This window comes from Peromyscus californicus, unplaced genomic scaffold, assembly GCF_007827085.1.
Source record: "Peromyscus californicus insignis strain IS unplaced genomic scaffold, ASM782708v3 Scaffold_18__1_contigs__length_77618521, whole genome shotgun sequence".
Classification (NCBI taxonomy): Eukaryota; Metazoa; Chordata; class Mammalia; order Rodentia; family Cricetidae; genus Peromyscus; species Peromyscus californicus.
The window spans coordinates 42,925,327-43,069,505 of NW_026294480.1; the positions used below are offsets into that span (position 1 = coordinate 42,925,327).

Here is a 144,179-nt window from a genome sequence, read left to right on the forward strand (position 1 = left end):
TGAGGGAGACTCAGTTCTGAGATGGCACAGGCAGTCTGAAGCCGAACATTTACCAGTAATGGGACAATGATGAGAATTCCCATCTTGGCTAATGACAAGAGTCACCTTGATGTGCTCCATGCTCCTGCAAGGGCTCTGTAAAGTTCCGGTACAGTGGCCCAGCGACTCAGGACTGGCAGGAACTGCAGGAACCATCTCATTTTGTGGACTGAAGCCTTGGGAATGCCAGCAGTGGTTGGTTTGACCTCTACCATGCCATAAAGCCATATGATAGCAACATTCTTTGCATTCCTTCAGTGGGAAGATATTCATTGCTGACAGCAAAACAGGAAGTGATAATCAGAGAGCATGAAGGCTTCTGAAGCCAAATTCCTCAAGTGTATAACCTACCATCAACTTCCAGTGTTCTCTGTCTGTCTCTCTGTCTCTCTCTCTGCCTCCCTGTTCTCTCTCTCTGTCTCTGTCTCTGTCTCTCTCTCTCTCTCTGTCTCTGTCTCTGTCTCTCTCTTTCTCTGGTCCATTGCCAGATGATTTCTACCCTCCTTCTCTTCCTTTGTCTCTACATGCCGGTTTTCTGGGGAAATTTCAAGCCAGCCATAACCCTGTGTCCTGGGTAAGCTGAAACCAAAGTTCACTGTGCCTTCTAAATGACAAATCCTTGACATGAACTCTGGATTTTAAAAGTAGTGGAGAAAGAGACTAACTTACTTAACTAACACACTGTAACATGTTGTCCTGTAGGTGGTTAAGAACAGTGAGGGACACTTGCTACCCTGCAGAGGACCCAAGCTTGGCTCCCAACACCTATGCTGGATGGATCATAACTTCTTGTACCTGTAGCTCCAGGGGATCTGATGCCCTCCTCTGACCTTTGTGGGTACTTGCACACACAGGGCATACACACACACACACACACACACACACACAAATAAAAATAAGATACATCTCTTAAAAATAAAAAGATTGTCCTGTAGCCAGAAAGGGCTGAAATAATAATTTGAGGTATTATAATTTTTATCTTTATGAGCAGCCTTTTGGTAACCATTCAAACAGGTAGCCGTCTCTGTATCTTTGAATCTCATTCCCATCAAGGTTTACCCTGTTTAGGCTACAAAAGCTGCAGGGATTCCATCTATGTTCTTCCCCTTGTGAGCCAATGAAGAAAACCAGAGCAGAAAGTTGAGGGGCCAAAATAGATTGCTCTTCAAATCAAAAAAGATGATGGAGAAGTGGGGAAAAGAATGTCTAGGAATGACAGGAAAGAGTACAACATCATTGTCATCATCATCACCATCGTCATCATGGTCATCATCAAAGGTGCAGTGAAACATCATCAAAGCCGACCCTGAAGAAGGGGATCAGGGCCTTCCTGCTAGATGAATGGCCTTAGCCAAGGATGGAAGCGCTGCCTGAGGACTGAGCCTCCGTCTGTGGATGCCTGAATCTGCTCCTGCCTGTGTGCCAGCAGAAACACACCGTTTCTTCTGCTGGTGTCTAGAGAGGACTCAGCTCTTCCTGGGGAATCACCTACATGAGGTGATGAAATGAAGTCAAGAGCCCGAGTGTCTGAGAGACTGGGAGAAACCATTTCCACGTGGATGATATAAACTGGGGACCAGGCTCTGGCTAGGGCTCAGCTTTCAGCACAGTTCTGCTCCACACAAGCAAACTCAGGGGTGGAATAATAATAGTTTTAAACAACTGAGTTCCTATTTACTTCCCTTACTTGGGTATTCCCTTTTCCTCTTGGTATTTGAATGTCTTGAAACAGTGTAACCTTTTACTTTTTATAGACGTGTATATGTGTGTACATGTGCTCATGTATGTGTGGATGCATATATGTGGGGGGAGCATGTATATACACATGTGTGGATACGTATGTGGAAGCCAGGAGACAACCTGTCATCTTTAGAAATGCCATCAATATCTTTGAGATGGGCGTCTTTCATTGGCCCGGAGCTCACCAATAAGTCAGACTGGCTGACTCGCAAGGGATCCTCCTGTCTCTGCCTCTTCATGGGTGGGATTACATGCCCATGCCACCATGCCTAGAATTTTTACATGAATTCCGGGGATTAAACTCAGGTTCTAAGGCTTATGAGGCAATCACTTCATGGCTGTCCTAATTAGCTTTAAATATCAATTTGACACAGTCTAGGGTCATCTGAAAGGAAAGTCCCAATTGAGGAATTGTCTAGGTCAGATTGGTCTGTGGGTGCTGGTCTTATTAATTGATGTGACAGGTCCCAGCTGTTTCTGGGTGGTGGTGTTCCCTGGGCAGGTGGTCCTGCACTGTGTAAGAAGGTTAGCTAAGCATGAGCCCGAGAATGAGTCAGCAAGCAGTATCATCCATGGTTTTGTGGTACTTCCTTAGCTGTGATTGAGGTGGTGTTGCACGGAACAGCAAGCAGGCTTGCCTTCAGGTTCCTGCCTTGAGTTCCTGCCCTGACTTTGTCAGCAATGGTCCTGTAGGATGAAATAAACCCTTTCCTCCCTTCAGTCGCTTTTGGTCAGAGTGTTTTATGGTAGCAAGAGAAAGGAAGCTTGAACACAGACTGAACTATCTCTCCAGCCCCTGAATAGTATTATTTACAGGAGGGTTACCTTGCTTTGCTTAAAGGAACTAGGAACAATAAATAGTCTTAGTCAGGGTTCCTATTGCTGTGAAGAGACACCGTGACCTCATCAACTCTTATAAAGGAAAACATTTAATTGGCGCTGGCACACAGTTTCAGAGGTTATTGCTGCCATGGTGGGAAGTAAGACAGCATGCAGGCGTACATGGTGCTAGAGAGGTAGAGGAGAGTTTTATGTCTTGACCTGCAGGCAACAGGAAGTGAACTGTCCCACACTGGGCATAGCTTGAGCATAATGAGACGTCAAAGCCCATTCCCAAAGTGACACACTTCCTCCAACAAAGCCACATCTACTTCAACAATGCCACACCTCCGAATAGTACCACTCCCTATGGGGCCATTTTCTTTTAAACCACCACAATTAACTGTCAAAATGCTGCTTGTTACCATGTGTTCTGGTTAGTTTTATGTCAGCTTGACACAAGGTCGAGTCATCAGAGAGAAGGGAGCCTCAGGTGAGAAAATGCCTCTCTAAGATCCAGCTGTAAGGCATTTTCTTAATAAGTGATCAATGGGAGAGAGCCCAGCCCATGGTGGGTGGTGCCATCCCTAGGCTGGTGTCCTAGGTTCTATAAGAAACTAGGCTAAGCAAGCCATGGGGAGCAAGCCAGTAGCAGTGAAAGACCAAGCAGATGCCATAACAGGCTGCTCAGTCTTCTCTCAGAGATCAGGCCTCAATTTCAGTTTCCTGAGACTTGAGCAAGCAGTTTCTGGGAGGGCCATGAAGTTCAGCCAGATGTTTACTCTCTGGGGCCCCTCACCAACTTAGAGTTATGTGCAGTATGTGCTTGGCCAGCCAGCCCCCATGGTGGCTCAAGGACAAAGCCTGGGACTTGGGCTGGACTGCCCCCAAAGTAATAATTGTAACCACCAACCAGTAAATTCAAAGGTTACATACCCTCACCCAATTAAAAGAGAACAGAGATAAAAATAAACCAATCCGAGTTGCACCCTTGCAAAACTCCCCCAACCCCCCGAAGGGCTTGTGGATTTTGCCTTTAAAAAGCTAGCCACACAAAGAAAAAGGAAGTTCCTCCTGGCCTCATGGTTACTACGAGTGAGTGCTTTGGATCGAGCTTCCCTGCCCGCGGCTTGTAAACAAACAGAAATAAACCATGCTATTGCATTCTGTACCTAAGGTCTGTGGTGGAATCTTTGGGGTAACAATCTGGGCATAACAGCAGCACCCCTCCATGGCCTCTGCATCAGCTGCTGCCTCCAGGTTCCTGTTTCATGTGAGTTCCTGCCCTCACTGCTTTTGATGATGGACTGTTATAGAAAATTGTGAGCAAGTTGCTTTGGTCATAGTGTTTCATCATAGCAATAGTACCCTAACTCAGACACCATGTGTCCCGCATGCCATTTGGATGGTCTCATGTAATCTTATGACATCACCTGTTTCCAATAGTAAAACTGATTCTTGAAGGTTAAGCAGCTTGCTCTGATGAATCATGGAGCGTGGGTTTAAATCTCTCATTACCCATATAATCATAGTTCAAAGAGCATACATACAAAAAAAACATAAAAAAACCAAAACAACAACAACAACAACAATAAAACCACTTCCCTAAATAATGATACTATTGTCTTGCTCCATAGTTTCTTTCTCCAGGAATGGGAGTTTGGGGAGGAGGGTATTTCAAGAAACTCACAATGCCCCTCCTCAAGGTCCTATAAAAAGTAAGAAACTGCTGTGAGAGGGGAAGCATTCAGTAGGCCCCCAGGGTGGAGCTTTCCCAAGGCTTCGCCCTTGCTGGGTGAAGGCTTTGTGTTGGAGCATTCTCAAGTCACCTTCATCAACTCAATGGTTCACCAAACTGATCATGAATGCAATCTCTCCTTGGTTACTCTATCTGGGGTGAATAAAAATCGGATCTCCAGGATACGTATCACAACACAGTCAGAGAGTTTTCCAGCAGGGTCATTCCTTCTGGAAGCTATCATTTAAAGAGAGCTTCCAAAACCCTTCGGGCATAGAGGAGAAGGAAGCTGCATGAGCTTAGGCTGCTGCACATCCGGATGACCTCTGTGGCCCACCTCTGATTCTCCAAGCTCCCTTCTCTACCATTAAATATGCCCCGGTTTCTGCATTATTAGCTGTGGTGGAATAGAAGAGACTCTCCCATAAAGTATTTATCTTCCCACAGGTAAGAGAGAGCAGGAAACACTGGTTCTTCCTACTTGGAAAAGATTTCTTTTTTTTCTACTCAAAGCAGCTGTCTTGAAATATTCTCCGAGTAGAGTGAGTCAGGGCGCTCATCTAGCTTGTGGCTGTCGCCAGTTGGCATGACTACATAAAGGAATATGACCTTTATGTGTGCTGATTTCTTGAGTAGACACTGTAAAGACTTAAAGTCACCATAAACAATGGATTTCTCACAAAAACTGTGAGCATTTTAATTTCTCATTATTTTATAGTCATCTAAATTGGCTGGAGACCACATTCCCTCTTGGGATGATGCACATGATGGACTTGAAATCATTTTAAAATGAGGAACAAGGGGCATTCTCCAGGGAGATAATCCTATCCTCTCTCTTTGACACTCTAACCATTTTCTCTAAATTAAAAGCTCCGAGTTTATTAGCAATCATTTCCTTGCCTTGTGTAGAGAAATCAAGCATTTCATGTTTCCTTGTGTGCTAATTAAAAGGGCTTCATTTAAATGGTGCAGCGGGTCCCAATACCAGTGATAACTAATTAGGATCATAAAATGTTGAGCCTGAAGGGAATTTACTTAATCAATTCCTTTCATCTTTTAGGAGAGGAAACAAGCTGGCATGGTGACTTGCCACACTTCTGGGACCAGAGCCATAGCTTCCCACTCCACTCGGTTCACAATTGTTCAGCATGAAGAAAATCAGTACTTGCGGGTGGTTGGAGTATGCTGCAGACCACTACCATGGTAACAGGATTAGACTTCAGTTGTATGTATGCTAAGCCTATACAAGGAAAGTAAAATAGCCCTCTAGCCTAAAGATAAGAGCAAGGATGCTTTGGAGGCTGGCAGAGGAGCCCTATGGTTCTGGTTGGGCTCCCAGGTATAGTGGTGTCTGCTGAAATCTTATCATGAACCACACATGATGCTCAGTACTTAATCATGAGTCTGCAAAGCCATATTATAAGCCTTATAGGATCTTCAGTTTATACAAAGAGACAAATAGGACTTGTGAGTGACTTTTCCAAGGTCTTACACCAATGCCAGTTACTAGTAACCCAGCTCGCATTTGTAGTTGGCCTTTCCAGATACCAAACTATGTCCTTAGAGATGACAAGTGAATAGAAGTCCTTCTGGAAGACATTGGTGACTGTTAAGGCCTCTTTGGGAGGCTGTTTGAGCTTTTAGACGGACTTAGATACAAGCTTGCCAAGATATTCTATATACCTACAGAGCCTGAACTGAAGTGATCTCTCAGCTGTGATAGACCTGATCATAAATTCTACCTCCAGTGCTTTGGGCTAATATCGACTTACATTCTGAATGCAACATCTAGAAATGTCTTAGGGTTCTGTTGCTGTGAAGAGACACCATGACCATGGCAACTCTTGTAAAAGGAAACATTTAATTGGGGGCTGGCTTACAGTTCAGAGGTTCAGTCCGTTATCATCACAGCAGGAAGCATGGTAGAGTGCAGGCAGAAACAGTGCTGGAGAGGGGCTGGGAGTGAAAAAAGAGTGAACCACGGGGCCTAGGCTGAGCTTCTGAAACCTCAAAGCCCACCCCCACAGTGACACACTTCCTCCAACAAGGCCACACTTCCTAAGAGCGCCACTCCCTTTGGGGGCCATTTTCATTCAAACCACCACAGAAAGCTAAAGCTGTGAGGACCGCAGCTTTGGTGTGATCTTAAGAAGGAAGAAACAAAGGTCTGGTTTGTGTTTGTGTTACACTCTGCTGTAAATGGTGGGAAATCAGAGTGGTAAAAACAGCAGGTTTGCACAGGACCTAGAAATTCTTTTTTGGCTGGATCCCTGTTGGGCTGCTTATTGTCTTGATGACCAGTTCTCGCTTGGTCAGATAACACTGATAAAGTGCACATTTGTTGGGGAGAGAGGATACAATAGAATTGTATGTGGATGAGTACAGAGAGGCCACGGGTAGAATCCCACCTGCCCAGGAAGCCAGTTAGATGTCTGCCGCTTGTCTCAAGGCTTACAAATGTATGGTTTGGATATCAAGTATTTCCCACTATATCCTACTCCAACCCCCACAAGACTCATGTGTTGAAGGCTTGGTCCCCGCTGGTTGCGCTATTGACATTGGATCATAAGGGATTGATCCGTTGGTCTGTTCATAGCTGAATGGGCTCTTAGAAAGTAGGCCTTGTTGAAGGAAGTAGGTCAGTGGGAGTATCTTTGAAGATCTATTTTATCCTCAGACTTCTTCTCTTGTGCTTTCTGCTCCCTGGCTTCCAGGAAGGGAGCTGCTCTCTCTACCTTGCCCTTCCACCATTGTGTGTCTGCTTCACCTCAGGCATAAAATCAGTAGAACCAACTGGTCATGGATGGAAACTTCAGAAGTCATGAGCCAAGTCGGCCTTCCCTCCTTTAAGCTATCACCGTGACAGAAAGGCCACTGATACACATACAGAACACAAACTAAAACCACCCACATATATTGTGTTTGGGCTCAAGTTGACAGGTTGCCCTTGGTTACAAGTCTGGAGCCTAAGTCCAGGTAGATTCAGTTCAAAGGGGACTTGAATGGTTTATGCAAAAACAACCTGGAAAGGATTAAGGTTCAACCAGTTTCAGGAATGAATGGAGATGGTAGACCCCAATCCCAGGTCAATTCTTTTCTATGTCATCTTTTTGTGCACTAGCTTATTTGAAAAGTCTGAGATCAAAGCGATCCATAATTTCTCTACCTCCCTCTGGAGAGCTGCAGGCCCTCTTCTTGTATGCTTTCAGTGGAAGTCTTCAGATTAGAAATGACAGGCCCTGCTCTGGTCATGAGTCCCCCACCCCCAGCCCATCACCTGACAGAGAGGGGGGGTCTTAGAAGTGGATGCCAACTCCTATTTCCCACGCGTGCTGGGGCAGGCAGTAGAATGCAGTTCTCCTAAAGGAAGGCGAGGTTCCCAGGATCATGGAAGGCTGCTGGGTAGACAAAACATATTTTCTTAGAAGTGGAACAGTGGCCTCACAGATTTTCTGCTGCAGAAAAGGTCAAAATGTGACTTTACGCTTAAAAAGCACTTTATTTCAGAACTAAAAAAGGGAACGAGAGGGAAATGAAGTCATCGTTGGTTTTCCTAGGAACAAAGCAGGACTAACATTGACTGTCCCGGCAGCCAGAGAACTGGCATTTTGACAACTCCCAGCGTTGCAAAAGTAGCCCAGGGAAGCTGGTTCTGGAGAGCCCTGAAATCTTCCAGTCAAACCATCTCCCAGGGGCGCTGCTTGTATGGGGGCTTCTCCTCTCTGTGGCTCCCAAGGTAGGAAACGATAGCGGCCACATATCAAATCTTAGACCTTAATTACTCTGACAGATAGTTGCTCCAAAATTTCAGATTTAACTTAGGGAACCAAGCTTAAAAACAAAAACAAAAACAAAACTAAGGCTCACATTTGCAAAAGAAATGGCTATGCTACCTTCTCTTCTGCCATTTCCGCTTGCTCATCCAAAACATACTCCCAAACATCTATCTACACAGACGGCCGGCGTTAGGATAGGGCCGAGGGAAACGAGCCCCTTGTCCTTCTGAGATGTGCTGTGGTCAGAGGAACCGGTTGTTTCAAGGCCAGCTTAGGTCCTGCCCCACTATTCCCCCCACCCCCAGCCCCACCCCAGCCTGTGGCCCAGAGCTCTCTCTCTCTCCACTTAGGTACACCGAGCTCCAGATCTGCAAGCAGGGGAGGGGGCCACCGACCCCCTGACCCCTCTGTCGCCTGCATGGCGACGGAGCCCATACTCTAGCCCCCTCTGATTTCACCGTAGCGGCCGACCCGCGCTGACCCCGCGCGACAGCTGCAGGTAGCACAAGTGCCCCGCCCCGTCGGGCCCCGCGGCCGGGGACGCCGCCCCTCGCCAGGCTCCCGGGGCGCGCGGCGGGCAGCGGCCCCGCGCAGGTAGAGCTCGACGCGGCCCGGCGACGGCGCGGCGGGATGGGGCGGCCCGGGGTCCGCCGCCTCGTGCTGCTCGCCGCCTGCCTGGAGCTCTGCGGGCCGCGCGGGGCGCTCGGAGGTACGCGCCCCCAACTTCCCTTCCCCGTCCCGGGCGGGCCAGGCCAAGCGGCGCTGCGCGGAGCGGGTGGGCGGCCGGGTTGGGGCGCGATCCCCCCTTTCCCCGAGGAGGAGGCTGGGCGATCCGGGCGAGCGGTTGCCCCCCACCCCCACCCCCCGATCCCGGGTGCGCTCAGGCCCCGCGTCCCCGAGCTGGGCGGAGGGGAGGACGCAGAGAGGCCCTGCACACAGGCTTCGCCGCCGCGGCCGGCCGACCACTTCCAACTCCCAGCCCGGGCCTGCTCCCCATCTCCTCGCCGAGAACTCGGGACTCGGAGTTTTTAAGATCGGCCATCTGACCAGCAGAATGGACTCCTCAGGTGGCCCTGGCTAGTCCTTTTGAGTTTGGCCCGGGAGCTGTTTGGTCTCCTGTGACCTGCGAGGCGTTGGGGGACACTTCAGTTAAAGAGGATATTCTTTGACTCCCCCAGCTCCTTGTCCTTTACTTCTCTGAGCCCAAATACATAATTTTTTTAAAAAATTTTTCCTTGGCGTTTTGCCTACCTTCCAGATTACTTAGCACGTGGTTCTCTAACCTTTTACATGACTGAGCCCTAGTTCCTGGGCCTTCCCACCCTCAATTCTACAAAAGACTTCCAGAAATTCTAAATCACAGGCGTTGCATGTCTGTAGTATTTTCTGTAAGATTCTGAAGACTTAAATTCATTTTCAGGGTGGCCAGAGAGCATTGCTGCGCGCCATCATTGCGCGATGATGTCGTTTTAGAGTAATGCTCCAGGGGCCATCTAGGTCCTGGAAGACACCTCACCCTTCTCCTTGTTCCGGTGGTGAGGAGGCTGTCTGGAAAAACTGTACACCTTCATCCTCTTCCTTATTTCCTAGCTCCTCATCTCCAGGCTGCCCTGCCCGGTCTGGTTCCAAGGGTGGGTGTGGCCAAGGGTTGGAGGCCTGGAATTGCAGTAACTGTGACTGAAGGGGCAGGTGTGACTCCAAAGGGCAGTGAATGGCCTTTGACAGACCCAGAGGGTATCAGACAGGGAGCCAGGAATAGTTGGGAGCAAAGAGAAGTTCCTGGCTTAGCAGTCGGCTAGGCTTGGGCTTCAAACCCAAGGGCTATCTTCCCAGTTACTCCGCACAGTTACTCCTCTGGCTCTCCATTTTTTGCCTCTGTAAACTTGCTATGGTAATAACGTCTTCGGAGAGGCTTAACCCAAACAACTGTTTGCAGACTGGGGATGCTCAATAAACACTCATTTCCAGCCTTCCCTAGTCATTATTCCCCATTCCGCCTCTTCAATGCAATTAGTGTGGCTAGGAGACAGGAGGTTGTATATGCCTTTAGACTAGGCGTGTGGCTTCTTTGTTCACAGAATTCCACAGCAGGCCCTCATACATGTATGTTCTTCATCCATGGCCCGGACAGCATGACAAATATTGTAGGCCAAAAATCTTCTTTGTGATGCTTGGAAGAATATTTTATTATTCTTCTTTCATTTTATGTGTACGGGTTGTAGGGAGAAGAGGAAACCCTAAGCTCTACCTTGTCAAAGGGTCCAGATCCTCAGATTCATACAGAAATGGCAAAGCCTTCCTCTTGTCCCTTTGGTGGGGCCAAGAGGGAAATGGAAAAGCCTTCCTCTGGTCCATGTATGGATGTTGATAGTATGTGTAGAAATTGTCCACCACAGCCCCACCCCACCCTTCAATTTTAGCCAAAGACGTCTCCCCTACAGAGTCTGCTCCTGAGATTAGCTGAACCTGTCTCCTTGATCCATCTGGGTACCACAAACCCTGCCTCCTTGTTTATCTGTGTGTAGTAACTCTGCCTCCCGCTTCTGCTATATGCAATAACTGTGTCTCTCTGTTCAACTCTATAATAAATATGCTGAGCTTCTGGGTCAGACGATCTGACCCCAGTGTTCTGTTTGTGTGTTGTCTGTCTTCTCTTCACTCCACCCCTCCCACACACCCCCCCCCCCCCCCGCCCCAGTCAGATCCCAGTTCTTTTTTTTTTTTTTTTTTTTTTTTCGGTTTTTTGAGACAGGGTTTCTCTATGTAGTTTTGTGCCTTTCCTGGAACTCACTCTGTAGACCAGGCTGGCTCGAACTCACAGAGATCCGCCTGCCTCTGCCTCCCGAGTGCCAGGATTAAAGGCGTGCGCCACCACCGTCCGGCTTAGATCCCAGTTCTTATAGTTGTGCATGGATGTGTCCATGGGTGTTTTACCTGCATATATGTCTGTTTCCCACACATGTGCCTGGTATTGGAGGAGACCAGAAGAGGGCATCAGATACCCTGGAACTGGTTGTGAGCTACCATGTGGTTTCTGGGAATTGAACCCAGGTCTACTAGAAGGTTAGCCCATGCTTGTAACCACTGAGCCATCCCTCCAGTCCTGAGAATATTTTCCTGAGTTGCCACATGTACAATTTGACTTCATTTCCCCCTTTGTCTCCTTGTGTAATTCAGGGTATTTCCTTGAGCAATTGAATTGCCCACGGTGAGCTGTTCGTAGTGCTTGAAGGGTACAGGGTGCTGGATAGGTCAGCTTGGCAAGTTACCACAGCAGAAGCCACCTCTGTCTGGCAATAGATATTGTCTAGTAAAATTACTTTTAGTGCACGTGCCTCGTGCATTCTGTTTTCAAATCATACTATTGTCATCGGGCACTTTCTGAAGGTGATAGGATGTTGGTGGAAGTAATTAAGGCCACTCCACGTAGTTAAAAGGGAGGTTTATTTTGTGGGGTAATTCACAAGTGAAGGGATAGGTAACAGGGCCCAGGAAAGGTGTAGCGCAGTCCGGCAGTGTTCTCTGGAGAACTCTGCTCGGTCTACCTCCAGTGTCCAGGGTCCAGGAACCAAGAGAGATGGCACATCCAGATCTCGGGTCTTAAGCATTCCTGTCTTGGCCCCACCTTGTAGGGGTGACAGTTACCGAAGCCTCAGTAGGGGTAGTACTTCCAGGTCAAAGCTGGAGCAGCTACCTACTATAATAGGACGCACATTACACTAGCTCCATATTACCAGTGTATTTATTATTTTTGTCTTGTTTTCAGTACTTCTAATCTGGACCACCTTCTTGTCAGCTACTGCTTTTGTCTTCTTACGAGGCTGAATGGGCACTTGTTCCGGAAGAGACCCGCCAGGCTGACCTGTTGCTTGGCATTGCTGCTCTTCACATTGTTTTTAATGCGTCTTTATCCATGAGTTTCTTGGAAGAATTTTAAAAACATCTTCATTGATTATTCTGCTATGAGAAAATACTCAACGCTGAATTTGTTTTCAAGAAAAGAGGTTTCTTTAGCTCATGACCTTGGTGCTGGCTCTGATGAGGGAATCGTGGCAGTTGGCTTCATGCTAGGAGCCTGCAGAAGGGTGAGAAGAAGCCAGAGAATGCTCAGGGTGGGGCTGGTCTGGCATTTTAGAACACGTCTCTCCAGAGAGCTAGCAACGGTTCCCTGAGAATGACCCCAATCTCCTCTGGGAGTGATGTCTTAAGTGACCCGACAGTCTCCACTAGTCTCCACCTTTTAAAGTTTCTGTCACCTCTTTTTGGCATAGAAGAGACCAGGCTCCCAACTCTTAAAGTTGGGATACAGATGGCATCCAAACCTAGGCACAGGTGACTCTTTTTTTTGAGGATGTGTTTACTTACGGTGAGATAATGTAATTGATGCACCTAGTTAACCAGACAAGCTTGCCTGTGGTGTAAGTGAATGCCAAGGGAGGGGAGGAACACCAGTCTACTTTGCAGAGTTCCCCGTTTGCCTTTGGAAGACAAGAGGTGTGCAACAAGAGGTGAACAGCCATTTCACATGCCAGTCAGTGGAGGCAGAATTTCAACCACATTGAAACAAATAAACTAAGCTCTTTTTTGTTGTTGTTTTGGCTCTTAGATCACAACTACCTCAGACGGCCTAATATATTCTTTGGGCTCTGCAGCAAATATCCTGGCACTCCTTTCATGATTGGTGTCTCAAAACTGATGCACAGACTCAGATTTTTTTAGCAGCTGATGTGACAGCAGGTGGCACAGAGTGCTGGATCCTCACAGTTGAAACACCTACCGCCCGACGATAGGTGCACAGAAGATAGTTAAGGGTCATAGAATTCTGTCCAGGACATTAGAAGATAGAGAGGGATAAATAAGGGTCGTAGAATTCTGTCCAGGGCATTGGAAGATAGAGAAGGATAAATAAGGGTCGTAGAATTCTGTCCAGGGCATTGGAAGGCAGGTGCCTTGGGAGAAGAGGGAGAGGCTGGAAGAGCTGTCAACCTCAGATCTTAGGACAAGGCACTGTCACTCCAGGGAGGACGCCTGGGTCCAGCACGGACATGCATGTCTGAGGAGGAACCTGGGCAGCAGATACCATATGCAGAGCATGAATGGTTGGACTTAGGCTCTGTGGCCCAGCAGAGGGAAGCTGGTGGCTCAACCAGGGCAGACTGAGCACCAGGACTGCTTCACTGGCTTATTCAGCAGGAACTGTTTGCATCCAAGAGTATAGAAACAGCAGCCCCCAGAGTAGTGCCAGACACAAGAATCCTTCATTGAGAGGAGGGAAGGGTGGAGTAACTGCTGGTTTTGCCCTCGTAGTCTGAGGACCCAGCCCAGAGCAATTGCACAAAAGTTAATATTTGGATGAATCGGAGAGTTGAGAGCCTAGCTAGTTATGGTTAGCAAAGAGCCAAAGGACCTGGATCCACCTAGAAACCGAAGATGTTTTAGTGTGTCTGAACCTGCTGCCCTCTGCTGTCTCTCTTCCTCCAACAATGTCAACAGCACATGTAGCACAGGGACTTGGTGCCAGAGTTGCCCTTCACAGCTCACCAAGCATCTGATAAACCTGCCCTTCAGCCATAGAGCAGATTTGAGTTCATTGACTTCCTACTTGGATTTAAATTTAATGGAGCCGAGTTTCGTGTTAGTCTGCTGGGAGGTTGCGTAGGGTATTGAGGATGTTTCTGCTAAGTTATTTCTTGCTTGTAAGTTTTCTTTTTTTCTTCAGAGGACCTGTTTAGAGTTAGATGCCCCTTGAATAAATATCCCACTTCAACTTGACGTGCATACAAAGTCCACAGCCTATTAAAACACTAGAGATTGTCATTGAGGAGCTATAGGGCAAAACCTGCCTTTCCAACTGACTGACTGAGCTTGAATCACACAGCATGAGTGTGAGGTCCTTTCCAGGGCAGGGCTCTTCTTAGAACTTGGTCTTAGGAGTTTGTATGATGCCAGAGAGCTTTTGTTTTGTTTTTCCAATTTCAATTTTAAAGACAAATTTCTATACCCATGATGCTCCTGGAACTCATTTCTAAGCACAGCTGTATGTTAAAAGACAGGACATAACATTACCCCAGATACTAAAATTATAAAAAAGAAATTCTAATTTTCAGTGACAGCAAATAGACATGAAGTGTTTTTTTCTAAATACTTCTTTAATTAATTTATATCCCAGTTCACAGAGCCACCAGACCCTTCTCTAAAATCCAGACCCCATCTGTCTCTGTGACTGAAAGCTGTTTAATGTTTCCCGTTGTTCATAGAACCCTCTTCACAGGCCCACCAGTGAGGAACCTTCTGTTTGCCTCACTGGTAAGTCATCCATTTGCTCCCCAAACTTGTATGTGTGTCAACAACTCAAGAACAAAGTCTTCTCATCCCAGATTTCCACCCTAGGAAGTTGCCACCAAACCCCAAATCTGGAAGTTGATGAGAATTGCCTTCTAGCATCTCCCTCCCCCTCCCACCCCCCACGATACTGCTTTTTAACCGTGTCTTGAGCTCACTCACGTCACATCCCTTCTTGGCACCCCTTCCAGCCCGGGTTTCAGTACTGTCATCCTCTGAGTTACGGTCTGATTGTGTCATTTCCCTAATTGATTCCTTTCTGACCCTCTGTAACACGAATTGCTAAATGGTCTTATTAATAAAACACCTGGAGCCAGATACTGGGGTGACAGCTGGAAGATCAGAGAAGCAGAACAAGCCAGCCACATTCTTACCTCTACGAAATCCTCAGCCTCAAGAGAGAGAGACTTCTTGTTTACTCATGCCTTATATACCTTTCTGTGCCCTGCCATCTTCCTTCCTTCCTAGTGCTGGGATTAAAGGTGTGTGCCACCAGGCCTGGCTCTGTTCCCAATGTGGCCTTGAACTCACAGAGATCCAAATGGATCTCTGCCTCCTGAACGCTAAGATTAAAGGCATGTGCTACCACTGCCTGACCTTTATGTTTAATAGAGTGGCTGGCTTTGTCCTCTGATCCCCAGGCAAGCTTTATTGGGGTACACAATATATCACCACAGCCCTCTTTTGATAGACTCCTGATTTCCAAGGCAGTCATTTATTAAGTAATCTAACGTGTGCTGGACATAGTTCTATGCCTTGAGAATTAGGCGGTGGTCTGACTAACAAGATTTTCATCTCCAAATCTTAACATTCCATTTGGGGTGTCATGTTACTGGAGCCAGATAACAACTGGTGACACAGACTTTTTTTTAAAGTAGAGATTTATGAAGGCCATTAAAGGGGCAGCCAGTCACCTATGTTGTAAAGGACTTTAAATGGTCAGAGAAGGCCCTCCATATGGCGAAGGCAGCCCCTCCCTACTCTGTCTGTCGGCTCCTTCGCTCTTCAGGTTGCCGCAGCCTCCACTGTACCTGTCCCTTTCCTACTGCACTCAGCCAGACAGGACCTTCAGTGTAGATGTATCCAACCTTCTTATTAAATAATAAACACGGAACCAATGCAAAGAAGAAAGCCAAGAGGTCAGAGCTAAGAGCTAAAACCTTACCCTTCCTCCTGCAGTGGTCCTACCTCTCCGAACCAGAGCTACCCCTGTGTTAAAGTCTTTATATAGAGTTCCTGTCCTGCCTTCTCATTGGTTGTAAACCCAACCACATGACCGCCTCCTCACGGCCTGTCTGTATAGGCCTCCAGGTTTTCCATGATTGGTATTAAGATTAAAAGCATGTGTATCCAATAATGGCTGTATCCCTGAACACACAGAGACTTACCCAGCTCTGCCTACCAAGTGCTGGAATTACAAGCGTACGCTACTACTGCCCTGCTTTCCTATGGCTTGCTAATAGCTCTGACCCCCAGGCAACTTTATTTATTAACATACAAATAATATTTTAATACAAATAAAATATCACCATATTTCCCCTTTTCTATTTTAATAAAAAGGAAAAAAAAGAAAAAGCTTATAACTAATATAAGAAAAACTATATACAAAAGTACAATAACTATATACAATATATACAAGTAATAAATACCTAAACAATGTCTAGTCCATTTGTATTTGACAAATTCAGAGAAAATAATTTCATTATCTATCCTATTTTGGTAAGTCCAAAATGTATCCTAATTAATCTTCAACTATAACTAACTAAACTTCAACTATAACTAACTAATCTTCAACTCCCTCAGAGACCCAAGAAGGAAATAATATTAGCTAACAAAAATAAAAACAGGAAGTGCACATAAGCAACTTCCAAAAAATTTGTGAGTTGACAGAAACAGCCGGCTGCCTGGACAGTCACCTGAGGTTTCTCCGAAGTGCTGGGGCATCATCTTCAGCCTATAGGCTTAGCATATCTGACAGACTCATTTGTGAAGTAGGATGTACACAAGGTCAACAGTTCAACCTCACATTGAGTGAGAGTAGTCCATGTACCAGTACCAGAAACACCTGAATTCCACTAGTGTCATGTCATGATTCAGGATAGTGATGTTATTATTGTCCACGTGGAATTGTTGTTGTTGTGGGGCCCCATCTTCTTCCTGGAGACTTCAGTTGATGTTAGGCCTAACCGTGATTTCCTGCAAAAAACTGATAAGAGACTCGAACACAAAGACTATATATGCGACTTTTTAGAATTAGTTAGTACTCTATATGACCATTTATATCTTAACAAAGTTTAAAATGTATATATATCTATATATATTGATCTTGTAAATTTTGATATAAAATTCATACTTTAAGAAAAGTTTAAAGAATCAGAATAGAATCAAAGAGTTGAGATTCGTAATAGAATAGTCCCTTAATTAATTTGGCTTTTCTCCTGTCCCATAGCAGAAGATGGCTCTTTTCCTCTGGCATGATACAGGGAGTTTGCATTTTCCTTTTAACAACATGCTTGAGTTTAAAGGAGAGAGCCATTCTCCAACTCCAAAGTCAGCTTTAAATTTTAATTGAACTGGGACTATTAGAAGTTAAATAGTGTTAAATCTTTAAAGAAAAGCAGAAACAAACATTTAGGAAGACATAAAATTTTTTTAGATAGCATACCCATACGCCATTTCACTCTGTTTCTTAGGATAGATGATTTGTTCCTTTTCTTCAGTTGTCTCATTTGTCCAGTGTTCTTCAAATTCGTTAACCTTCATTCTCCTAAAAGACAAAAACAAAAACCTTTCCCCAAGGTTTTTTGGGGATGTTCCTTTTTGACAAGTTATCTGATTAAATGAAAAGGCATGTGTTACTGGTGTAAGTTAGTTTAAATTGGATGTTTACGATAGTTGATGAACTATCACCTCCTCTAATTAAGAGGTCTCTCTTGTTCAAATCGCACCTTTATCAATTTTGATGGTACCCACAGCTTATCTTCTCCTGTAGAAATAAAAGCAAAACCTCGTCCCCAACGTAACACATACCCTGGTTTCCATTCTGAGGTCAGCACATCCTTAAAGTATATAGGCTGATTTAATTCTGTAGTTTTTTCTATTATCCAATGTCTCTCTGCAGCTGTTGTTCCTTTCTCATTGGCATTGAGAAAATTCAGTTAATAGAGCATTATGTAGTCTATTTCTGGGGGTTTTTGTTACTCCTTTTTGTTTATTTAGCATATCCTTTAGAGTTCTGTTTGATCTTTCTATAACTGCTTGACCTGTAGGATTATGTGGTATACCTGTAACATGGTTTATATTATAATAAGCAAAAAACTGTTTCATTTTAACAGAGACATATGATGGAGCATTATCAGTTTTGATTTGTGCAGGTATATCCATAATGGCCATAACTTCTAGCAAATGAGTGATTACAGAATCAGCTTTTTCAGAACTCAAAGCAGTTGCCCATTGAAATCCTGAATAAGTATCGATAGTGTGGTGTACATATTTCAGTTTTCCAAATTCTGCAAAGTGAAACACGTCCATCTGCCAGATTTCATTCCTCTGAGTACCCTTTGGGTTACATCCTGCTGGTAATGGTGTTTGATTGTAGAAGGAACAAGTAGGACATTTCTTTACTATTTCTTTGGCTTGTTGCCAGGTTATGGAAAAATCCTTTTTTAAACCTTTACTATTTACATGATGTTTTTTATGAAATTCTGAGGCCTCCAGCACATTTCCTATCAATAATTTATCAATCTCATCATTGCCTTGTGCTAGAGGGCCTGGCAGACCAGTATGGGATCGGATGTGAGTTATATATAAAGGATGACTCCTTTTCCTGATTGTATCTTGTAATTGAATAAATAATGAAGTTAATTCTGAAGCATCGTGGATAAATTCTGCAGTCTCAATATGTAATACTACTCTTTCAGCATACTGAGAGTCAGTTACTATATTGAGAGGTTCTGAAAAATCCATTAATACCAACAGAATAGCATACAATTCTGATTTTTGAACTGAATTATAAGGACTTTGAACCACTTTACTTACATTTTCTGATTTGTAACCTGCCTTTCCTTGTTTGTTGGCATCTGTATAAAATGTACGAACTCCAGATATGGGTTTTTTCCTCACAATTCGAGGCAAGATCCAATCAGCTCTCTTTATAAGATCAATTCTATTGCTTTTGGGATATTTACTGTTAATTTCTCCCAAAAAATTACTACAAGCTTTTTGCCAAGCTTCATTTTCTATCCATAATTTTTCAATGTCCTCCTTAGTTAAAGGTACGACAATTTCTGCTGGGTCTATTCCTGCTAATTGACGAAGTCTCAATTTTCCTTTCCAAATCAAGTCAGAGATTTTTTCCACATAAGTTTTTAATTTTTTATTTGGTTTATTTGGTAAAAATATCCATTCCAATATAATATCTTCCCTTTGCATTAATATTCCTGTTGGGGAATGCCTAGAAGGTAAAATAACCAAAATGCAATCCAGCTTTGGATTAATACGATCTACGTGCCCTTCATGTACTTTCTTTTCTACCAAGGCCAATTCTTTCTCAGCTTCAGGTGATAATTCTCTTGGACTATTTAAGTCCTTATCACCTTCTAAAGTTTTAAACAAATTATTCAGTTCATCATTTTTTACCCCAACAATAGTTCTTAGATGAGAAATGTCTCCAAATAATCTTTGAAAGTCATTGAGAGTCTGTAGTCGATCTCTCCTAATTTGCACTTTTTGAGGTCTAATTTTTTGAAGTTCTATTTTATATCCTAAATAATTAATAGAATCTCCTCTTTGTACCTTTTCTAAAGCAATTTGTAATCCCCAGCAAAGCAAAATTTTCTTTACTTTTTCAAACATTCTTTCTAAAGTATCTGCATTTGAATCAGCTAATAAAATGTCATCCATATAATGATAAATTATAGATTTAGGAAATTTTTTACATACCACTTCTAATGGCTGTTTTACAAAATATTGGCACAAAGTTGGGCTATTCAACATTCCCTGTGGGAGAACCCTCCATTGAAATCTTTTAACCGGTTGAGAATTATTATAAGTAGGCACTGTGAAAGCAAATCTTTCTCTGTCTTTTTCTTGTAAGGGTATTGAAAAGAAACAGTCTTTTAAATCAATAACTATGAGAGGCCAGCCTTTTGGTAACAGAGTAGGTAAAGGAATTCCAGATTGTAAAGAGCCCATTGGCTGAATTACTTTGTTAATTGCTCTAAGGTCTGTTACCATTCTCCATTTACCAGATTTTTTTTTATAACAAATACAGGAGAATTCCAAGGGCTGGTTGATTCTTCAATATGATGAGCATTTAACTGTTCTTCCACCAGCTCTTGTAAAGCCTGGAGTTTCTCTGTTGTTAAAGGCCATTGCTGAACCCATACAGGCTTGTCTGTTGACCATTTTAAAGGTAGAGCTGTTAATGTTTTTGGAAGATTATCAGTTGTTGTGCCCTGTTCTTGTATGACATGGATGGCTGGTGAGCACTCATTAGAATAATATCTTTTAATATTTCTCTCAGAAACATGTACTAATTTATGATTTGTTTCTGAGATTGGAGGGATATTAATCTGAGTATTCCACTGTTGTAACAAGTCTCGACCCCACAGGTTCATAGCTATGTTAGCCATATATGGTTTTAATTTTCCTTTCTGTCCTTCTGGACCTATACATTCAAGCCATCTTACACTTTGTTTCACTCTAGATAATGTCCCAATTCCTAAGAGTTGAATGTTTACCTCCTGAAGAGGCCAAGTTGGATGCCAAAATTCTGGTGCAATTATGGTAATGTCAGCACCTGTGTCTACCAGACCAGACAACAAAACACCATTTATTTTTATTGTTAGTTTTGGTCTTTGTTCATTAATAGAAGTTTGCCAAAAAATTTTCTTTATGTTTTTTCCTGTATTTCCTATTTTCTCTGTTTCATCATCTCGACTAACATGATTTATTCCAATAGACATTTGGTTATTTAGTTGCTTTGAGTAGGGGTTTCCTCTACAACTGCAGGAAAGGTTTGAACTGGATTTAATGTGGGGGCCTGCCTGAGGCCCCTCTGGGAGTTTCCCGAAGCTCGAGGCAGAGGGTTACCCTGTCTGTCCCTTGTTGATCTACATTCGTTGGTCCAGTGTTTTCCCTTACCACACCTTCTGCATACTCCAGAAGGAAGGGGCATTCTGTTGCCAGTGTTCCTTGAAGAAACATTATTTCTAGGAATGACCTGTTTACAATCCCTTTTCAAATGTCCTTGCTTTCCACATCCAAAACATCTAACATTGCTCAAACCTTTTGAAATTGCTTTTCCTACCCACATATCATCATGGTCATAAGCCTCTACATTAACTGTATCTCTAATCCAATCTTCCAAAGGTGCAGATCTTGCCTTTAACGGCCTAATTATTCTTTTGCACGCTGCATTTGCATTCTCAAAGGCTAAAGATTCAATTATTATCTGACTAGCCTCTGAATTCGGGACCATTTTTTTGTACTGCTGAAGTCAATCTTTGTAAGAAATCTGTGAAAGATTCTTTGGGGCCCTGTATAACCTTTGTAAATGACTCAGTTTTTTTTCCTGGTTCTTCAACTCTGTCCCATGCATTCAAAGCTGCCGTTTTACATAGAAGTAGGGTTTGGACATCATATGAACATTGTGTTGGTACTGAAGCATATTGGCCTTCGCCAATAAGCTGATCCTGGCAGACTTGTATTCCGCTATCCCTCCATTGTCTTTCTATATTTTTAGCCTCATTACTGAACCACATTTTCCACTGGAGATTTTGTCCGGGTTCAAGAACAGCCTGTGCCAATTCCCGCCAGTCCTTTGGTATAATCCTATTACAAGTTGACTAGGTGTTTAACATTTGCTTTACATATGGGGAGTGCATGCCATAAGATGCTATTGCCTCCTTAAATCTTCGTAAGTCTAACATTTCAACTGGAACCCAAGTATTTTGTTCATTCTCTTCATCAGGTAGCTGCTGTACGGCTACTGGATAAATTAAGGGTGATTGTGTGAAAACTGGCTTTCTTTCTGTAACCTTACGATCCAATTTTGAAACAACTTCACTATTTATTTCTTCTGTCTGAATTTGAATTTCTCTATAATTCATTTTTACCGGTTTAACAAGTTTTTCTAAGACTGTTATCCTGGCACTTAAGTTGACGATCTTTTTAAATAGTAAAATGAGGATAAGAAAAGTAATAAACTGAATAATTCGATCAATATTAATCTTTTCATATAGTTGTTCCATTGTCAGAGTGCCTAAAATTTCAAACAAAGCCCAATTTTCTTCCAATGTACACATAAAGCCCATTTTTTTTTTTTTAATGTAGAAAAAAATTCTCTTTTAAATAGATATGTTAATTGACTTACCAAGTCTGGGTAGAACAGTAGAATCCCAGGGAATTTCACAGCCACCTGGTGTTCGAGGTGTGAATCCAGCGAGAGAGAGAGAGAGAGAGAGAGAGAGAGAGAAAGTGTAGCTGCTTGAGCCGAGTCAAGCCTTGGCTTTACAGACAGGGGCCCTGTTCGGCAGGGCAGGCCTGAGTTGTTTGTAGCAGTTGCAAGTAGCTCCAGCTGCGGGTCAGTCAGGCCTGGGCCCAAGCTAGGCAGCCGGGCCGCCCAGGCTGGAAACCGGACCTGCCGCCAAGCCAAGCCAAGCGGTTTTTAATGAATTTTTGTCACGTTGGGCGCCAAATGTAGATGTATCCAACCTTCTTATTAAATAATAAACACGGAACCAATGCAAAGAAGAAAGCCAAGAGGTCAGAGCTAAGAGCTAAAACCTTACCCTTCCTCCTGCAGTGGTCCTACCTCTCCGAACCAGAGCTACCCCTGTGTTAAAGTCTTTATATAGAGTTCCTGTCCTGCCTTCTCATTGGTTGTAAACCCAACCACATGACCGCCTCCTCACGGCCTGTCTGTATAGGCCTCCAGGTTTTCCATGATTGGTATTAAGATTAAAAGCATGTGTATCCAATAATGGCTGTATCCCTGAACACACAGAGACTTACCCAGCTCTGCCTACCAAGTGCTGGAATTACAAGCGTACGCTACCACTGCCCTGCTTTCCTATGGCTTGCTAATAGCTCTGACCCCCGGGCAACTTTATTTATTAACATACAAATAATATTTTAATACAAATAAAATATCACCAGTCCCTTGTGTTGTCAGTTTTCCTCTTGGTTTTCTCCCTCCGTTCCTCCTGCTCCATCCCCTAGGTCTTGCCCGGAAACCCCTCCATTCCACGTCCTTTAGCCAGACTGAGTGAGTCAGCTATGGTCTAACTAATAGAAATTGTGATTGCTTGGTTAGCTGTTGTGGTTTGAATGTGGACTGTCCCACCTCTCCCCATAGGCTCATGAGGTCAAGCACTTGGTCCCCAGGTGGTGGTGCTGTTTGGGAAAGCCCTGGAAACTTTAGGAGGTAGAGTCTTTGCTGGAGGAAGTGTGTCACTTGGGGGCAGGCCTTGAGGCTTACTGGCCTGGCCTCACCTGCCACTCTCCGCATTCTGAGTGTGGATGCAGTGTGACCAGCTAGCTTCCTGCTCCTGCCACCCTGGTGTCCCTGCTGGTGGCCATGTCTTCCTTGCCAGGATGGAATGTATCTACCTGGAACTGTAAGAGAAAATAGCCCCCTTCTCCTTTAAGTGGCTTTCCTCCGGGTATTTCAGTCACAGCAACAGAAGAGTCAGGCAGCAACAGTCTCTTGTGTTTACCTTTGAATCTTCAGCCACAAAGCAAATCCCTGGGCTCCTTTGTGGACCTGGAAGAGGCACATTTTGCTTTGATTGCTCCCTCTCGTGTTCCCCAGCTCACCCAAACCAGCTGCCGTCCTATCAACTCCAGCACTTCAGGGGACTCTTCTTTCTAGGAACCTTTCTACAAGAGTAAAAGGCAGCCAGCTGTTAAGTCTTTACCTTCTGCTCTTGACAATACTGGGCACACGCTGAGCACTCAGTAAATGGTAAGTCAAACAACCAAAATCCAACCAAAGACTAGGAAGCATTTGGAAGAACGAGTTAGAGTCAACTGTAAGGCAAATATGACGACTGAAAATTGTCTCATGGGAGAAACCGCAGGCCGATATAAATATTTGCCCTCTGGGAGCACTGTGTTTTAGCTACCTTCTTACCGAACACCATTGGCATTGCGCATCTTACCCCTTATTTCAGCACACAGGACAAGGACAGCGTCTCCAGTTGGCTGTTCAACCTGATTAGATACTGGAATCCTCATCCTGGCCTTCACCAGAGGCCAGATCTCCTTTCCCTCCAGGAACTGATTTCACTTGCTTTCCTGTTTGTTCTTATTGTTATTCTGAGATGTGTGTTAGAGGCTGAGAAGATGGGGTCAACCTGGAGGTAACTGAGGACATCAAGTGGCTTCAGACTGTCGGACCAGAAGTTTCAAACCCACTTCCTTGTTTTTCTCTGGAGGTGATGGAATTTTCTGGCCGCCAGCTGAGACTGGAATAGACTAGTGCCAGAGAGGTGAAACATGGGAAAAGATACGGATATTGTTTATGAATGTTATTTAGTCGTCTTAGCAGTAGATCTCATGATTTAGAAAACATTTCCTGGCTTTGAACACTTAACAATACAGCCTGCAGGCCTGTCAGAAATTGGAATGTGGGGGGCATTCAGGAGAATAAACTCAGCGGCTGGGAGATTTGGGGCTGCTTGCTGCACCTTAATGATTTTAGCTCTATGTTTCTATATCAATGAGATGTTTGAGGCATTTCCTTCTTTATTTTCTTCTAGTAAGTTGAGACTTTTCAGGTCTGACGTTTAGGACTTGGATAATTCTGAGTTGATATTTTGCACAAGGGTGAGAGACGAGGGTTAAGTTCCAACCTTCAGCTTTCCCAGTGCTGTCTCCAGTGTGTGTTTTTGATGCCTTTATTGAGAATCAGTTTGTTTCTGGGATGGCTGCTATGTCCCATTGGCCTTCGTGTCTGTTTGTAGACCTGGGCCGTGATGCTTGGTTACAATAGTTCTGTAATATGCCTTGAAATCAGGTATTGTGATGCCTCAGACCTTTTTTTTTTTTTTTTTTTTTTTTTTTCACTACTTGGAGTCTTTGATGTTTTGTTTAATATAAAATTTAGGATTTTTTTCTAACTCTGTGAAGAATATATTTGATGTTTTGATAGAGATTGCCTTGAGTCTGCAAATCACTTAAGATAGTACACAGACATTTTAATAATATGAATTATTCCAATTCTTGCACATGAGATGCCTTTCTTTTTTCTGTGTGTCTTCGGTTTCTGTATAATTTTCCTTTCACTTCCTTGGCTAAATTTATTTTTAAGTATTTTATTTTATTGCTTTTGTTTATCTTAAAAAACTTTTGCTTCACTGATCTTTTATCTGTTTTTAGACTCTGTCTTATTTATTTCTTCTCTGACCTTAGTTATTTCTTTCCTTTGACTAATTTGGGGTTTGATTTACTCCTAGGTTATTGAGATGTATCGTTAGGTTGCATGTTTAAAATCTTTCATTTATTTTGAAACACTCCTCGGCCTTTGCTGTGTCCCATAAGTTTTGATAGATTATTTCTATTTATATATTTTTAATTTCTCTTTGATGTCTTTAATGACCCCATAGTATGTTCGGTAGCATCCTGTTAAGTCTCAATGAATTCTGATGTTTGTTGTTGTTAATTTCTGGATGTATGTCCCTTGTGATTGGAAAAGGTACTGATATGATTTTAACTTGGGCTTGTTGAGATTTATTTTGAACCTAATGTATGATCTGTTTAAGGAAGTTCTATGTGCTGAAGAAAAGAAGACATATGCTGTAGTTGTGGATGAAATGTTCTGAAAGTGCCTGCTTGTAGTTGGTTTGAACACATTAATTAATCAGCTCCCACTCACCAATAATGTGTCAGTGCTACATTAGGAAAGACATCAGAACATTTTCCTTCGGTGTCATTTAACTAAGGGTGAGCCCAGATTTGAATTCTCTCCTTCACTCTCTCCATGTCATCTACCCTGTCTGTCTGCAGTCCGAATCTGAAAGCATGTGTTACTGAAACCTGCCTTGTAAATCCACCCCTGAACCACCCCCACTGCAAGTCTGTCTGTCTGTCTGTCTGTCCTTGTGTGCCATCATGTGTGTGTGTGTGTGTGTGTGTGTGTGTGTGTGTGTGTGTGTGTCTGTCTGTCTGTCTGTCTGTCTGTCTAACTCTGTGTCTGAGTGTCCCTAACAAAGGGCTTTACTCTGTTTTTTGAATGTACAGAAAGTATCACATAGGGAAGGAATAAGAGATAATTTATAGAAATCTTTAACAGAGACCTATCAGGGATTAAGTCATTGACTCCAATTGACCCCAACTGACCCAGATAACTTAACCATTATTTATCAAGTAACATCCATATGTTGCATTCAATGTTTATGATGGATGTCCATTTTACAAGACTGCTTTCAGCCTCTTTTTGCTATTTCCAACAAAGATTATCAGAGCACACCTGCATTACTCTGGGTAAAGGTATTGTAGAGTACATAATTTACATTTACAGCTGTACATTACCTTTGGTTTTAAAAGCGGATTACAAGGAAATACAAGGCAAGAAAGGTTGGTTGTTTCATTGTTCTCTCTTAAAGGCAGGTTAAACAAACAGACTGGTTCCAGTCTTAAGTGACCTACAGGTGCACTAGTAGCTCTGTGAGGTTCAACCAAAGTTCCAGTCTCTTAGAATATAAGACATAGTTTATCATATTGCATTGCCACACCCACTAAAGCCATTTGACCTAGAGTATAATGTAATTATTTTGTTGATTTTCTATTTGGATGATCTGTCCATTGATGGAAATGTGTTATTGGGTTCTCCCACTGGTTTTGTATTAGATGCTATCTTTTCCTTTACCTCAATTAATGATTATTTTATGGAATCATGTGCATCTACACTAGTGTATACATACTTACAACTGCTTATAGTCTTGGATTTTTTGAAATGATATTTATTTATTCATGGGGGGGGTGTGGTATAAGGTGCCATGGTGTGCATGTGGAGGTCGTAGGACAGCACTTGAAATTGATTCTCTTTTTCCAGTGTTTGGTCATCTTAGAAGTCTGCTCTTTGACAGCTAGACATGACAGTACATAATCTGAGCACTTAGGAGGCTGAGGCAGGGTTTTGAATTTAAGGCCAGCCTGGGATACATAGTGGGATTCCACTAAAAATAAATTTTCTGTTAGTCTAGTGAACATTCCCTTAAGTATGACTTGGAGCTTCTTTCTTTCAGGGTTTAGAATTCTCTTTGTTTTATGACATTGACAGTTTGACTATAATAAGTTGGTGTGAGCATCTTTTCAGAACACATCTATTTGGGTCATTTGACTCTCCTATATCTAGATGTTCAAATCTCCCCCGAGACGATGAGGTTTCCAGGCATTATGTCATTTAATAGACTTTACATGCCTTCCTGTTTTTCTTTTACTCTAGGCACTCCTGAGATGCGACATTTGTACATTGAACAATGTCCCAAAGTTCTTGAAGGCGTTCTTCATCATTCCTTCTCTTCCTGTCCCTTCTCCTCCTACTTAGTCTTCCTCCTCATCTGATAGAGATCTTTCTGAGGACTTGTCTTGAGTTCAGATCTTCTTTCTCTATTTGGTCTAGTTTGTTGTTGAGACTTCTGTCTGTAGTTCTTAAATGACTTGTTGATCTCTGCGTCTCCAAGATTCCTGACTTATTCCTTTCCAAGGTCTCCATTTCTTTGCAGAATCTTTTTTTATGTCTTAGATTTTCTAATGTGTTTGTCTCTTACTAGTATATATTCATTTTTAGAAAATGCTGGGTTGAATTTGAAAGTTTCACACACATATATTGTGTATTTTCCTCATATTCTTTCCTCCCCAGTTTCCTCTATCCCACAGTACCCTCCTCTTCCCAAACAGTGTCGCTTCTACTTTCTTGTCATAGATCTATGTCTACATTCTCAACTTCTCACACAGGATCAAACATATAGTATTTGTTTTTCTGAGTCTGGCTTATGTCACTTAACATGAAGATCTTCAGTCCATCATTTTCCTACAAACAGCACAGTTTTGTTCTTTATCACTGAATAAAACTCTACTGTATGCATGTACCACATTCTCTTCTGCTGAATTTCTCACTAATATGATCTGTTGTTTTTCTGGTCTTGCTTTACTTACCTGTATTTTCTTGATTTTTATTCAGTTTCCTTATCATTTTTAACAAATTCCTTACCAGGCATTTCATTACTGTTGTTTTCTTTAGAATCTAGTGCTAGGGAATTATGTATTTTCTTGGATCCACCATGTTGCCATATTCTTTTTCTCTCTAAATTAATTTTTGTTCCTACATTGGTATGTGGTATTGACTTTAGTTCTAGGGCATGACAGTGTAGTCTCTCTTGCTTCTCTGCCTGTAATAAATGTTACAAGTACAACACATGGTATGGCAGAGTAAAAGAGACCCAACATCAAGCCAGGCATGGGGGCTCATGCCTTTAGTCCTGGCCCATAGAGGCAGAGGCAGGTGATCTCTGAGTTTGAGGCCAGCCTGGTCTACAGAACTAATTCCAGGACAGCCAGGCCTACACAGGGAAAGCCTGTATTGAGAAATCAAGAGAGAGTTCGTGAGGGACCAAGAGAGGAAGGGAGAGAGAGAGAGAGAGAGAGAGAGAGAGAGAGAGAGAGAGAACACGAGACCTGCTGGTCACGTGCGTGTGGGAATTTTTTGTGGCTCCAGCAGGTGTGGTATACACAGGATGGGTATGGATGTATACTGTGCAACCACTCCAACAATTGGAGTCATCATACTGCTAGGTGGGAAGGTAGCATGGAGCAGGGCGATGATAGCAGAGCAGTGGTTCTCAACCTTCCTAATGCTGCAACCCCTCATGTTGTGGTGACTCCAACCATAAAATTATTTTGTTGCCGCTCCATAACTGTAATTTTGCTACTGTTATGAAGCGTAATGTAAATATTTTTGGAGATAGAGGTTTGCCAAAGGAATCGCTATCCACAGGTTGAGCAATACTTATGGATTATGGGGGTGGGGCTGCATAAATGCTTTGGGCATTGTCTTCTGGCCCCAGAGGGAGAATAGAAAACATCAAATTCAGCACAGGGTTCATCCACTGGTGGAGACTGGGTGCTCAAGCACCTTCAGTTGTGGTACTGGCCTGAGTCCACATATGGCTGCACACTCCTTGTTTCCAGTGGGTAAGCACTGTGGACTCAGTTCTGGAAGGTGAACTCTCCGCCATTCTACCCCCTCCGGAGATGTGAGATGTCCGTCCCTACAGTGCTGGGTGTGGAGAAGTCTTAGATGCTAGGGTTACAGCGGCTGCGCTGGGTCACGTGGTCTGTGAGTCTACAGTCCTTCCCTCCAGTGGAATGACTATGGGCCTGGAGATAAAAGGGAACAGGGGCTCATATTCCCTCCAGCACTAGCAGACAGCAGCTCCCTCTTCATCTGGGACCAAGACATGAGAGCCTAAGCTAGGAGAGTTCAGGAGGAAAGGGTGAGAAGTCCTTTTTAAAAGCAAAGCTGCCAGGTAGGTTCCAGTTGGCGGCCCCAGACAGTGTGTAAACCTGTGATAGCTAAGAAACTTCCCAGGAGCCAAGGTTGCTAGCGGTGGCCATCATGGCGTTCGCAAGGACACTTCTGTTCAAGTGCAATTCCCCCCTCCCTGGCTGGAAAGCCTAGTGGCACGCGTTGGGGTGCTTTATAATTCTCTCTGCGCTGTCGTCCCAGGTCTTACAGAGTCTTTCAAGGGTTGACTGTTGGGGAGAGACCTTGCTGAGGTCCAGGGTTTGAGGTCACATGCCTTAAAGAGTGGCTGTTCAGCTCTTGCTTTGGCTCTTCTTGGTGGAAGAGGAGGTGAGTGCCGGGCACATCTGTGTGCCCATCTTGTTGGCTGAGACTGTCTTCTTGACTTTGGAAGTGGGTCAACTTTTCTCTGAAAAAGGTGATTGTAAACTCTAGGTGAGACTGTCTTTGAGTATGGGGACCCGGGAGGGACAGGGCTCTGAGGGTGAGGGACTTCGAGTTTCCAGAAACCTGTCCTCTCCTTCTCTGCTCTTTTGGGACCCTTCTAACAGATATAGAGAGTGCTTATGGTATCTAGAGAGCTCTGCAGAGACCGTATTCACCTTTGTATAAACCCAATGTTTTGGTAATAAAAAACAAAAACCCAAACAAATAAAAACAGGAAAACACCTAGACTGTTGCTTTTTGCCCTAACTCTAACCAACCATTGCCTTTACCTAAATTCCTAGGCAAGATCCAATACTTAACTATAGAATGAAGGCTCTATTAAACCAGTGTGATTAGTTTAAATAAGTGCCTACTTGTTCTGCATCTATTTCAGGTAGACTCCTTAGCCAGAGAGCCTGAGATAGGAGGAACCCGAGTGATTTCTCCCACGGGAGAATGTCAAGAAGTGAGGGCAGGGCTCACAAGGCAAAGATGTGCTGCCAGCTGCTACAGTCCCAGCTTGACCCGACAGCGGGCTCTAGATCATGAGTGTTAGCCCTGAGTTCTGTTCTAGTCAGTCATTGGCTAGCCTTCCAGGTTAGCTGCTGCAGTTTCCTAGAGTTTTTGTACAAGGATGGGTATGAAATTCAATGGATGGATGGGTCTGTGTAGCCTCTCAAAAGGGGAACCAACAGAATTTGTTATATCCCCCATGTGCTAGGAACTGGGCCAGGTACCAGAGAGACAAAGATATAAAAGGTAGTCTCCACCTTAGGAAACTCATGGAATAGTACAGGGGATAAATGCAAAAATTGCAGTTTCAGTGGGTCACAGTTAAAGATTGGGTAAGAGAAGCTCAGAGTGCCTTAGAACCAAAGAGGAGAGGAAGGGAGGGATCCCAGGTTAGGTTACCCCCAAAGCAGACTCTGGCTGGAGATAAACATGCATGAACTTGATTACAAAGTGTTTTTGGATCGACCTCTGCATAAAGGAAAGGAAAGAGAAGGAAGCTGATTGGGAGGAAAGGGTTTTAGGCTGTGATGACATCTCAGTGGCAGTTTCCACTAGACTCGAAGGTTCTGAAGGTGCTGGGGACTGTTTTCCAATACCATTCATATCAACCTTTATCCAAGTGTCTGTCTCAGAGTCTACCATGGGCTATTCCACACATCACTTGGATTAACTCTGTCATGTAAAGCCAGGGAACGATATCGGAGTGGTCCATTTCCTTTACCTACTGATTCACTGTAGATGCTTACTCCAACTAACACCCCTTCTTGCTTCAGTGGCCACCTGATGTCACAACTTACGCCAGCATGCCCCGGTGACCACCGTCATTTATTTATTGCCAAGAGGTGTACAAGGTAATCACATGGACACCCTCTTTGCATCTGCATTATCTATCCCATATCTAGCCACCCATGACCAGGAAGGTTGAGTCATGGCTTGCCCTTTGCTTATGGATCTGGCTGTTGGCGGCAACGAGGTCTGTCTTCAGAGGTCCCGTGGTATCTTGTGGTGAGAGGTTTCTGCAGACTCCAAGGTGCTGGCCTTGATAAGAGAATCACCCACATCTGCTGACGCAGAGGGCTCTCGTGGGTCTGGGAGTCAAGATGCTTGATGGAATCGATGCAGGGTTCCAGTTTCGCACAGCGGTGTTCCACTTTTATCTAACCAGAGCCTTTGCCTTGTCAGAGCGAGCTTGTTGAGACTGTCTGAACTTGGCTACTCTGGTGATTGGTTCGTGGTGTGAGTCTCAGCTTCCTCTGTCCTCCTGCTGTGGGAAATGAGGACAAAGGTCGCAATTAACACTGACCTTTCTGGGCTTGTCCCTCTGTAAAACTTCAAGCTTGCCAGTCAGTACCCAGTTCCGTTGTCCTCATAGTTAGTTATATTGGCCCTCTGCTTTTTCTGGCTTAGAGTCTTACAGCGGGACTAGTGTATGTTCTGTTATTGCTGTTCCATCCCAGTTCATAACCAACAGAACTTTAACATCATTGCCAGGGGTTCCTGGGCCCCACCTGTGAGCAGTGACACTCATCCCAATTGTCATTTCAGTTGAGGGTGGTTCAGCACCCAGTCCCTTCCAAAGTCGACCTTTTCAGGCTACTTCTAGTACCAGGTAGGTTCCATGGGAAGGTAAATCGGAGATGGAACTTAACGCGCAGGAGTGTTGTTAGGGGGAGCTTGGAATCCAGCCCTGCCGAAGGCAAGGGAGCAGACTTGTGGAGATAAAAAATTAGAGTTGCTCTTCAGCACTAGTGAAAACCGTGGCTGCCCCTTTGATGTGTTCTAATGAAGAGGGACCCCACGGAACTGTCCTGAGTTAGGGAAGAGAATGCTGTGTTTTGAGACATTTGTGATAGGTCTGTGAGCCACCCTAGAAAGCAGGCGTGGTCTTTGGCGAGGCAGCTTTCTTGAGCAGGGTCAGGCTATGAAGAGGAAGAGAATGTGAAGCATCATCATTGTATAGCAAGTTTACTGACCTGTGTTTTTCTTCCCCAAAGCATCCTTTTATGGCGAAAGCTACGTGGGGCTCAGTATCACAGAAGTTTCCTCCAGGCTGTCTCTTCAATTGAGATTTCAAACCAGCAAGCCACAAGGCTTACTTTTTCTTGCAGCTGGGAAAATTGACTATTGCCTAATAGAACTTCTGTCAGGAATATTACAGGTATTATTATTATTTTAAATCTTTAAACTATATAAGCATTCAGTTACTAGAGAACACAAAGCAACAGAAAAAGAGAAGAAACCATTTCTCACTAGAATAAAGTGGTATACCATTTATTTAGGGTGGATTGTCTCCAGTTTTTCCAGCATGTCTTAAATATTCTGACCTTATTATTTTTCACTTCAACATGTAATCCATAACTATAGGAGGTTTTCATGGCTAAATTCATTCTTTCTCTCTTTCCTTCCTCCACTCCCTCCCCTCCTCCCCTCCCTCTCTTTCTCTATCCTTTCTCATGCATTAACAAAATGCCTGAGGCTGAGAAATTTATAAAGGACACAGACAATAGGTTCATTTCTGGGTGTGTGTGAGAGGATGATGGTAGAGCCTGCTTGGCTTCTGGTGAAGGCATCATGGTGGAGGGGAAGAAGCAAGAGGAAAGCCTGCTTTCTACCACCCCACTCCCTCTTACGTCACCAATTCACTTCTTTAAGAGAACTCACTCCCCCCAAAAGCATAGCCTTGACTCCTATTAACAACCTCTTTGAGGTCTCAGCACCTCTCAGCACTGCTGGGTTCAGGATTCAGGCCTCACCATGAGTTTTAGTGGAGTCAATCCATAGCAACTCCATCCCCCGAGTAAAACACTACGAGATGAACATCTTGATGAGGTTCACTGATTATGGCTCTTGTCTCTTTTAGGTGAAAATAAATTTGGGTGTGGGTGAACAGATCCTCCTTTCTGAACAAAGACTTCGTGTGGACAATTTGGTTTGGCATTCTGTGGAACTGGACTATGGCAAGGATAATGTTTTCTTGGTTATTGACAAGCATTATGAGACAACTGGCCAGCTTCGTCGGGGGATGCACAACTTCACATTTCACCATGGAATCTATGTAGGAGGTCATGGGGGCCTCAGTGTCCCTTACCTGGACAGCAAGACCCCCAACTTCAGAGGATGCATAGAGGGCGTGGTGTTTAACCAGAGGGAGATCCTCACATCGCTTCGGTCTTACCCTGGTTTTAAGAAGGTTTATGAGGTGTCCCTGGGATGTAGCGAGGAGTTTTTTGCTGGGAAGAATGAAGCTATTAGCTTTTTCAGCTCTAGGTCCTATGTCGCCTTTCCAGAATGGAGGGTACAGGGGGAAGGGATACTGAGATTTGCTGTGCAAACTGAAACCCAACAAGCCATGCTTTTATTTCAGTCAGGTAGAGGAAGAGATTTTGTTGCTTTGGAAATACACGAGGGTCGACTGAAGGCTCATGTTGGAAGGGGAGAAACAGAAACTCAGCTTTCATCCTTCACCTTGGTCAGTGACAACAAGTGGCATGTTGTTCAGCTCCGAGTCACGAGGAGGCATCTGGACCTCACGGTAGATGAACACGGGGTGAGAGCCATGCTGCCTCCACAAAGCCAAGCATTTGTATCTGAAGGCCCCCTGTTTGTGGGAGGTCTGGATCACCGGATGTGGGAAACAGGGCGGGGGCTAGGCCTTGTGTCTGTGCCTGGGAAATCTGCTCGAGGCATCTCTCTGAAAGGATGCCTGAGAGCCTTGGAAGCAAACTTGGAAAAGAGGGCATTAAGGGATGCACTTGTTTCCAAAGACATTTCTGCTGGGTGCACAAGTGAGAGCGTCCATGGTACAAATCCTTCGGTGACTGCAGAAGGCCTGTTTCAGCCGGAGCCATCCCCCTCCACTGTGGTTCCCAGTACCGGTTCTCCTCTGGAAAATCAAAGTGGCAGTTTTCTGGTTTTGAATAAGTTGGAAGTCCAAGAAGGTGGACGGGCCTTACTGAGACAAAAGCATATCAACGTGAATGTGGACTTTATGGATCTGGGTATCAACGATTCTCAGATACTGTTTCAAATACAGGAAATGCCAGCTCACGGTTTCCTTCAAATAGATGTTTGGTCTGCACAAGAAAAGGAGAGGACTTTTACTCTGTTAGACTTGAGGCATGGGAAAGTGTGGTATGTCCACGATGGTTCGGAGGAGCCTACAGATGCTTTTACATTTTGGGTTTTTTCTAGTAGCAAGAAGGCAATGCCATCCCAGCTGCAGGATCCCATTCCACATGTTTTTAACATTATTGTCATTCCAGTGAATGACCCCCCATACCTTAAGCTCCCAGAAGGACACTTGCTTCTCTTCGAGAACTCAAAGAAACAACTGACCCCCAATGTGGTACAGGTGTCAGATCCCGACACAGAGTCTCAGCATCTCAGACTTTCAGTTCTTAGCAACTTCAATGCAGACGCTGGGTTTTTAGAACATGCCCATGACCCTGGGAGACCCATCAATGGTTTTACACATGTGGATTTACAAGAAGGCAACATTTTCTACGTGCACAGGGGTCACCGGAACTCTCGGATTGTTCTGAGAGCAACTGATGGTGAGCTGGTTAGCAATACCGTGGTGTTGCGTGTCACGGCTGTTCCTTGGGACTTTGAAGTGGCAGATAGGAATGGCGTGGTGGTGCCACAGGGTGGTACAGTTCTGATCACCAAGAGTGACTTGTCAGTGAAGGTAAATGGTGAACAACATGAGTTGGACACTCGCTATGATATCACCCGTCCACCTCAGTTTGGCCAAATTCAGCATCGGGGATCCAATGGGGAATGGAAAAGGGTCAGTAGCTTTTTTCAACGCTCCGTTGACCAGGGTCGGATTCGATACTATAGTTCATTCAAAGAACAGCAGCAAGAAAATGTTACAGATCACTTTAAATTTAAAGTTAGCATCGAAGGAAGAGCAAGCAAAGAGCTCCTGTTTCCGGTGACTGTTCAGTGGCTGAAACTGACACTTCTGAAGAATATTCCTCTAGAGATTAGCGGTGCAAGCAAGAAAATATTGGATTCTGATCATCTGCAGGCTGCAACAGAGGGTGTGGAAGTAGCTGAGAGGGAACTCTATTTCAAGTTACTGATCCCACCTAAGAAAGGAAACTTGCTACTCAGTAATGAAGTTCTTAAAACAAGTTCAGTTTTCAGTCAAAAAAATATTACAGACTCTAAGGTAAGCTATGAACCTCAGGGGAGGCCCAGGGAACACTCACAGGATACTTTTAGTTTTTCAATTGTTGTTGAACACATTGAATCAAAAGACTATACTTTCAGGATAAACCTTAAGGCAGAAAAGACACATGTTATTTTAATCAACACCGGATTATTTGTAAAAGAAGGGGAATGGACATTAATTTCAAAATCAGAATTGTTTGTTCAAACATCGGACAATCATGTCTTCCAATATGAAGTCACCAAGCGTCCTCAGCATGGGGAACTGAAACTGCTCAGCTCTTCCACTTCTCGGGGAAGTGACAATAGCATCACTGGATTCACAGAGGGAGACATAGAGGGTGGAAGGCTGATATATGTTCACGATGACTCTGAGACCCAGCACGATGAATTCATCGTTTTGGTCTCTGCCACAGAGCTGGGCCAACAGGGAGGAGTCAGAAGTCTTGACTCCGAGCACATGCCTGCAGAGATCAAAGTCAGCATTTCTGTTGAGCTGAAGAATGATGAGAAGCCAGTGCGAGTGGTGGACAAGGTCTTTCATGTTGTGCGGGATAGCCAGCGCTTACTGACGCTAGCAGACCTCTGCTTCCATGACCCGGACTTAGATTTTGATGATGGGCAGTTGCTCTACACTCGGCGTGGCATACCAAATGGAGATTTGGTGAAAGCCAGTGACCCGACTCAGAAGCTTTACCAGTTCCGACAAGAGGACCTCCAGGAAGGGCGTGTGCTCTTCAGGCACCACGGTCCAGACTCTGCCCGATTCCTGCTGTTTGTGACAGATGGTGTCCATTACACGTCATCCCTCCTGGAGGTCAGTGTGTCAGAGGCCTATGTCCACATAGTCAACAACACAGGGTTGCTCGTGCACAGAGGGCGGGACAGCTGCCTCACCACAGCCAACCTGAGCGTCACCACAAACCAAGATGTCCGAACAGACCACGAATATGAATTCCGTATCCTGCAACCCCCCAGACATGGCAGGATTCTGGTCAACAATTCTGTGTTCCACTCATTTTCCCAGCATGACCTGAAGCAGGGACACGTGATTTACAGGCACAATGGCGATGGGAACTTTGATGTGTTGAACTTGACAGTGAAAGTTAAAGACGCCTACTTAGACGTGAGCATTTGTGTTCAAGTGTCCTTGGAGAGTCACCAACGTGACACTCAGATTCTGCACACGAAGACCCTTATAGTTGAAGAAGGAAAACAAGTAAAACTGAGCAGAGGAGGGCTCCAGGTAGGTGTCATCTAAAGCACTGGGCATTCTTATTGGCTTAGACTAGTAGGGGCTAATAATCTATGTGTTTGCTTCTGAGAATACCTTCTCTGTCCCTCTGTCTCTTTCTCTGTGTGTTCCATGGCACTGAGAGTAGCTCTAAGGTATGTGAGTGCACACACTTATGTACATATGTATATGCCACTGAGATGAAAAGTTAGGAGGTTTGGAATTTGATTCTACCCATTTTCCTACACTTGGAAATAAAATCTGCCCAATGTTAAGGCTGTGTTTATATACACATTCATGTGTGTGCCCATGCTTAGTGTAGTATGAAGTAGGACTAAGGGAGGGAAGTATATATTGTGATAAATTAAATGCTTTTTATTTTTATTTGTTGCTAACAGCAGCTCTAGCAACATTACATTCGATATGGGTTAATTTTTGATGGGAGGAAGTAGTAATTTAACAGACATAAAAAGGATTCCCCAAACAGCTTAAGGCATCATTGCACAGTCTCTTTATTTCTGGATGTGGCCTTGTTTAGTTTCCTGAAAACGATGGGTAAAACTGATCTAGACCAGTGGAGCAGTACCAGTGTGAGAACAGAGCCGCGACTTTCCCTCAGACTCCTACCTTGAAATTTCTAGTAGGCAGTCCTGGGATCAGCGTGACTGGGCTGTTGTTTTTAGGGGAGTCTCCTATAGAGTATAGGATGGGCAAGCTGTATTTTTAACAGTTGGCCAGATACACAGGCAGTTCTGACCCTGTGTTCAGGACTACAGGCAGCTTTCCAAGTGTGACCAGCAATATCAGAGATGAGTTTGAGCTAGAATCAGTTTGGTAAATACTGAGTCTTGACTAAGGGAATAGAAAGCACCAGCTTTTCACATTTTTTTTTCAAGCTTAGGGAGTTAATACGTTTCACCACGAGGGGGCATGGTCCCTCTTGTGAGTGTAAATCAGTTGCAGATACAGTCTCTAAATGGCCTTTGCTGAATCAATGAAATGACAATGCATAGGAACTGCTGAGCTAGTGAAAGCAGAACACTAAACAGGGAAAAAGCGCTTTCCTCGACAGTTGTGAAATTTTAGTGACGCAACTATTCTTCCTCAAACCATCTTTGATTCCTTCTCTTTATAATTCCTCTACCATGGTGCTAGGGATGCGAGGCAAGCCTCCAGCCCTCCCCTAATAACACTGAATTCTTTTGCCTTAATTTTTAGAATATTCAGAGTTTTTACTGCTGTATGGGAATACTTCATAGTTACTCAAGGGCTGTTGACTTTGTGTATGTGTGTGTGTGTGTGTGTGTGTGTGTGTGTGAGAGAGAGAGAGAGAGAGAGAGAGAGAGAGAGAGAAAGAAAGAGAGAGAGACAGAGACAGAGACAGAGAGACAGAGAGACAGAGAGAGACAGATGGACGGATGGATGGATGGGCGGACGGACAGACAGTCTAGGGCTGATATTCCAAATACTGGCATGGGCCCTAGGTCAGACCTGGCTCTGAGCTGTGTAACAACCCTGATTGTAACTTAGGCTACTTGTCAATATTAAGTGAAATCATTTGGTTCATCAACAGCTTTGACTCTTACAGTTCTTTGTGTGTTTTTCTTCTGGTGTTGTGTTTGTGAACGCAAGGCTGGGAATGAGGACGATATACCTCTGGAGGCAGTGTTCATAGTCAGAACTCCACCAGTGCATGGATACCTCGAAAAATCTCCAGCAGAGGACGGCAGCGTGGGTACAGATGGGAAGTTTCCTCTGAGCTTCACCCAGCAGGATATTGACGATGGCGATGTCCTTTATGTACAGACAGCTCCCGGCCAACGAAAGGATCAGTTCACCCTCGATGTGACAAAGGGCTCCCACTTTGTAAGGAGAGTGGAAGTGCATTTGGATATCATCCCTGAGTGGATACCTCTGGAGGTACAGAATTTCACAGTTCGAGAAGGGGGCTCCAAAGCACTTCTACAAGACCACCTCAGAATTCCAAGCAAGTATTTTGAGAGTCTTGACTGTGAATTTATTCTCCTGGAACCACCAAACCACGGTTATATTGAAAGTTCCAGTTTTCCAAGAGTAAAGCTAATGAAATTTTCCAGGAAACAGGTAATAAATCTCAGCTAATATATTTGAGTGTGTTGTGCCAGAGGCGGGTTGGAACTGGCTCTTTGTCATTTAGACTCACAGGCTTTAGGGTGATGGGACCTTGGAGTCCAGCTTCCCACAAGATGCTAGAAGCCGGTCTCTAGTGTCCCACGGTGTTAACATTGCCTAAACATTTTCAGTGATGCTGATGCTGTATTTACTACTTTCTGAGATGGGCCTCTGTAGTTTAAAAACATTTCAACATTTCTTTTCACTGACGTGAATTTGGAAACTTCTCTTAGATCCTGGCTCTGCCGAAACTGCAACGTGAGAGGCATTATTCCCCTCGTAAACTCTCTAACTATGTGACAGAAAGATTATCAGATGCCCTTGGATATTTTCTTTTTCATTTTTGCTTTCTCCTAGTCTCCTGACTTTTGACTGTACACCGTGAATTGACTGTGCCATCCTTACTAATGTCTACCTCTGCAAGAGCACTCTGTCCCTCTCCTTGATACCAGCAACACTCAGCTATTTCATCTTTGGTGAACGTTTTTCATTCACCTACCCCTTCATCCAGTCACCAGGTGTTTTACAAAGACTGTGCTGTCTGCTAAACATGGGGCCACAGGGGTCCAGAGTGACTCACTCAGTCCTGGCAATCAACTCATCTGGCATCCAGATATAAAAGCAGATAAAATAACCAAAGTCAACTCAAGGTTGCTATCTCATTTCTTTGCTTTGGTATTATTGTTAGACTTTGCTTTCTTACGGGAATAAATTAATGATTTCTACCATTTTTTTTTTCATTTTGAAAATTAGCCTGCAGATCCCCCTTATAAAGCTCTAGCAACACAGACTCTTTCGGTTGGAAACCACAAACAACTTCCCACCATATTTGCCTGCCTTCGCCTCTCCAGCTAAAAACATATGTGTGTTGCTTCATTTTGCCTTTAAGAGTTCCAAGTTGGCGGCTGGAGAGTTGACTCAACAGTTAAAAGCATTGATTGCTCTTGCAGAGGGCCCAGATTCAGTTCCCAGCACTCACATGGTGGCTCACAACCATCTGTAAATCTAGTTATAAGGGATCTGACATGGCTACCAGGCATGCAAGTGGTGCCCAGACATACATACAGGCAAAACACCCAAACATAAAAGTAAATAAAAATTTGAAAATACAAATTACGGGATTCTTAATGGATTCAAATCCACTTCCTAAAGGCTTGCTCTGTTTTAGTTATGATGTGTTACCATGGTAACCAAAACATACTCCTTGCTTCAGGAAATGCAATGGAGGAGCCAGATGCTTCATCTTTAATTGGGATGCTCTCTTCTTGTCTCTCATGTTGTATTTTCACAGTAGTGTTGTAGGAGTACAGAACTGGCCTGTACCATTCTAACTGGAGAGCAGAGAGAAGATCGTAAGTCACTCTTTGCAAAGGGACAATGTTCAATCTAGACTTTGAGGAGCTAGATAAAGAGCACAGAAGTAACAGATTAGGAACCAGAGAAGGGCCGTGCAGGGTAAAAGAGCAGCATAGCCCCAAGTGTGGAGGCCTGAGAGACGAGACGCCATCTGGGTAGCTGAGGAGTACTCCACAGGCCGAGGAGGGGCAGAGGTTGCTTGGGGCTACATTTGGAGGGTCCCTTCCTCTGTCCGTAGGAGGTGTAGTCTACATCAACTGTCAAGGAGGCTAGACTTACCCAAGTATCATTAGGAAGCCATGAAGAAACAGGATGCAGAGGGTAGGAGTGCAGTTTCTCCCTCTGACCCAGAGAAGATGACTATTCATTCATATCTCTCTCTCGTGGCTTCCATCTCAAAGGCCAGAAAACCCACCTATAGCAACCATCTGCTCTGGTGTAAGTTGAATCAAGTACCCTTAATCTCATATACTCTGGGTCCTGTCTGAGTCAAGTCAGTGACTGCCATGGTCATAAGAGGAATGTTTGTTGAAATCTGTGTATAGAGACGTACTTGTTACCTGGAGCATCTGTGTTATCACTCAGCCTGTTCTCAGACATATGATAAGGTCATGTGTCCCTGTTGGGCAGGTGATTCCTTACACTGTCTCTTTATATGTAACCCCTGTATTCTCTAGGTTTTGAGAATATCTTAAAGTACTTAAAATACTTAAAGTAACACTAATTCTATGTGTCTGTGGCCTTCAGTGTCTTGGTGGAGAGACCCTGGCTTCATTTGTTCAATAAGAAGTTTGTGAATGTCTTGTGTCAGGGCTTCTAGAGTTAGGTGTAGTCTGATGAGTTTTTCCCACCTGCCTATTCCCAAATAACCAGTCAGAGGCTTAATATTAATTATTAACTGTTTGGCCTATGGCTCAGACTTCTTGCTAGCTAGCTCTATCATCTTAAATTAATCCATTTCTATTTTTTTGTAATTTATTTACTTTTTTATTTTATGTGCATTGGTGTTTTGCCTGCAGGTCAGATCTTTGAGTTACAGACAGTTGTTAGCTGCCATGTGGGTGCTGGGATTTGAACCCGGGTCCTTTAGGGAGAGCAATCAGTGCCCTTAACCACTGAGCCATCTTTCTAGCCCCAAACCCATTTCTACTAATCTATATTTTGCCATGTGGCCGTGGCATTACCAGTCTGCTGGCATCTTGTTCCTTGGGCAGCTGGATGCGTCTCCCTGACTCTGTCTTTTGTCTCCCTGTGTCTTTGTTTAGATTTCCTACCTGGCTCTAACCTGTCTTGCCATAGGCCAGAGCAGCTTTGTTATTAACCAATGGTAGCCACACATATTCACAGCGTACAGAAAGCCCATCCCACAGCACTTAGGTGATGAGGACACAGTGGTGAATTAATCAGGCAGTAACCCTGTCCTTTTGAGTTCCCTGGGTGAGGGAACAAGGGAGGCAGAGAGGCAAGAAACATGTGAAATACACAGCAGGTTTAATGTATGTACTGTAAGAAAAATATAAACCAGAAAAGGGAGCTAGGAAGGGCTGGGCCCTTAATCTGATCAGCAGATATTTTTTCTGGCTTTCAAAAGATAGGAATAGACAGCTTTCAGCCAAATATTATTAAATGGTATGCAATTTGGGGACAAATTCCCCATTAAAGGGTGTGTCATTTGGGGGAAGTGATGTATTTCTCCAGGAAAAGTGTCCCGGAAGTGAGCACGATCAATGTCCCTAATGTGCTTTCACTTCTGAATTCTCTCAGCTTCTGATCAGTCCTTCTCATTGTTTGTGCTGGAGTAGCTTAACACTGTGTTGTCTTGGAACCTGAGGTTAGGCCTGTTGTCTAGAATCTCTACCCACGGAACTCCAGAAATTCTCATTGCACCTGTGTATGGGTGGCCATGATTTTCCCTTGAGGGAACTGAACTTTTCACCCCTTGTCAGAAACACCCCTGTAAGATCAAAAGACTTTGCTCAAAGGAAGTGCGCCACAGGAGTGGGCAAAGTTGAACTGCTAAAATTTTTGGCTAAATTTTGTCAAAACAAACACAGCCCCAGAGACTTGTTCGGAATTCCAACAACTCCTTTGGGGCGTTGGAAGTTCTTGCCATTGTGTTTCGGTCACAGACTCACTGAAGCTAAATTCGGTCTGGCTTGAACATGCATGCTCTTGATCTCTGATGCTGACCTGTAATCGTCAGTGTTTCCAGTGGTCAAGTCTGAAAGAGGGGAAAGGAATTCCATCAGACTTTTGGTTTCTACATATCAAAGAGGAATAACGAAACCATCCAGTGACCATTGCAGAACCGAAATCAAAAAGATGGAATCTAACAGGGATAAAAGTAAATAATACAATTGCTATATCACTGTGAAAGAGATCTTCTGTGGTAGAATACTCTGATCGTAATGTACTCTGCGATAGTCTGTCTACAGGAGATGTATGTTAACTTAAGAGGTACATGATTTATTAGGAAAGTGAGGGCTCATGATCAGGAGGTGCAGGTTGTCCTAGTTACATATCTGTTGCTATGACAAAGTACCCCAACAAAAAGTGATTTAGAGAGAAAGGAGTTTGTTTCTGCTCACAACTGCAGGTCATAGTCCATCACAACAGAGGAGTCACAGTGACAGGAACTTGCATCACATCCGTAATCAAGAGCAGAGGGAAATAAACACATGCATGCTGCTTGCTCACTTCACATGTTTAGCTCTATTTCTGGACTCTTAAATAGTTCAGGACCCCCTGCCTAGGGAATGGCACTACCCACTGTAGGCTGACTCTTCCTACATCAGTGAACTTAATTGAGACAAGCCCCCAGGGCCATACCCACAGGCCAACACAATGGAGACAATCCTCATTGAGATGCTCTTTCCAGGTGAATCTAGATTGTCTCAAGTTGACGATTAAAACTCACCATCACACATAACCTCAAACATGGAAAACAATTAAGGAAACACTGCCTTCTTAGCTCAGAAAATATGTTTAGGGGAACTTAATAGTTTCCCTGATCTATGTGTTCCCAAGGAAGAGAAATGAAATCCTACGGGAGCCTAAATCTAATCGTTTGAATTGTCAAATAAAAGAATCAAAACCTTCACAATGTGGTCACTTTAAAGAAGCAAGTAGAACTTGAACTTTATTGTGCGGTCCTGATGGTAGGAAGGCGGGGTTATGCACACCAGCCCACGTTACTGTTAGAAGTGGCATTTAAACTCAGGTCTTCTGCTGCCAATCCAGTACTCTCATTACCACACCACATTGCATTTCTCTGCCTTTCCTTAAACCTATCCTTAGGGTGGAGTGGTAATGTCACTTATTTTCAGGATGCAGTGTGATGCCATCCATCCACTCTGATGCTCACTCGGACTTCGTGGGATGGAGACATGCTTCTGTGCTTTAGGGAGATTCTTAAGCCTGGGCCTCTTTTGCAGCAGTTTGGTCATGGCTTGGGATTGAGTGCTTTTCTGGGTTTGGTTTCAGGTGGAGCAGGGCTTGATTTACTACGTTCATAACGGCAGTGAGGAGTCTCTGGACAGCCTTACCGTCTTGGCCAACAGCTCAGAGCTTGGGAAGCAGAGTCTGCCTCGGACTCTTTTTGTGACTGTTGAGTCTGTAAATGACCAGATTCCAGTAATAACAGCCAATAAAATTCTCCAGGTAAGTGCCGTGCGCTTTTGATTTAACGTAAGAACGTTAGGGCCGCCAAAATGGTTCGGATTTATATCATTGCTATTGTAAAATAGCAAGGCATGTATATGACCATGCTTGTATGTTAACATGTCTCCGCTGTTTCAAAGAATTATTAGCTATTACTTGCAATAACTTGTTGGATACTGTTGGAGATAATAATTTCTGTGGGTTTTTTTTACATTTATTTATTTGCTCTCTCTCTCTCTGTATGTGTATAGTGTGTGTGTGTGTGTGTGTGTGTGTGTGTGTGTGTGTGTGTGTGTGTGTTTACACACATACACATAGTATGGCACATTTGTGGAGGTCAGAGAACAACTTGTGAGGGCTGGTTCTCTCCTTCTACCATATGGGTTTCAGGGATCTAGCTCACGTCGTCAGGCTTGGTGGCAAGTGCCTTTACCTGCTGAGCCATCTTGCTGGCCGCGATTTCTGCGTTTCTTGATCAGGTTCCACCCACGGTGTCCTTGATGAGACAGGGTCTTTTTGTAGTGGGTTAGGGAGGTGTCTGCACATGGACAGTTCCCCCTAGATGGGTAGCATGATGATTAGGAGAGTAAGTTTTGCAGTAGGAGGATCTGGGTAAGAGTCATGACTCCAGTGTTGGCTGTGTGGAGGTGGGAAAGTTAATATTGTCCTGGTGAGCAGCACTTAATATCAGGAAATTGCAGATTGTGCTCTGTGGCTGTGATCAGGCTTGATGTCTGCTTATGTACAATGCACATGTAAGAATGGTTCTTGAAGTAGATGGCAGCTATAAGAGACCTCCAAGTCGTCAATGTGCAGACAACAAAAGACTGGAGTGTTCATCCCCAAATCAGACATTCATGTCATGTCCTGTCTTAGTTAGGGCTTCTATTGCTGTGGAGAGACACCAACTCTTATAAAGGAAAACACTTAATTGGGGCTGGCTTACGGGTTCAGAGCTTCAGTCCATTATCTTCACGGAGGGAAGCATGGCAGCATGCAGGCAGACATAGTGCTGGATAAGGAGCTAAGAGTTCTACATCTAGGTTGAGAGACAGCAGGAAGAGAGAATAAGACACTGGGACTGGCTTGAGCTTCTGAAACCCCATAGCCTACCCTCAGTGACATACCTCCTCCAACAAGGCCACCTCTACTTCAACAAGGCCACACCTGTAAATAATGCCACTCCCTGTGAGCCTATGGGGATCATTTTCATTCAAACCACATATACCCCTTCCCTCAAGGCCTAGGAATCTTTTTGGAAGAGGGGGACAGAAAGATTGGTAACATGAAGGAAACAGTGTTTTCCAGACATGACAGATACACAAATGGACTCAGTGATTGTGACTGCTTTTGCAGAAGACTTTTGAAAGCTCTGGCCAAACAAAATCCCAACATACATGGGGGAAGATAGACTTGTAATCCCATGGTTAGCTGAAGAACTGTTGACATTTGATAGCTACTGGGAGAAGGAGAGTCAGTTTTCTTTAATGATGTGCCCCCTCATGGACGGACCAAACACTAGGGCAGGCCCCAATCCCTAGACTACCTGGGCAATACAAACTGTCCTCAATGGAGAAAGGAAAAGGAGGAGGAGGAGAGGAGGGGGGAGGAGGAAGAAGAAGAAGGAAGAGGAAGGAGAAGGAGAAGGAGAAGGAGAAGGAGAAGGAGAAGGAGAAGGAGAAGGAGAAGGAGAAGGAGAAGGAGAAGGAGAAGAAGAAGAAGAAGAAGAAGAAGAAGAAGAAGAAGAAGAAGAAGAAGAAGAAGAAGAAGAAGAAGAAGAAGAAGGATTCTCAAAGTTGGATGGGAAGGGATGGAAGGGTGTGGTAAGGGGAAGAAGTGGGAGGTGGTAAATATCCTCAAAATACATTGCATGATATTCTCAAAGAGTTAATAAAACAGTACAGAAGTTAAAAAGGGTGTTCTTTAGACATGGACCTCTGTAATTGGTCTAAGCAGGGAACGCTAGCTTTGAATACCATGGAGGCCAGATTTTACCCCTTCAAAAACAAACCTACTCTTCTCATTCACAGGCCTGTGGATGGGCTGTTCCCGTTGCTATCATGAAATAATTGGGGTGATTTGGAGGAAAAATAGGTTAGTGTAGCTCACAGTTTTGGATCCTGGAGACCCTAAGAGCTAATGCCAGTGAAGGCCTCGCGTCAAAGGCACCGAGATGGCAGGCGCTCCTGGAAGAAGACGTCCCATGACAAAGCGGAGACCTAAGAACAGGGAGGGGTTTTGGTTCTTTTATAACCACATACTCTCTTGAGAACTAACTCGGGGTCCCATGAGAGCCGTTTTAACCCCTTCCAAGACAGAATGTTTAACCAAATACAGTTAGTTTCCACTGTTGAAATACTTTTTCTTCCTGTCCCTTCACACTGCCTTTCATTCTTTCCCATGGGAACCTTGGAGTGCTTCACTGGTCCTCCCTCCGTTTCTGGAACTCATTATATTCACAGCTGAAGAACAGGAAAACCCGGGTAACAGTCTCTGATTGTCCATGGGGTTGAGTTTAACTGTGGGTCTTGAAGGCTCCATTAGTTTATCATGAGTTTTGACAGTGTTAGTCAGTAAACAACTCACATAGATCAACTGATCTATACAACAAACATTCATATAAAGAACTAGAAGAGAGGAGTTTGAAGGTTACCAACAAAATGATAAATATGATAAATGTTTAGGGACATGGAAATATCAGTTATTCTGACTTGATCATTACACACACTGTATCTTACAAATTTACGTAATTTAAATCCACATTCAGTTTGTAAATGTCAAATAAAAACAAAAATGTATATATTATGGATTGTATATTCAGCAGTATACATACTAGTTGTGTATGTATACTACTTTGGATGTGTATATATAATACATGCTTGGGTATGTATTACTATGTATGTTCTTGATACATTTTTTTTTAAAGATTTATTTATTTATTATGTATACAGCATATATGACTACAGGCCAGAAGAGGGCACCAGATCTCATTACAGATGGTTGTGAGCCACCATGTGGTTGCTGGGAATTGAATTCAGGACCTCTGGAAGAGCAGTCAGTGCTCTTAACCGCTGAGCCATCTCTCCAGCCCCGTTCTTGATACATTTTATCGTTTAAAAAATAGTATCAAACTGTCTCCCTTTTTCAGTTAGGAAGCTAAAACTTGGGGGCATGAGGGCCCTGACTAGGGGCTGGCTGGTAGTTCTACTGACTTAACCCTCTAACAATCTCCACATGCTTTCTTCGGGGTGCTTTTTGAAGGGGGGATTTCAAACATCAACTATCTTTAACTTAAGGGGTATTGTTGTTTGGTGTCTAATTGGTGTTGGAGTTCCCAGGGCTTTGCTCATGCCAGCCAAGTCCTTTCTCTTATTTTCAAATTAGGAAGTGTCTCGCCCACCATGCCACGGAATGGCATTGGCACATCACCATTTATGGGTGACCACTGACGCAGCAGCAAAGGACCTTTGTTGACAGTGGTGGCCAGACAGATGGCCGAGAGGACGGGAAGAAAGGGATGAAAGTGAAGTTGGAAGCAGTAAATCTTGACCTCAGTTTATGAAGTATTCCAGGACCCATTAATCCACCGTGTAGGCCAGTCTAGGTAGCAGGTCTCACATTGTTGAAAACGGCTGGAGTTTCAGTATTTGTTATTATTTGTTCAAGGCAATGGGACCTAGGAATAGGCTTTTTAGCGCTTCAGTTATCTTACAGCGTGGTGAGTTATTCTGCCTCTGCATTTCCCGAGGACAGTACTTACGCCTTTGGAACTAGTTTGAGTTTTCTCTGCAGTCTTTACCCGGTTCTCTTCGAATGCTATGTACTGGCTGCCCAGCGTCTAAACCTCCTGTTTTGGGTTACGTTTGCCCCTCTCCCCCACACAGGCTCTTCTGTAGCAGTTCCTACAGAGGTTGCTTGCAGAGTCGTCTGAGAAGTGACCTGTTAGTTACTGAAAGAAACTGTAGCTATCAATTAAACGCTGCTATAAAAGCGTACGTTTATTGAAAGTTCACTGAGTCCTGGTCCCTGCTTTAACTGGTGGTGTTTTCACAGTCCTCCCAAAGGAACTGCTGGGAACGTCAAAGCATAGTGTAGTCATAAAGGAAGGCGTGACCTTGGAGCCCAGTCTCTCAGATGCTCTCTCCACCATTCAGGATGATTCTGATCGTTGAGCACTGACTTTGCAGAGAGGGAAGATCTCTCCAAGGACAAGACCTTTCTAAGGGGGCATGCATGTTAGGGGAACCAAGGCATCCCCTAGGTGGGATTGGCAGACATGTCCAGGACTTGGCATGCGGTGGCTAAGATTTATTTCAGGGAAACAGACTGAAGCAAAATCAGCAAAGGGAAGCTGAACACGGGGTGGAGTCCAGAGGAAACTAGGTCAGGTCTCGGAGTGCTTTTCCAGTGAAGTCACTCGGGGCACAGTCGATTGGCCCAGCGAGGTGTGACAACATATGCAAAGTGACTTCTACCACGAAGCTCATTAGTTGCCAAAATATTTTCTGGGACTGGTCAGGTAGGCAGGCGCCTTCTGCCTGATAAGAACAAATCCCAGGCCCCCAGGAGAAAAGGAGGAGCCTCCCACAATGGTTTAGACAGCGTGAACCCCTGTTACCATTTGGGGGACGTTTAAGTCAGTGTAGAAAACTGGCTAACAGTCTCAGGTACCAGCCAAGGGCCAGGCCACAAGTGGACCTCTCTAAGGAGATGAGTCTGCCGTTCACTCCTATGAACTCTTCTGGACGTAGGGCTGGGGTTGTGAGAGGATTCGTTTGTATGCATAGTAGAGGGAGGAGCCTTCTTAGTCAAGGAGTATTCCAGAACAAAGGTGAGCAGTCTGAAGTAAGCCTGCCATGAAGAACTTGGAGTGGTGGGAAGAACGCGTGGGAAAAAGAGAAGGATAAATATCAGCGCCATGTTGAGAGTTGATTTCTGAGCATAAGAAACGCGCCCCCCCCCCCCAGTATGATGCAGTTTTTTTTTTCTTTTGGTTTCCAGAGAAAAGACTGGGAAGCAGCCAACATTTGCAAGCCCCTCCGCCCTTCGTGAGTCAGGTTCAGCTATAAACGTATCACTGATTTATAACTTCTCATTTAATGCTTTCAATAATTCTTGAAATTAAAGGAGGGCTACAATAACTATTTGAGGCAGTGAAAGGTTAAGTCACTTGACAAACACCATACAATTAGTAAAAGTGGGATTTGAGCCTGGGTAGTCTGAGCTCAGAGTCCACACCTGCCACCCATTGTGGGAATGATCTGGAAGTTACAGGTTCTATGGTTCCAAATCAGTATTTTAAAAAAATATGTTAAATGGAATGGAATCTTCAGTACCAAAATACCTTGTGTTTCTCTCTCTCTCTCTCTCTCTCTCTCTCTCTCTCTCTCTCTCTCTCTCTCTCTCTCTCACACACACACACACACACACACACACACACACACACACACACATACACACATACACACACACACACAGGGTGTGTGAAATGTATTGACTACTTTGGATAATTGAAAGGCATTGCAAGCTATGGAACTATCAAAGCCAGATGTGTTGATATGGATGAACAATGCCCCTCCGTCCCTCTTTCTGTTTCTGGGAAAACATGACCTCTGTGTATGTATATATGTATATGTGCATTTAGTGGATATGCACATGTATATGGAGAATATAGGTTGACATTGGGTATCTTCTTCAACAAAGTTCCCACCTCATTGTTTTTTGAGACAGTCTTTCACTGGACTGAAGCTCACAGTTGGGCTGGCCTGACGGGCCTGTAGGCACTAGGGAGTCCCCAATCTTCACCTCCAGTGCTGGGATTAAAGGCACATGCCAGACAGACATGACTTTTTATGTGAGCGTTGAGGATTGTCCAGGTCCCCATGCCTGTGTGACATGCACTTTATGACTGAGCCATCATCGAGTCCGGAAACTTGGCCTTTTATGAGTTGAGTCAAGTTCTAGGGGTTTATCTGTTGAAATCATGAATCCTGAACTCCTAGAAACTGATACCATAGGGTTATGACAAAGTTGCTACCACCTCTAATCACCCACAGCCTACTCTCCAAATGCTGCCCGAGTTTACTACATTAAGAGTCCTCTGTCTTCCAGGCAGGGAAGCCTGCTTGCTGTCCTCAGCTTTGAAGATTCCTTATGACTGTTCATCATTCCAGCTCTGCCAGCCAAGTTCACCCCACCTGCTCATTGCCCCTCCACACAGATTTGCCCTTCCTAGCTAGAAAGCAGGATGGGATGGTGAACAGTTGGTATCTTCGTTCAAATCCTGACAGCTCACTTTATGGACTGCTGTGGTCATCCAAAGCCAGGGTCACAAAGGAGTCAAGATAACAAATGACAAGAATTTAAATATCCCAAGTAAAAGGGGTAGAGTTGAGGTGTCACACACACACACACACACACACACACACACACACACACACACACACACACGGTGAATAAAATTGCCTGAAGTTTTAGAACAATGTATTTTTGTGCATTGAAGTTTTACAGCACAATATTAATACATACTATCACTCTCAATCTAATTTCAACTAGAAAAGGAGCCAATAAGCAGCCAGGATTTGCCTTATGAACATAGAAAGCCTGCCTAGGCAGTTCATAGAATCTAAGATTTGCTATTATTTTCTGCCCCCAATTATTTTTGTTTTCAAAATATTTCTGTCTTTCCCACTAGACTGTCTAGTCACAATGGCAAATTAGCATGGAAAGGCTAAGTGTCTTGGTCATATTGCAGTGAGTTCCATGAATCCATTGCCAATAATACTAAAGAATTGTCGGGCCTGTCAACAGTATGGGAAGTGAATATGGAGAGCATATGCACTAAATTAAAATAACGGCTACAAGAGTACATTGTCCAGGAGCAAATATGTGACTAGTTCTTCCCAAATTTAGGGGCTTACGTCTGACAGTGACGTTTCTTCTCTGTATCTCAGAGCAGTTCATTGGTGAAGAGAACGGCCACTTCCCAGTCACAGCGGTAGCTAATACTTCTGAAGTATTTATTCTATGCCTGGTGTTGGGCTCAGCACCTCATGTAAGTCTTCAACAACCCTATGCGATATCATTGTTATTTGAAGATGAGGAATCTGTAGCACAGGTCAAGAACTCTTGGCTAAGACTGAGAGAGAAAGAGAGAGAGAGAGAGAGAGAGAAAGAGAGAGAGAGAGAGAGAGAGAGAGAGAGAGAGAGAGAGAGAGAGAGAGAGAGAGAGACTTAGGTTAAGAGCTTGAGATCATGATGGCCAAGCACTATTGCCTCTTCCTTCTCTTCCTTCACAGTTACAGTGAAGGACCCCAAGGACCGGGAGGAAGTAGGAAAAGCTCACAGCTTCCCAGGAACATGGAATTAAATGTGAGAGTTGAAGTGATGGGCTGGGGAGTGGGTTAGGAGGAGGTTACTCCTATAATGTGTGCACGGGCCTGAGCTGCAGGAGGTGATGGGCTGGGGAGTGGGTTAGGAGGAGGTTACTCCTATAATGTGTGCGTGGGCCTGGGCTGCAGGGAGTAGGGGTGGGGTGTGGGCAGTAGATGGATATGACTTGTCCAAACAACGAAGTTAGACAGAGACAGAATCTGGGACAGAGGCAAAATGTGACTCCCACAAGGCCTTCAGATTCACATTTCTTTCTTTCACTTTTTTTCTTTCTTAAATCATATTTGTTATTTTGGGGCATGGAAGGGGGCACGCATGGGCACCAAACACAAGTGTGGAGGTCAGAGGACAACCTGCAGGGAGTTGATTCTTTTCTTCTCCAGTGTAGGTCCCAGGGATCACACTCGGGGCCTCAGAATTGGCAGCAGGTGCCTTTACCTGCTGGGCCATCTCCCTGGCCCAGATTTTATGTCATTTCTGACCTCCTTCAGGTGATCTGACATGGCCTTATGCTTCTTACTCTTGTCAGGGCCTGTGATAGCAAGAATGTTCACCCGGAGTCTGCTTTGGAGAAGGCCGTGAGGGTTGGGAGACTAGAGTCCCCATGGCATCCTAGACTCCGGATGGGAGTTCAGAGCCCAAGTCCAACCATGACCTTCTCTAACTCAGCACTTCAAGGAATGCGTTTCTTCTGCAGTAACAAGACACATCCCGAAACCACCAGCCTTTCGGTTCTGTCGGTAAGGCCGTTTGGTGGTGTGTGGGATCATTTGTGTTTTGACAACCCAGACTCAGAGTCAGGCCATCCCAAGTGACTCGGAAGTCCGTCCCTAAAAGTGTTTTTTGTGTCTAAGCATAACCAGTGATTTTTTTTTTTAAATACAGGCCACATAAAATTCTGTCCACAAGGGGGCTTCATTTCTTCATTTTCCAAGTTTCTATAGCACTGTAATATAATACTATAGTGATTTGCCTTGTTTTTACCCTAAAAATAGAACCATTTAGTTAATTTTCTGTTTGGCTTGGCTTGGCTTTGGACGGTGCTAGGGATTGAACGCAGGGCCCGGTGTGTGCTAGCCAAGAATTCTTCCTCTGAGCTCCACCTGGCCCGGCTTGTTTGTTTTTGGCCAGTCTTTGTCACTGAAAGGAGCTTCACAACCAGGTACAGTGGAAGAAGGAAGGGCTAAGAGTCACTTGCCATCCTGGAGCGCCACACAGAAGGGCATCAAGTTCAGAACATTTTCCACAACTCCCCTGAGATCCGAAACAAAGGTCGGGGTCTTTGAATGTTGGTATCACAACTTGGATGGCATTGGGTTGTAACTAGAACCAATAGGTTTGCCCATAGGTCAACCACACTTCCTCTTACACGCTAAGGTGAATTTGGATGACATGCTCCAGGGTTGATTGTTTCTGTCTTTCAGGCAGTTATTTTTTGAACTTTGGATCACTTTCAGATCTGAATTCAAGTCCAAGGTCATCATTGTCCTCCCCCAACCTATCTGAAGTTACTGTGGCCCAAAGCTGGGCACTGAACCAAGCTGCCCTGGAAGCAATGGGACTGCTGATGGACCTACATTGGATATGAGTAGAAATGAAGACCTGAGGGAGTGTTTGTTTTAAGGGACAGGTTTTCCATTTGTTTTGGAAGATGGTATATTCCAGACGTGAGAGGGGGAAAAAGCACCGTGTAGCTGTAGAGGGACTATGGTGGAAAATGTGCTCTGGCGGGTCATCTGTGCTTTGATTGGAAAAACGAGTGTCTACAAGTCATAGGAAGAGAAATGGTAGCACATTCCCAAATAAGTTTTCATTCCTGAAGAAATAAAAATAAGCCACATGGAATGATTTTAAAATGTAAATCCTGAAACAGGAATGACTGGGCAAGGTATTTTTCATTAAACACGCTGACTTACATATTTTATAGAAACTGCAGCCTTTCCACAAGTTAAATGAAGGCCAACATCTTGTCATTTGAACACTCCATTAATTTTGTGGTTTTAGTAGACATTAAAAAATTGATGTCCTTAGAGCTTGGGGCAGAAAGTATCCAGCGAGTGTGTTCCAAACGGTGAGAGAGAACCCATCAGTAATCGCAGTTTTTAACAGGTGAACTCCTCATCCCATCATGGATGCTGTGGCATTAAGCAGACTAGGAAGTGTGTGGTTAGGAAATAACCTTGGTGCTGTCACCACAGCAGGGGCACTCTTGAGTGCTGTTGAAGAGTGTCCCACACGATGACTTGCTGGTTGGGAGCACTTGCTGCTCTTCCAGCCTGGGGTTTGGTTCTCAGCATCCATCCACATGGCACAGCTCAAAATGACCTGTAACTCTAGGTTCAGTAGATAAGAGTCCCTCTGCTGGCCGGGTAGGGTACCTGCACACATATATGTGTGTATAGACACAGGCATGCATACATAAAAATGAATCTAGTGTTTGGGCTGAGTGTGTATCTTCAGTGATGGGACACTTGTTTGGCACATAAAAGAACCTGGATTTGTCACTGAGCACCACAACCAAATCATGTTTGAAGAAAATGGGTAACACAAAGCTAGTATTTATTGAAGACTTGCTGTGTCAGGTAAAGTTGTGCTAAATACATAAATCAAATCACCCAGCATACATAATCACCCCGTCATTCCTTGTTACTGATGAAGAAATTAGGACCCAGAGAAATTAAGAGATGTGGAAAGGTTACATTGCTAGTAAGTACCAAGACAGGGACTTGAACCCTGACTGTCACTGGACAAACACAAAACCCAGTGTTTTTGAACACAAATAGTTTTAACACAAGCATTTGAATTTTGAGCAGTGCTGTTGTTACTGACATGAGTTGATCTTCAAGTCAGTAACTGTCTTAGTTTCTTTTCTATTGCTGTGAAGAGACACCATGACCAAGGAAACTTACAAAAGAAAACATTTAACTGGGAGCTTGCTTACAGTTTCGGAGGGTGAGCCCATGGCCTTCATGGCTGGGAGCATGGCAGCAGATAGGCAGGCGTGGTGTTGGAACAGTGGCTGTGGGCTTACATCTGATCTGTAAGTTGGAGGCAGAGAAAGCAATTGGGCCTGGCTCGGGCTTTTAAAACCTCAAAGCCCACCCCCAGTGACACACTTCCTCCAACAAGGCCACACCTCCTAGTCCTCCTAATCCTATCAAGGGGTTCCACTCCCTGTAATTAAGCATTCAAATATGTGAAGTTATGGGGGCCATTCTTATTCAAATCACCCCATCATGTGACTCCCAGGTCTAGAAACTCTGGCATTCTGGTTCCATCTGATGAGACTCAGTGTCCAAATCATTCTAGACTCAACAGTGAACTCCTGATCTCTGCAGTCCACCCCCCCCCCCATGAAGCTGTCCACCTTTCAATGTGGGAATGTCCCCTTCTCACTGGCAAGGCCCCAAACATGCCATCAGCCCCCCACTTTTCTCCCCCTGTAATTCTCATGCACACCTTCAGCAGACTCCCAGAACCAGACCCCTTCCCGTCCCGCTGTGCTTCAAGCCTTCCTTCTGTCCTTCTTTCTGGGGTCCTTGTAGTCACCCACTGGTGGGTTTCCCTGCCTCTACAGACCATCATGACATGAAGCCAGACTGGTTGGATACTTCAGGTACCAGGTCAGGACTCTGCTTGAATTCTCCCCCTGCCCTTGAGGACAAGCTGACATTTTGACAGTGCATATTTGGTCATCTCTTCTGTCTTGAAACATCTTTTCTCCTTTATCTTGCTTCTTTTCTTCCTGCCACATTGGCCTCTTCATCACTCCTCCTACTCCTGAGCTAATGCCAGTGTTGCCCTGCGCCCACTTCTCCCGTGCCTGAATATGCACATATATGCACGGCCTCTCTTTCATCCCATTGGCCTTCCTCCACATCCCAGAATTCCCTTACTTTGTTTTATCTTTTTCATGGTGTAGTGATGTTATAACTCACTATATTGTTCACTTCCTACTGTGCCTGTTGCTTCTTCTCTGTGTCCTTCTGTGCCCTCTGCTGACGTGCAAGTTCCACAAGGACATGACTCCTTCGTTTCAGTCACTGATACAGTGCAAGTGTCCAGAATACTTGGTGGCGCATGGTAGATGAACAATAAATTTGGTGAACTGTTAAGATGCTTAAGTACAGTCAGTAAAGTGTTTACCATGCGTGTGTGAGGACCTGGCTTTGATCCCCAGTGTCCACATAAAAATGTCCCAGTCGTGGTGATGCATTTGTAATCTCAGTGCTGGAGAAGTAAAGATGGGCAGATCCCTGGAGCTCTCTGGACAGTTAGCCTGGGCTAATCCATGAGCCCCAGGTCCCAGTGAGAGACTTTGCTAAAAAATAGACAAAGTGCATGGCCCCTGAAGAAAGATGCATGAGGTTTTCCTCTGGTCTCCATAGGTATGTGTGTGCGCGCGCGCATGTATGTATGTATGCATGCATGCATGCATGCACACACACACACGTGCCTGCATACACATGAATATGCATACACACACACCTGAACACACACACACAGTGTGGAGGAGATGGGTGTGAGGAGAGAGTGAGAGAGAGCAAGAGACAGAGAGAAATGTTTAGGCAATGCACATAGATTTTAACAGAGGAAAGCAGCCATGTTTCTCGGCTATGGTTACAGATATGAACCATCAGTACAGCAGACCGCACGAGAACAAAGAACCCAGGCCCTTGTTTTCCTGTAAGACAGGAAGAATAAGGAAAAAACAAATGTGCAATGTGTGTTTCTCCTCCCCGACTGTTTAAAAGCTGGTGAGACCATTAGCTGCTGAAAGCAATGCGTAGATGTTCTCAAACCAACCTAATGAAGCAGATGCTGCATTAGCTGAGATTCGTGTGGTGTATTTAGCGTTGGTTCAGCACACAGGGTGCTTTGTAACCATTGGCTCTATAGTTAGATATTTACATCAGTGCATATGCACTGTTGAGTAATTAACGTTGAGTACATCGTTAGTGAATACTTTTCATCTAAATTGTTGGCACCGGACATGTATGTGTCACATAGATACACATGCAGGTAAAACACCTATATGCATACAATTAAAATTTAAAAAAGCACCTCCATTCTTTAAAAATTCCGGTGAACTGGCTTAGTTTTTTTTGTTTTTTTTTTTTTTTCATCTTTTCCAATGGGGCCCCGGGTCCTGACTATGTGCTTGGACTGGAATCGGTTCTCTTCTCTTTAAGGTGTGGGTGAATTCTGTCACTGAGATGACCAGAGATGACCTTTGTGCAGAAGATGGGGACTCTTCCCCACAGGACTTGGTCTACTGGGTCACTCCTCCCAGCAATGGGCACCTGGCCCTCAAGTCCGTTCCCGGCAGAAGCGTCCAGAACTTCACTCAGGCGCAAATCGATGAGGGTCAGCTGGTGTTCGTACACTCTGGTAAGTCGCAGAGCAGGGTCAAGTAGCTGTGTTCTGAGCAGCGAGTGATGTGGCTGTCGAACCTCAGAATTGCTGACTGAAGAGCACGGGATGGAGAAACTTCCCAAGCGCTGGAGGATTCTAAAGAACATGTTTAGAAAAGCTAATAAAATCACTAGAGCCTCCCTCGAGGATTACTCAGGAGGGCTAGTTACCTTCCATGAGAGCCTATTCCACCCACTGGCGCAGCATCTCTCTGGGACTCTCCACTCTTGCCCTGACTATGAGACTAGTGTAGGTTGAGTTAGATCTCTACTTTTTATCTCCCTTCCCCATGGCAGTGCAAGCGTTCTAAGAAAGAGCAGACTTTCTCATATCCTCACCCCCCACCCAAACGTTGACTAGAACATAGTATAGGTGCTTCATAAATACAACTTTCTTGAACAAATAATTTTGAACACCAACTGTGTGTCAGGTAGTACCATTCTAGATGCTGAGGATGCATGAGTGAACAAAGCAGTTTTTGTACAAGCATTGCATTCATGAATGAATGGCTGTCACTGTATTTATGAGATCCTGATGTTGGTTGGAGGCCCTTTTTGCTTCCTGTTAGTCATTCAGTGAATCAATACCGACGACATTTACTGGAAAGTTGGCCCAGGAACTCTGCCAGGGTGGCGTGGCTTTGTTATAAGTCGGTCCTTGTCAGTGGACCAGGGTAGGCAGCAGCTGGAGAGGAAAGGATCTCGATCCAGGAATGCATAACCTGAAAGCTTAAATCTCACTCTTTCCCCAGTTAGTTTAAACTGTCTTCTTTGAGAATATAATACAGACAAGGAAGCTAAGACACCCTCTAAATTCAGAGGTAATGATGCCCTGATGATCTGTGCACTTAACACTCCCCCAAGAATCTGAACACAGTTTAGCATGTGGATGCTCGCTCTCATGTGGCGGCCACAGACTGGAGCCTGGGACCCAGCACATAGATTTATTTCGGCACTCTCCTAAATCTCTTCCGTCTGTCAGGCAGCGCAGGAGACACCGTCACACTGAACATGTCGATGCACAAGTGCTCCTAGTCCTCTGAGCCACACAGAGTCATGACCCCATTTATGAGATGAAGAGACCTACAGCTCAGAAAGACTCAGCTTGGCCTGCCCCTGAAGCGGGTCTTTCTCCACTGAAGGGCATGGCAGGTCAGAGGAGGATGGGGTTACCATTTGCAGTGATGGATGGAAACAACCCTGAGCTCTCTGGGTTGATTGACTTGTCAGCTACCAGGTCAATATTTGCTTTTAGTAGATAAGAGAAAACAACTTCTAAAAAAATGAAGAAGAAGAAGAAGAAAAGGGAGGTAGGGGCCAGGATAAGGCGAAGGCTAATTCATTCTCCTTCATAAGTGGACACTGAGGCAAGCTCACTCTCAAAGGACTGGAGCCCAGCTGCAGATGCCTCTGTTGCTGAAACCAGCTGTCCATCTGTCCATCACCAGCCCCAAACAAAGGGGGAAGGTTTAATTAATCTCGCTTAGCATCTTACATTTGCAGAGTGCTCTGCAGTAATTGAATTCGCCAGTCCATACAACAACGTAAGTCGTTTGATACAGCGAAGATGTGGGCAGCCAGGGGCTCTCCGTCACTTGCCCTCCTGAAAGTACCTTTGGGAAAACTCCGAGCCCTGCCATAGAAAGTCTACAGATCACCCTATGTGTCGCTTCCTTCCTGGTCTTCTTTGATCTACTTAGTGTTAGGTCCCACTCTGTGTAACATTTTGTTTTCGTTTTGATGAAATTCCTCCGGTTCTGTCCCTATTTTATTTCTGGATTCATAAGGTACTTTCAGAATTCCTAGTGATAGAAGGCATTCTCTCTTTAATTCTGTGTTTCACTAAATACAACTTTGAAAAGCTATTTCCAGGAGAGCAAATAAATGCAAAACAATTGGTTGTGAGCCCTGTTAGGAGTTCGACACACTCAGTGCCCTTTTCTTTCCCAGTCTCTGGCTCTTTAATGGTGACTTATGAACATGTTGGTTAAAAACAAAAAAACAAAAAACCCACCACCTGTGAACATTCTGGTAAGGTTTTGGGGCTTCCTAGTAAGCTCTGCTTAGCTAAGACTTAAAAGATGTTAAGTATCCACCTACCTCGTGTCGATCTGTGTTACTAAGGGAGTACCCATACCTAGTTGCAGTCTGACCATACAGCCTTCATTCCTTGCCTTATTTCCCCCTGGGCAGCAAAGACACATTTCTACCTAGTACATTCTGTAAGGGCTTGTAGGCTTTTAATTTACTACTAGATGGACATTTTCAAAGAGTGATGGGAATGTGGCTCCCCAGTCTCCCTGCATAGAGGTCTTGCCTGCTGCCTTGTGAGTCAGACTGGTAAAGCACCCTGGGGAACTGGGTCGATGCTGGTCCATCTCCATTTCACTGATGTACATAAGTCAATTTTCCACTTTACAGCATTCCTAGTCTGACAATGTGGGAGTGCAATCTCTGTGCAGAGCCTTAATGAAAGTGAGGCCAGGTCATTCCCTTCCCTTCTCTTTCCACTCAGAATATGGTTAGTTTGACATGGATATTTGTTTGTTTGTTAATTTCTCTTATCCTTTGAGAGTATAATATAATTATATACTATCCCCTTGCCCTTTCCTCCCTCTCAAAGCTCCCATATACCCTTCCCAACGCTCTTTCAAATGTATGGCCTCTTTTTTCATTGTTACATGTGTGTGTGTGTGTGTGTGTGTGTGTGTGTGTGTGTGTGTGTGTGTGTTTTCAGGGTTGGCTGTTTGGCATTGGACAGCCAGTCGGTGTGCTCTTCCCTGGGAAAGCCTATTTCTCCTTCTCTCGGCATTTCCTAGTTGCCCACAGTTCTTTGTGCAGGGTTGAGCTGCGCTCTTCCCACACTTTCTTCTGCATAGGTCACTAAAAGTGTAACTGTTTGTAGTAGCTGCAGGATGCTAAATAATCCCTTCCCTTAAGTTTTGATTTTCGGTATAGAGCTCTCTCAACATGTCAAAAATTACTTGTGTAGTTATAGACATATATTACTTCACTGATATGGATTGCTTTCAAAATAATAAAATACAGGTGATGAGTATTTTTTATTCAAAAATTACTCAGTGGTAACATCTGTGCTTTGTTTTTACTATGTCAGAGGTCAAGGGAATCTGCATTTTAACCTTTATTGATGTGTCTTAACTTTGTTTCTTGTCAATAATACAATCCAGTATCACTTAAAGTCAGGGACACACTGAGAAATGATTTCATCAGTATGCAAACATCATGGAACATCCTAAGCAGGCTGTGACATCTCTGGGTGATACAGTCTATGCGACCACAGTCCTCCGGGCTGTCTGTTGTAGATCCAAATGTATGTGGCATGCAGCAGCATTTGATTCAGTGAGCTCAGTGGCTAATTAACACATTGTCAAACTTGCTATGTCTTACTTGCAGGGGACCATGGAGGGAGAGAGCGTGGAGGTAGGTGACGTTTGCAGGGTAATCAAACTGACCAGAGTGTATCTTCTTCTTTTGAAGGAGCAATGTCAGGAGGCTTTAATTTCCAGGTAACTGACGGTTTGAATTTTGCACCTCGGCAAATCTTCAGCATCACAGCCAGAGCTCTGATCATTAGCTTAGAAGTCAACAGAGGATTGAGCATCTTCCCAAGTAAGAGGCTTAGAGAGTGTTGGGGGGAGGGAGGGGTTAAGTGTTTTCCTATCCATTCAGAAAACCCACTTGGATGGCATAAAGTGATGCCCCTCACTGTGGAGTGACTCCAGCAACATCTCTTAAGTCCTCCACCCCCACAGAATCCCCAGCAGAAATTTGACAGCAGCAAGGCTGGCACTCGCAACCCTTCTGTCTTTCCCCCTGCCTCTTCCCTGGGGAAGGAAGGGCTGAGAAGAGCGGTGGGAAGGGGTCATGGAAGGGGCTGTCTTTCCTGTCTGTGTAGTTTACTCTCCTTCCCTCCTTACACACCCCAGAGCTCTATTATTCATGCATTTGGAGCTCCATCTGCTGTAGCCCAGGCTGGTCTTGAACTCACTGTGTAGCAGCTGCATGTGACCTTGCACTTCTGATCTTCCTGCCTCTGCCTCCCGAGTGCTGGAATTAGAGGCTTGCACTACCATGCCCCGTGTACACGGTGCTGGGAACTGAACTCAGGGCCTTCCCTATGTCCTTTTACTTTCTTCACACTGCATGGATTTTGAATCGGAAGGTCGTCTGCAGCACCCAGGGCTTGCCAGTGTTTTCCATTAGTGCTGGCTTTGAGTGACTGTTTGCCAATAACCTAAGCCAGGCTGGTATAGAAGGAGCTGTGAGCCCCTCTGGCCAATGCCCTTAGGAGAGGGGAAAGATTTACCCAATGGCAAGGGTAAAAAAATAAAGAGAGAAAAAAAAAAGCTGGAATTTGTTATTTCCACAAAAGCACTGAGGTGGAAACAATAACATCTCAACATGGCCTGAATGTTGGGAAGAAGGAAAGGCCAGAGCAGTCCTGTGCCTTATAACCTATTTAAAGGACAGACATTAGCAATCAAACATAGATGGAGAGGGGCACCGATGACTTGATTTATTATGGTCCAGCTAGCCAGCAATCCCAAAAACAGCAGTGCCTGCTTCTAACTTTATACAAGTTGAATGGGAGTCTCTGGAATGGGCCTGGCTTATTAAAAACACTTTTTTTTAGATTTATTTCTTTTATTTTAGGTGTATGAGTGTTTTGCCTGTATGTATGTCTATGCACCCTGTTCATGCCTATGCCTGCAGAGGTCAGAGCAAGGTATCAGGTCCCCGGGAACTGGGGTTACAGATGGTTGTGAGCCCCCAGGTGGCTAGTGCTCTAGCCTTGGGATCACAGGGCTAGACACTGCACCCGTATTTCAGTACTTATGAGTTAGGTAACATATCCTTGGGAAGTTGGTGGGCTCTGTGACTTAAGGAGAAAATACAAATTGGCGGCGAGGGCTGGAGCAAACCCTCCTGCTTCCGTAACAGACTTCAAGGGAAATGACACTTGGTTTGCTATTATTATTATTATTATTTTTTACAGTAACTGCTGGAATGTTTCGTTAATTTTCATTGTGATGGTGGTAATGCTGAGGTTGAAACTAGGCCAGCCCTCACCACTGAGCTGCGGCCCCACCCTTAAAGGTTCATTTGTAAGTTCTCAGTTGTCCTCAGCTTTTAACTTTGCAGAGAGGAACCTTTCCGAATGCAGCAAGGGATCTGTCACCTATACTTCTTCTATTATAAAACTTGATTTTTCCCATGCTCTGTAAATTTTCTCTCCGGATAAGTATGAAACGTCTACCACTTCCCCCCTGCCCCCGAGGCAATTAGGAAGTCATTTAGTGTTTTAAAAAAAAAAACAAATAATCAGCCACATTTCAGTAATCGGAAAAACATGGTAATCTATTTTTAAAATTCCAAAACTAGGGTAATTGTGGCTGCTGCAAAAGATTAAGTACCTTTCATGTAGCTCAGCAAAGTCTGGTTTAATAATTAATGACAGTTGTATTAGAGGAAAGACAGAAACACCGTAGCTCCGACACTTCTGAGTTTCTGGTGAATGTTTTACTGAATCAGTGTAGCCGGAAAAAAGAAATATATTAAAGTGGCCAAATTCCTGTTTGACCTTCAGAAGATCATGTAAAACGTCGAGTTTTTACAGCTTTGTGTGCGTTACTGGCCACAGTCCTGGTGACTGTTTCTCTCTCCAGCAAGTCTTGCGTCTACACAGCCCCTGCGTGTCTCAAGAGCTCACTGCTGGAACTCAGATGCTGGCCTCACTCTCAAAACCCTCCCTGCCCTGTTGGCTCAGTTGATTGTCTTGGTCGCCACGTCTCCACCCTGCCTTGTTTCCTGTTCTAGCTCTGCCAGGAGGAAGAAGGAGTCTTCATACCCACCTCTCTTGAGTGGTGCTGATGTTCAATGAAAGCTCCTAACTGGAATCAGAAGTCCCAGAGTTCCGGTGGACCTCATGGCCCACCTGGTCCTGCTGTTCCTACTATTTTTCCTGTGTTAGCTTTCCCAAGTAGCAGGGGCCACCAGTTGTATGTCAGAGTTACCTTGCATGGACATGATTCCTGTGGTTTTGTCACCTTGCCCCTTTCCAGGGACCCACCTAACCTTGCTCAGCATGGCGCCTTCAGTGGTCCCGAGGGCTTTTGTCCCAGCTGCTGTGTGGGAAGCTGTAAGGTGATGATAGATGCCACGTTCTGTATCTTCCTTGAAAGGTCCCATCCTCACCATGTTATGCCGTGTCCCGTGAAGGGCAAGGAGGCATGCTGTATCTTGCCTCTGGGAATGATGTAGGATGTTCAATGTCGGCCATTGCAGAACCATGTGGTCAGAACTTCCATATTCTAAAATCCCAGGGGAAAGTCAGTTGTTTTTGTAGAAGCATGGTTTGTTTTAGAGCTATTGCAGGAGCAGAAAATCTATTCCTATTATAGGCTGGACATTCAGCTACTGATGCTTACATTTTGAATTACTACCCTGGGTTATTATACAAATTTTAAGTGAAATAGTATATAACAACACAACTTCTGAACATTGCCATTGGCAGTTGAAAGATAGGAGACTCAGGAGGTCTCAGTGTCTCAGAGCTTACAGAAGTCTTAAGCTCTCCAGGGAGCATAGCAATTCTGACCCCAAATCTAGAGCTTGTATAATATATAATACTCCTTATGTGTAGGCCAGCATCCCAGGCTGTCTCTTATAGAATGTCAGTTCCCTGAGAAAGGGACATCAGGGTTGGTGTTTATTTTGTTTCCTAAGCATTACTGATACATTGACATGCACAACCAAAAAAATGTGCAGCGAGTTAATAGTCACAGCAATTACGTAGCAATGTTACACACTTTAATCCCTTTGGTTGGGGAAGTATTGCTACCTGGTGTAAGTTAGTAACAACCCAAAAAAAAAAATTTCAGCCTTTAAGAAATTGAATTCACATCTGGTCCATACCGTACCATTTGCACTTCCTCTGCAGCGCCTCAGACTTCGGAAGTTTCTGTGTTAGCTCCTTTGTACACTCAGCCGTGGCTTGACACTTATAAAATGTGCATGGCAAGCCAAAGTAATTATTAGAGTTCATAGAATGGGAATGTTTTAAGACTAACTATACCTTCTATGCTTTGCCAAATTTGAATATCAGTTTTTAATAGTTACTCTAAGTGAAACATTTTTTGTGAGCTAAGTAAAATTAAAACATATTTTTATTGTATTTTATTTTAATGTTTCAGATTGTCTTATTTTATTGCATACATTTTGAATACATATATAGATATGTGTGGATTTAACATGTATATATATATGTATGTATGGGAGGTGTTCGTATGTATTTAATTGACATGTGTTCTTTTACCTTCTCTGTGACTGATTCTTCAAGACGAGGTTTTGTAAGCATTTTTCACATTGAATTCTACCATAGATTTTGTTTGTTTAACTTCAGTGGTGTCATGGTGGAATATACTTTGGCCTTAGGCTGTAGATTTTTTTGTTTATCCAAATTGTACTTGGCTCTTGTTCAAGGAATGTTGGTCTCTAGTGTTGGAGAGATTAACCCAGAAAGTATTATGGTAATGCTGTAGAGGTAAGCTTCTGTGAGTCCAGAGTCAAGCAGTTCACCAACAAAGGACCAAATTCTCCTGAATCCTGCACCTCAGGTCACAAAAGAAAGAAAGGAAATGACGTCAGTGACCCATCTATCCCTTGTAGGAGGAACGGAAAGAAAGGAGAAGGGATTCGTAGTATATGCTGGAGGGTTTACTATTACACTGTATAGACATATCACATTTTCTTTCTGAAAACCTTTTAAATTACGTTTGTTTATTTGTGTGTGTGTGTGTGTGTGTGTGTGTGTGTGTGTGTGTGTGTGTGTGTGTGCCCAACAGAGTGCGTGTGGTAGGATACCAGAGTTCATTCTCCCCTTACACATATAGGGTCTAGGGATTGAATTTTGGTCCTCACGCTTGGCAGCAAGCACTCTTCCCCACTGAGCCCCACGTTTTCTGTAGCCCATCTGGTATGTGCACTCAGGCTGACTCCCTCATTTGATTATCGTGACTAGCCGTCTGATATAGAAGGAGGCTTGACAAACTGATTTCCTATCCTTTGGATAGAAAAAAAAAATGACACTTTTTAAAGAGTCCCCCTTTTACTTCCTGTCCCTTAAAGATAACCTGGGAAGTAAAGGAAGAACTGAGTTATGAAACAGGGTCACTTATAAGAAGAGTAATTGAGGCATGGAGGGGGTGTTCCAAAGAGCAGCTGAGGATGGGCAAGTTGGATATTGAGGTGGTCAGGACTATACATAATACATATAATAGGAAATTTGACAGCTGACAGAGGGAGCCCCAGTTATGACTTTATAACATTGATCGAGGGCACAGAAACAAGCCTCTCAGCCTGCCCAGTGTGACCTCTAATCTTGACCACCAGCTCTAGAAGCCAGAAAGTGGCTACAGTAAGCAGTGAGAAGAATGTATGAGGACTTCTAAGTGGCCCACGAGTGTCTTGTGCAGCGGCTAAGCTTGTGAGAGAGATCCTGAACCTGAGGCTCACCTCCCTCACCCGCAAGAACCTAGTGTTCATTTCAGAGGTTCCAGTGTTTTGAATGGCACCTCCATAATGAACAAGGACTCAGAACAGTCCTTGCAAATTTGGAAGTTATCCAGACCCAGAGCTGCCTTCTCCTTGGAATTATCAAATGCCTAATGTGGTTTTAAATATCAAATATGGTGGCCCTTCCTATCCAAGACCACAAAGGCTAAGGAAGGAGAGCAAAACTGGATGTCATTTAGGAGGCTTGGTTATTATTGCATAAATAATTATTTTATTATTATATAGCTATAATATTATAATAAATAGCTATTATTTACTAATATTATTGGATAAAACTCAAAAGTCATTTACAAAGTACCTACTCCAAGGGCTACTCTGCAGAGGACTCATGCTAAAGCCCTTTTGAGAAGGTTAGAAGAAGAAATGTGGGAAGATTCTGGTCTCAAAGAAAGCTTTGAGCAGTCAGACCTTCCATCCTATGAGGATGGTCCTTCAGTACCCAGAACCCTGACGTTCACATGGCCTTTGATGCAGGCCAGGGAGCTTCCTCATACTTACTTAGGAGGCAAGCTCCACCCTCCTAGGAACCACAGTCTCTTGGGTTCCCAGCACCACACAATCAGATCTCTCTTTACATGCCCAGGGCTGAGCCGCAGAGGCCTTGGCACGGACTCTTTTCTCTAGGGAATCAGACAGATGCCAGGCCTTGGCTGGAGGAGAAGCTCTGAGGAGCTGGTTTTTCCTGGGGTTCAGGAGCAAGTCACGTCCATGAGAAGATATCCCAGGGATCACTACCCGCCCCCTATTGTCCAGTTGTGGATAATAGCTAGCACTCCCATTCATATCGGTGCGTTCTCCAGGCAGTTCTCAGAAGTCTAGAGAGACTGTTTGAGGAGCCGGCCACCTTTGTGTGCTTTGTACTTAGATGCGTATTTGAATCTTAGGTTCCACGAAGGCACTTTCGTCTCATGCCCTGAGAGCCGTGACCAGCGATGACAAGGCAGGAAACAGAACGATAACCTTTACGGTTGTCAGTCCCCCTAGACTTGGGAGGCTGCTGAAGATGAACTCTGACAACCGCACAGAGGACGTTTCCGTTTTTACCCAACGTCTGGTGAGTCCTGACATCCCCGTCCTGACACTGAGATGGGCTGCGGGGCTGAGCAGGGAGGACCTATCATTTCCTCTCATCCTGCTGAACCAACTAGACGTGGGCCACGACACAGACAGCTCCTCATTTCATTTCAAACAGGATTCTTTGTAGGGAACGTAACATGAGAAACAGTTGCCGGAAACAGTACGCTAATTTAAACTCTGAAAGTGACAAATGAGAAAAAGTACTTGGGGCTGGGGAGATGACTCGGCAGTTATGAGCAAGTACTGCTCTTGTGGAAGACCCAAGTTCAAGTCTCACTGTCAGGTGGCTCACAACACTCTGTAACTCCAGCTCCAAGAGATCCAGCTTCTTCTCTGGGGGCTCTACCTGTACCTGCATTCACATGCATTGTACACACACACACACACACACACACACACACACACACACACACACACAATTAGAAATAAATAGCCCAATAGCTGGGTAGTGGTGGCACACGCCTTTAATCCTAGCACTTGGGAGGCAGAGAAAGGTGGATCTCTTGAGTTTGAGAGTTCGAGGCCAGCCCAGTCTACAGAGTGAGTTCCAGGACAGCCAGGGCCACACAGTGAAACCCTACCTCGAAAAACCAAAATAAATAAATAAATCTTTTTTGGGGGGGTTCTTTAAGAGGAAATCCAAAGTATGTGTATATGTATATTTATATTTAATATGTTATACTTCATTTACTGTATTATAATCGTGTGTATATGTAATTTGTATCCAGGGTGTTTTGAACTTCACTGGTACTCTGTTACCAGACCCATGGTTTACATAGCTTCCTATTGAAATGAATAAGTACTAAAAATTGTTTTGGCCTCCCAGCCAGGAATTGGGTGGAGCAGAGATGTCTGTTTCTATGTTATTTCATTTTCTAAAAGTGACATTCCCAAATAGAATTCTTTAAGCATTCCTCTGGCTTGTCATTCGTCATCCTTCTTTTGTCCTGAAATACTGAGTCTGACAATTTATTTGGTTACAGCTTTGGGCCACTAATGAATTTTTTTTAATCTCAAATCAAGTTTAGAGGAAATAGCAAGGGTTCTTAACCTTTGAGCTCTTTCTGGATGACGAGATCAGACTTGGCTTTTGCTTTTCAGTTGTCTTTGTGCGTGTGCAATTGAGGGAGTGGATCATGAGGCTAGCCTAAGCTTCCAGTGTGACACTGAAAAGAAGAAGTGTAGTGTCTGTGGTCAGCAGATTTCTCCAGGGCACAGAACTGTTGCTAGAGTTTTCCTGCCTGGCCCACAGTCAGGGCAAATCTCTCTCACCCGCCAGTCCCAAGCCGCTCAAACCCGATCAAGTAAACACAGAGACTTATATTGGTTACAAACTGTATGGCCGTGGCAGGCTTCTTGTTAACTGTTCTTACAGCTTAAATTAATCCATTTCTATTAATCTATACCTTGCCACGTGGCTTGTGGCTTACCGGTACTTTACATCTTCCTTGTCCTGATGGCGGCTGGCAGTGTCTCTGCCTCAGCCTTTCACTTTTCAGCTCTATTCTCCGCCTTGTTTCGCCTATACTTCCTGCCTAGCCAATGGCCAATCAGTGATTTATTTATTGACCAATCAGCAACACATTTGACATACAGACCATCCCACAGTACTTCCCCTTTTCTTTTCTTAAAAAGGAAGGTTTTAACCTTTATATATCTCCAAAGTCAGCTTGGTATATTTGGGAATTTGGGCGTAGCTTTTCTTACTATTTCCTGCTGGAGGGGGGCGCTGTATCTTCTGGGGAAACAAAGAAAATTTTAGGATCATGGAGTAGTCCGTGAGGCTGTATCATCTGAGCCAGTTGTCTTGAAACGGTTCTGGATGTTGGATCATCTGGGCCATGGTGTCATCGGAGACCTTTCAGGGGGTCTTGGCTGGTCAAACCTGATGTATCTTACTCTGGAACAAATCCATAGCCTCTTGCTTTCTGTGGAAACAAAAGAGACTCTTTTCTAAAGCAACATATCCTTACATCCAAATTTTGAAGTCAAAGTATCTTTAAAATATACATACTGGTTTAACTCAGCTTTCTTTATAATCAAATATCTCTCTGTAGTTAAGAATCCCAAAGACAACACAATCCAGACTCTCTGTGTAATAGTCATTTCTACGTGGCTTATTTTTTATATTAATTTTACTGTCTCTTTAAAGACTTTATTTTTTAAAACCATGTATTTGTTTCTATACTGTATATATCACCTTTTTTTGTCTCTTTTAAGCCTACGTATATTTTACACACATTTTAAACTATTACATCTGAATCTGTCTTATTGTGAATCTGTTGCTTTAAGCTGCAGCTGCTGTGGCTGCTGGCTCCGCCCACCTCAGCTTCCCAACATGGCGGCAGTATGCTTACCGCCAGCTCTGGGAGCCATCGTGGGTCTATGCTTTTATCCAAGTAGCGTGTAGCCCAGAAACCTCTTTTTTTGTTTTGTACTAGCAAAGGCTAAATCCACAATGTAGCTTAATGTGCCACTTGTTGAGGCCTCATTCCCGCCATACTGCAGGTCGAGCGCGCACGCCAGCAACCCGCCAGTAGCTCAAACCGGCAGCTGCCGCTCATTTGAGAGAGACAATTAGGAACTGTTTTTAGCTCCGTTTTAGAATCTTTTTTTTTTAGGTTTTAGGTGGAAACTCTTGCCCCACGTTGGGCGCCATTTGTTGCTAGAGTTTTCCTGCCTGGCCCACAGTCAGGGCAAATCTCTCTCACCCGCCAGTCCCAAGCCGCTCAAACCCGATCAAGTAAACACAGAGACTTATATTGGTTACAAACTGTATGGCCGTGGCAGGCTTCTTGTTAACTGTTCTTACAGCTTAAATTAATCCATTTCTATTAATCTATACCTTGCCACGTGGCTTGTGGCTTACCGGTACTTTACATCTTCCTTGTCCTGATGGCGGCTGGCAGTGTCTCTGCCTCAGCCTTTCACTTTTCAGCTCTATTCTCCGCCTTGTTTCGCCTATACTTCCTGCCTAGCCAATGGCCAATCAGTGATTTATTTATTGACCAATCAGCAACACATTTGACATACAGACCATCCCACAGTACAGAACAAACACCTAGAATGAAAACCCCATTGTGTAAGGGAATTAAGATGTGCCCAGAAGCATCAAAACATGCCTACGGCCAGTTCGCCTTCTGAATACTAACAAGAATGATATTATTCCTATAAGAGTATATTGCCTCTAGCTCCAGTTCTTATAAAAAAATAACTGTGGTCATTTTAAGTATTATTTTCAGCAGCTTTTGATAGCGAATATGTGGGATTTTAGAATAATATCAATATGATCTACATAAGTGTTAGAGAATATGGTAGCTAGAATTAAGTAGCTTTTGCTGCAATCACAATAAACCCCCAAGTCCCAGTGGTTTTATTATAACGAAAAGGTTCTCCTCACTTGCATCGTACGGCAGCTGTGGGGTGGCTCTGGAAATCTGCTGTCCACATATGTCTTCATTGTTTCAGGATCTAGCGAATGGAACAGCCTCGCTTGCTCTAGTCACTGTGCTGACAGAAGCAAAGGGCAGCGCGATGGTGGGACATGGGGATAACTTTGCAGCCTATGCTCTAGAATGTCATTTGTAGTTACATTTCATTGGCCAAAGAAGGCCACATGAGGTAGCCCGCTCTCAGTGTGCTGGATAAGCACAGAGAGGAGGCACTGAATGTTTGGAACAATGGTCTAACCACCATAGTGCACTAAGATACTAACTAAAAACTATGTATATGACTGAAAGCCAGAGTATATTTTTTCTCCAGAAACAAATTACCTTTACAATAGAACACATTTGTAAATAAGAAATTAATGCATCAAGCCAAATATAAGGTCCTGGGCAAGCCAAGTCTTGATTGAATAAAATCCAGTTACTTTCAGACTGTAATGTCTTCCCTGCCCTTTCTAATTCTTTCTGCCTTTGTGAACAGATAGTTGGTATCCAGGAAACCCTGTCATCCATGACAAGTGTGAGCCAGAGCAAGAGAAGTGTCGTGTGGGAGCTCAGAGCTGCACAGGGGTGTCTGAGACTGTTTCTCCCTGTGGACACAGGGGCGGGCTACAGGGTAGAAACAACCTATGCCATTCCACAGATCAGGGGACAGAGAGAGGAGCTGTATCAAATAGAACACGGGCAGTGTTTGGCTCTTCCTTCCCATGGTGCTTTCCTTGGGTGAACATGCACCTGCCATTCCAGAGGTCTGGTTGTATACTAAGACTCGAAGGACAAAAAAGAAATTGTTGTATCATCAGTAGGGTTTTATAGAAAGTCTGTGTCTGGCTGTGTACACAAGGCACACACCTGATGAAATAATTCCTTTCTCCCTAAAACATCATCTCAGATATGTCTATCATTCGTCGAATTTCCACCCACCAGCTATCTGGTGCCTTTGTTGTGTGGTATGCGGAGAGTTTATCGTTTAGGTATCAGAGACTTACTGGTGACTGCTTGTGACTGGGCAGAAGTTCCTTGGCACAAACCCAGGAGAGCTAGGTTACCCTTCTGACGCAGGGCAAATCACACAGCTGTTAAACCTATGTTTTGTTATATTTAAGAGTCATAGCAATGATCATTGAAACTGCATTCATATACATCATGTACGAAGCACTTTTTATAGCCTACCATTGTATTATTCCTCTCCGCCTGCAGACTCAGACATACAGCACCTGTGTTCACACAGCCTGCTGATAGCAGAGCCAGGGCTCTGGATTCTAGGTCAGGCTCCTATGAATTAGCCATGGCTTTCTCCCGGGTGGTTAAATGTGGATAAGATAGTAACAGATGTAAAATGCATAGCGTGTTCCCCACACTTAACTGAGGTTCATTGAGATGGAGAGCATTCTTCTAATGATCAGGAGAGATGCATGCTAGAAACATTGTATTACTTATGCATCCTAGGGGTATCAGGCCCACCCAAAGGCCATATACATATAAAGTCGGGAAGCACACAGAGAAAGAGAGAACTCAAGGGCCAATGCTTCCATTGGATCCAGTGCTGTCCAAGCACCTTTTCCAAGTGGAGGTTGAGTGGGTAACTTTAAATCAGATAGGAATATGTTCTAGGAGGCCACATGGTGACTTCGAGGTGGTCATGTGACCTACCTGCATGGTTCAGGTGGGGTATGAGGATCAGTGGGGTCAGTCACACAGGCTACATTAGCTGTCCTTTAGGGAGGTGATTACCACAGAGCAGTTGCTTAAAGTGGCTGCCTGGATAGACCACACTGGAGAATTTGAATGAAGAGCTCTGCAAACTGGCGTCAAAATGACTGAGAAAGTCCAGCTGCTATTCAAGATGGATGGGGAGGTGACCGGACATCCTAGGGGTTGCAAACACTAATTAGATGGTGGCTAAGGCAGATTAGCTTTCTGTTCTTGGATATGTGAAAAGTCCCTTTCTACTCCTCAAATTTAAAAGGTGAGTTTCCCAGGGGGAGGCAATTGTCTGCTACACTGGAACTGGCTGGTGTTTGCCCTGATGTGCTACAGTCATTTAATGAATGGAAATAAGGTCATCAGAGGAGAGTGACATTTGCCTCACCTTATGGCCCACTTCTTCTTTCCTTTAAGTTCCCGGTGTTCTCAAACACATTCCCCTCAGGGATGATGAGAGGAGAGAGCTAAGAAAATGGAAGAGAGCTCAGGCGGGAGGAACAAGGAGACCTGAGGATGGGAATCTCCAAGGGCTGCCCCGTGACAGTCATGACAGTTGGAGCAAGAGGGTGTGGTGGGAGGGGAGGAGCAGCCGAGAGCTACTGCAGAGACATTTCAGGGGCGTACAGGGTTAACTCTCTATGCCTGTCACTCTGAAGACCTTGTCTCTCCACCTCAACCGTCGTAAAGAAGTCAATAATATGCTTTCTAAAGGAGAAGAGAATACAAAGGAAACCCTGGAGGAATATATATATGAACTCTGGTTCTTTCAGGGTCATAGCTTATTTTGATGTTTCAGTGTGCATCTTGTTTTCTGAAACACACATGCGCATGTGTGCACACGTGCATACATACACACACACACACACACACACACACGCACACACACACACGCACACACACACATGCTCACCGGCTTTCCGATGGTGTGACACAATATGTGTGAAGAGTCACCTTAGAGGGGAACAGGTTTCCTTTGGCTCATAGATCCTGAGGCTCCAGTCCATTGTCAGCTGGCACTTGCACTGGGGCTTGTGAGATGCACAAGGTAGAGAAATGCTCACGTCCTGCAGGTCTGGAAGCAAAGAGAGAGAGAGAGGAAGGGGTATAGGGGCAAAGGTTGCAATATCCCCTTTAAGGGCACAGGGGCAAAGGTTGCAATGTCCCCTTTAAGGGCACATCCCGATCACCGGACTTACTTAATGATCTCTCTTCCTCTTCAAGGTTCCACCCCTTCGCCCCAATAGCACCAAAGCCAGGGAACAAAACCTTTAACACACGGGTCTTTGGGGGACATTTCAGATACAAACTATAGTGCATGCTTTGACGAAAAAGCAAGATCAGAGAACAATACAATGTTCAACTGATATCAAGACAGAAAGAAGCGTCATCCATTCATACAGTAAACAGTCACTTATCTGAACGCATTCCAGGGATAGGGAGATGGCACAGGGGTAAGAGCACTGGCTGTGCAAGCGTGAGGACCCGGGTTCAGATCCCCAGCACCCACATAAAAGGCTGGGTATGGCTGAATGTTCCTGTAACCCCAGCATTGAGAAGGTAGAGACAGTGACCCCCGGGAGTTCATTGTCAGCAAGCCTAGCCAAATGGCAGGCCTTGGTTCAGTGAGAGACCTGTCTGAAGGCGATGATGTGGAGAGTGAGAGAGGAAGACGTGGGACATCCTGCTCTGACCTCTGCGTGCATAAGCGTGGGTTAAAGCGTGTGCATACTCATGTGCGTGCAAACACACACAAACACACGTACGCGCACACCGTACACCACATACCCACATTAAAACTGAAAGCATTCCAATCCGGGTTAGTTTATATGTTCAGAAATGAACTTTTTTTTTTTTCTTGTGACTTGAGAAATGGAAGAAGCTCACCTTCCTGCTTTGTCCCCTCCATGCACCAATTCCTTTTCCACGTGCAATGGTGGATAGGCTTTGGCACAGCCTAAAGTTTATAGTCTCTATCAAACGGCACCCTGCTCAGTTCCCAGACATCTTAGAATACCTCAGATTTACCACCTAGCAGCTTTAGAACATTTGGAAAGTAGAAATGGTGGTGACCGGCAATGGAGGTGGAGGGGACGACAGAAAACATGTCACTTGGACTGGGATCTGCTTAGTGGATACAGCAACCCTGCCTCAGGCTCTGTGTTAATGGAGTGGGAAACTTTCCACCGAAATCCCCCATGAGGATCCCGATTAGCACATACCTGCCTTCATCAGGCCTCTTCAATGTAGTGGGTTAAAAAAAAAAAAAAGGTAGTACTCAAGAAGTAATTTCAATTACATAAAAAGTTCAGAGCTGTTTAGCCCTGTGTAGCTTACCAAATGGCTAATTACTACTCCACTTCCTAGATCAGCTTTTCTACTCACATTCTAGCCAAGTGACCTGCCAAGTGTTCAAAAAGGACATTGTGGGCAGTTGATGGCTGAGTGTTCTTTCACCCCTTCCTTCAACCGAAGGAATTAATTTGTCCTTGGCTCTCTACCTGCCAGGGGTGTGTGGTGAGATTAAACTGCGTCGTTTGTGTCTAAAGCACATAGTTTCTTTGCTTGCGATGGATAAACAGAAATAACCATTTTTTATGCGTGCTCGTGGGGAAAAAATAGCGTCTGAAAAATCTTGACTGCCTTATGCTTAATATACTTTGGCAAAATAATTGCAAGGAAATATTTGTGATGCCATCGCCCACCATTATTTTCTTAGCCCAGAATAAATTCACTATGTTTTCAATCCATGTCATGTCTGCTTACCAAGATAAGCAAGTGGCCCGCCTTGTTTTTCAGCATCGAATCCTAAGGGGGTAAAGCTAACCCACAGATGCTTTTGCAAAAAATCACGTGTCCTGAAGAATTAAACATAGACATCCACAGAGAAGACAACCATCAGACTCAAAGTGCATGACAGCTCTCTTACAAATTTGGAGATGATACTGTCCCTTTCCAAGAACCCGTGAACAAAGTAACCCTCAAATTCCACAAAACACGCTGATGGCTTCCAAGTCCCGCTCACAGCTAATTGAGTGATTTTCATTCCACCGCTTGTTGCGATCATTTAGAGTCATTAAGACAGCAAAGTGTTCTGGCTTTGAGGTTTATGACAGCCAGCCTCTTTCCTTCCCCACCAAGTCAGTAATTGCATCTCGGCTGTTGTACTCTTGTGGGCAGGGTGCCATGTCTTGGGCTGTGCTGCTCCGGCATCAGAGATAACAGTTTTCCAGGACCACATGGAGAAAATTACAAAGCTATCCTTTTCAAATACTAATTTTGTCCAATTACTCCTTCTTCCAAAATCTGGACTTATTGCTTTCATAGTACGTATATATTTTAGAGAACTATAGACACATTTCCCAAAGGCTGTAAATTCATTTATTGTAATTTATTGGAGAGTAAAATCAGCTTAATGTCTTATTAGGCTTTTGTCTTCGGATCTGCTGAGTAGGGAGGGACCAGTCCTCCTGTCATCCATGCTCCTGCCTCACCCATCCTGTGCCTCCTTGGGCTCACTGGTTTAGTGGCAACCAGCCTCCCTTGTCAATGTCGTTTTCCATCAGTATTTTTCTCTCAGTGATTTTGTTCAGCATTATACTTCGCTGGAATATGTGGAGAGTGTTTTTCCATATGTAGTGGGTTTTTTTTTTGTATTGTCACTTAGCCACCAATTCATTGTTCAAACTTAAGATTGACTGACAGATCTTGGCCCAATGGCTTTGAATAGTCAAAAATGTTCTGTTAGAATGGCTGGCTCTTTCTACGTAAAGGCAGACAGCGCTCACTCCCATTTTAGTGAGGAGGGCTTATTCCCTCTCCTTGTTGTCAGTTCCCATGACCACACAGGGTGGCTTTGCTGCTTAGTTTTGTCAACTTGCCACAAACGGAAAACTAACCCCTAAAAAGAGGGAAGCTCGGTTGAGAAAATGCCTCCATGACATCGGGCTCTAGGTAGGCTGTAGGTATTTTTTGATTGGAAATTGATGTGGGATGGATGACCCGGCCACTATGGGTGGTGTCACCATGGGGCAGGTGATGTAGGGTTGTATGCAAGCTGAGCGACCGTGGGAAGCAAGCGAGTCAGTTCCTGGCTTGAGCTCCTACCCTGGTTTCCCTTGATGACAGACTGTGACACCGAAGTGTAAGCCAGATAATCCCTTTGGGACATGGAAGTGTAAACCGAATAGACGCTTTGTCCCCCCAAGTTACTTTTGGTCATATTTTATCACAACAACAGAAAGCAAACTAGAACAGTGACTAAAAGCATTAGAAATGTCTTCTTTCACAACTATGGTGCCCAGAGTCTGAACTCCAATCCACTGGGCCTAAACCCTAAATGTTCTTGGAGCGTATTCCCTCTCCACCAGGGAGACCACCATCACGGCTGTAGAGAACAGCTGGGCACAAACATGGCAACTGATCAGAAAACCCGGCAGCACAGGGTGTCCATGACTGCAGAATTACCAGGAGACAGGCTGTTATAAAGTGAGGCTGACTCTCCTTAGCAGGAATGCACAGAAAGAGCATTCATTCCTGAATGATACCACTTAGGAATCTCTACTAGAGATTGGCAACAGACTACTGCACCCAAATAATTGTCGATGAGTTGTGGTTCATGACCCTGAATGACTGGATTGGTCTCTCAGCAATCTACTAGAAAGGCTCCAGAAGTATGTCTATAACTATCTTTAACTTTTGCTTTCTCTCACAGAAAGGATTAAATCCTCATTTAAATAGAAGAGTCTTGAGGGCCTCATGCCACTCTAAGTATGTAGATCTTCAATAAAATGACCAAATGAGGCCACACAAAAGTTTATAATTATGAAAGAACAGAAGATAGAATTGGGTGTCCTGATTTAGTTATGTACAAGTAGAGTAGCCGCTGACAATAACAGGCCTGAGTCTCTGGAACTTGTGAATGAATGTTCCCTTTCATGGAAGACTTTGCAGGTGCAGTTAATAGTTACAGGATTGGAAGAGTGGCCTGGATCATCTAGGTGGGCCTTAAGTGCAGTCACGTGTGTCTTTTCAAGAGGGCGGCAGAAGGAGATTTACATAGACAGATGAAAAATAGGCAGCTGACTGACAGGGAAAAATAGGATATAGATATGATAGGACGTCAGGCCAGACAACGAAGTGGCATTTGTTTGTTCTGGTCATACTTTCAACTGAGTCTCCTAGAATTACTGGGCTCCTAGAATTTCAGAACACATCTTCTGAATATATAAGCCAGACAATCCAGGCTCTGGTCCCAGCTCTGATATCAACTAGCCTTGTTTATTTGTCATTTGTCTCATCAATGTGACAGAGTGCCTGGCAGAAAACTGAGGAAAGAAGGGTTTCTTTGGACTTACAGTTCCTGGGGAAACAGTCCATCATGACGAGGAAGTCACTGTGTACAGAGTCAGGAAGCAGAGAGAAATGAAATGCCGGTGCCCAGAGTACTTCCTGCTTTCTCTGTACCCCAGCCCAGGAAATGGTGCTACTTCCTGCTTTCTCTGTACCCCAGCCCAGGAAATGGTGCTACTTCCTGCTTTCTCTGTACCCCAGCCCAGGAAATGGTGCTACCAACACTAGGTGGGTCTTCCACCTCAATTAACCTAATCTAGAAAATCCCTGTCGGACACTCCCAGAGATTTATCTCCGTGGTGATTCCAAAGCCCATCAAATTGCAGTTGAGATTAACTATCACACCCTAAGTTGGGGCAAGGGCAGAGACCTCCAGATGCTCATCTTTCTAACTTTCCCAGAAGCCTCTCAGCTGTAAACTGTAGCCTCCTCATAGAAAGCCCAGTAAGATCTGAGAGCCAAATCTCTCTCCCTAGCATTTGACTATTCTTGGAGATTACATAGAAATCAAGGATATGAGATAGAAATTTGATCCCAGAAATCCAAAGTATGCTTTATTATCTTCCCTTTAAATAAAAGCTACCTGTGGAGAGTTTTAAGATTTGGAACCAATGCTGGAGGAAGGAGTCATTTCTTCAGTGGTAAGTTGTCCATTATCTAGTAAGCAGCCCCCAAACTGGGCTCATGCAAACAGCCATAAATTGAGTCCCCCCCCCCCTCTCTTTCTCTCTCTCTCTCTCTCTCTCTCTCTCTCTCTCTCTCTCTCTCTCTCTCTCTCTCTCTCACACACACACACACACACACACACACACACACACACACATACACACACACACACACACACACACACACACACACACACACACACTCACATCTCTCAAAGTAAGAGGGAGAGAGATTTGTTGGGCAGATGAACAAATTCACTGGGAGTGGAAGAGAGATGATGATAGGGCAAATGTGATCAAAATACATTATATGCATGTGCAAAATTGTCAGAAAATACGTTTGAAAGGTTTGGAAGTATATACACTCATTCACAAGTGACACTGAATTATAGCCTTGTTAAAAGTCTTAGAAAGGACTACATTGGGGGTCATGGGGAGATGGAGATGGGAATTGGGAGGGTGGGGACAGACCAGCACATCAGCACAGGAGATGGTGGCCACTTCCTGTCTTCAGTGTGCAAGGCTTTTGTGGGTTGGTTCCTTCATCCTGCCTGTGTTGGTCATCATAAAAGGGAATGTTGTCTCCTTCCTAAAGCAGACAAAACAATGAAAATTACTCAATGTATTAAGCTTTGTATTTGGAAATAAGTTGTGGAATAATTACAAAAAGTATAAAGAGTTCACATGTTCTATTCCTCCACATTCCCAAAATTTTAGCATTTAACAAGACTTATTATCTTTTCACACACATGTTTTCTCAGCACACATTTCTAAAATTAAGACAAGTTTCTTATATAATCACAGTATAATTTTCAAATTTATAAAATTGACATTTGTTCCAATGTCAATATGCAATTTAGATGTCATGTTAAACTTTCCCAAATTGTTGCAATAAATGTGCTAAATAGGAAAGGGGAAATTACCCACAATATAGAAAACATAGCATTTAGCTGACATGTGTCTTTAGTGTCCTTTAATTTGGAACCATTCCTTAGTTATTAATATAGTGCCTTTTATGACCTTATTGTTAAAATAATTTATGACAATTATTTTATGTGTTTGTAAGTGTGTGTGTGTGTGTGTGTGTGTGTGTGTGTGTGTGTGTGTGTGTGTGTGTATCACACGACAACTTGTGAGGGTTAGTTCTCTCTTTCCACCTTGTGGGTTCCGGGGAAGGAATCAGATCATCGTCCGGCTTGGTGACCAAGTGCCTTAACCAGATGGACCATTTTGCCAGCCCAACTTTGCCATCTTTTAAGAATATAGGACAGTTCTCTGTAGAGTGTTCCTCAGTTGGATTATAATTTGATGTTTTACCTAATTTTTCCTTTTGATCACATTTAGAGTGTATATCCTGGACATGGATTCAGGTTGTGTATCCTGGGCATGGTTCAGGTTGTGCATCTTGGCCATGGATTCAGACTCTGCATTCTGGGCAGGAATACCAAGAGAGCTGTGTGGTGATATTGTGTCCCCCAATTTTTTGTGCACCTTAAGAAATTTATCTGGGGTCAGAGAACAGAACAGCCACTAGATAGACATAAAGGCCAGAAAATGGTGGCACACACACCTTTAATCCTAGCTTTCTGGAGGCAGAGATCCATCCAGATCTCTGTGAGTTCAAAGCCACACTGAAAACAGCCAGGCATGGTGACACATGCTTTTAATCCCAGGAAGTGATGGCAGGAAGCAGAAAGGTATATAAGGCGTGAGGACCAGAAATAGAGCTGGTTAAGCTTTTAGGCTTTTGAGCTACAGTTCAGCTGAGACCCATTCTGGATGAGGACTCAGAGGCTTCCAGTCTGAGGAAACAGGATCAATCAGCTGAGGAATTGGTGAGGTGAGGTAGCTGTGGCTTGTTCTGCTTCTCTGATCTTCCAGCATTCACCCCAATACCTGGCTCTGGGTTTGATTTTATTAATAAGACCTTTTAAGATTCGTGCTACAGAGCTGCTGGGTCATCTCAGAGCTTCCTACCCGATGCTCACTTGGTCCTGAGGTTGGGGATATTGTCTATATTCATCATGCCAGCCATCTCCCTGGGTTTCCGGTTTCTCTACTTTCAGGGAATGATCCTGTCTTGTGACTAGTAAGCGTCCCATGAGGACATGCACTGTAACCATTTACATATCCTGTGTGTCACCACTCTTTAGCCTGTAGTTTTAATAATCATTTTAGGATTCTTACCTGAATTGTTATGGCTGTTAGTTTCCAAGTGATAATTTTCCTGCTTCACTTATCCATTGAGATTCCACACTGTTGGCTTTCTGATGACTCTTTTTTTAAGATGGAAGGTGGCTGGACAAATCTAAATGGATAGGAAATAAAAACCCACCACCCTCCTCTCCTCAGTCCCAGAGTCCAGGTACTTCAGTGGTTTATTCATATATACTCCACACTGTGGAGATCCACACTTATCCATAGTTGTTCTGAAGGTCATTTGGGTTTTGGTGACGAAATTCCTAGCCCTCTGTAAGCATCTTGCTCCCACAGGTTTACCTCACAATTCATCTCATAGAAGCTTGGTTTCAGTCTCTCTAGGCCTCCTCCCAATCTCTCTCTCTCTCTCTCTGTCTCTCTCTCTCTGTCTCTCTGTCTCTGTCTGTCTGTCTGTCTCTCTCTCTCTCTCTCTCTCTCTCTCTCACACACACACACACACACACACACACACACACACGGGACTTACAGATGAGAAATATAAAATGTGAGGGATGGACTTCTAAAGGTCTTGACTCAGGCAATACAACTGTGTGTATGTGGGGAGGGGGGAGTTGTTTGTTTGTTTTGTCCTGTCTTTGTTTTTGCTTTTTTTTTTTTTATCAGATTGTTAGAGAAATTTGGACTCTGGCTGCCTATTTGCTAATGTGAATTAGCTTATTTTTTTAATTTTTTTTTATTTTATGTACATTGGTGTTTTGTCTACATGTATGTCTATGTGAGAGAGTCTGATCCCATGGAACAGGGGTTACAGACAGTTGTGAGCTTCCATGTGGTTGCTGGGAATTGAACCCTGGTCCTCTGGAAGAGCAGCCAGTGCTCCTAACTGCTGAGCCAGATCTCCAGTCCCCAGTGAATTAGTTATTTTTAATGCTGATAGTGGTGGTCACCCTTTTGGAAGTCACATCGTATGAATACTTCCTGAAGTGTTTACAGATGAGATTGTGTAGTGTCTAGAATTTGATCACAAATAGTCTGTTGGACAGAAAGTAGGCAGTGCCATCCACAAAAAAAAAAAAAAGACTTGTTATATGAGCTGATAATGCCTGGTGTTGTCTGTCAAGTAAGAGGGTTTAGTAGTATACTGTTTCCATAGGAAAGGCACTCCAGGGCATGGTCATCTCAAGTCACCTGCTTCTCTTTCATGACTCCATCAAGTTTGAAGTAGAATCTCCTAGCTGTGAAAAGGAAATTTTTCACATGTTTCACCCTGTTTTTCATTTTTTTTCCTTTAAACAAATACATGGAATAATTTGAGCATGAATATAGTAAGCCCTAAAAAGAGCATGTCTCCTCCAGTTAGAATGTGTGTTGGTCCTTGTATCCCAGCAGCTGGTTGCTAACTGTTCTTCCTTCTGACCAGGTCAGTGAAGGGCTGATCCTATACCAGCATGTGGATCTCGAGAACACAGGGTGGGCATCAGAAGACTCCTTCACATTCACAGCATCCTCCCCTCCTGCAGCATTGGGTCCAGAGGATTTCCGGATTACCATTTCATATGAAGCCAACGAGTCGGGCCGACAAAGCCGGCTGCTTGCAAATACAGGTACTGCCTCTGTTAATCCCACTGGTTGAGAATAAGACCACTACCACAATTTAAAGCCAAATTTGAAGCAAGCCTTAATTAAATACTGGCCAGGTGGATAGGCCAGGTCCTTACCTAGGTTCCTGGGAAATGGCCCTGAATCAGGTTTTGCAAGGGCTTAAGAAGGAAAACCCATAATTCATTGCATTTCCCATCAGGTCCAATCAGGGGTAAGAATACATCCTGACATATTTCCTGTCTAGGTACCTCCCACCCACATGTGATCAAGCACATCCGGTACAGATGGGTCAAACAAACTTGTTTAGGGGAGTGAAAACATGGCTTGTTATTCTCATAAATAATAACCTCCAGCATTTCAGGCACTATGTGTCCTTGGGCAAGGGGCTTGCAGATGAGAGGCGTTTTTGTTTCATGGCTCTCTAAGGCACAGTCATTAAAACTTAAGATGTCACTTGGGCTCTCACACCACCAATTGTCTGTTGTAGAAGAGAGAAAATAATCTTGGTGTCAATGCCATGATATCGCCCTCTTCAGTAAGACGGACACAGTTACAACCACTGTTAGCTACCCTACATGCCCCCATGTGTTTCCTGTCATGGGCCTAAAGGTGAGGAATGGGTGTGGCTTTAAAGGATCTCTTTATACCTCCAAATGGGAGCTTTATCCTGCCCATGACTGAAAGTTGTTGGTAAAAATGAAAACAATGAATGGAAAAGAATTAGTGAAAGCTGGGCCTGTCTCCATAGCAAGAGAAATTCAGGAAATGAACATCTTATAAATGAACGTACAGGTTTTAAAGCTTGCTGGCCTGGAAATGTTGACTTAATGGTTGTTTGCATTTGTTTCCCAATCGTTCTCCTCCCCGTGCTCTGCTCCAGCCATTCCCCCCTCCTCAGTCTTTCCCACCTCTGCCTTCCTGACACATGTGTGTTATCCTCTCCACTTCCCGTCTCCCTTCAGGTGATGCCTCTTGTACTCTCATGACCTCCAAATGCACAAGCACACACACACACACACACACACACACACATGCATGCATGCACGCACTCATAAATCTTGATTTTTTTCAAGTAAGAGAAAACATGGGACATTTGTCTTTCCAACTTTCACTTATTTAATCTAACAAAATCATCTCCAAGTGCATTCGTTTTCCCAAAAATGTCATGATTCCTTTTTTTCTTTATGGCGGTGTAGGATTCCACTGTATATCTGTACACATATATGTACCATATTTTCTTTACCATTGATCTGTTAATGGACATCCAGCCTGATCTTACATCCCGTCTACTGTGAATAATGCAACAGTAAATATAGATGTGCAGCTATCTCTGTGGGATGCTGACTAAGAGCTCTTTGACTCTGCACCCAAGAATGTAGAGTTAGATGATGGTTCTATTTTTGGTGTTTTGAGGGACCTCTGTTTGGCTTCCATAGATGCGTTTATGCTAAAGTTTTATTTTGCGTATGCTAATTCAGGTGCTTGAGCAACCTGGGTCTTTAGAATAATCCACTGAGAGGTGTGCTTGGGAGAGAAAGCTTTCTGACCTTCACCTGCAATGTCTGATTAAATGTCTCTTTGTTCTTTAACTGTTCCAACAGGAGCCTCTGTAAAGGAGGGAGGTGAAGTTCTCATTGACCAATCTAAGTTAGATGCTTCCAACCTCTTACTTCAACTACCCCAACCTCAGAGGTCTTCCCACGAAATCTGGTTCCAGGTTACAGCTCTTCCTTGCCATGGAACCATTATGGTTGGAGACAGAAACATCACCACAGGAAAACCCTACTTCTCCCAGCATATAGTTAATGCATTTGGAGTCACGTATCTTCATGATGACTCTGAATCATTGGCTGATAATTTTACCTTCGCCGTTTGGCCAAACCCAAAGAACAAGTCCACTAGCAAGCCAGAGGCTGACTTTCTGGAAGAGATGTTTAACATTACCATCAACCCTGTGAATGATCAGCCTCCAGAATTAAAGACCAAAGGGCTTCGGTTGACAGTTCTCCAGGGCAGTAGGTTGGTTGTGGGACCTGAAATCCTAAAAGTAGACGATCTAGACAGTCCTCCAAATGAAATCCGATACGTGATCATCCGTCATCCCAACAATGGCTTTTTGGCAATGGCTCACGATCTGGACACCACTGTTCAGCACTTTACACAAGCTGACATCAATAATGCTCAGGTGTGGTTCATCCAAGATGGAAGTCCGTCCTCAGGAGTGTTTTATTTTAGTGTGACTGACGGTGAACATCGCCCTCTCTACAAGCTCTTCCACCTCGATGTCATCCCCATCACCATCACTCTGGTGAACCTCACAGACCTGCTCCTCCCACAAGGCCAGACCACCGCCTCCATCACCAATGCTCACCTTTCTGCAGTGACCAATGGAAGGAGCCTGCAGATTGTCTACAGGATGACACAACCCCTCCAAAGTGGCCACTTGCTGATTGGAAACCAGGTGGTCACCAGCTTTGGACAGGAGGATTTGGACTCGGGAAGACTGTCTTACCACATGACCAACCTCACCGCCTCCGGAGATCAGCTGCGGGTCTCCCTGTTTACGGCGGAGAGTAACTTGACAGAGCGGACGCTGGGCATCAGAGTGCAGCCTTTACTGCGGGTTACACAGCACCTGAAAGTGGCCAACGGGGTGGCCCGTCAGCTGCAGCGAGAGGACCTTGACGCCACCGAGCTAGCTAGCAAGACAAACAGTGACCCCACATTTGAGGTGACACGACCTCCCACCCACGGACGACTGGTCCGAAGAGCAGTGGGCAGCCCTGTGATGGAAGAGATCACTCGCTTCACCCAGAGGGACATCAACCGAGGTGAGCTGGTGCTTGAGCCGTGTGCTAATCTAACAGGCACGGACGGACTGAATGACTCCTTCACCTTCTTGCTCAGCGCAGACCGTGTGCAGCCAGCAACAGGTTATCTGGCCTTTACCATAGTGCCACCAGACCCCTTCCCTTTACAGACATCTACACCACATGTGCCTTTATTCATCACTGGAGAGAGCCTCGTGGCCTCAGTTTTCTTTCAGAAGAAACTTATGGCTTCTGTTATAACACAGACGGAAACTCCAGGGAATCTGACCCAGATCAGATGGCGGGGGACTGATTCCTGGGGACAGCTCAATGGCAAAGAACCAGAAGGAGATGGCAAGGTCTTCGCCACCGAGGTCATTTGGCCACATGCTGCCACCAAAGCCGTACCTGGGGAAGCCATACAGCCCAGAGACAGCGGTTATCCTCTGATGGTCATCATACCCTTGGGTGCTGTTTTCCTCCTCCTGGTGGTGACCGTGGTGGCCCTGTGTGTCTGGCTGCTGAGCCGAAAGGAGGAGAAGGCTAACCCTCTTCTGCAGCCCCAGAGGAACCTTGAATCCCCATCTCCCAGCGGCAGAGCGGAGAGGAGTGGAGCTATTCCCACCGTCACTGTGACTCCCCTGATGAGGAGCGCCAGCAGCCCGACTCCCAGTCTGTTCCTGCCCCCACGGTGGTATGATCAGATGGCCTCTCCGGGGACTGAACCTGTAGAGAAATGTGCTCCTTGGGAGGCGTGGGTGAACCTGGATCCTGACATGGCCAAGCTCTGTCGACAAACCAACCCAGCACTGAAACAGAACCAGTACTGGGTATAAATGGGATCCGCCCCCACCCGCTCTTCCATCTCTCTCTTCCACTCCTCCCTCTCATCTACTTTCTCTCCCTCCTTCTCCCTCTCTCTTTCCCCCATCTCTCTCTCTCTCTTCCTGTCTCCTCTCCTCCCTCTTCCATATTTGTCTTTCCTTGCTCGTATTGACCACTCACTGCGTACAGGTACTAAGATCGGGACTGGACTATAATGATGAAGGAATGAATGCTGACTGAACAGGAAGGCCACCCTAACTACACAGTCGCTGTCTGGTGCCTTGGCGAGTGCTCTGACAGCACTCCTCGGCTTTCCACAGTGGGCGTGTTTCTGGACCTGCCATTCTCAATGCATATGCCTCTGTTAAGAATTACACTCCTCACCAAGGTACTACTGAGCATCTGGGTTCGACAGGAAGCAGAAGCATTAACTTGGGGCGTGGAGTTCAAGGGGGAAGAGTTGGTGACTTTTCGTGGTCACTCTTGGTGAGTCAGCAGGAAGTGCCAGTTCTGTCTCCACAGAAGATGTCATTTATTACATCAGTGAGTCTATTTATGTAATCTTGATGTGTCATCTTCTCCTCTGTGGAGCCTTCCTCATGCCTTGTTCAGATCGCAGGGCAGTCTGACCGCCTTTGAGGATAGTCACTGAGCACTTCATCAAGAAACTTGGTCATTCTGATGTAGAAAGTCAAGAAATATTATTTGAAGCCCTGTGGGATACAAAAGTGTGCTAAAAGCTTTAAAATTTTTTTTGATGCCTTAGTTTGGCATCTTTTTATAATAAATTGAAATAATGACAAATATGTAATTGTCTTCTTGAACCATGGACAACATTTCTGTCACTATAAAATGAAGCTTTAACACTTATATTAAGACTGCCTTGAGCTGCGGAATACAGCGCCCCCACAAGTGGTTTGGACCGAGGCAGGCAAAGGTTTTCTGCGAAGAGGAACATGGTAAAGATTTTAGGTGTGTGGATCACACATGGTCCCTGCCATTTGTTTTTCGATTGTTCATCCCTCTTAAAACGAAGTTGGTTTTAAGAAAATGTAAAGAAAGTGTTGGGTCCAGACCACCAAAGTTTATTAAACCAGAAGCAAACTTTATTCCAGAAAAATAAAAAAAATTATAAAGCACCGCAGGGCACAAAAGCTTATCAGCTAGCTGAGACCACAGCCAATGTTGGAATTCTGGGGCTGTGGCCATGAAGGTGGATACTGGCCCCCTTTTATAGTATCAGGCATGGGGTACATGCTAGGAGTCACGGAGAAACATCGGGCATGGGATGCGTGCTAGGAGTCACAGAGACACATCTATTAAAAGTTAACTTTAGTCCAGACAGTTGTTGGCTATAAGGGGCAAGGGGGTTAAAAGTTGACCCCTGGCTGCTGGCAGAGGAGCTGGCTGTAAAGCAGAGAGCCATGGTTAGCAGTTAACCTTCAGAGCTGATGACTGTCAGTTTTCAGTTCTCAAGCTCATAATTTTATATTTTTATATTCCTGGACCCTTCAGAAAGAAATTCTTAGCTCTTGAATTTGGCCTCCAAGACTATGTAGTTGGCCAGCCTTAGGTTTAGGCAAAAGAAGTATATTGAATTACGTCAGGTAGTGAACCTTCTGGAGGTTGGCATTCCAAAGCAGGCTCTGGCACTCACATTATTATCAAGGCCAGAAGCTCTTTTGTCCCCTCTGCTCTGCCGTCCTCCAGCTCTTGGTGATTGTGAGATGTCAACTGCAGAGCCCAGCAGAGTGAACATGTTCAAGGCAGAATCACACAGCACATGGCTTCTTGTTAGATTCATTCTGTTTGTATTATTTGTTTTATCATAAGGAGCATTTCTCCCCATTTTACTTGCTTTTATGTCTTGCTGTCTAAACCAGGCAGCATCCTTTCTAGTCTCCGCCAACCATCAAAAGAGGGAATGGAGTCTCATGACTGATGACCTCTCCTGAGGTCACTGATCTGCCCAAGTGGATTTAGAGAAGGATGAAGGGATGACTATTAGGGAGAGGGTGATAGGGCCTATTAAAATACTTTTCAGGTATTGCAATCCTTGGGACACCAAGATCCTGGTTTTTCAAATGGGCACCCGCCACATTTTCATGTTTAATGATTTTCTTAAAGCTGGAGCCCATGTTTCAGAGATAAGAATACCAGTTTTAGGACAAAAGCCCTGGGTCTGGGAGTCTCAACAGACAAAGCTCAGCCACTTGTCCCAGTACACTGAATAAAGAGGTAAATAGAGCTGGGTGTGGTGGTACATGCCTGCAGTCCTAGCACTTGGGAGGCAGAGGCAGGAGGATCACTGTAGTTTTGAGGCCAGCTTAGGCTACATGGCAAGTTCTAGGCCAGCTTGTGATATAAAGGGAGAATAACACCAATCAAGCAAACAACAACAAAGCAACCAAAAACAAACAGTAGACAGATGAGACAGAGAAAGATTTAGGCAGCATGGCCGCACTGGGAAGAATGGATTGTTATGTGATATTTCTGACAATAAAGCTTCCTTTGAATCAGAGGGCGGAGCTAGTCCCTAGCTGACCAAAATTAACCAGAGGTTTCGGAGGACTGAGGACAGATAGAGAGAAAGTAGTAAGGCAAGGCTTAGAGAAGATCTCAGTCCTTTTGAATGGAGGAACAGAGGCAATAGGAGGCCACTGGTCACTCCTCTGCTGCTTCTCTGATCATTCAGGTTCCCATATCTGACTCCCGATTTTTTGTTGATAAAGAATAATTAGATAACACATTAACAGATAAAGGGGATGGGTGACACCCATCCCCAAGTCTATCTTTATGGTTTAAACAGGAAGAATTGAGGCAGGTAACAAGAAGTCTGTAGTCTTGCTTGAGGGTGGTCTGGTTGGACGTTATCTCAGAACTGGTTCTGCAAACGGATTCCAGGACATCCTTATTGCTAGAGGGACCATCTGGTTCCGGGGTGAGGTGATTACTGTCATGGAATGTTCTGTCAGCCGAGGCCTGCTGTTCCGGGAATGCAAGGGGACTGCAGGTTTAAGGCAGCAGCTGGAGACTTTGAGGCACCTTCTGTGAGTCTGGAAAAGGACGTTGTGAAAAGCTGATTGCATGGTTCCCCCAGGGTTTGATCTCTGTATGTTTAAGGCCAGCCGGGACTACATACTGAGACCCCATCTAAACAATATATCCTAGTTCTCTTTGTGTGCCTCCAGCCTTGAAGGGGAGGGAGATCGGGAAAGCATCACTGGCATTTGGACACTGTTTGAGTGGCCAGCATGCCTATGTGCAGAATTAAGCAGGAATCTGACCCACCCATGGTTTTAAGATAAAGAGCAGATGCCAAATGAAGGAAGCAGGGAGATGGTGGCATACCTGTTCTACTTTGTATTACCTGTGAGCCCAAGGGAGGGGTCAGCACTCTTTAGAAAAGTGATTTCTGAGTCCCTGTTATAGGAAGATGGGGCTGTGTGAGGGGAGAGGGACTTCCCAGGACACTGGACAATGGTTGCAGAGGAGGCTGCTTTTTGAGTTTAATCGGTAGAGGCCAAGGATGCTGCCACAGCCAACATTCCAACAAACGCTTGCCCTAGACGAAGAATCACCTGGGTCCAGTCCCAGGTGTAAGTATTGGTGAGGCTGAGGAATGCCAGGGGAGCCAGCATGAAGCAGCATCCTCTGTACCTGAGGAAGGATTCATAGACTCATTACTAAATCTAGGCAAAAAGTACGTCCTGAAAACAGAATGGAGGGCTGAGTTTGAAACTCCTGCGAATAGCCTGCATGGACCTTATTTTTAAAAAGGATACATTAAAAACACAACCCAACAGCCAGATCATTTCCATTCATTATTTGTTTAAGGAAAATATTATACCTTCTGTCAACAGATAGAACACGTCCAGGGGACAAAGTCACAAGGTAAAGGTGAGGTCGAAGTGCGCCCAGAACCTGTGACATCTGCTGTACTTTTTATGGAAAATGCTTTTGGTCTCATCTTCCCTCTGTTCCTCAAAGGGTCGCTTCCCTCCCAGCCCAATTTTAATTGCTCTTTTGGAAGCAATTTCACAGTCTACAGACCAGGCCGCAGCTCGGCACATTTGGGCATAGGGACAACCACGTGTGTCTTAGTTCTAGCCTGCCGTTTATCACGGGCCATGAACACTAATGTCACTGTAGCTGTTAGGGTCAGAGCCTGGGCCCTGGCGGTCCTAACAAGTAGGGCTGTTCCACCTGCCCTCAATAAGCCAATTAAAGACACAAAGTAATAGCAAGAAAACAGAAAAAGATGTATTCAATGTGGCCACGTTGGGAAAGGAAACAAGGTCCAGTAACACTACCAGTCATCTTCTAGGTTCTGACATGAGATATAGGCTTAAACAGAAGCCACGAGCTACCACCCAGCATTCATACACACACACTCACACACACCATAGTTTATGGTACCTCTCTCTCCTGCAATTGGTCTGACAGGTTTTGAGAACTATAAGAAATCTCTGGGAGGGATGCTCCCCCCTGGGAGGGATGCTCCTCTCTGTGAGGGATGCTTCCCACTTAGAGGGTTGCTCTCCTCTGGCTGATGCCAGAATTCAGCCTTTTCTTTTTCCTAGCATGAGCTTCCTGGATAAATGTCCATTTGCTGGGGATATGGTGTTGAAAGGGAGGGGCACAAATGTCTCCTTACAATAGCTATTCCTGCCAGGGCTGTTCGTTACATTAATGCCAAGGAACACTTCTCTACTCTCCTTCCAAAAGTGCTTCCCTCCCGGGTTCCCATATTCCTCACTCATAAACTGCTTCTTCCTAGCGTTTTTTGTATGCGGAAGAAGGAAGCTTAAGAATCTTCATCCAGGGTCGATCTAGCTGTAACTCAGAATTGTTCTTAGCTCCAGTCTAACCCAAGCACTCAGAGCCGCATGCAGCACACACAAGGCAGAGATGCTCAGGACCATCTGCATCCGTTAGGTGGGTTTCTCTCCCCCTTGACTGGTCAATGCCTGCTCTTTGTAGACGAGCCAGATGTCCCTGGCTAGCCCAGCCTGTTGGCCGCTGCTTTGCTTGGGCCATAAGCTCTTTGCCGCTAGGATTGCCAGCCTGGCCAAATGCAGAGTCTGCTCCTCAACCCGTTTTCCTGCTAATCTTGCCATTCCAAACAAAGACAGTCCAGGTCCATGTTGGAAAGGGGTACAGCGATGCTTCATGCAATAGCCCCCATCCTTGTTAGCAGCTAGGCCTGCCAGAGCGGGGCCGGTGTGAGATCCACATGTCAAAGCTCACTGATGAGTCAAATAATTAATGCAGAGTTTGGAAAGTTTTCTCTGCCCTTCCAGAGGCTCTGGAACAGTCTGGTTTGCAGATGGAGTCAATTAAAAGGAAACAATGTCTACCATTTGGTGCTGGCTCAAAGAAAGCATAAAATAATTTTTTTTTGGCAAAGCCTTGTTCAGCATTGAAAGTTGAAGTTCTGGGAATGGGAAATCAGTTGAAACGGCTCCCCCCACAGGAGGGCTATAACTGAATAATCTCAACGCTGCCACAATGAGTGTGATACTTCTCAAAAAGCTCCTGGGAAGTTAGTAAATATATATACCGAAGGCCAATAGCAGAAGAATGTCTGATTTCTGCTTGACAGGCTATTATGGGATGGGATGGGAGTGGAAGGCTTTTCCTAGTTTTTCTATCTTTTTATTTTGCTTCTCTTCACCCCATAACCCACCCCTATCCCAGCTCAAACTCCCACAAATATCTTTTCATAACAAGAGTCTGATGGATTCTAACCAACAGGGGTCCCTCTTCAAACACCCAGATGCATGTCCTTATAGGATGGCATTAATTAGGTGGGGTTGGAAGGTGGCCCTCCCTCTGGTTCTTCAGGTTTCCGGAGCTGAAATACACACATTTGGAAGTGGTGGAAGACGACGTTGTGTATCAGGCCGTAGCCCCTAATTTCAGAGTGGGAATGGGCCGCACTCCTCTCTGGTCTTTTGGAATTATTGTGATTAAAGTGAGGTTCAGTTCTGCACAAGAGTTGTGGGGATCGAAGTGGGCCTGGAGGCCACTGTGACATGCTGACGGTCGTGTCCTTTGGTAAAGATGCTCTCTGAGAGCACTTTGGGCTAGTTCATACACACCTGGAGGCTTCCTTCCACAGAGATCCACTGACATTATTAGGCACCTGATGCGTATGAGACATTGCTAGATTCCCCTGGACTGAATGCTAGATGCTGTCCTGCATGCAGCTGTTTGTGACTGTCTTTTCTTTCTTTTTTTTATTTTTTTTGTTTTTCTTCCTTTTTATTTATTCTTTGTGTCTTTCACATCATGCATCTCCATCCCATTCATTTCCCGTCACTTCATATCCACCTTTTGCCCTTGCAACCTCCCCACCAAAAATAAAATAAAGTAAAATTTAAGAGGAAAATGAAAAAAAGAGAGAGAGAAGGAAAAGTCAGTCTCATCATGGAAGCTGTAGCGTGACACAGTGAGTCACACAATAAACCCTTTTATCCATATATCTTTACTTGTAAGTGTTCATTGCAAAGAGTCATTGGTCTAGTTCGAGGGCCCTGGTTTCTGCTACACTCTTGATGCTGGGCCCTCATTGGAACTCTTCTTGGCTATCCTGCTGTTGTTGCCCTGTGTTGTGGAGATCCGGCAGCTTTGGGTCCCCTCACATGCTCCAGCAGATCACAGATGGGGTGGGTGTTGGGTTGGACCAACTCATAACCCTGGTTCTGGGCCTGGGTAGTTGCAGCTTTGGTCAGCCCACCAGCTCTCCCCCGTCCTCACTACCAGGGTGAGCTCTCCTGCATTGCCCTGTCAAGTTCACCCCTTGCAGTGATGAGCAAGGGGTGGGGCCATTTCTCCAGCTTTCACACCCTCAGGGTCAGTTCTCCCACACCTATGCCTTCAGGGCCAGCTCTACTGTGTTGCCCCGTGGAGGTACAAGGGTCACTCTCCTGAGTACTACAGCTGTTCGGTGATTTTTAAGAACCACAGGGGCATGCCAGGATACAAGAGAAGATGGGGAAATGGGACAACAAGACACTGAGCTTAGGGAAAGGTGGGGGGATCCCACTTGAAGTGCTCAAAGGTGCTTCGATGCCCAAGGACTTGTCACCCTACATTCAGCAGGGCGACAGGGCTATCATTTTCGGTTTTGTCGTGCCTTTAATGATTTGGGTAGCAGTGTAATGGTAGCTTTGCAGCATTTGGAAGTGTTCTAGTTCATGGACCAGTTTGGGAAGCTCTGGCTTCGGTGATTTCTAAAGGTCTACTAGAATTCTGCCGTAAACCCATTTGGGCCAGGCCTGGACCTTTTTTGGTTGAGTACTTTTTTATTGCTGTCAATTTGTTCCTTATGATGGATCTGCTTGGGGTTTGTATCCCTTCTTGGTTTCACTTTGGTATGTCATGTATATATTATGAAATTCCTCCATTTCTTTTAGATTTTTCAATTTAGTAGAATAAAGGTGTCCTTACAACCTTCTGTGTTGCATTGACATCTGTGTGTACCTTCCGTCTCTTATTTTATTGATTTGAGTCTTCCGTCTCTTTTGGTTAGTTTGGTTAGGGATTTGTCAATCTTGTTAATCTTTTCAAAGAACCAACTCTTTGTTTCATTGATTCTTTGTCTTTTTTATTTATTTGTTTCTATTTCATTAACCAGCCCTGATTTTGATGATCTCTTCCCATATCCTGTTTTGTTCTTGTTTTTCCCAGGCTTCCAGGTATGTAATTAAGTTATTGATTGAGTAGTCTTCAAGTTTTTGATGTGGGCACTTGGCATTATAACTGTTCCTCTCTAGACTGCATTTACTGTACTCCATAGACTTTGGTATGCTGTGTTTTTATTTTCATTCAATTCTAGGAATTTTTAAATATCCTTCTTGATTTCTTCCTTGACGCAATTATCTTTAAGTAATGTGGTTTTAAATTTCCATGTGTTTGTATATTTTCTGTAGTTTCTTTTGACAGCTAGCTTCATTCCATTGTGGTCAGATAGAATGTGAGATATTGTTTCAGTTTTCCAGCTTAGGGTCAGGAGTTTGAAAGGACCACATAGAGAACTTAAGTGTTTCCTATTCGTCTGAGGGTAACAGGATCATCTAAGGGGTAGGTAAGAGATGGACTGAGTGTTTGATGTGCTGGTGTATGGTGAACAGGAAGCCAGAGCTTCTGATGAGTGTGCCCTGTGGACAAGATGTGGATCTAGAGGCCAAGTTAGCATGTGATCATGTTAGGCCCCATCTAAAAGGATATCCAAAGGGGCGTAGAGACCTATGACCTAGGCACAGAAAAACCAATGGACTTGCTAGATTCCTCAAAGGTGAGCAAAAGAAAGTGGCCAGGCAGAAAAGAGTTGTACTTGCCCTACCAAGAGAACACGCATCCACACAGAATTTATGGATGGAAGATGACCATGGTTTCAGAAGAGCCATTAAGGCTTGTAGATAGTCAGCCTTAAGTATCTCAAAAAGGAAGTCACAGTATCTAAGCCGGGGTCAGCACCAACCAGGAAACAACTTTTCTGTTCCCCAATCTACCAGTCCTGAAGGAGCTGAAGCCATGCTGAGCTGGGAAGGGGTGTAACAAGGAGAGACTTGCCCTTCTTGACTTCAGGCCCAAACTATATGGTGGTGGTGATTGGGCAGGGGGAGGAGGGAGTCCTTGAGCTTGAAGGAAAATTTGAAATTAAGGCTGGATACTTTAAGGCTAACCTCACATTGTTAATTAAGCAACCCTAAAAGTGTATTCCACATGTGACCAGAAAACTTGTAAGTGTTAAAAACTCTGACCCTGACAGCAACAGCTTGCAGAGCTGATTGAAGGCAATAGGAAACAAAAATGAAGTCTGTTTGCACGCCATGGCCTGCCTTTTCCAACATGATGTTTACATGCAGCAATCATTTCTGTTTGTCGGAACCCTGCCTCTTCTACAGGGATGAGGACCAGATGCCATTGTCGTGTTTTTAAATTGTACTTTATCATCACAAAACCAATCTATTTTCAATCTCTTTCCTCTGAGATGTCCAGTCTGGCTGTCCAGTTAGAGACTGCCTTGTTCACCACTTTGGACATTTATCCTTCTTTTTGACACAGCCTTGGAAGCACCTTCCTATGTTTGGGGAATCCCTCCTTTTCCAGGCACAGCCCACTCTCCTGAGTACTACAGCTGTTTGGTGATTTTTAAGAACCACGGGGGCATGCCAGGATACAAGAGAAGATAAAAATCAAGTGCCTGGTTCCAGCCTCCTTCCAGCCAATGTGCAAGATGGTCCTGAATGCAGAAGCCTGTGACAGGTAGAAACAGGAGATGTCCGCAGTCTGTTTTGGTGACAAGTAGCAGTACCGCAGTACCAGAAGTTACATCAAGTTTCCAGAGGTGGGAATGGCATAGGCTGGTGCCTGGGTATGGAAAGGGATGCCTGCAATGATTGCAGCCATCTTGGATGGACCAGTTCTGTAGGGTGGATTGAACAATGGTTCTGGCCTCCATAGCATCCAAGACTAGCTCTCTAATGCTTGTAGAGATTAAATGAGCTCCACAGAAGTCCTTAGAAATAATTTCAAATTGCTACAGCTTCAAATACACCATTACAACTTGGTCTAAGATAGCATGTTATATAATTACGATAAAGTTATTAAAAACAATACACTCACCCTATCATTGGTACAACATTACTATCTAACTGTGCCCGTTATTTGAATTTCACCAATTTTCTCATCAATGACCCTTTTCTATTTCAAGATTGAACTCAAGACACCATGTTGTTGTGGTTTCTGTTTCTCCTTAGTCATCCCATCTCTTTCCACATTTTAAACAAAAAGTGCTGGTCAGTTGTTTTGTACAATGGCCCTTGGTCTGGACTTTCTCTTTGTTGGACTGGAGATAACGGATTTGAGGAGGAAATACCACAGACACCTAGTGTCCTCGTTGCATGATACTGGGTAAATAACCCCCAAGTGACCTACAGCAATGTTAACTAGTTGATTAAAGTGCTATTTCCCAGGCCTATCCACTTTGAAGTTATTATTCACTCCCCACCCCCACCCTTGTTTCGACGCTGGTTGTTACAGGAGTTTGCTGAGTCCAGTCTGTTTAAGGGGAGTGGAATTAGTTTCTGCCTTCCTGGAGGGGGACATGTATAATTTGGAAATTTTCCTGAAAAAAAAAAAAAAAAAGAATTCCTGTCTCCTCTATTTATTATGCGGTCCTCAGCATAGCGTAAGAAAAGGACATTTGTTGACCAAGGGGGGAAAAAAATTGCAATTGAGTTTCTTAGAACACGGACTAGTAGGAAACATAACTCGAATGGCAGGCCCTGAAGAGGTACTGGAGACCAAGGCCTGAGCCCTCATGTGAGAAACGTGAATGACTGTGGTGGGCTGTACTCCCTTGCCAGAGGACTGGTTTCTGCCACAAGGTTCTTCATTTTAAAGGGGTTCCTCATAGCCTGACAGGGCTGATGCCTCTGGTGGCCTGGGCGTCTTCTACAGGCCTCTGTAGAACTCAGGGCAGAACACCATGGATGTTCCACAATCGAAGGTCACTGGGACCAAATTCTTAGACAGAAACTCATTTTCTCAGCCCGGACTTCTGCTTCCTTCTTTCTGGACCAATTGTCCGCTTGTGTCCATCAGTGTGGCCAGGAGTGGGGTGGAGTTACTTCTTCCCTCCTTAACAGGATTCTAGGGAGGAGTCAGCTCCGCCAAGAGGGAGGACCGCATGATGACGCTGCAGAGTGCTCCTCCCATACTTTCTCTTCCTTGTCCCGGAGAAAACATGTTGTTCCTGAAATAGCATCAGAGACTGCATTTGTGTCAAAGCGCCCACATGGATTCCTCTGCTCAGCATGAGGGCCCCTCTTCATTTTCTGGGGTCTTGGCGTTGCTTTCTAAAATGTGTAAAGCAGGTAAGGTAGAGCTGCTCCACTCACAATTTGGTCATGGGCTTACGTCACCCTTTCCCTGCCTCCCTGTTGCCCGAGAGGCTGCCCAGATCTCCCTCAGAATATGGCTTTAGGGAGGTGGACCAGGTACATAGTTTACTTTTCTAGGCTTCAGTTTCCAAGATGAAGAGCAAAGTCAGTGCTTCGGTATCTACGTTAGCTTCCTCTCCAAGATTACACTGAGGGTCGCTGGCAAATTCAGATTCCCTGACCCAGACCTTCACAAAGATGAATATGGCGGCAGGAAACAAGATATGCCCCAACTGGGTAGTTGAGGCACACTGAATAACAGATTTGGCAGAGATGTGAGCAGAGCCGGGGAAAGGATGGCTTGGTGTCATGTGGGCTGTTGTGACCCCTCTGTCAGAGAGAAGAAAGGAAGACTTGCTCCTGGAGCCCAGGGAGATGATCACCTGATGGGAGCTGTGGCCTTCAAAGATACAGGCAGCCAATCTCAGAGGGCAGTGTGAGGGGGATTAGGGTACTGATACTCTCATTTTGCCCTCCCTTCTGGTTCCCCACAACCCTCCCTGCCCAGGGCTTTCACTAATTGACTCGATCCAGAAGTCAGAAGGTGGCTGCCTCGGATTCTGTCCACTGCAAGCAGTACCTAGGGAAGGTGCCGGGTGGAAAGTGGGTAATTCGGCTGGGCATACAGGAGAAGTCCAGTACAAGATGGCAGCCTTGTAGCTGAGGGGCCTGACCCTCTTAGCTGACTCTTTCACTTCATCCCCCTGCAGCCTCCTCATCTGTTACCCCAAGCAGCTCCAGCATCCTTTTAGTCTGACACAGACAGAAGGAACCTTCGCTTATCACTATGTAAACCAAGAGGGGCCCATTTTGGCCTGCACTTTACACTGTTTAGGAGAAAGACTCGAGCCTTTTCTCCTGCCTTTCTTGGGTTTTCTTCCAGGTCTGGAAGCCCAGAATGCATCTCACAGTCCCTCCATTCGATCTCTGGGGGTCCTGCTTTTCCTCAGTGGTCTTTGGGGAGCAGCTCCTGATGGGCACAGGAAAGCCCCCCACAGTTTTTGTGTGCATATGCAATGGGGGGAAAAGTCCCACTTCGCTTTCTGTAGGTGAGGTTCTGTAGTGGGTAGCTGTTCTGTCTTTGACCTGGAAGTACTACCCCTAGTGTGGCGCTGGTAACTGCCACACTTACCTATGACCTGCCCCTGGGGCAGGGAGCCCTTAAACCCGAGGTCTGGATGTGCCAGCTCTCTTGGTTCCTCATGATCCTGGATGCTGGATGGTGAACCAGAGCCAGAGAACACGACTGGACTGCACCTCACCTCTCCTGGATCCTGTAACCAACCCCCTTACTGGCTGTAAGTTACCCCCAAATAAACCTCTTTTTTAACTACGTGGAGTTGCCTTGTTAAATCCCCACATTAAGGTCAATTCTTCATGGAAGTGATTTCTTCTTTGAGGCCGCTATTGCCACGGTCAATTGGAAACGAGGAAGCTGCGCTCAGAAATGTCTTCTGAGCTTTGGAATGGAATTGGAAACCACACCTCGGCTTCAACCAAAACATGCAGGGAGCTGGAACAGTACTGCAGCTGATCCAGCAGGGGTGAGAGAGAGGGCTGGTTTGGGCAAGCAGAGGAAAGACAAGAGCTGGGCTGGGACAGGGGAACAACAAAATTTGTGGGTTAGAAAAAAAGAGAATACTCTGAGATTTCCACATAAAATTACATTTCCACCTGACCTGCTCTGACGGTAAAATAAGCAGAGGGCTAGAAAAGCTGGGAGACTTGAGTGACTGGCCACATAGTGTGAGATCCAGGGAGGGTCAGGCTAGTTCGGAGCAGCACTGGACCCCGATCTCCAAGGGCAAGACAGCTGGAAAGCGTCACTGCCATCTTCGTTTTAAGGAGAAGATGAGGCCGGTAGTTGCTCAATGCTATGAGGAGGAAACGGAGTATTCTGTTAACCATTTAGTCGCCAGAGCAGCTTCAGCTGTGAGGATTAGAATAGTCAGTCTCTCCTGGGGCTGGGGGATGGCTCAGTTGGTAAAGTGCTGGCTGTGCGAGCGTGAGGACCTGAGTTCAATCCCCTGAACCCACATAAAACAAAAACTGTGTGGTGGCTCGCTTGTGATTCCGGCACCTCGGAGATGGGTGGATTTCTGAGGCTTACTGGCCAGCCAGCGTAGCTGAATTGGTGAGGTCTAGGCCAATGAGAGACACTGTCTCAAAAACCAGGATGGACAGCGTGGAGGAACAACACCCAAGGCTGGCCTCTGGCATGTGAACATAGGTATACACCCCCTCCCATACACACATGTATGCCTGCACACATGCAAATACACACACACAGAGTCATCTCAATGTAACCTTTGCCTTAGTTCCTATGAATCCCATATTCTCTACCCTAAGTTTTCTTCGTGAGCCATAATTTTGTTCCTAGTGAACAGCCCATCCCAAGTGCAATACCTGGTGCTTCTTCTCTGCTACTGTGGCCACACTCGGCCCTGGTCCTACCCTGAGCAGTGTGCCTTCCGGTCCTGCAGGAGGAGAGGGTCCAGAGTCTCCCAGGAGATGTACAGATATGTCCCCCAGAGCCTTGGAGGACACAGAGAGTTTAAGAACCAATTTTAGAGGGCAGGGCATTTAAATACCACTCCTTCTGTGAGTTCAAATATGCCCCCCCCCATTATATCAGTGTAATATAATCACATTAGAAAGGACCTCTTAGGCAAATTTGTAACAGAAAGTGCCTCTTGGAGCCTTTTCTGGTTGGGATATTTAAAAGGAATATGTGTTGATGGAGAGCCTTTTGGGTTAGGCATTTTGGCTGTAAATCTGGGCCTCCAGGGAACCAAACACAGGCCAGGCCTCCTTTCTGGTCTACGGTAAAGTCTCCACAGTGTAATTCCGTTTAAACCCCAAATGGTAACATTGGGGTTCTCATGAAGCTCACGGGAGTGCCATTAAAGCTACCACTTTAAGCGGTGCCAAGCATTCAGTAAGGACTCACTAAATGGTTTACAAGTTTCTTTCACATCACGGTGGCGGGACACCCAGTGGAAACAGCACATTGGAAAAAAGGATGTCTTTGGTTTATGATTTCTGAAAACAGCATCTGTCATGGAGGGGAGGCATAGTGAAGCTGCTTGCTTGTTCTAGGGTGCTAGGCCCTTGGAACACGGCTCATTCATGTTTTGCTGAACAGCAGACGTAGCCTGGGCTGGAACCAGACATGGATGTTACCCACAAAGACCCTCTTCCAGTGACCCACTTCTGTTAAGGTTAGAGTCCCAGAGATTCCGAAACCTCCCCAAACAGTTCCACCATCCCTAGGACCAAGTGTTCAAACAGGAGCCCATTCCATTTTTAAACCACAACACAGGTGTTCATTAATGGTCACAAACACTCAATATAGACCTTGCTACAAAATACTCTTGTCTTCTGCTTTGTAAAGTTTAGATAAGGAGGCTAAGTAACCTTTCAAGGCCATATAAATAGCAAGCTTATAGAAACATTGTAACGAGCGGCTTGGATCCCCGTTCTAAAAGGCAGCAGCACATGGCTCCAGCTGCAGTCAGTGTGGTTAGTAGACAGACCGCAATTACAAGCCTCCTCTCAAACTAACCCTGGCTGAAGAGGGCCATGCTTATTCGCCAGGACATCCTACACTCAACAATCGATCCACACAGAGACAAAGGCTCAGCCTTCTTGTTCCATCAAAATAACGTCCCGAAGGTCCGTTGCAGCTTCCCGGTCCGTGCATGTTCGGCTGTGCGGAGACTGACGGCAACCTAGTTTCTCACGCTGCCTTAGCCCGTGATGTCCCTTTAATTTCTGTAGTAGCTTGACCCCAGGGGCTCTCCTTAGCAAATCTTCTGCCCTCTGAACCTTGGACGTGGGGTCTGCTTCCTGGGAACGCGTGTCTTGGCAGTACTAGAGCCCTGACCTTGGCTCCAGCCATTTGGTTCTTGGAGTTCGTAACCACTGTTACGTGTTGAATATCAGGAGAGGTGTGATTCTCCATGTTGGAAGGGACGGTGGCAGCTGTTGGTTGAATGTCCCTTCCACTCTGCTTCACTAGGACTTCACCTAGTCCCCAGGGGGATTCAGAGAAGCCTAGGTCAGGCAGCAATCATGTGCTCTAGTTTGGTTTTTCTTTTGCTCCCAAGGACGGGAGGGCCATGGCCGTGTGGCTTCCTCAGCCCAAGCACAGCTGCATCCCCTCACAAGTGCACCAGGAACTGATAGAAGGAACTGACCCGATGCTACTTCTCTACGAAACCTTTGCTCAAGACCCACTTCATGTCCTTACCTACTGTGGGCCTGTCAGGCAGGACCTGGCTCTGATCTGAAAACACACACCGCTTTCCGCTGCTGGGTACAACTGTGACTCCAGACGAGACTCTGAAAGAAAACAGAAAGAAAACAGGACATCTTCAGATGGACTTTTGTGTTTGTTTAGGGGATCACTGAGTGATTTTTGACTCTGTAGCCTCGAAGTACTGTGTGAATTACTAACCCTGTGTTGAATTCTTGCTCGTTGGCCCTGATGTCATTGGATTTCCTGGCACTAAGCCTGGTGACCCATAGCAGCGCAGTCCACTGATAGAGGCTGATGGCTGGGCCCTTCTCCTGCTCTGCTGGTGTCTGATTTCAGACAGACTCCACAGTGAACAGCCCTGACACACCCCGGGTGTCAAATGCCTACCCCACGGAGCTTCAGACAACCTGTTTAAGGTTGTCATTAGTGGTTTCATTGCATGTGGACTCTTCAGGATGTGAGGCAGCTAGAGAGTGGTTCTGTGGCTATTGATGATCTAACTAACAGGAGAAATTCCAGCAAGTGAAAGACCTCTTCTGTTTTCACGAGCAGCCAAGACAGTCGACCCTGGGTTTCTGTCTGGGTCACAATGCATGGTGAAGTAAAGGTCCATCGTCCTATATACAAAACAAAGGTGCTCTGTGGTAAAGACTTTGTCTTCCTTATATTTCACATTGAAAAAATATATATATTTCCGATATATTTAGTTACTTAAATTAAGCAACAAAGCAGGAGAAGTTCAATTTTAAAAATTATAAATCTAGCTGGGCGATGTTGGCGCACGCCTCTAATCCCAGCACTTGGGAGGCAGAGACAGGAGGATCTCTGTGAGTTCAAGGTCAGCCTGGTCTACAGAGTGAGATCCAGGACAGGCTCCAAAGCTACAGAGAAACCCTGTCTCGAAAAACAAAAACAAATAAACAATTATAAATCTTTCTAACAAATAATTTGACACATAGCCTTCCTGTAGGGTGAAAAGGGACAATCAAAAACACCCTGACCCTAACTTGACCCCAGACCAGGGTTTGAAATTCCACCAATCCCTGAACTTGCCCCAGAGTTAAGCTGCAGGATCCCACCAATCCCTGAGCTTGCCCCAGAATCAGGCTACAAAAAACCACCAATCCCAAGTCATCCTGGGAAGTCCACCCCGCCCCAACTCCCCAACCAAGAAATCCTATAAAAGCTCTGTATTCTGTTCAGTTTGCTGCTGCTTCTCACCCTAGAGGTAGCCAACCTTCTGGATTTTTCCTTCCCAATAAATCTCTTTAGTGAGGTTTGCTGTGTGGTGCGACACTTCCCAGGAAAGGAGCCCAGGTGTAACAGCAGAGCAAAACTGTAACACTTCTGCTGGAGTCTATCCCCTAGCCAAGCAGAGATGTTACACTTGGGGGACCTGAGCAGAGCTGTAACAGTTCTCTGGAGCAAAGTGGAGCAAAGCTGGGGAAACCCTCCCCTGCCAGAGCAGAGTTGTTACACTTGCACTGGGGATACCTTTCCCTGGAGCAGGGCTGTAAGCTGCTGCACTTTGTGGTCTTCCTTGGCTCCCGACTTCCAGGATCCCTCTCCATCCATGCTGCAATGCTTACACTTCTGTACTTTTATTTTAAGGTATCAGAACATTTTCTTTTCTTTTTCAGCTACCAGCCATATATATTTGTTTTACTGTTATTTTTCTGAGACAAGAGCTTACTCTGCAGCCAGATTGACAGGAACTTGAGCTATACACTAAGCTAGCCTCAAACTTTCAGTGGTCCCCTTTGCCTCTGCTTTCTGAATGCTAGGGTAACAGGCATGTGTCACCACATGCAGCATTATTAGGATAATGTCTATATCAATATCATCTACCTCATCTTTTAGAATGTCTATACAGTACTCAACTTTGAAGATGACTATGGTGATATTTTATTTGTACTGAAATGTGATTTTATTTGTATGTTAATAAATAAAGTTGCCTGGGGGTCAGAGCTAATAGCAAGCCATAGCAGAAGCTGGGCGGTGGTGGTGCATGCCTTTAATCCCAGCTCTTGGGAGGCAGAGCCAGGCGGATCTCTGTGTGTTCAAGGATACAGCCAGCATGGAGACACACGCCTTTAATCTCAATACCAACCATAGAAGACCTGGAGGTCTGTATAGATGGGCAGTGACGAGGAGGTCATGTGGTTGGGTTTACAACCAATGAGAAGGCAGAACAGAAAGTCAATAAAAGGACAGACAGACAGACAGGAAGTAGGCCTCTTTTGGAGGGGAAGGACGACAGTAGCAGCTAAGGGTAAGAAAGGCGGTTTTAAGTCTCAGCTCTCAGCTACTGCTCTGACCTCTTGGGCTTTTAACTCTGCAATTGGCTCTGTGTTTCTTATTTAATAAGACTGTTCATCTACAGATGACTGGTGCCTTGAAGATCACTCATGCCTCATATCTCAATTCTTTACAAACACATTAGGTGTCTTACTCACGGTTCTATTGCTGTAAAGAGACACTATGACCATAGCAACTCTTATGAAAGGAGGCAATTACCAGAGGTTTAGTCTATTACCATCCTGGTAAGGAACATGACAGCACACAGGCAGACATGGTACTTGGATGCTGGAGAAGCAGCTAAGACGCCTACATTCAAATCTGCAGGAAGAAAGCAACTCTGGACTTGGCTTGGGCTTTTGAAACCTCAAAGCTTTGAGGTTTTAAATGCTCAAACCAGGTCCAGTGTCTCCCTCTTCCTGCTGCCTGCTGATCCAGATATAGAACCCTCAGCTCCTTCTCCAGCACCATGTCTGCCTGTGTGCCGACATGCTTCCCACTGTGATGATAATGGACTACCCCTCTGAAGAATAAGCTAGCCCCAATTAAATGTCTTCCTTTATAAGAGTTGCTGAGGTCAGGGTGTCTCTTGACAGCAATAAAACACTACCCTTCTTCAGCCAGGCCTTACCTCCACATAGTCATTTTAGCTATGAATTTATCAGAGGATTAATCCATTCATGAATTAGCTTCCTCATGATCCAATCACTTCCCCAAAGCCTATCAGCTGACAAGCATGCCCCTGACACACAAGCTATTTTATAGAATAACCACAACACTGAGGTATTTAACTATCTAAGTAACTCTTAACTTTGCTAAATTGACAACGTAAATTCACACAGGAATTTTATATGAATCATGTTAAAGTTCTAAATTAATCTAGGGCCTATGACTTCTGAAGCCGTGGGTTTATTGTTTTGGTTTTGTTGTTGCTTGTTTGTTTGTTTTTAAACTAGGTTTACAGCAACCAAACATATATTCCCTTCTAAAGAATGGAGCTTAAATCCAATCTGAGAGAAAGTGGTTACCTCCAAAACAGTCGTTGTTAGCATTCAGGCATTATGCTGGCCTGCCTCAGGGTCCTCAGCTGCAGCCACTAAGAATACTCCCTGTGTGCATGTGCTTATCAGTATTCAGGCAGGTGCACTGGCCAGCTCAGGGTCCTACGTCCACTAAGTCACTATGTAGTCCCTGTGCACATGCGCTATGTCCCCTCATATAAAGGACCAGAACTCTGAGCCCACTTCACTCCCCCGCTCCACCAATAAACCTCCTATGTGAGTTTTGTTGTATGGTGTGACTTCATCTCTCGCCGTAAATTCCATCAGTCATGCCGTTATTTCACCAGAGGAGGCATCTTGCTATGAAGGTTTGCCTTGTAGTTTGGAAGATTCACAGCCGTGAAACATCATTGATGCCTTATCTCCCCAGCAGCCTGCACAGCACCCGTGGCATTATGAAAGCTAGGCAGTGGGGAGAAAGCTCCCGACTGAGTTCCCACTTGCTTTCTTTATATCTCACAAGCAAGGTGTGTGGCATCTTCAGCAATAGGATCTTATCACCAGGGAACAAAGGGAAATGGCAACAGCTGTGTTTTTTGGGAGGTCTCTAGGGTATTCCTGACCAATAGCTCATAAGGCGGTACACCATACTCGGTACTTGGACTTTTGTTTGTTAAACATTGACTTCTAGGTGCAGCATTATCCAGCCATGCAGGATTTCTCCCTTCTACACACACACACACACACACACACACACACACACACACACACACACACACACTTGTTACTGTCATTTTGTTTTGGGTTTTTTTTTTTAATTTATTTTGCAATACAATTCAGTTCTACATTTCAGCCACGGATTCCCTTGTTCTCCCCCCTCCCATCCCCCTCACCTTCCCCCCAACCCCCCCCCCCCCCCATTCCCATCTCCTCCAGGGCAAAGCCTTCCCCACAGACTGAGGTCAACCTGGTAGACTCAGTCCAGGTAGGTCTAGTCCCCTCCTCTTTTGGGTTTTTTTTTGTTGTTGTTGTTTGTTTGTTTTTTTTCCAGATAGGTTTTCCACTGTGCAACAGCCTTGGCTGTCCTAGAACTCGATTTTAGGCCAGGCTGGCCTTGAACTCAGAGATTTGCCTGCCTCTGCCTCCTGAGAGCTGGGATTTTAAAAGCCTGTACCTGGCTTGTTTTTTGTTTTTTTTTTTTTTCTTTTCTTTTTTTTTTTCTTTTCTTTTCTTTTCTTTTTTTTTTTTTTTTTTTTTTTTTTTTGGTTTTTCGAGACAGGGTTTCTCTGTGTAGCTTCGCACCTTTCCTGGAACTCGCTTTGTAGCCCAGGCTGGCCTCGAACTCACAGAGATCGGCCTGGCTCTGCCTCCTGAGTGCTGGGATTAAAGGTGTGCGCCACCAACGCCCAGCTTGTTTTGTTTTTTGATACAGTGTCTCTCCACATAGCCCTGGCTGTCCTGTAATTCACTATGTAGACCAGACTGGCTTCCAACTCACCACCACACCCTGCTTTCATGTGTATTTTTAAATTGTCTTACAAATGGCTTTTCACATGTCCTTTGCTTTGATTAACACTCTTTCCCTGACCCCTTATTTCTTCAACTCCCTACTTACATATCTGCTTGAATTCTTCCACCTCTGGTATCTCTTCTCTACTTTAACGTCCCTTAAATTCTACCAGCCTTCCTCCCTAAAGGCATCCTCCCCTTCAACGGCCCCTTTTCTAATTTCTAACATGTCATTCGTACAGCCCCCCTCTGAGGCTCAGAGAACACTGTGGAAGGTGAGCTGAAGAATGCAGGAGCCGGAAGATGGGGATAAGGGCCAATATTTCCGAGCCATTGCAGTCATGACCACATAGCCGCTGAGCTTGCCTGCACTGGACCTGCACAACACTGAGTCTGCCAACAGCCAATGGTGAACAGGGAAGGACTCGAGGGACCCTAGTCCTCCGATCTGAACTATGGGCAACTGATGGATTCTGGGGGAGGGACTGTCACTGCCCTCAGTTCTGTACCAAATAGTGAGCCCTTCAGGACAGGTACAAAACTGTGGCCTTATAGACAGTCGTGGTTGAAATCTATGGATCACAGACAGAAGAAAAAAATGTGAATATGGGAAGTGGACCTGTGAGGGAAAGAGGGCTGTGATGGGGAGTGGGGAGGCGAAAGAAGGTAGAGTGAAGAGTAAACAGAATACACAAAATGCATGTCTGAAGTTATCAAATAACAGACTTAGTCAACAAAAAGAGTCAACCAAAAATTGACTGAGAGCACAGCGGCTGTGGTGCACGCCTTTAATCCCAGCACTCGGGAGGCAGAGCCAGGTGGATCTCTGTGAGTTCGAGGCCAGCCTGGTCTACAGAGTGAGATCCAGGACAGGCTCCAAAGCTACACAGAGAAACCCTGTCTCGAAGAAACCAAAACAAACAAAACAAAAATTGACTGAGGAAGAATTGGTATTTGTGACCAATTTAATCATCTTAACAGTAAAAACATTCATTTATTTATGTTTTTACGTAAAATGTTATCTCATGAAAATCCTAGGAAAACACAGTTTCATGAAGATGCTATTAGTAATAGTATAAAAATAATTTTGGAACTTGGTGAAACATCTACAAATCTCTAAATTACTGCTAGTATGCCAGTATATGCACACATGTCTGATAATTATTTATCTCTTATGTGAACATCTCTCCCTAAACTCTTGATTGTTATTCTGGTTGTTTTGTAGCACAATTGTGTTGCAAATGATGTGATCTGTCTCTCTCTTTACCATATGCATACAGCCATACTTAGTTTGCTAGTCAAATGATGTATACATAATAATCTAATCTTTAAATAGCAACATCTGTGGTCACATTTACCTTTTTTGGTGAAATCTACAAATCTTTGAAGTAAGCTTATTTAACCATGTGACATTTGTTTGACAAAATTACTTTCACAAGCAGATTTATCTGTACGGATCTTTAAAATTTTAGGTGTATGTATATGTTATATCAGAGATGGATATTAAAAATTTCACTATCTTTTGATATCTATCCAGATAATTATATAGGGTTTTTTTAGTAATAATAATACATCTTCCATTAATTGAATAATAAATTGAAATAAACATGTTTAATAAATAAGAGGGAAAATTGATATTTTCTAGTATTCCTTGAGAAAAGGCCAATTATAACTTTTATACATGATACTAACACCATTGAAAAACCCAATGTAACTTTTATATATGATACTTACACCATTTTCCCATGTATTCTTAAGTGGAACTTTTCTGTCCTTTCCAGAGTGCTATTTTTGTTAGATTTTAGAATGAAGATTATACTGGTTTCTGGATAATTTCCAAAATCCCCACACACACACACTCAATAAACTGTCTTAGTTACCTTTCTATGGCTGTGACAAAACACCACGACCAAGAAAACTTATAAAAGAAAGCATTTAATTTTGGGCCCACAGTTCCAAGGGGCTAGAGTCCGTGACCACCATGGCAGGGAGCATGGCGGCAGGCAGGTAATATGGCGCTGGAGTAGTCGTTGAAGGCTTATGTCTGATTCACAGCAAGAGGCAGAGAGAGTTGACAAGGAAAGGCTTGGGCTTTTGAAACCTCCAAGTCCACTTGCAGTGACACATGTCCTCCAACAAGGTCATGCCCCCTCATCCTTCTCAAACAGTTCTAGCCATTGGGGACCAAGCTTTGAATAGATGAGCTGATTGATGTGAGCCATGTTCGTTTAAGCCGCCACCCATTTTTTAGAGATAGGGATTCATGTATCTTAGTCTGGCCTTAAGCTCACTATGCAGCCAAGTTCAAGATCTTTGAACTTCTGATCCTCCCTCCTTCCTCCACCTGCTGAGTGCTGAGATTTCAGGCATGCTGGAGACTGAACCCAGGACTTTGTGTACGCTAGGCAATCATTCCCTCTCTCAACTGAGCTATATCCCAGTCCTCATTTTTCTTTTTCGAAAACATTTAAATCTCACTCCTGGTCATATCCCTAACATACAGAGGCCTTCTTATCAGGTCATTGAGCCCCTCTGTATTAGCTATCTATTACCGTGCAACAAATCACCCCAATATTAGTAGCTTTACAACAAACATTTATTACCTCAGCTTGTATGAGTCATACACTCAGTAGCAAGATGTTGTGACTCACGAGCTCTTGTGAGATGGCAGTTAAGATGCTGACCTGGGGTGCAGTCATGCAAAGACTGAGGTGAACTAATTATTTTCCATGCTTACTCACATGCCTGATAACCAGAGGCCTTACCAAATGGTTCCCCTGGTGCTGCTGGACTCTACCTATAAGACAGCTTCTTCCAACGCCAGTGACTCGAGAAAGGGTAAAACTAATGTCTATTATGGTCTAGTCTCAGAAGTCCCTCCTATCACCCCTAACATACTCTGTCAAAGTATCACTCCTGACATACTGTTAGTCAAGGGAAACACACGTGTAGGTGAATGCACAAGGATATCAAATCCATTGAGGGACCGTCTTAGCATCTGGCTACCATACCACCATCCTTCTCCTCTCCTCTACCTTTTTGGTTCTGTCATCTGAAACACTACTCTGATACTCAGGGAAAAAAAAATATTATCTGGCTATTCTAGCTGAAAAGTTGTAATTGCTCCTCCTAACTGTTGCCTCAGCAACATGTTTTTGTAGCCACATGTAATCCTGGGAAGCAACTTGATGTCTGTGGATTGCTGTCTGTGGAGGTTTCAATGTAGACACTCGGAAAAGATTTCCACCTCCTGTTCAGGGTTTATTTGGAAATCCTGTTTGGAAAAGGTTGCACCTCTGGTGAGTGAGAGCTTACTTCCTTGAGAATCTTCTCGACCCCAGCCTTTCTTCTCCCATTCAGCTAGGAACTCCTTTGGGGAAGGAGTTAGTTCAGGTCAGAGATGTATACTGTAGACCAATTCTAAAGAACTTGCCCGTGGACATCCTCATTGGGAACACAGGTGGCAGAGAAAAGCATTGGATGGGGGGGAAGCGGGGGGGGGGGGGGGCAGGGAGCGTAGAGCGGGGAGAAGCAGCGCTTTTCTTTTCCTTTTAAAATTAAAAACTATATATTTTACATTCTTTTTCTTCCTTCCTCCCTCCCTCCCTCCCTCCCTCTCTCTCTCTCTCTCTTTGCCCTTCCAGCTCATCTTTTGGAAGTAAGGAGGATTGATAAGATTACACTCCTAGGACAGGCCAGACATTCTCTGGTGCTTTCCAGGCTCAGCAATTCCCGTGAGATATCCAGAGGCCGGACTCTTTGCCCCTCCCCTCCAGGAACAGCACAGCATCAACATATTTAGTGTGACGTGACAAGCCATGTGGGTCCCCCCCCTCCCCATTTCCTTGAACTGATCTCACTTGGAAACAACTTCTCTATGATTTGCCTGAATTGACCGAAAAGATTATTTTATAAGCTGTCAACAACATGTCTTGAATTTTAACAGTGCAGAAAGTTTAGTTTCCTTCAATTCTCTGGACACTTCCACCTTTCAGCCCTCCACCATACCCTGTCCAGTCCAGTTGCTTCCTGTGCCATCCCACCCCACCCCACCCTGTCCTATCCCAATGCTTTCTAGATTCTGCATGTGCCACGCCCCCCACACCCCTACACCTCCTTTTTGTGTCCATCCTGGAAATTGGCTCTGTATTACTCTATCTATTGTGAGCCATATTTGGTCTCGTTTATCTTATCTAGAAGTTTCTCCATCCCATTTTTCTTCTTTTTCTTTTATCTTACCAACTTTGTTCCCACAACCTACCTTTTCAACGTGTGAATGCTGCATCTGAACATCAATCAGAAGTGGAAGAACTGAGGGAATCTGGGATGGGGAACTTCAAAGAAGAGTCAGTGGATGAGAGGACCCGAGATGTACGTAAATCCTTTTGTTTTATTGAAATGTCTCCAGCCATTTACGAAGGCTTCTTCCAGAATAGAGACACTGATTCTGTAGCCAGTGTTTGCTTGTCTTTGTCTCAGAACTCTTTATGCATATATGTATATGTATATGTATATATGTATGTATATGTATACATATATGTATATATGTACAGATCTTTTATTTTTCTTTTATTTACTTGTATGCATGAGCATGTGTATATGCATGCATGCATGGCTCTGTGTGTGTGTGTGTGTGTGTGTGTGTGTGTGTGTGTGTGTGCGTGCGTGTGTGTGTGTGTGTGTGTGTGTGTGAATGTGGAGGTCAGAGGACAACTTTAGGGAATTGGTTCTTGTCTTCTACCATGTGGAACTCGGTTCATCAGGCTTGGCAACAAAGTGTTTTTACCCGCTAAGCCATTTGCCAGTCCTGTAAGAAATCCTGTAAGTAAGACAGTCGTTTTCATGACAACAAATATGTGGTCCAAATTCTCACATATCAGTACTTTCCAGTTCTCCGACTCTTGTTCACTGCAACCCTGAGGCTGAGAAAGGTACTCTCTTCTTCAGTGACTTCTTAATATCAGTTAAAAATCACTCCATGGGAAAATCTTTGGACTTCCTTTGTGCTCCAAACTTCCATGAGCCATAACTATGCTTTTCTCTCCTTTCCTCCTTTCCAAACTGTAGCTAAATGCTGCCTTCCCTGACCCTCAAATTTCTACTTTGAAGCCCTAACCTCCAGTGAGATGGTGTTGAAGGCTGGGGCCTTTGTGAAGTAATTAGAGCTGAGTAGGCCCGAGGATGGGGCCCGTGTTCTGGGATTAGTGCCCACAGCAAAGAACCCTGAGGTCCTTTCTCCTTCTTTCGGCATAATGAGGACACAGCAAGGAAGTGGGTGTCTGCAAACCCAGGAAAAGCACTCTCCCTGGAACTCAGCCACACTGGTACCCTGACTGCTGAACCTCAGAACTGAGGAAAAGAACTTTTTCTTATTTAAGACACTCAGGTTGTGGCATTTTACCCTGGCAGCATGAGAATCCAGATCCTTCAGTCCACATCCCTGACCTCACGTGCGTGTGCTTGCATAACCCTCTTCTAACCTTTCCTGGCCCTGGGAAAGTCTGCAATTTCCAAGTGATGGGCTGGATTCCAGTTTGACTAGTGCATAGGACCAGAGATGGGAAATGGTAAGAAAACTGTGAGTCCAGATTGTGAAAGGTGGTGAGTTGCGGGGGCTGGAGCGCAGCAGATAGCCATGCACCCCCAAATCAGCTACGATCTATAGACAGCTTCACAAGCTTCTTCCATTTCTAGATCCTTAACTTCTAGAATCAAGAGTTATTTCAGATCCGATGCAGGGAACAGAGTGAATGGAAGTGAGGAGGAACCAGAGATGAGGAGGGGCTCATTCTTCAGCCTGTGAGCCCCATAAAATACAAGTCATAGCTGGGCGGTGGGGGTGCACACCTTTAATACCAGCACTTGGGAGGCAGAGGCAGGTGGATCTCAGTGAGTCTGAGGCCTGCCTGGTTTGCAAAGAGAGTCCCAGGACCGCCAGGACTATTACACAGAGAAACCCTGTCTCAAAAAACCAAAAGAAAGAAACAAAAAGATGGTCATAAAATAGTGATACCCCCTTGGCATCTTTCCTTTGCCCCTTTCTACATGTCTAGGTGGGTCTTTGTTTCTCCACAGGATGGGGGAGTTTGAAAACACCCACACCAAGTCCGTACTCAGCAGGTAGTGTTTTTAAAGTCTTCACGCCTCTTGGGATGTCCCTGGCGTCTCCATCCATCATCTCTCCTGAGCATTTGCGAACATTTGCCTGGCATGATTAAGTCTGTCATCACAACCTGCTGATGGACCGGGGATTATCCTTTCACAGGACAGGAAGTGGAGCATCTAGCACATTAAATCAGCTGCTAAGTTTGGACCCAGTAACTAATATTAGGGGCAGAACCACAACAGAAGAGCCGTGAACCAGGAGCTAAGAGCCGTGAACCAGGGGCTAAGAGCCCAGGATGGCAAATGTATGCTCACGTCCCCGTTAAGGTTCGGTGGGAACAGCTCTCTCTACTGCTGTGAACACTGCTGAGCTAGAACCACATGATCTCAGGAAACTCACATCCACTTGCTAAGGACATCTACACCAAATACGTTTAGGACCTCATCTTTTCATCTCAGGTTGAAGATTTTTTGGAAATTGGACATTTTGCGTACCCTACAAGTTGGCACAATTAGAACAAAGCGGTTTTTCAAAGTTTGTTGGAAGCAACCAGGCGAAGCGAGTCTGATCCGCAGACTTCACACATCTAGAGTATATTCCTACTTTAAAAGGTGAAACTTCCTAAACCAGCTCAAAGCAAGGATGGAAACAAGAGTCTTAGGCCCAAACTCCAGCCATCACAGAATCTGTTCAACGCCCTCCCTGGCAGCCCAGCATTGAGGTGTCTGTCATCCTGGCCCCAAACGCTAGACACCATCCTTCAGTGTGATGGTTTCTTTTCCATAGGCAGAAGGCTGGCACTTTCCAGAAGGCTCTGGAAAGCCAGGGTGGGGTGGTAAGGGGATCTGTGAGTCCTGGGAGAGGGTGTGGGACCTCTCTTCATACTTAGCCGTGCTGACGTCAGGCCTTGCCTGCCTCCTCTCGAGCTGGAGCCTGCACAGAAAACTCCCTTTTGCAGCTGTACGGACTCTGTAGTGGCAGGACTGCAGCTTGCCCACTGCCCCCTGGAGTTTCTCTGAGTCTACAGCTTCATCGCCGCCGTATTCAGAAGGAACTAGGAAACTACTTCCCAGTTGGCTCTTCTTTCAGTCCCGCAAACTTGAAAGGTGGCCTGAAGTTCAGATGAACTGTTCCTGGCATTTCTGCTCAGGAGTCTCTGTGTCCCCTCTGCCTCAGCCTGGGAGCCACGGGCTGGCCACCAGAGCCTCTCTTTCTCTCTCCTAAAGGACCAACCCTGGAAAATCGGCTCTCCGGCTCTTTCTGCCACACACGCATCCGCTTCTGGCTTCAGTGGAGTGTGGCACCTTTGAAATCTAATCTGTAGGTTTCCATGTACAAGAAAGGGAATGGAGGAGACTGCTGATGAGATTTACCCCAGATTGTCCCCACTGGTCAAGCAATCAACAGATTTCTCGAGACACTGTCTCCAGGAGATCTCAGCACACACTGCAGGAGAAGGGAGGCTATTATCCATGCTTGGGATAAGCGGTGGGACCATACTTTTCATTGCAGACATGGGCAGGAAGAGGATGAAAGCTGTTTTCTGAGACTCTCCAAACTGTAGTCCAAGAGTTTTTCATCAAGAATGGAGCAGAGATTTGAGAGGCAATGGGCCCCTCAGGTTACTTCTATTCCCAAATACCCTAAAAATCCTGGTGGTTCCTGGGGACGCACTGTAATTATCTACGGGCATGTCTAGACATACATGTACCATATGCCAAAGCCAAGTACTCTAATTCCATAGAATGAAGTTAACCAGGGTCTTTTATGTCAGTATCAGTATCTCGTAGCACTTCTTATACAGGTGGTTCCTCTCTGCTAGTTTTTCCAGCAGAGATATACTTTAGAACCATCCTTAATGATGCAAAACAATCACTGAAAAAAATTATTTTAAGTGCAAATCTACATCACAAAGGTAATGATATTTAAAAAAAGGATATTAAAAAAAATAAAACCAGGAAGAGTTGCAGAATGTGTAGAAAAATCGAGCAGGACTATTGTTTCCAGGAAGATTAACCTGCGCAGTAATGAACAAAATTGGCCAAGTGCTAGCAGCAGAGAGGACCCTGCTAAGGAGAAAAAGTCAAGATCCCCCCTAGACACAGGGTAGGTGGGAGACAGCCAACCCAAAGGCTAAGGCTACGTGTGAACAAACAGGGCTTGTCCAAGGGAACAGCATAGGGCTATGGCTCTTCCAGAATTTTGTTCTGGCTTTCTGAGGCTTTCCCCCCATTTGAACGTATTGTGGTTGTGGAGACTTTCATTGGTGACTTTAGTCCACATTAGCACTCGCCCTGTTCTAGTCACTCTGCCGGAAGCTGGGGGGACAGCCATGACACAGCCGGGGCTCTCTGACTGGCTTGCTTTGCCGACACTTCCAGAGCCCTAAGCAAACGTGAGGTCTCTTCTCCCACATACATCACACTGTAGGAAATGGACGTCAGTGAGGTCTCTTCTCCCACATACATCACGCTGTAGGAAATGGACGTCAGCTCCACTTGGGCCGCCAGCCCGGTTCTGCCTTCCAAAGGCTCTCACGTTGGCATGTTTATTTCATTCCATATGTTCTTTCTATGGAGTTAGTGACCCATCTCTCACGGAGAGAGACATTCTTTCCCTTGAGTCTGGGGCTGTGTGACCTCGACTCACAGAGTACTGTAAAATGGTGACGTCGTTTTTTGTGGCTGGGACTTCAAAAGGAGGCAGTGACTGATGGTGACATCCATGCTGTCCTTTTGTGATAGTGATCTTTACACCCCAGCCTCTGCATCATGAGGAAACCCTGGTCTCCAAAAAAAAAAAAAAAAGGCAATGTGCAGATGGTCTGAAGCCAGTAGATGCCGACTCTGGAGGGAGCTAAGCCTAACATTATCTCAGGCCCCAGCCTTCAGCATCTCCCAGCCATGGCCCTAGGCATTGTGTGACAAAGACCAGCCATCAGTCACATTCTGCCTTCTCTGAATTGCTGACTCACAACTCCTAGGAGCAGCAATAACAAATAATGTATGCTTTTAAAGTCCAAAGTTCTTGGTAATTTGATATGTGGTAGTAGATAATAATGACCCCATGGGGTATGGGGAGCAAATGTGTTCCTTAGAGGAGAGAGGTGGACAAGGTAACAGATCCCCCAGCCGACTGGAACTGTCCTGGGATAGGTTTATTAGAAGAGAGATTCTATGTGTATGCACATGCATCATGAGATAGAAATTTGAATATATTTTCAAATTAATGCATATGTGTCCATGTGTGTAATTGGAACCAGAATCAGTACCGTCAGTAAATAGAAAAAATCCTGAGTTTAATATTAGTTTCACTTGCTACATCACAATTCATTATTGTTGAGGTAATATATATTCATTTCTCAGATTTATTTATATATATACTTATTTGTTTATATTTTTGTTGTTGTTTTTGTTTGTTTGTTTGTTTGGATCTTATTATGTGTACTGGCTGGTTTTGTGTGTCAACTTGACACAAGCTAGAATCATCAGAGAGGAAGGAGCCTCAGCTGGGGAAATGCCTCGATGAGATCCAGCTGTAAGGCTTTTTCTTGATTGGTGATTGTTGGTTAAACGGCCAGCGGCCATGCCGACGGAGGAGAGTAGGAGAGTGCTGGAGGAGAGTCACGAGCCATGGTTACCTTTTTAGAGCTTTATTGGGAGAGGGGAGAGAGAGGGAGAGAGGGAAAGAGAGAGGACAGACAGAAGGAAGGAGCAGAAAGGAAAGAGAGGGATGCACAGAGGGCCCACCTGCTTTTTAGGCTGGGACGCCGTTGGAGGCTGATGACGTAATTAAGGACAGAATCCTCACAGTGATCAATGGGGGAGGGCCCAGTCCATGGTGGCTGGTGCCATCCCTGGGCTGCTGGTCCTAGGTGCTATGAGAAGGTGGGCTGAGTGGACCAGGGGAAGCAAGCCAGTAAGCACTTCCCTCTATGGCCTCTGCATCAGCTCCTGCCTATGGAATCCTGCTCTGTTTGAGTTCCTGTCCTGGCTTCCTTCAGTGATGAACAGCAGTGCTGAAGTGTAAGCCAAATAAACCCTTTCTTCCCCAACTTGCCTTTTGGTCATGGTGTTTCATCTCAGTGATAGAAACCATAACTAAGACACTATGCAAATCCAAACTCATAGAGGTCTCCCTGTCTCTGCCTTCTGAGTGCTGGGATTAAAATCGAGTGCCACTTTGCCTGGCCAGATTTATTTTTAGGAACTGATCACAATTCAGTAAGGATTAGAAAAGAAAATTTTGGAAGTGTTAAAAAGAAAGTTTTTTGCAGGGGTTGAATTTCAGATCTGTTAGTAAGAGGCTATGGTCTTCAGAAGCTTAGCTATGAAGGTTTTGTGAAAGAAAGTTTGTAAGGTTTGTTTCCTGGTATATAATTCTCCTTGATCCCATTCTAGCTGATGCAGGTAGATAATTACTCATTCATTATCCACAGGATGGGAAAGTTGTCTCAGTGGGTAAAAGTGCTTGTGGCTAAGTCTGACGATCGGTGTTTAATACGTGCATCAGGACTCACCTACAGAGAAGTATCTAGGACCCTGGGCTCAGAGGAAGAGAAAAAAGGTGAAGTTCCCTGACACCTCCCTACCTGTGGGTGTGTGGAGGCAGCAGGACTGGAACATTCTCTGCCTCTATTTCCTTTCAATTAGCGAGCTTGCCCGTGAAGGCAAACATGTTGGGTCTTCACCTCTTTTAGTTAAACTGCCCATCTAAGTCTATTCGGAAGCAGGAGAGATAGCTCATTGCACAATTCAGCAGGACCGCAGCCTGCTTTACATTTCAGTGGCCTTAAGTACATAGTACTGCTGTGCCCTAATCATTGCCATCCACTTCCAGAACTCTTGTAAAACTCGGGTCTTATACCATTAAACAGTAACTCCCTGCCCCTCTCCCTGACCATTTGTAACCGCTACCTACTTATGATTCCTATAAATTTGGTTCTTCTAGGCATCCCATACAGTAGAGCCAGACAGTACTGGCCTGGCTTATTGCAGTTAGCATACATTACAGTAGCCTGCTTAATAAGCTGGGATGAGACAGGGGACAGTGTACTTAAGAAGTACTGAGTATTCATCTCTTGGGACCATAGCCACTCAAGAAAATGCTTCCTGCCGCAGGGAAGACTTGGGGTATGCCCCTTCTTAAGGATAATTCAGTCTTCTACCGAGTAAATCTGCTCTGCTTGAGTGAGAAGTACTCGTTATCTACTACATTATCATTTGGGACCATATTTTTCAGACAACTTGCTTGCTTTGATTAACAGACCTTTTTTTTTTCTTTCTTTCTTTTTTTTGGTTTTTTGAGACAGGGTTTCTCTGTGTAGCTTTGCGCCTTTCCTGGAACTCACTTGGTAGTCCAGGCTGGCTTCGAACTCACAGAGATCCGCCTGACTCTGCCTCCCAAGTGCTGGGATTAAAGGCGTGCACCACCACCGCCCGGCTCTTTTTTTTTTTTTTAATCAAGTCTTCCATACAAATGTGAAGACAAAGACGAAGACCTTACTATCTCTATCCACTTCCTATCTAGTGTCTTATTCAACACGCTCTTTGTCTCCAATTGGTTTCACTTGAATTTTTTGTTTGTTTGTTTGTTTTTTGAGTTGGGGTTTCTCTGTGTAGCCCTGGCTGTCCTGAAACTTGCTTTGTAGATCAGGCTGGCCTCAAACTCACAGAGATCTGCCTGCCTCTGCCTCCTGAGTGCTGAAATTAAAGATGTGCACCACCACACCTGGGCTTATTCAACACACTCTTGCTGACTGGTAAATTAAGACCTTCCAGAGCTATAAAAAAAAAAGTCCCAGCCATATGGTGGCTCATGTTACTCCAGTCCTGAGAGATTCAATGCCTCTTCTGGTCTCCTCAGGTACTACACACATTCTCTCTCTCTCTCAGGCAAAACATCTATACAGATAAAAATTTTAAAATGTAAATGAACCTTATAAAAATGTAAAAGAATTCAGATATTTAGAAATACATAAATTTTAACTTTAAATTTACCACAAGGAGAGAAACTTTAAAAAAAATGAAGAACAAAAAATCATATATGCTTTTAAAATTTATTACAGCCATTTAATAAACCAGTTATTAAGCCTTCAATATCACTTATTGAATGCTTATTCTGCAGTAGAAACTGTTCTATTCGTTACTAGTCAGGTGTTACGTCAATTGCATTTCCATCAGTATGTATTCAAATTTACCAAGTAATAGCTTATGCTTATAATTCAGTTAATTATGTCACAAGTATTTTTATAGATTTTATTAGATGCTAACTTGATATTACAGACTGACTAGAATGGCAATAAATCATGCTGTAATTGTTTTGAATCCTAGCTAGACATCGATCCCAGCACTCTAGAGGCAGAGGCAGGTGGATCTCTATGAGTTCCAGGCCAGCTTGGTTTACATAGCAAATTCCATGCTAGCCAGAGCTTTAATCTCAGTACTCAAGAGGCAAAGGCAAATGGATCTCTGTGAGTTCTAGATGGGTCAGGAATACATAGTGAGACCTTGTTAAAAAAAAAATCTAGAACATGGCTTGTGAAATATGCATTCTAGAAAGCCTGGGAATAACTAGTCACAGTGCCCATCCCTTGAGATTCTGTAGTTCTGGAAAAGGAATGCCTTACTTGTTTTCCTAGAGGAACTTGAAGCTTAGAGCTAACTCACACTTCTCACCTAGAAATCCTAACTTATATGTGAAGGGAAGTGGGAGCCCGTGAAATTGAGTCAAGAATCCGGTTCCTAGATCTACTACCCTTAGCGCTGGGACCATATCCCTGTCAGTCAAGCTCAGAGCCTCATTGATCCATCCAGTCAATGGGCTGAATACCATTTTATGGGTGAGGGATCAGTGGTACAAGGGAGACAGGCTTACGAGAAGAGACTTTTGCAAGGGTAATTCTATTGCAAATCCCTCAGATGAGTTTTCAGTACAGGGTAAGGTCACTGTAAACAACTTATTATTTTCAACTTAAACTAGAGTTTCTTTAGCCAAATCGTAAAGCTGTGAACAACCTTTTCTAAAAAGGACAACTTACTGAGTCAAAATATTATGTCATCTCTTCCTACTTCTTGGCCAAGTATTTTGCTCTTTGGAAGTCATTCCCTGAAGAACTGGAACAGATCAGGTCAAACAGTTCTGAAGGAAAAGAAAGGCCCAGGGCTGGCTACTGAGCAGTGGAAAGCTGAATCCCATGTGTCCTTAGGGGATCATGTTCGCCATTGTTTCCCACATCTGCAAATGGGACTCGAATCTCTGTCCTGATCAATCCCCCAAGCGTTTTGAGAAAGTATGGGAGACTGACTGCGAGAAGGCTCTTCTGTGTGGTGAGATTGGTGTTCGTGAGGAACCACTGGCCCCTCCCAGTCTTTGCCATTTGCTTTATGGAAGACAGAGACTATTACAGGTGGACATGTTCTGAACAGAAGAAGTCTGGTCTGGATTCTGACAATTGTCACCAGAAGGACAGTAGAAACGTACAGAGGGCGGGTCGTTCTGAGAGGGTCTAATATAGAAATGAGGAGTAAGGGCTTGAAAGTGGGGCAAAGGCCACTCTTGTTAGGAATCTGCCGCTGTGAACTTGGCAGCACAGTGTCCATGGTGTAGGACTTTCTGGAATGCAGAACTTACATCGTACAGAAGGAATTTATAAGCAAAGTATCCAGGCTGTTCAAGGTTACTTCTGATTGCTTCCAGGAAAATGAGGGAGCAAAGCAATGACTAAAGAGGTTGAGTTTATAATTAAAGGATGAACAGAGTGGAAACGTTGGAAAAAAAAGTCTCAGTCTGGCCACGTGACAGAGAAAGCACACTTTTAGGAAAGGCAAGCAAGGAGCTGTTTGCTAAGGTTAGACCAACAGGCAGGACATCAGTGTCTTCTCTGAGGCTGCCTTTCCCATCATAGGCCTAAGACTTCCCAGAGCAGAGTATTTTGAGAGGACAGGCCCTGGGTACCTCCAAGGACTTGCTGCTAAAGTTACCAAAGGATTCTATTCCCCCATTTCAGTGTGCATTGTCTGCCCTGGATGTGACTTCAAGGGACCCAAGTGTGACTCAAGCCACCATCTAAACTTTGATGATGCCCATGTGGTTTTAATCTGTAAACATAGATGGAAGCGCCATGGAGAATTCAAAGAATGTCTTGAGCAAATCCCAAGAAGAGACTTGTCTTGGGCCAGAGCCCTCACCAGGTCCAACCCCTAGAACTGAAGCTATCAGTGTACAGTGCCAGTCCGGGAAAGCTGAAGAGAAAACACTCAGGCCTACCAGAACTGGAATGTATACTGAGCCCAGGAAATCCACATGGCTGCTGCTGTCCAGGTATTGGGAACTCAAACATTACACCAATATGTTGAGGGTTTGGGATATGGAGTCAAAGACTCTTGTGATGTCTGATCCTTACTTTTTTGGCTTTTCATGTTGGGTCTTAGACTTATTTAGGACCTCTTTCTTTTTTACCATTTCTCTTCTGGAATGGGAATGCCTGTCCTGTATGTTCTGGAAGTATATTCCATAGGGTGTGGTAAATTTCTCTTAAATATGCTTGGGGTCTTATGCATATCTAATTCTAATGAGACTCTAGACGTCTGGATTGATGCTGGAGTGAGTTAAAAAACTTAGGGGTTATTGCAAAAAATGAATGTATTTTGAATACTAAAAAGATATAATTTGGGGAGAGGCAGCACAAAATGCTGTCATTTCAATGTGTCCTTCAAACTTTGTGTATTGGGAGCTTAATCCTCAGTCACGCTACGGAACTTGAAAGCAGAGCCTTTGTGTGTGGCGGGGGGACAGGGTGGAGGGGCGGGCAGGGAACAACGTGGGCCAGGCCATTATTAATAAATTAACCCATCCATGGATTAGTAGGCTAGTGTATCCACAGGCTAGAGCCCAGGTGGCTCCCTTATGGAAACAGCCTCTCTCTGGCTTGCTTGTTCTGTCTTTTCGTGTACAACCTTGTTGTGACATAGCAAGAAGCCTCATATGTGCAGTCACTTAACCTTGAACCTCCCAACTTCTAGAGCTATGAGCTAAATAAACTTCAGTTTTCATAAATTATTTGGTCTGTGGTATTCATTTATACTAAGAGAGATGGGCTAACACAACTGATTGGTGTGGCAATCACTGTCCTACTGTGGATGATCCCAACGTCACTTTCCTGTAGCAGTCCCCATTTTCCTCTCTCAGTCTCTGTGGGCTTTTCTACTCCAGTAGTGTGAGTCGGGAGCAGAAGGCAGATGAAGCTGGTGCCAGAACCTGGTTTGTCTGTACATAGAGAACCGGAACAAGGACAGTGTCATTGAGGACCGACATGCACAGGGGCAAAAACAGTCCTGCTCCCTTGTCCCCCACCAAGACTATTTTGATGTGGGAACCTCAGGTTTCCAGAGCTTCCAGGAACTAGCCCTGACCGCTCTGTTTGGCCTCTTACTCCCTCTTTCCTGCTCCCTTGTGCCCTTTAATATAGGGTTAATACACAGATTGTCACTTCAATGTAGATTCGTCAGCCTGTGCACTGTTGATATTACAGGTAGCAAAATTCTTTGTCTCAAGGCGCTGTCCTGTGCACTGTGTGACGTCTGTCAGACTTTGTCCTCTAAATGCTAGTGTCACTTCCCCTACCTGCCTAGTCATGGCCAGCAAAAATGTCTCCAGACAGGAACCACTGCTCTCTGACATGGAAATATCACATATCTTTAAACAGTCATGTTGGTAAATATAATTATTAGGTGACAGGATGGCCACTTTCATGAGCACATCATATTCCATCATCCTCTGCCTTGGATATTCTATGGGTGAAACAGATTATTGTATTCCTTGTCCATTGAACGTCTCAGAATCCCAGGTAGCCTGAGCATTTGCATGTATCTCAGTGTCATACCAAATTAAGTTGTTATCAAAGTGTGGTGTTACATGCCTTTTATCCCAGCACTTGAGATGCAGAGACATGACCCTTGTCTATGTAGTGAGGTCCAGGTCAGCCAGGCTGACTCAACCATAGAAAACCAAACAAAACTAGTTTGTTACTGTATTTTAGATAGAGGACAATGTTTCTTATTTTTTTATTTATGTCTTTTTTTAAATGTAGATTAAACCAGTTGTGCTGAAAGCAATACAAATCTAATGAATAACCATTGGCTTATAAATATGCAACTCAAAGACTTAAGCTGCTTGAACATTACAAATGTAAATCCATAATTTTAGAGCTTGCTGAAGAAGACGACACAGGATTTCGTGCTAAACATTAAAGTGATTCCAGGCCACCCTTCTTTATACTTGTATCTTCCAAACATGCATGACCGCAAGTATCAGATGCTGTTGAAAGCAGGTCCCAGGTCCCTCTGCTGAGGAATCTTATCCAGTATGTGTGACAGAGGGAGCTTCGCCTGTGCCTTGAGTCACTCCCTTCATCAGGCAAACTTGCACATGACAACACCAATTCTCAGATGGAAAGAGAGATGAGTCACTGTGTGTCTGGTGTGGCTGTGTGGAGGGGACAATGGGTGAAGATATAAAATGTGAATGTGTATGTGTAAATTCTAAATTCTCGAGCCTTCCATTCTGAGATTTCTTTGTAAGATTCATTTTATTTTTATGTGTGTGTGTGTGTGTGTGTGTGTGTGTGTGTGTGTGTGTGTGTGCCTTTGAGCACATGTGTGTGGGTGCTCAGGGGGGTTGGAAAGTATTAGATACCCTGGAGCCAGAGTTACGGGCAGTTGTAAACTGCCTGAAATGGGTGCTAGCAATTGAACTCCAATCTTTTGCAAGAGCATCCGGCACTCTTATCCACTGACCCATCTCCTCAGCCCTCCCACTCCAAGAGTTCAAATGCTTTCTTTCATTAGTGCCCCAAGCTTTTTGGATACAGGTGATCTCACCCAAGTGTTACAATACTTTTCACTGAATTATGCCTTATGTGTTAACACAAGCGGTATGGCATTAGTGGCCATTCAGGCCCATAAACCCACTACCTCAGTTTCTCTGTATTTCAAAAGAAACCAAGGAACAGAAACTGGTAAAGAAAATGGTTTTGTGTACAATTCAACCAAACCAGAGAGAGTCTAGTGCTTCTCTTCCCTGTGTATAGCTGACGTACAATTCATAGAAAAGCATGGGGGAGGGCAGCCAAAAAATATATAGATTTTGTGATGAGACATTTTACCTTTGTCCTTTTACTCCCCCTCCCCCTCCTCTGGAGGGGATTTTTTTGTTTTGTTTTGTTTTGTTTTGTTTTTTGAGACAGGGTTTCTCTGTAGCTTTGGAGCCTACCCTGGACTAGCTCTGTAGACCAGGCTGGCCTCGAACTCACAGAGATCCACCTACCTCTGCCTCCCAGGTGCTGGGATTACAGGCGTGTGCCACCACCGCCCGGCTTGGAGGGGATTTTTTTTAAATGTAGATTAAACCAGTTGTACTGAGAGAAATACAAATCTAATAAATGACCTTTGGGTTTTCAATGCACAACTCAAAACAATAACTTAAGTTGCTTGGATATTGCAAAGTAGATCCTTGAGTTCAGAGCTTGCTAAAGAAGACTCAGGATTGCAAACTCAACTCTGTGAGACCTGCAGACCCCTGAGGCCACAAGTGTTTCAGTTTGGAATCTAGAATATCTCTTCTGTCCCTTCAGGGCTGTGGCATATCTCTCAGCATGTTAGCATGGCATCTGTATGTTAAATACTTCCCCTCTACTGATATTGGAATTCCCAGAGAGTGCATTCATATACTCTGTAGCTCCCGTTAGTATCTAGTAAGGATTCCTGTAATGTTGGCTCACTCCTCACTGACTGAAGTGCAGACTCAGTGAAGGGCTCTCTAACAGGCCCCAGCAAGGCAAACATAAGCCTGAGCATGGCAAACACGGCTTGGCCTTGCCCTTCCCCATTCCTTCCTCTATGCTAAACTGTTAGATTCCATTCCTAAGCTGGCCACCAAGGTCTAGTCCCTTATTTGGACACTTCCTCCTCCTGAGGCTGACCACCAGTAATTAAAATCCCCTTTTGGTTCACCTAATTAACATGCCTAATCGAAACAAACCTACTCTTCCTAACATGGGATTTCCTTCTTTCCCTTGTAAACTTCCATTTGCCTACAGGCCACACCTGTCTTCTCTGTAATCAGAGGCAGTCCTTTGTCCCACCTGGGACAAATAGCCCGTCCCCCTCTCCCTTGTCTCTTATTTCCTGCCCTCTGGCCCTCTGGGGCATATTAATCTCCTTAGTGCTGAGAATGTGGTCTTGGTCTGTCCTGTGCCAACTCCCGTCCTTAGGACCCATCTCCACCCTCTACGTGGCTGAATTCTTCGAGTTTAAAACCATGCCTTGCATGGCATGAATGCTCAGTAAATGTCCCCAAATGAACGACATTAGGTGATGATATAATCTGTTTATTGACCCTTTCCCCAAAGATGTCCACTTCCTGGTTTCCAGGAATTTGAAGACGTTCGATGTGACTATGCTGTGTTGCATGGTAAGGGAGAATTGAGGTTGCAGATGGGGTTACAACTGCTAATTGGCCGCCCACAAAGTTTTCCTTTGTGAGGGTTCTCTAAACATGTCCTTATGGAAGCCTGTAGCAACAGCAGCCGAAGGGACAAGATTATGAGAAAGACAGAAGACGTGTCTCCTTCACTCCGACCTCCCCAACCATGTCAGGTTAGTATTAGGGCACTGCCAATTACTCCTAATATTGGGGTGCTAAGACTGCCATATGAGCCCTAGGTTCTGCCTAACCAACTCTGGAACATTCACTTCCCAGTGTCTCCCAAAAGAAAGGGTTTGTTACCAGCGTTTACTCAAAGCAGCCTTTACTGCTTCCAGGTGCCTCTCCAGGCTCAGTGGGCTTGGGGGAATCTCAGGGCCACTCCTCAACCCATATGACCTTCTTAGCAACCCCGAGAAGAACCATTGTTTTTCCAGGCTAGTAAACCGAGGTCTAAGAAGATGCCCCGTCCATCCTTACCTGTGGCACAGGAAAGTCCTGAGTGAGAAGATAGGTTACCTGAGAGCCTGCAGCTGGTCAGTGAGGACACTCTCCCGGGCACATGCTGTGGGAAGGCCTGTGGTCACCAGTCCCCAGGTTCTGGTCTGTTCCTGCATATAATAGCTGTTGTTCATCTTGCTCTAGCCATACTGTGTGTTCTCAGTCAAAGTACTTTTGCCCTTCGAGACTCGTCACGAAGAAGTTGGAGCTAGGCCTTCATCCTCTCTTTGCCCTCTAGGCTCTCCTGGAAAACACCTTCTTTCTCTTCCATCTTCTGCTTCTAGCTGGTTCCTCTGCAGGGGTCTCCTCTTCTTGCTTCTGGGACATGGCACACCATGGACCATGTAGTGTAGGCAGCCCAGGGAAGTCAGCTTGTGTTGGGAGAGGAAAGAGGGATGCCCATGCTACTGCCTTGGCTCCTGTCATGATGGGCATCCTGTCAAAATGGCCTCTGGCTACAATTTGCAAATGTAATTTTATGTGAATCAAACGCAACTTCAAAAATAGAGGCTCATCTTATATATTATTTGTATTTCCTTTTCTTGGTAATCCAGTCTTCTTATATTTTTAAAAGAGCATTGACCTATGGGAACTGCAGAAAAAGAAAAACCAAACTGTTTTTTCAGACATCTCAAAAACAAGACTTCGAGCTGAGATAGGTCTTGCCTCTGGTTTTATGAATCACACCAACAGGGGCAGGGGAGAGCCTACCCTGTGACTGCTCAAGGTCTTTCTGGGATGCTAGGAGGGTGGTCCCAGATACATTTTCCCCGAGGGCAAAGATTTCCCATTTCCCATTCTGCTTCCCTGACACACTAAAGGCTGAACCATCCTCTCTGCTTCCCAGTGAAAGGTTTTAAAGAGTTCTTTTCTTCTTTTCAGTCAATATTTTTCATGAGAGTGCATGCTCCCCGCATATTTCACATGGCCTGCATTTTTTATGAATCCAAGAACAAATATATTCTTGGCTAATACCAAGACATACTTTTGGAGTCAGAGGGCTGTATATTTGTCTCCTGGAAAACGTAATTGGAAACAGATGGAGCTGCATGCGGCACGCTTTTATTCTGCAGCCGGTTTGGGATGTCCTGCTGGAAAACTGCATCCTTTAAGAACTATGTTAACACTTTCAGGGAAACTGACATGACATCAAGCGTCTCTCATTCTAGAGGGATAAACCACCCTTCTCACAGAGAGCTGGTAGTGTGACCTCAAATTGCTTCAGGTCAGTTGTGTTGTGACCGTGGCTTTACTTGGAAAGGGGCTTCCGAAGCAGAATTGTTTAGTGAGCAAATGAAGGAGTGGATGGAGAGTGGTCCCAGCAGGGGGCAAAGTCCAAATCCCCAAAGGGCTCCCGGGACCAGATAAGAATGTCCCCCAGTGAATGACTCTTATTTTCCCATCAGTGGCAGTTTTATGATAGAGCAAAGCAATGTCCTGGGGAAGCCGGCATGACACAAAACCCCAAGCAGCCCAGTCTACTCAATGGGTTCTTCTACTTATCAACAATCAGATTTGGAAGTGACCTCTGCCATCGGATATAGTTCAGCCTCCTTATGCTACATCTTTACACAATCCCAGTGTTTGGGTCTAATCGTGCCTGGGCCAGTTTTGTTTTGTTTGATTCAGGGTCCCCCTATGTAGCTTAGGCTAACTTTATAATCCTCCTGCCTCAGCCTCCTAAATGCTAGGGTTATAGACCTGTGCCACCTTGCCTGATACTTTGGGCATACCTGGGTAGGCATAAAAGTTACACTCTTGAACAAGTGGAAAATGAATGAAATTGATCCAGAGAAAGACAATCTTTTGTTTAAAATAAGAGTTCAGACTGTGGTGAGGTAATTTCCAAGGAGCCCTCCTAGCCTTGGTTCCTGCTATCTACTTACTATCTGCCAGCCCAGACTTGGATCCACTTGCCCTTGGCTACTACATAAAGTAAAACCTTACAACACCTGGGCTGGTTTTGATTTTTCCAACATGCAGGAATTCTCCTCATTTCTACCAAGAGATCGTAGATCTCAGTGGGCCGAACCAGTTTCACGGGACTGAAAGACGGGGTGGTGTGAGCATTTTACATTACCTTGTTTTTCTCCAGGAAGTCGAAGCCCGTGGTGGAGGTCTGAACACAGTTAAAATGCTCCAAGGCAGAGGCCTGGTTCAACTCTGCTGGGATTGGAGCTGGGCGAGCAGATTCCAATCTTCCGATAAAATGAGAGTAAAGAAAAGAGAAAAAGGACTGGGTTTTGAACCTCTTACCACAGGCTAAGCTTTCAAAGGCAGAGCAGTTCTGAGGGGAGATAAGAGTCAGGATGTGGATGGGGTCAGGGGGTCAAGCGGAGGAGGCGTGAGGGCTCCTGGATCTGGGGAGGAATGAGCTCCTGTAGCTGACCTGGCGCTTTGCTGTCACTATGGATTCCCTATGCTTGCCCCATGCCTGGGACAATAATTCATTTATTATACGCTCCTTAAATTTCCCCCATAGGTGGACCATACGTTTTCTGCCATGATTTAAATGATAGGAGATTGCCTTTTCTCCCCTGAATGTTCCATGGGGCATTCTCAAACTGGAATAACTCCCCTTGGTAAGACCTTGTTGTCCTCTGACACGTCCTCTCTGTTCTTGTCACCCACTAAACCCCCAGTCACGTCTTCATCTGTTGTCATCTCCAGCACCCAGACCATTGTCCTTTCAGTAACAAAAGGTGCCTTTATCACATGGGGAACCCATCCATCAATCTATCTTCAAGTTCCGGGACCTTCTCTAATACAGTGACCTTTCCACTTAGCCCCTTGACCCCACCCCCACCCTTAGCATCCCTCAGAACTGTTCCACCTCTGAAATCTTAACCTAAGTCCCTCTCAAGCTGAACCCGTTACATTTTCATCCTTCTCTCTCCACTCCCCTTCACTTGATCTCCAACCTCCCTCAGATCATCTCATCCTTTGATTCTGGATTATAGTTCATTTCCAGATATGGTCAAATTGACCACCAAGAAGAGCCATCACACCATGTTTCTATTATTTTCTCTCTAGTGCCTTCTGGAAGCTACTGCAGATGACTGTGTCATGTATTTTCAGAGTTCATCTTTCATCTACTTCATGACATTGTGTGTGTGTTTTCATGTGAATATATGCTTGTGTGGGGGCATGTGCCTGTAGATGTTGAAGACCAGCTTTGGTTGTCATGAGGGGCTATCTCCCTTGTTTTATTTTTCAATTTATTTTTTTAGGGTGCTGTTTGCATGTGTGTGAACCCAAGCATGTGCATGCACATGTGAAGGCTAGAGAAGGACACTGGCTATTTTGCTCTCTCACTCTCTACTTTATTCCCTTGAAACAGAGGCTCTCACTGAACCTGGGGCTCTCTGCTTGTTAATCTAGGTTGGCTGGCCATTTATGTTCCTGTCTCCATTTCCCCCAGCTCTAACTTTTTGCATGGATGCTGGGGATTGCGCCCACATCTTCACGCTTGTGTAGCAAGCAACTTTACCCCGTGATTCATCTCTCCAACCCTCTACCTTATTTTTGGAGATATGGTCTTTCATTGGCATGGAGCTTGCCTCGTAGACTAGGCTGGCTATCATGGAGCCCAGAGATTACCTATGGCTGTTTCCTCAGCACTGGGATTACAGACGGAGAATTAGAAATCCACCGACTCTGGATTTTTCACATCCATTTTGGAGATCAAATCAGGTCCCAGTGAGCACTTTACCAGCTGAGCAATCTCCCCAACCCGTCACAGTGCCTTTGCCTTGCTTCTTCTCCTCCAGACGTTGGCGTCTCTCGGAGCTCCTACCCTGTCCACATTGCTTTCTCATGATTTTCATCACTCAGGTTTGGTGCTTTGATGAAGAACAGTGTTTGCTGTTCAGGCCTTTGTCACTTCCACAGGACATCAGGAGGAGAGCACAGAGATGAGGGCAGAGCCTGTAGTTCAGGGGCACAGTGCTTGACTCCAAGGGGTGAGGTCCTAGCTTCAACCCTAGAACAAGGAAGAAAAAGCAGGGGGCGCTGATGGGATAGCTCCGTTGGCAAAGTGCTTGCCCCAGAGGATCTCAGTTTGACCTTGGCAGCCATGCAAAGCCAAGTAAACATGCCTGTAACCTTAGTGTTGGGAGATAGGGCAGAGGCAGGCAGATCCCAGGCAATCTTGCCAAAAAGGAGAGTTCCCCCAAGCTTAATGAGTCTCTCTCTCTCTCTCTCTCTCTCTCTCTCTCTCTCTCTCTCTCTCTCTCTCTCTCTCTGTCACTCACATACGCACACATACAATCACTTTCTCTCTCTTACACACACACACACACACACACACACACACACACACACACTCATATGGGGATTTCCATTTCTGCCACACCTCAGCTGCATCACCATGGGCAGGCCGGGTGACCTACTGATGCTACCTACAAACTGACCGTAATGGTAAATGGTTTTCTTATGGGAGAGCATCGTGAGGACTGGGGATAAAAAGCAACGGTTAGCAAACCCAGTATTTAGTTGGCACTCACCACTGTGCCAAGGTCTATAGGAAGCTCTTGCTTGATAAGTATTTAATAAATAGTAACGCTGCTTCCCAGATTCTCGTCTCATCTATGGTGGCTGCGGGGTGGCAGCACCACTTCCCAGGCTGCCCAGCACCACCCACCCAACACCACGAAGCTTAGACTCAGGCCTCTTCTCTCTGGGACACGGCTCTATGTCACAGGCCATTCGTTTTGTGGGTCAGCTTGAGTGACGGTTCTGTGCTCAAAAGATTTCTTCCCCTACCCTTGACCCTGCTTTAGTGTCTTTACACCAAACACCATGAGCCACTCCCAAGCTGTCCTTGTCCTCACACAAAGGGGGTAAGGAAGACAACACAGAGAAAGTCTTGGCCAGCCTGCCTGTTCCCTCTCACAGGGGCCGCAAAGAAGTTCTGGAGGTTAGAGCAGAAGCAGAGAGGAAGCTTCCCTTTTCCTTGGGCGGAATTCAATGAAGCATTGAAGAAACGCATCCAAAGGCTGGGAGCTGCTACCTGCGTGATGTGGCCCATTTAATCTTGTAGGTCAGTTTCGTTCTATGAATGGAAAGCTGATACATCTCAGAGGGTCTGCCTGTAATCTCTTCAGGAGGGGGGTGGGGGGGTCGGTGCTGCAGAGGGGTCGGGGACTCACATGTCACCTGTCTGGGCATTGAACGGAGGCAGCCCTGGTAGAAGGTTTGTTCTGTGAGGCACTGGGGACCCTGAGCAGTAAGGCTGGCTTAGTGGACTGCCAAACCTTCTGGGGGGAGAGAGCAAAACCACACTGCTTGCCTTTTCGTGATGCTCGGATGCAGAGGGGAGCAGCTGGGACTCAGTGTTCAAACCTGCCTGGGCCTCGGCCTCGGCCTCTTCTACCACCAGAGAACGTCATCTAAAGTGAGGTGATCTGAAGGCGGCCTGGGCACAGTACAGCATATGGCATCACTCAGAAGGGGCAGGATGCAGGGGAACTGATAAGAGGCATAGTTGTGCAGGGAAGGAAAAGAAGCTTCTATTAAAGGGTATTCCTTGATCTTAACTTTATTTCTTATCTTATTAACCCAAATACGCATGTGTGTACTATAAAGTGGATTGTTTATGTATGTATATATGTGAATATATATGTATGTTTATATGTGTGTATATGTATATATATATGCATCCTCCCCCTATTTCCATGAAGTATAGTAGCACCTTTTATTAAACAATATATGTTATATATTGTTTATATCACAAGACCCGTAGATTCTTTGACACAATCTCTACTGCAATCAGTTTGGGTCAAACACATTTTCTGAACTGTTCAAAGGCGATGTGGACTCAGTTCTTAATGCCGTGCTTCATTAAGTAAGCTGTTTCATCGTTGGTTTCTCTAAAACACTCACCAGTACCTTCACTTACTCTATAGAATCACTGGAAGGATGTATGGAACTCCTCCGAAAAGCAGCTATCAAGGTCTCTCCTGCCCCCAGCTTTTCCAGTAGTACCATGATGCTGAAGGTCCCTCCAGAGGCCCATGTGTCTTCAGCCTGGGGTGCTGCTGGGCGGAGCCTTTACTAGGTGGGGCCTAGTAGAAAGCAGGTCACTGAGTGTGTGTCCTTGAAGGAGATCCTAGAACCCCAATCCATGTCTATCTTCCCTTGGCTTCGTGGCGGTCTCAAGAAGCGAGCAATTCCTCTCATTGCCTGTTCCCACTCTGTTGTTCTGTTTCTCCACAGGCCTGAACAATAGTGCTTAAAGAGGACACTCTGGCCGGGCAGTGGTGGCACACACCTTTAATCCCAGCACTCAGAAGGCAGAGCCAGGCGGATCTCTGTGAGTTCGAGGCCAGCCTGGGCTACAGAGTGAGTTCCAGGGAAGGTGCAAAGCTACACAGAGAAACCCTGTCTCGAAAAAAAAAAAAAAAGGACACACTGGCCTTTGTAACCTCCTTCTAAGGTATTAGTCTTAGGTATTTTCTCACAGCTAACACAGGTAGTCCATATTTTGCTTTCTTTTTCTTTTTTCTTTTCTTTTCTTTCTTTCTTTCTTTTTTTTTTTTTTGCCATTTTTGTTTTTCTCTATGTAGTCCTGGCTGTCCCGAAAATCACTCTGTAGACCAGGCTGGCCTCGAACTCACAAAGACCCACTTGTCTCTGCCTCCTGAGTGCTGGGATTAAAGGTGTGCGCCACTATGCACTGCTACATAAATGATGCTTTAAAGCAGGAAATTGGGATTAATATTTCCTCTGGAAATTATTTAGGTCAGCTTTGGGGCACAGGGATGCAAAGGTGACTCATACAGACCACAATGACATCTCCAATGTCACAAGGTCTTCTACAACGTGACTGTCCCCCTCTCTTATGAAGAAGCAGTGACTAAGTCTCCCCCTTTTGAACCAAGGTACGGTAGTGGTACATTTGAGTAACAGAGCAGGGCACTGCAGGACTTCTCAGAGTCTAAAAAGGGGGAGCACATTTTGCCTTGTCATGGGAGCAAGCATGTGAAGGGACACTAGCCCACTTGACCCTGTGTCTCTGGCTGTGTCTTCTCCTAATTCCCTCTTCCCTTAGATTACATTCCTAAAGCTGGCCACCAAGGTCTAGTCCCTTATTTGGACACTTCCTCCTCCTGAGGCTGACTACCAGGGTCCCACCTCAGAAGTATTGATATTAACCAACCAGAAGCCCCCCTTGGTTCACCTAATTAACATGGCCACACCTCATCATAGCATAGAGTTTCCCGTTTTACCTTTATAAACCGCCATTTGCCCATATGCCACATCTGTCTCCCCTCTGTCCAGAGGCAGTCCTTTGTCCCCCGCCGCCCCCACACACACATCCCTGCCCCCTTTCCCTTGTCCCTCCCCCTTCTCCTTCATCCCCTATCTCCTTCACCACGGCACCCTAGCCCATTCTGACACATCCCTCCCCTTTTTCTCTTCTTAGAAATCACACCTGCAAGGTCATTGCGGCTGTGTTCAGCCGAGTCAGAAAGCAGCCACTTTAACCTTTTCTCCCTGGAATAATAAAGGATCTCTCTGTGAAAACAGGTGTTTGGGTGTGGTTTGCGCCCTACTCCGGGATCCAGGAGGGAGCACCCTGCCCCCTCCTTCAGCATGTACTTGAAGACCTGAGCTGCCAGGACTAAGAAGTGATAAATGTCTCTTCACCTGCCCCCTCCTTCAGCATGTACTTGAAGACCTGAGCTGCCATGACTAAGAAGTGAGAAATGTCTCTTCAAAGCCATCACCCGTGCAGAGTGAAGCCGGTCCAGGGTGGCTGGTTTGGGGGAGGGGGGGCACTCACACCCCTGTCAGTAATCCGTTGTCACTCCTCTGTAAATCGTGGGTTCCTTAGGGGAAACTTAGGAGGCACTGAACTTTGGTTTATCATTGGGACCTTAGAAGATGGTAGATATTGCTTAGTCTCCTCTCAAGCCAGGGAGAAAAATACTCACATTTCTGCATTTCTGTACAAACACCTTTTTTCTTATTGCAGTTGTTGTGTCTCACTAAAATCTGTCTTTGGCACCTTCATCAAACAGCGGCTGGCTTTGTTCACCTTTGGCAGTGGTCCAGCCCTTAAGGAGGTGAGAAACTGCCAACCTTACTCGCTGACTAATTTTAGCTCTGTGTAGTGGCTGGGTGTGAGAGCTCATTCCCTTCCAGGGAAGGTCCACCGTGCTTAGGCCCTTCACAAAGCCCCCTGGACCTCCTGGGCCTTACCACAGCTTGCTGTGCTTCTGTGTGGAATAGGAACTGCTGACTCACTGAAAACAGGCCGCTTATAAACAGGAAGCTGAGCATGTGACCACAGACAGTGAGCAACAGAGAGTAACTGCTGAATGTGGAGGAAAATGGGGGAAAAAAAATAACAACAACAACAAAAAACAAAAACAAAAACCCACACTGTACCCTTAAATAAGAACTCTGTAGCTCATAAAAACACAATCCTCCCATAGCTCATTTATTAAGTATTTAAATAAGGGGAATTTTTGATTGGTCAAACCAAGCTGGTGAGTTGGACAGGCTGTAGGTATGTACTGTGTCCCCCAGATTATGTGGTTTTTGCTTTTAGCTTTTCTTTCCTCCCCAGAGCACAGAAGGACTCTTTGGTGAGACTTTCACAGCCTTCACAGAGGAACTGTGTTTTGCCTATAAGTTCTCATACTCTGCCTGCCCAGGCTGGAGCTCTAGACTTGAAGAAGGCAATTACAGTCTCCACCAGGGGCTACCAGGGAGACACCCAGACCTTGGTAGGCAGCCATACTGACCAAAGCATCGATCCGAGGGAGACTAGCTTGAATCAGGCCTGTGAGAGCAGGTGCAACAGGACAAAGCCATTTTCCTTGGTGTTTCTCTGCTGGGGTGTGGTGGGCTTCTACCAAACGGACTCAAGAAAGTGGAGTTCAGCCGCCAAGGAAAGCCGCAGGTGATTTTCTTACGAAAGATCATATTTTGTGACGTCACACCATTGCTGTATTTGTCTTTGGGGTAAAGGCAGCTGAGCGATGTTTGGAATCTTTCTCCTCCGCTTCCACGCAATCAGGCAATGGACAGCAACAGTTTTGTGCCTGGTGTATTAGGATCTTAATAAGCAGTAGCCAATGTTTTGTATGCACAGTGCTGTTTGCCTTAGGAGGTAAATACTGGCAACTCCGCTGAGTAAATCAATACAAAGGTCTTTATCAACCCAAAAGGAGCCGAGCTGGGATGGCGGCTTACAGGTGCTTCATTGCACAGCAAAGATAGGCCTGATTTACTGCTGACGTTTTAGAGTAAGATATGTCTCGCTGGGCGGTGGTGGCACACGCCTTTATTCCCAGCACTCGGGAGGCAGAGCCAGGCGAATCTCTGTGAGTTCGAGGCCAGCCTGGACTACCAAGTGAGTTCCAGGAAAGGCGCAAAGCTACACAGAGAAACCCTGTCTTGAAAAACAAAACAAAACAAAAAAAATATGTCTCTTAACACTGACACTTTTGACAGTGATACTTGACATCCAAATGCTATCTACAAGATAGAAACCTCCTTTGACTGTCCTTCATCATCTCAAAGAAGAGAGATGTTCTTCTGTTATTTACAAAGGAATGTGGTAAGGCAAATGATAAACATCAGTGATGTCCTATTACATTAGTGTAAACTGATTTTGCACAGTCTTTATTGGATATTGGATATTATGAAAGTGCTGATAGTCTGTATAGATTCAAAGTAACCTTTTTCTACAGTTGCTTGGTGTGTGTGTGTGTGTGTGTGTGTGTGTGTGTGTGAGAGAGAGAGAGAGAGAGAGAGAGAGAGAGAGAGAGAGAGAGAGAGAGAGACTGCTCTGTGTATGTGTATGCATGTGCACATGTAAGGGAAAATAAATTCTCAATACTCTATTTTCAACCCCTAGGTTCTAGTAGCCTGAGGAAGATTCTCAGTAACAGTTGCAACTTTGAGCCTTAGGTAGGAAACCGCAGACGCCAGAGAAATATCCAAAGCCCAGACAGGACTGGTCTGGATTGTTAATGGATGGAGCATCCCCAGCTGCTGCTACATTGGATTTGAATTTCCCTGTGTCAGGCTTCAGTTCTGCTGAGTCACAGGAAGTTTCCCAACCCAGAAATGTCTCTCCTCTGTAATAAAGCCCAAGGCAAAGTTGTCAAGACAGGCTGGTGCTCCACAGCTGGGGCTAGCCAACGTGCATCATACCGGAGTCAGACATCTGTCTACTTCTGCACGGCCTTGGAACTAACTACGAGTTGCACAATCAGTGAAAACAGACTCGGTTGCAGAGCGCTTGCCTCGAGTGTTCAAGGCCATGAGTTCAATTCCTCTCACAGCAAAAACAAAACAGGAAATGAAGGTAGTATAACTTGGGAGGTGGGTGGAGGAAAGTTATTGGAAATTCAGATTTGCAATGTAGGTAAGTTGGTAGAGTGCTCACGTAGCAGCATGTCCAAAGCCCTAGGTTCATTCTTTAGCACAGCGTAAACTGGACTGGGTGGTACATACATGTAGCAATCAAAAGGCAGAGGCAGAAGGATGAGAAGTCCAAGGTCATTCTTGGCTACCTAGCAAGTCTGAGGCCTGACTTGGCAGTCACATGATAAGGAACTCTGTCTCAAAAGAAATTCCTGTTTTCTGTTTATAGTCACAGTGGGACAGAAGTTGAAACACACTAGAATTCACTAATTCCATATTCTCTCTGTCTGTCCTCACTCTAAATGACAGAATCGACCGGTTGGGGCAAAGACCCGTAAGTCCACAAAACAGAAATTTGTTATTATATAGTCCTTTGTCAAAAAATATTGCTGGCTCCTCTTCTTTAGTGCTATGCAAGGAGGCTTCTTTTATTTTTCCTGCTCTACTGTCTTCAGTGTGGGTTTCAGTTCAGGCCAAATGGCTCCTCACCCTCTTGCGAGGTCTGCGTTCAAGTCACTACAAAAAGAAAAAAAAGTGCTTCACCCCTTGAAAAATAACTTATGTCTCGTCTGGCCAGAAGTTAGTCCCCTTATCATATCTACCATCCATGTCATACCTGCAAACCTTGGTGCAAAATCCATGAGCCCAGCAAAAATAAATAAATAAATAAATAAACAAACAAACAAACAAATAAATAAATAAATCCGAATTCCCCAGTTATAGGAAAAAGAAAACTCTGTCAAGGGACATTCTGGAGTTGTAATTCACCTCCAAAGTGTATCAAGACAAGAGCGTGTGGGAAAATACTCCGTAACAGCAAAGCCCATGTAAGTCCAAACTATCCTTTTCCACACTTTAATGGCAGTGTCCCTCTACTCCATCTCAGCCGTTCTTTGCTCTTCAGCACTAACATAGCAATCAGTGAAACACCCTGCTGTCTTTCCTTTTATTCAGATCTTTCCTTCTATAAAAGAAACAATTCGTCAAATGGCAATGTTATGGAAGCATTATTAAGAATAGAGGAAAACAATGGGAAACTGCCTTGAGGTAGAACCTCAAACTTCTCCAGCCTACCACACAGCCTTCTTCACGGTTATGCAATGGACAGGCCAGACTTCATGTCTTAAAATTCCACCCTTTTGTTCCTCTGCTCACATCCCTGCCCTGTCTGCTGCCGCTGCATCACTTCCTGTCCACATCCAACAGGTTAAAGCCCTTCCCTACCACGTGGCTTCCAAGGCCTCCTGCCTAATCGCTGATTTCAGCTCCCACCCTCTGCACCTTACTGTCTGTGTTTCACAAACAACTCAATCCTGGGACACCTAATCTATGGGGACTTTTGGCTCCCTCTGTCTAGATTATAGGGGATATCGGAAGTGTGCATTCTGGGTTCCTAAAACAGTGGTTTTCAGATGGGAGCCACCTCACTCTTAAAGGACACTCAGCAGCACCTGGAGACACTTGTAAAGTGTCACATTTGGAAGATAATGTGCGATTAGCATCTAGTGGGTCCAGGGCAAGGATGCTGTCGCACATCCTGTGAACCATCAGAGAAGCTCCTCCAAGAATTACCTAGTCCACAATGTCCATAGTCCTGAGACTTGCCTGACCTGGATTAAGTTCAAGAGAGTTTTTGTGTTTTTTAACTAGCATGTCTTAACAGATTCAGCTGTGTATTAAAATGACTTGAACTACATGAGAAGCATAAAAGAATAAATATGAATGATACATACTGTGGATGCATGAAATAGAGACGGAAGTGTATAAAGGGTTCCAAACACAGAATAATAAATCAACCTCAGGGAGAAGTAGAGATGAATGGATTTAGGAATGCCCCTCCAAAGCAGTGGTTCTCAACCTTCCTAATGCTGCGACCCTTTAATATAGTTCCTCATGGTGTGGCGAACCCCAATCATAACATTATTTCGTTGCTACTTCATCGCTGTAACTTTGCTACTGTTATGAATCCTAATGTAAATATCTGATATGTAGGATATCTGATATATGACCCCCAAGTTGAGAACCTCTCAAAAGACTCATGTATTAACCACTCTGTGCTGGTGATTCAAGTCCATGAGAGGTAAGTGGGCTCTTGGGTGCTAACTCTAACAATGGTTTAATCTATTGGTGAATTTAGACCAAAGGAGCTATGGGGGTGCCTGGTTGGAGGAAGTAGGTTACTGGGGATATGCTACTAAATGCTGTGTCTTGTCCTGGCCCCTTCCTGCCTATTGTTCTCTGTTTCCAGGATGCCAGGAGATGAGCAGCACTGGACCACTGTTCTCTTTGCCATAGTGTTCTACTTCACCATAGGCCCAGACATTGGAGCCACATGACTGTGGACTGAACCTCTGTCATGAGCCCAGCATTAATCCTTCTTCCTTTTACATGGCTTTTCTTTGGTACTTACCATCTTGATGAAAAAACTAACATAATCAAGGAAGCTTTTCAAAAGATGTAGAACTCTAAGCTGAGATAGCTAGAAGAGTTGGGATCAGCCAAGTAGAGATGGGAATGGTTCTTCCAGACACGCCGATATCATGTACATGGCCCAGAAGCCAGGCATCTTGGTGCTTGCAAGGAACTGAAGGCGTTTGTATGGTTGGCATGTAGCTTGGAGAGTACAGACATGGCGGTGGGAAGGAAAAGTGAAGAACAGATCATGTACAGTCTTTCAACCAGCCAAGGAATCTTGAACTTCATTCTGGCGCAAAGAGAACCAGAAAGCTATTAGGTGCTTCTCTCTGGGAATCTGCTGGAAGACATGAGATAACCCCAACTCTCTTAAATAACATATCACACATCGGCTTGAGCTGGCTTCCTTTTTTTTTTTTTTTATCAGATGAGTGTTCTCTCATCATGGCGGAGTATGAAAATTGACAGGATAGTATGAATTAGAAACTCCAGGTATACATGATACTCAAAGATAATAAGAATGGTTAAGATTCCTCAAAGACAGTCCATATGTAACAAAAGTACTCTTGGTAGAACCCCAAGGAACATTTCCTTCTAAGGGATAAATGAAAGAAGAGAAAATCCAAAAGATACTTAGAAAAAAAAAAAGCATAAAATTTAGGAGTGCTTTGTAATTGGTCAAGAAAAGATGGCACTTTGCTAGGGATGGTGGCTGCTATAATTCCAACACTCAAGAGGCTGAGACAGGAGGATTGTTGGGTTCAAGGCTTCACCGGGGCTGTGCAGTGAGACCTGTTTTTAAAGATAACATGTTGGGAAGAAAGTCAAGATGAATGGTGTGAATTGTGGCAGAAAGTTTTAGGAAGATAAAGTAGAGAAGACCTGTTGGAATTCGTGCTGGGAAGATTGATGAGAAAGTTACAGCAGGATGATGGATGGGGAGGTCAGTTGTCTGAGAGTAATAACCAAGTGGGAGGTGAGGCAGTAGAGAGATAGAGGGTCGAATCCATCAAAATAGATGAGCTGGGGATATAACCCAGAGCTAGAGCGCTTGCCTGGTATACTCAAGACCCTAACTTCAATCCTCAACACCCCAAATGAAAACATAGTAATGGACAGAGATAATCTTTATGCTCTAGAGATGCTATAACAAAGTACCAGAAGCTGGTGGTTTGAGTGAGAAAGACAGGTTGTTCCATAGTTCTGGGCTTAAGTCAGCAGGTGGGCTCCTTCTTTGGAGCACCAAGACCAATTTGTTGTAAGTCTTAGTCCTCTAATTTCTAATGGGTTGCTAGACACTGTTGGTGTACCTTCCCTTGTCCAGGCCGACTCCAATCTTTGCCTTCATCTTTACATGGCATTTCTCTTGCTCATGTCTATGCTCAAATTTCATTTTTGTGAAGGTAACAGTCATATTGAGTTACTTTACCCTAATGACTTAATTTTAATTTGAATTCCCTGTTTCTACATAGGACTCCATTTTGAGTAAATTCCATTCAGGAGTTTAGGACTCAAAAAGTACCTTTTTATTTTTTTGGAGGCATAATTCAATCCAAACATTATAAATTTAGTATATATATCTCATATGAAAAGTTAAGAAGTACTCATATAGTTAAAATATACATCAACCTGGTTTTGTGATTAAGTTTTTTAAAAAGGTGACTTTGAGAGACAAGAGAGATGTGGCAGTAATTAGAGGTGAGGATAGTCCATCAAAGATCTATCTATCTATCTATCTATCTATCCATCTGTTATCTATCTACTTATCTATCTATCTACCTATGTATGTATATGTGATCTGTCTGTCTATCTATGTATCTATCTACCTATCTATCATCTATCTACCTATCTATCATCTGTCTACCTACCTACCTATCATCTATGTACGTATGTATCTGTCTATCTATCTGTCTGTCTGTCTATCTGTATGTTTGTCCATCTGTCTGTCTATCTATCTACCTACCTATCATCTATCTATCTATCTATCTATCTATCTATCTATCTATCTATCTATCCTGCTTATTTAGTTCAAGAGAAAAGAAGTTTGAATATGTGGAAACACATCTGGAAAGAGCCTGCAGATAGAGGAAAGTCAAAGTCTGAAAATAGTGTTTACTGTTGCATGGGGTGTGTGTGTGCGTGTGTGTGTGTGTGTGTGTGTGTGTGTGTGTGTGTGTGTGTGTGTGTCTTGGCTGAAATTGAATGAAAAATCCAGACCTGTCTGGTTAAATGAGGCTGGCTTATATGGGTACACACTTACTAAATATTTGTTTGCATGGAGAATAAGGACTGTCAGGAAGAAGTCTGTGTGTAAAGTAGCCTACAGAGCAGAGTATGAGAGAGGATAGTGGAAAGGTCAATGTGGTCACCACTGGCTGGTCCCAAGTCTGGTCAATGGAGAGAAGAGTTAGCATAAGGCTGGCTTTGAGGGACTTTGCCTTACTTATGAGGAGTTAGCATGACATTCAGGTTCGGTTGACACCGAGTCCGGGAGATGGACGTTTCCGGCATTTCTTCATGAAACCCAGAACCAAGTATTCTGCGAGGTCTACTGCCCTGGACATCCACAGTGAAGATCCAGAAGGCTGGATGGTGGACAGTGAAATATACTTTTGCAGTGACCATCCTCCTCGGAAACGAGGATGAGCTGAAGCCTCGTGCACACTGAGGAAGCTGACAGACAAAGGTCCCCGTGAGAGGACTGTGCGCGCTTGCGGAACTGCAGGAACCCCAGAAATAACTGTGGGGCCAGTTAGGGAAACATGGCCTGTGGTTGTTGTAGGCAAAGTGGCTATCAGCAAAAGCTGAGCTTTCCCACAGTAAGTTCCTGTGCAGCCATCTTCTCAGTCATCTTGTTTTGGCAACAGAATGCCTAACAGAAGCCAATGAAGGAAAAAGAATTTAGTTCGATTTAGTTCTAGAACAGTGCTTCTCAACCTTCCTAATGCTGCGACCCTTTAATACAGTTCCTCATGTTGTGCTGACCCCCAACTATGAAGTTATTTTCATTGACGCTTCATGCTTACCATTTTGCTGCTGTTATGAGTCATAATGTAAATACCTGTGCTTTCCGATGGTCTTAGGTGACCCCTGTGAAAGGGTCTTTTGACCCCAAAGGGGTTGTGAGCCATTGGTCAAGAACCACTGTTCTAGAGTATAACTGCTACAGCTTGGTCACGATGGTGGCATTTTCCATGTGGCTTGTTCACATCTTGGTTGATCAGGGAGCAGAGAGCTTTAGCTGGATACCACCTTCAAGGTTTGGCCACAGCAACTCACTTCTGCTAGCTAGGCTACAGCCCCCAGTGTTTCAGAACCTCCCCCAAACAGTGCCACCAGCTAGGTAACAGGTGTTCAAACACATGGCCCTATAAAGGGCACTTCATATGTAAACTATTCCACCATAAGTCAAAGTTAGTGCATAATGGACCACAGACTCAGTCAACTTCCAGGTTCCCTATATACTTAACAGTCATCTTTATATTATTCACAAATCCAAAGTCTCCATTGAGATTCAAGGCAAATTCTCAGGTATGAGCCACTGTAAAGATAAAAAACAAAAAACAAACAAACAAAAAAAACTACATCCTTCCAACATACATGATCCAGAGCAAACATTCCCATTCAGAAAAGGAAGAATGGAGGCACAGGAGGAAAATAACAGAGCAAAAGAATACTAAAGCTCTGAAGGCCAAACACCAAACCTTACAGTCCTGTGTCTAGTATCCAGTGCTTATGGTGGTGTTAGGTGATGTTTGTCAGGCTTGGTTATCCCTGATCCTGTCTGAAGCCAACATGGGCTTTTGTGAGAGCCAAAGTTACATTTTAAGTTTTCATTGCTATGCCTAAGAGAGCCCTAAAACAAAACAAAACAAACAAACAAAACAAAAAACTAACAAAAAAAATGCCTCTGATCTGTAAGCCCCATGCCCAAGAACAATTAGTGCCTGAAATGCTAGAGGCTATTGTTTATAGGAGATAACAAGCCACGTTTTCACTCCCCTAAATAAGTTTGTTTGACCCATCTGCACGGGATGTACTTGATCACCTGTGGGCAGGAAATATGTCAGGATGTACCTTGCCCCGATAGGATGTAGGCAGGAGGTATGCAGGCAGGAAGTACATCAGTGTCTTAGGGTTTTTATTGCTGTGAAGAGACACCATAACCAGGGCAACTATTATAAAGGGAAACATTTAATTGAGGATGGCTCCCTTACAGTTTCAGAGGTTCAGTCCTTTATCTTGAAGGGGAGCATGGCAGCGTGCAGGCAGACATGGTGCTGAGAGTGTTATAACTTGCAGGCAACAGGAAGTTGGCTGACACACTAGGCGGTATCTTGAGCATATGAAACCTCAAAGCCTGCCCCCACAGTGACACACTTCCTCCAACAAGGCCACACCTCCTAATAACGCCATTCCCTGTGGGGGCCATTTCCTTTCAAACCACCACAATCAGGATGGATGCTTGCTCCTCGTGGGAAATGTGGTGAATTATGGGTTTGCCTTCTTAACCCACTGCAAAATGTGACTTGGGACCATTTTCTGGGAACTCAGATATGGACCTGGGCAGAACCCACTTACCTGGCCAGTTATTTAATTAAAGCTTGCTTCAAATTTGACTCTGAACTGTGGTGGTGGTCTTATTCTCGTTCGGTGGGATTCACACTTTCTCTTGAGCCAGACTCACTCTGTGCTTGAAGCAGACATCCTCAGCAGACAACATCCCATAATTCTAGCATCTCTGGTATCCTGTAGTCTCCACGGCAATGTAGACTTCCTCTTCACAGTTTCACATTTAGCTCACTCAGAAGCTCCTTACAGAGACGCCAATCCTACCACACATCACCTGGCCTCTCTATTGTTTTTCTGTAACCTCGGTGCAAGCTTCCATGACCTTATGACTCTTGCATTCTGTGTGGATGTTGCCAAGTTTTGTTGCCAGCTTCAGATGTAGCCTGGCCCCATTTTATCACAGCTGACCATGGCCTCTGTGTGCCTACATGGCTGAATTTTGGAAAATATTTCCCTACGTGACCCAATTTGATGAAATTGTTACTGTCACAACGCTCTTTGTTCAGGTCTTCCTTTTTTTATTGAAAGCCCTACAACTAGTTTTGCATTTTCATACACTGGAATGTTTGGTAAAATGGACTCTTGTCCTCAAAGTAGCTTTCCTGTGGTGGTATTAGCTGAGCTCCATCAGGTTTGGTTATTCCTGACCCTGTCTGCATGGATGTATTTGATTTCCTTTTAATGCCATGAATCTAAACAATTATAGTCATCTTTTCTGCTCCCTGCTCCCTAACCGGGTCACAGCGTTAGACACATCTGAGCTTTGTTCCTTGACACGATGCAAATGTTTTACATCCTTCTGTTTCACTTTTTGCTCTGAGCATTCATTATAAACCCAACTAAATGCAATGAGCGATAACCATGCTACCACTTAGGACGCTATTGTGTTCTAGCATCTTAAAAGTTTCCTTGTCAGATATATTATTCTATTACTTTAGAATTCAGCTGCACTGAAATTTTGATGAGATAAGGAGAATGTGACTCTAGAGAAGAATCTTTTTCCCTCTGAGAACTCGCGAGCATGGTCCTTGCTGAATAGGCATTTCTGTCGCCATTCCGGTTATCTAAGCTTTCAGTAGAAATGGACCGTTAAACGCTGCTTACAACAGTCCAGGACTTCTCCAGCTTCCATCCCCAAACTCTTCCACCTAACTCCTACAAACCAGTTCCAAAGGCCTGCAATCCACACGACCAGGTCTGTCACAGCAACTACCCCACTGTCCCCATGATAGCGCGTGTTTGAATACTTGGCCCCCAGTTGATGGCGTTGTTTTGGGAGACTGTAGGGGCCAAGACCGTAGAGGTGCAGGCCAATGGAGACGGACCTTGAGAGTTACAATCCGGCTCAGCTTCTCCCCTGTCTCTGCTTTCTGACACATCAAGATGTGAACAGGCTGCACCATAATCTCCCGATGCCAAGGGCTGAACCATCCATTTCACCACGCCCTCCTCACCACAATGGGCAGTATCCAAAACAGTACACCAAAAACCTTACGTTGCTTCTGTCGGGCATTTTACCAGTTATGAGAAAGAAACTAATTGTGCCCTTGTCTACACAATTTGTTCTCGGTCCTCCCCCGTCTCCTACCACCCTCCCTCCCAAGTCTGTACTGGTCCTCAAGATGAGTTCTACCATCTGAACCTTTAAAATAATAATAATAATTTCCATTTTATTTCTGTTTCTCACAAATTTTATGTAGTCTTTATCTTAGCATAAGAAGCTTAAAATCACACTTTAAAAAATTACTAAGGTCTCCATAGAGCAGTAAATCCCCACGATAAAGTATTTTTGTCACTTGATCCTTTAAAAGCTAGGTGCTTGGTTGTCTGGACAAGCCCAGGCTCTGGGAGCTCTAGATCTGAGTTTTTCTCAGGCAGCTGACCCCGTCGCTCCTCTGAGGCTGATGTAAGAAGGAGGAGGCTGCTGTAGCTGGCTGAGTGGGTTTCTTCTTGGAATGCAGTGCTGGAGGTCTGAGCCCAGACAGGATCCCGAAGCTACAGCCGTCACTACAATAGTGTTTGTGGCATTTGGAGTCTTCCATAATTGTGACAGTTTGTCTGAAACTTCTCCTTCATGGAAAGAAGAAAAATGAAAGTGTGCCGTGGTGAGGCTGTTCCCCCAAACTCTCAGGTAGTGGAGAATTCCCAGATGGGAAGATGTATTTGGTCTTCTTAGACATGAACCCCATCAAGGCAAAGCGGCTGAGTCCCAGGAAGATCACAAAGACAGACTGTGAGGATGGTGGACACCAAGGCCAGGGGTTGGCCCGTCACTGTCAGTCACTGTCATTGGTACTCACAGGCAGACTCACTCCCTTCTCCAGCTCTATTCAGATCAAGAGGAAACCCTTTAATGCAGTTAGTTCAGTTGTCCATGAATCCGGGTCTCTCAGGCCTCAAAGTCATTCTGAGGAGAAAGTCGAAACTTGTCACCTCCGTTTTTCCAACATTGCACATTACACGCTGAAGAGTTATAAAAGTTCTTTGTGGTCCCTGTTTCAGGTTTGATCCCAGTTTGTGGGAAACACATATGTAAGGAATCAGCAAGTGTTTGTTTACATTCCAGGAGGTCTGAAAATGGTGTCACCCTCAGGACAGTAGGGGATACTTACTCGGTCCAAATGTTCTTCTACAAACTCAGCCCTGACTCTCAAGGTGTGGTCTTCATACTTGGAGAGATTTGAGAAATCGCATTCAGTTGAAGTCATGCTCCTGGATACGTCTAGGGATTACCTCTAACATTGGTACTGAGCTATGACATTCTGATTCCCTTTGGGAAAAGCAGGTGACTCCCATCGTAGAATGTTCTCGAAATGAACTGAGTTCATTCTGGTATCCCGGAGGTGGGACCACTCCTCATGCTGACACCCACAGCCAGCTGCATAGCCACATTAGGGGACAATCGGGGTGCTCGTATACCAGCAGCATAGGACACTTGCCCTGTACCCCAGAGTGCCAGCATCCTACCCGTTGCTTTCTGTTCATTTGTTTGAGACTAGGTCTCACTATTAGCTGGAACTTGCCGAGTAGCTAGGGCTAGACTCGAACTTGAACTCCCCTTGCTTCTGCCTCTTAAGTGGTGGGGATTACAGGCGTGTCCCACCACACCTGGCTCCATGGATTTTCGCGTTTTCAGTTAGTAAATTCGGTGGTT

At 44.7% G+C, this 144,179-nt stretch overlaps 1 protein-coding gene and 1 pseudogene across 2 annotated transcripts; one reads left to right on the forward strand and one right to left on the reverse strand.

The window, feature by feature from the left end:
- Positions 1-8,688: 8,688 nt before the first annotated feature.
- On the forward strand, positions 8,689-92,016 carry LOC128113541 (chondroitin sulfate proteoglycan 4-like). 2 transcript variants are annotated; one of them, XM_052743301.1, is made up of 10 exons: positions 8,689-8,821; positions 31,918-32,081; positions 32,784-36,344; positions 37,965-38,435; positions 43,323-43,499; positions 56,084-56,282; positions 59,804-59,935; positions 65,785-65,954; positions 80,725-80,908; positions 82,508-92,016. In XM_052743301.1, exons 1-10 carry the CDS (start codon positions 8,743-8,745, stop codon positions 84,550-84,552), a joined length of 7,182 nt encoding a protein of 2,393 aa, XP_052599261.1. In that variant the 5' UTR covers positions 8,689-8,742; the 3' UTR covers positions 84,553-92,016. The 2 variants fall into 2 exon arrangements, with proteins under 2 accessions (XP_052599261.1, XP_052599262.1); XM_052743302.1 differs by lacking the exon at positions 59,804-59,935.
- Positions 92,017-143,355: 51,339 nt separating this feature from the next.
- LOC128113851 (interleukin-10 receptor subunit beta-like) lies at positions 143,356-143,917 on the reverse strand (annotated as a pseudogene).
- Positions 143,918-144,179: the final 262 nt, after the last annotated feature.

Excerpts from the sequence above, each read along its gene's own strand:
- LOC128113541 (XM_052743301.1), top strand. The coding sequence starts at position 8,743 with ATGGGGCGGCCCGGGGTCCGCCGCCTCGTGCTGCTCGCCGCCTGCCTG. Across the intron at positions 36,345-37,964 it reads TGAGCAGAGGAGGGCTCCAG|GCTGGGAATGAGGACGATAT; the intron begins GTAGGTGTCATC and ends TGTGAACGCAAG. Across the intron at positions 80,909-82,507 it reads CCGGCTGCTTGCAAATACAG|GAGCCTCTGTAAAGGAGGGA; the intron begins GTACTGCCTCTG and ends CTGTTCCAACAG.